This window comes from Urtica dioica, chromosome 3, assembly GCF_054948205.1.
Source record: "Urtica dioica subsp. dioica isolate 48M chromosome 3, U.dioica_male_clone48M_v1_H2, whole genome shotgun sequence".
NCBI classification, from domain to species: Eukaryota; Viridiplantae; Streptophyta; class Magnoliopsida; order Rosales; family Urticaceae; genus Urtica; species Urtica dioica.
In genome coordinates this window covers 49,568,433-49,688,944 of record NC_142758.1, presented here as the reverse complement: position 1 = coordinate 49,688,944, position 120,512 = coordinate 49,568,433, and the positions used below count along the sequence as shown (strand labels likewise).

The 120,512-nt window shown below is 36.2% G+C and overlaps 15 protein-coding genes, 1 non-coding gene and 1 pseudogene across 21 annotated transcripts; 4 read left to right on the top strand and 13 right to left on the bottom strand.

The window, feature by feature from the left end:
* Positions 1-349: 349 nt before the first annotated feature.
* Positions 350-5,768, bottom strand: LOC149403516 (Protein kinase superfamily protein). Of its 4 annotated transcripts, XR_016296171.1 has the most exons (8): positions 3,512-5,763; positions 3,263-3,398; positions 3,077-3,165; positions 2,778-2,889; positions 2,590-2,696; positions 1,763-2,179; positions 1,532-1,618; positions 350-750 (listed from the first exon to the last, which is right to left on the bottom strand). XR_016296171.1 is itself a non-coding variant. In XM_089609949.1 (6 exons), exons 1-6 carry the CDS (start codon positions 5,239-5,241, stop codon positions 2,080-2,082), a joined length of 2,274 nt encoding a protein of 757 aa, XP_089466075.1. In that variant the 5' UTR covers positions 5,242-5,763; the 3' UTR covers positions 1,618-2,079. The 4 variants fall into 4 exon arrangements, 2 of the variants coding, with proteins under 2 accessions (XP_089466075.1, XP_089466076.1); XM_089609949.1 differs by lacking the exon at positions 350-750 and having other exon boundaries at positions 1,618-2,179; XM_089609950.1 differs by lacking the exons at positions 350-750; positions 1,532-1,618; positions 1,763-2,179; positions 2,590-2,696 and having other exon boundaries at positions 2,778-2,997; positions 3,512-5,768.
* Positions 5,769-10,090: 4,322 nt separating this feature from the next.
* On the bottom strand, positions 10,091-12,574 carry LOC149403515 (Remorin family protein). The gene is made up of 3 exons (XM_089609559.1): positions 11,511-12,574; positions 10,788-10,869; positions 10,091-10,498 (listed from the first exon to the last, which is right to left on the bottom strand). The coding sequence occupies exons 1-3, from the start codon at positions 12,305-12,307 to the stop codon at positions 10,286-10,288; spliced, it is 1,092 nt and encodes a 363-aa protein (XP_089465685.1). The 5' UTR covers positions 12,308-12,574; the 3' UTR covers positions 10,091-10,285.
* A 4,640-nt stretch (positions 12,575-17,214) lies between these two features.
* On the bottom strand, positions 17,215-20,070 carry LOC149403514 (Acid phosphatase/vanadium-dependent haloperoxidase-related protein). Its single transcript, XM_089610081.1, has 5 exons — positions 19,564-20,070; positions 18,980-19,136; positions 18,455-18,505; positions 18,121-18,213; positions 17,215-17,633 (listed from the first exon to the last, which is right to left on the bottom strand). The coding sequence occupies exons 1-5, from the start codon at positions 19,725-19,727 to the stop codon at positions 17,556-17,558; spliced, it is 543 nt and encodes a 180-aa protein (XP_089466207.1). The 5' UTR covers positions 19,728-20,070; the 3' UTR covers positions 17,215-17,555.
* A 688-nt stretch (positions 20,071-20,758) lies between these two features.
* LOC149403513 (DEAD/DEAH box RNA helicase family protein) lies at positions 20,759-28,962 on the bottom strand. 2 transcript variants are annotated; one of them, XM_089610082.1, is made up of 21 exons: positions 27,623-28,962; positions 27,457-27,510; positions 26,965-27,077; positions 26,654-26,866; positions 26,230-26,308; positions 26,058-26,111; positions 25,889-25,963; positions 25,695-25,748; positions 25,269-25,313; positions 25,082-25,176; positions 24,870-24,999; positions 24,665-24,763; positions 24,152-24,207; positions 23,945-24,047; positions 23,497-23,625; positions 23,154-23,326; positions 22,930-23,070; positions 22,712-22,829; positions 22,555-22,618; positions 22,113-22,201; positions 20,759-21,126 (listed from the first exon to the last, which is right to left on the bottom strand). In XM_089610082.1, the coding sequence occupies exons 1-18, from the start codon at positions 28,877-28,879 to the stop codon at positions 22,748-22,750; spliced, it is 2,952 nt and encodes a 983-aa protein (XP_089466208.1). In that variant the 5' UTR covers positions 28,880-28,962; the 3' UTR covers positions 20,759-21,126; positions 22,113-22,201; positions 22,555-22,618; positions 22,712-22,747. The 2 variants fall into 2 exon arrangements, with proteins under 2 accessions (XP_089466208.1, XP_089466210.1); XM_089610084.1 differs by lacking the exon at positions 20,759-21,126 and having other exon boundaries at positions 21,883-22,201.
* An 879-nt stretch (positions 28,963-29,841) lies between these two features.
* Positions 29,842-36,395, bottom strand: LOC149403512 (RUN/FYVE domain protein). The gene is made up of 7 exons (XM_089609009.1): positions 36,069-36,395; positions 35,150-35,823; positions 34,944-35,052; positions 34,594-34,714; positions 33,203-33,892; positions 31,247-32,933; positions 29,842-30,502 (listed from the first exon to the last, which is right to left on the bottom strand). Exons 2-7 carry the CDS (start codon positions 35,343-35,345, stop codon positions 30,042-30,044), a joined length of 3,264 nt encoding a protein of 1,087 aa, XP_089465135.1. The 5' UTR covers positions 35,346-35,823; positions 36,069-36,395; the 3' UTR covers positions 29,842-30,041.
* A 4,342-nt stretch (positions 36,396-40,737) lies between these two features.
* LOC149403511 (Lojap-related protein) lies at positions 40,738-42,557 on the top strand. The gene is made up of 4 exons (XM_089609527.1): positions 40,738-41,120; positions 41,294-41,381; positions 41,579-41,676; positions 42,315-42,557. Exons 1-4 carry the CDS (start codon positions 40,812-40,814, stop codon positions 42,387-42,389), a joined length of 570 nt encoding a protein of 189 aa, XP_089465653.1. The 5' UTR covers positions 40,738-40,811; the 3' UTR covers positions 42,390-42,557.
* A 1,158-nt stretch (positions 42,558-43,715) lies between these two features.
* LOC149403510 (3-oxoacyl-[acyl-carrier-protein] reductase 4-like) lies at positions 43,716-46,692 on the top strand. 2 transcript variants are annotated; one of them, XM_089609526.1, is made up of 10 exons: positions 43,716-44,010; positions 44,252-44,391; positions 44,505-44,558; positions 45,169-45,249; positions 45,335-45,380; positions 45,478-45,605; positions 45,759-45,893; positions 45,967-46,060; positions 46,158-46,240; positions 46,334-46,692. In XM_089609526.1, the coding sequence occupies exons 1-10, from the start codon at positions 43,815-43,817 to the stop codon at positions 46,361-46,363; spliced, it is 987 nt and encodes a 328-aa protein (XP_089465652.1). In that variant the 5' UTR covers positions 43,716-43,814; the 3' UTR covers positions 46,364-46,692. The 2 variants fall into 2 exon arrangements, with proteins under 2 accessions (XP_089465652.1, XP_089465650.1); XM_089609524.1 differs by having other exon boundaries at positions 44,240-44,391; positions 46,334-46,691.
* A 547-nt stretch (positions 46,693-47,239) lies between these two features.
* On the top strand, positions 47,240-48,301 carry LOC149403509 (TLC domain-containing protein At5g14285 pseudogene; annotated as a pseudogene).
* A 58-nt stretch (positions 48,302-48,359) lies between these two features.
* POLA2 (DNA polymerase alpha 2) lies at positions 48,360-53,226 on the bottom strand. The gene is made up of 16 exons (XM_089609476.1): positions 53,033-53,226; positions 52,851-52,926; positions 52,627-52,761; positions 52,172-52,532; positions 52,007-52,102; positions 51,446-51,525; positions 51,251-51,326; positions 50,976-51,152; positions 50,295-50,399; positions 50,083-50,178; positions 49,908-50,000; positions 49,783-49,821; positions 49,657-49,698; positions 49,070-49,200; positions 48,851-48,977; positions 48,360-48,762 (listed from the first exon to the last, which is right to left on the bottom strand). Exons 1-16 carry the CDS (start codon positions 53,106-53,108, stop codon positions 48,601-48,603), a joined length of 1,872 nt encoding a protein of 623 aa, XP_089465602.1. The 5' UTR covers positions 53,109-53,226; the 3' UTR covers positions 48,360-48,600.
* Positions 53,227-69,963: 16,737 nt separating this feature from the next.
* Positions 69,964-70,890, bottom strand: LOC149403507 (lysine histidine transporter 2-like). The gene is made up of 5 exons (XM_089609266.1): positions 70,699-70,890; positions 70,506-70,611; positions 70,318-70,409; positions 70,153-70,221; positions 69,964-70,062 (listed from the first exon to the last, which is right to left on the bottom strand). The coding sequence occupies exons 1-5, from the start codon at positions 70,882-70,884 to the stop codon at positions 69,964-69,966; spliced, it is 552 nt and encodes a 183-aa protein (XP_089465392.1). The 5' UTR covers positions 70,885-70,890.
* Positions 70,891-72,885: 1,995 nt separating this feature from the next.
* LOC149403506 (lysine histidine transporter 2-like) lies at positions 72,886-77,311 on the bottom strand. Its single transcript, XM_089609148.1, has 7 exons — positions 77,151-77,311; positions 74,895-75,278; positions 73,948-74,341; positions 73,749-73,854; positions 73,565-73,656; positions 73,400-73,468; positions 72,886-72,984 (listed from the first exon to the last, which is right to left on the bottom strand). Exons 1-7 carry the CDS (start codon positions 77,309-77,311, stop codon positions 72,886-72,888), a joined length of 1,305 nt encoding a protein of 434 aa, XP_089465274.1.
* Positions 77,312-78,502: 1,191 nt separating this feature from the next.
* LOC149403505 (uncharacterized) lies at positions 78,503-81,510 on the bottom strand. The gene is made up of 2 exons (XM_089610223.1): positions 80,529-81,510; positions 78,503-79,891 (listed from the first exon to the last, which is right to left on the bottom strand). Exons 1-2 carry the CDS (start codon positions 81,207-81,209, stop codon positions 78,689-78,691), a joined length of 1,884 nt encoding a protein of 627 aa, XP_089466349.1. The 5' UTR covers positions 81,210-81,510; the 3' UTR covers positions 78,503-78,688.
* A 1,458-nt stretch (positions 81,511-82,968) lies between these two features.
* Positions 82,969-84,778, bottom strand: LOC149403504 (Tetratricopeptide repeat (TPR)-like superfamily protein). Its single transcript, XM_089609618.1, has one exon. The coding sequence runs from the start codon at positions 84,606-84,608 to the stop codon at positions 83,178-83,180; it is 1,431 nt and encodes a 476-aa protein (XP_089465744.1). The 5' UTR covers positions 84,609-84,778; the 3' UTR covers positions 82,969-83,177.
* A 1,074-nt stretch (positions 84,779-85,852) lies between these two features.
* Positions 85,853-88,906, bottom strand: LOC149403503 (glyceraldehyde-3-phosphate dehydrogenase GAPC1, cytosolic). The gene is made up of 12 exons (XM_089609570.1): positions 88,773-88,906; positions 88,608-88,640; positions 88,218-88,318; positions 87,985-88,100; positions 87,769-87,868; positions 87,290-87,436; positions 87,115-87,175; positions 86,900-86,997; positions 86,658-86,800; positions 86,467-86,550; positions 86,279-86,368; positions 85,853-86,182 (listed from the first exon to the last, which is right to left on the bottom strand). Exons 1-12 carry the CDS (start codon positions 88,774-88,776, stop codon positions 86,137-86,139), a joined length of 1,023 nt encoding a protein of 340 aa, XP_089465696.1. The 5' UTR covers positions 88,777-88,906; the 3' UTR covers positions 85,853-86,136.
* A 3,251-nt stretch (positions 88,907-92,157) lies between these two features.
* On the bottom strand, positions 92,158-92,231 carry TRNAV-AAC (transfer RNA valine (anticodon AAC)). Its single transcript has one exon. It is a non-coding gene; the product is annotated as a tRNA-Val (tRNA).
* Positions 92,232-94,688: 2,457 nt separating this feature from the next.
* Positions 94,689-97,056, top strand: LOC149403501 (uncharacterized). The gene is made up of 3 exons (XM_089609365.1): positions 94,689-94,884; positions 95,172-95,260; positions 96,613-97,056. Exons 1-3 carry the CDS (start codon positions 94,846-94,848, stop codon positions 96,758-96,760), a joined length of 276 nt encoding a protein of 91 aa, XP_089465491.1. The 5' UTR covers positions 94,689-94,845; the 3' UTR covers positions 96,761-97,056.
* A 76-nt stretch (positions 97,057-97,132) lies between these two features.
* LOC149403500 (putative ABC transporter C family member 15) lies at positions 97,133-105,947 on the bottom strand. The gene is made up of 9 exons (XM_089609468.1): positions 104,780-105,947; positions 102,709-104,144; positions 102,543-102,629; positions 101,043-101,669; positions 100,779-100,943; positions 100,148-100,442; positions 98,985-99,569; positions 98,051-98,290; positions 97,133-97,559 (listed from the first exon to the last, which is right to left on the bottom strand). Exons 1-9 carry the CDS (start codon positions 105,624-105,626, stop codon positions 97,450-97,452), a joined length of 4,392 nt encoding a protein of 1,463 aa, XP_089465594.1. The 5' UTR covers positions 105,627-105,947; the 3' UTR covers positions 97,133-97,449.
* Positions 105,948-120,512: the final 14,565 nt, after the last annotated feature.

Below are 120,512 nucleotides of genomic sequence, written 5' to 3'. Positions count from 1 at the left end.
TAACATGGACAGCGAGCGAGCAAATGGGCATCTCTTTTTTCCATCTCCAAGCAACCCATTGCTCCTCCGGCCATGCCCTATACGATAAGAGTTGCAGAATATAATATTAAGCAAACAACACAACATGAACGTAACTTACAACTGCGTTTACGAGGAAAAAGCTTTTGCTGGCCAAGCTCTTAGTTCTGGTATCTTAACTATCGTATAAAGTAAAATCCAGTTACATGGCTAGTTTGGTAATTCTACGTAAAAAAACGAGGGAAGGGCAAAAATTAGGCATTTTTTTATGTTGGTTCTTGGACCATAGACAAACAAGAGAGCAAAAGTGTAGTGAAAACCCATCGGTGTGTACGCAGTCAAAAGTACGACCATATTACCTTCCTTTGTTTTTGCAGTAAAACAAAAAAAGTTGAGTCAACAGTCACGAGTGAACAAGCTTCTAACTCTCAGGCACGACCATTTCAAGAATAGGCAAGGGAACAGTATGATTACAGTCAGAACTCAGAAAGTATAATCTTGTTCGTAAAATGTTGGCTGCCATGCATTTTACAGGTAAAAAAACTTGATTACTAGTATACCAATTCTATAAAAAAATAAAATTAACGACGTTTTTTGTTTGCTTTGAAGGAATTATAACCAACCCAAGTTTGTTTAAGTACCTCGAGGAGAGTCTTGAAGGAACAATCTAACCGAAGTTTTAGATATTCCCGAACGGTGCAATTAACATCCTCTACCTGTATCCATTTGATACTGCAGTGACATTTGCAGACAATCACAAATGTCATGAAAAATTCTGGGGCTAATGAACACTCCAAAATCGAAGACTTCTTACTCCTAAGAAATGTGGTGGTTCTACTGATCCAAGAAGTACTCAGCAGGACACCAGATTATATATGACTAGAATGCATAGGTATCAGAGCAGCCAAACGATATTAAGAATTATTACTATTTTTTTTTTGTTTGGAAAGTATAATCAAAGCATATCAGGGACTAGGTACCACTTCTTGAAACTTGCAACTAGCAAACCAGACCATTCGGAGATAAAATTTCACCAGAACAGATATGAAACATCCATTTATAACCTAAGTTCGCAAGCAATTCAAGCAATTGAGCAACAAAGAAAAATAAAATATGCGTAGTGGTTAATATTATGTAGAAGGATAGTCCAAGTATTCACAGCTTTCATCTCAGCCGGCTTCTTTTAAAGAACCAGGAAATAGATTGGATGACTCAATGTTGCACAAGGCTTATAACAAGAAAATATGACAAGTATGAACTCAAGCTTATCCCCTAAACAGATATAAATGGCTACAAGCAAAAATCAGTTGAGATATTATCGGTGAATCCTAAGCCATTATTCCTTTAGAAGTTTATTAATACCTCTCAAGTCATCAGGCGTTAATCATATGCTATTTTCCTATAGAAGTTAATTAATACAACTTAAATTGTCGCACGGCATTACGAAATACGGATGCAAAGCACCGTGTTGCTCACAGATCAAAAGATCATTCTAGATATCAAAATAAATTACCTTCACACTACTATTGTTACTGTCAAAATCGTCGTCAATGAAAAGCAAGAATGTCTCCTCCACTTCCTCAGTTCACACCAACCGTCTCTTGCAAACACAATATAATTATCAAATATGTTCTGCTGTAACTAAGAAAAATAGTTTGATATTCAAAACCAAATCTGAAAAGAAAAATGTTTACAGTGCACCAATGAAATTATGTTACATACACAAGTTTCAGATGAAACCGACTTTCACTCTTAGAAAAAAGCAACTATGCCAGGGCCTGTATCAGCACTGTGGTTTCTGATGATGAAATCTCATAAGACGACAAAATCTGAAAACAAAGTTAACCTGCAACAATTTGGTTGGAATGTAATCAAAGAATACATCCCATCCAAATCATCACGAAGTGCTTGCTAAAAAACAGCACGAATGATTGTCTAACTTCAATGATGCAACTTCCGCTCAAGGCATGTCTCTCACCTCAACCTTTGGACGATCAGTCAGAATATCGTAGTAAACAATGGAAGGGCGAGAATCGTATTTTCATCACCAGTTTAATCCCTTTAGCCAAATACTCCACCAGTCCCTAGTTCTCCCATCTGTAACTCTTTTCTCCGTTGCTCTTCTAAAGGGTCTGGACTCTTCAGCATTCGCCGGTGACGCCTAATAACATCACAAGCAACAAAAAATTAAATTTAAATAAGAATAAATCCATGGTACTTTGTTATGACCTTAGATATTAAGGGTATTATAATAATAATAGATTATTAGGGGTAAAATATAGAATACTAACTTATATAGCCTGTAAATAAGAGGAATTGTAGAGATGAGGGATAGGAAGTTTCTGGAAAAAAGTCAGTGCGAGGAAGGGAGTTCGATTTAATACAATACTCGATATCGGAATTTTGAGAGGTATGTGCTACCCCCTCTTGTTTATAAGCTAAATAACTTCCAAGTAATATACATATATATATATATATATATATATATATATATCCCCTAATTATATCTTTAAAATTCTTATACCCTCAATATCAAAGGTCTTAACACACTTCAACAAAAGATTATCACACCTGTCTTGTGCATGTTGAGCTGGAAATGTCGGCATGAACTCTTTAGTCTTGGGTAGGGGAACTTCGCGGAACCACTCATGATTCAGGGCATCTTCTGCGGTTATCCTCTGAATTGAATAAAACAAGTATAAGTCCCAGGTATGTGTTTATAAAATAATATTAAACCAAATGAGGTTATGAAGAATTACCCTCTCAGGGTCATAAGTGAGAAGCCTATTCAACAAGTCAAACCCAGAATCAGAGAGAACGGGAGATCCCGTAAATGATGTTGCTGGGAACTTCTTGCGAAGAAGGTTGTACCTGAAAGAAACAGGTCAGCTGTTTAATTCACATGCAAAATAAGAGAGAAACAGGCATTCCACCAACGAGTGCCAGATGGCTGGGTCAGAATCACCCAAAGCTGGAAGCCTGGGAAAGAGTAGGAGTAACACAAACTTTAGTGTCACAATCGAAGAAATAATTACTTACGAAAAACAATTTTACTTACTGATGCTTCACAAAGTTGACCTTGACACCGGGTAACTTGGAATATCCAGGCCAAATTGTTTCATTCGGTGTCCCAAGGGTTCTGAAAATCTGTGGTTATTTAGGAATTAACAAAGAACCACCTATAAGAGATATGTACTGTTAATAAGCCAGATAGGATGTCAAGCACACGAGTCACTAGATGTACCTTGTCAAGTTGATCGAATTCAGTTTTCCCATTAAATAGAGGTTGCTTCGACAAAAACTCTGCCATAATACAGCCAAGTGACCACATATCAATAGCCGTAGAATATTGTTTTGCTCCAAGTAAAAGCTCAGGTGACCTGAAAATTCAGTAAGCATTTTAGTAAAGTACTCATCTTTGGTGCGAAAATGGTATTACAAACATCAACGTCAAGAATTCAAATTGCATATGCAAATTCAGATTGCAACTCACCTGTACCAAAGAGTTACCACCAGATGAGTATACGGTTTTAATGGACTCCCGTATTGACGTGCCAACCCAAAATCACATATCTTTAGCTCCCCGCAATTATTCAAAAGCAAATTGGATGTCTTCAAATCCCGATGAAGTACCCAATTATCATGAAGATACTTGATTCCGCTTAACAGTTGAAGCATAAGGCATTTGACTTCGCTCTGGCTGAAAGGTTGCTTCATGGTCTCCATGAGTGCCTTCAGATCATGCTCCATGTACTCCATCACCATGAAGATACTATCCAAGCTACTTCCCACCACCACTTCTTTGACATCGACAATTGACGGGTGATGAAAAGAAAGAAGAATATTGATTTCCCTTAGAGCAGTCAGAGGAAAACCTTCTCTTTCCTTCTCCATTTTCACCTTCTTCAGGGCCACAACTTCCCCTGTTTTCTTGTCTCTAGCCCTGTACACAACACCATAAGTGCCTTCGTCGATCTTGTTTAGCCTCTCGAACTCGTCAACGCTTCTACAGCCCTGAAGCATGTTTACACTTCTCTGCGGCGGGGTTGGCGGCTCTGGTATTTCAGGAGAATCGCATCTGTCCTCGGACTCCGAGTCGGAGCGACTTCTATTGCTACGATTTTGGTTGCGCTCCTCTTCAAACTCCATGTAATCGTCCCCGTCAGAATCCTCCTCGGGGTAGTTATCCCGACTCGAAGATCTTGCACGAGCCCCTCGATCATCCGACTCCGACGATCTCCCTCTAGAGCGTTCGGAGCCTTCTCTCTTAAACTCCCCAAACTCGGGAGTTAACGACTTGCTCCGAACGCCTGCCCCGAGTGGCTCCGGGGCGAAAACATCATTCCTCCTTTTACTAGGCGTTATCTCGTCCTCCAAAATCTCACCCTCGTCGCCCGGTGAGCTATTCCCCGCTGCCCACCTCGAGGATGAAATATTCCGGGTCGGAACGGTGTCTTCGTCTTCTGGTTTATTCGCTGCAAGTTCAGCCTCAACTTCCTGTTCCGCTACTACCGGAGAATCACTCTTACATGGTTCAGGTGTTTCCGAACGCTCAGCTGGGGAGAAGGAAGACCCGAGTTTCTCATTCTGATCGCTGTCGTTGATCGGAGATATGTGTACACTACCATCCGGAACGACAGACTGGCGATATACCTTGGGCAGAGGCGGCGGTGGAGGAAGCCCGTTGACATCTCTCAAAGGCCTACAGCTTTTAGTTGAGTTACTCGGTCCTTTGTCGTCCCTATCCCAAATTATCGGGGAAAACTTCCTTTTCCGATCCAAAGAAGACCGTTTCCCGTTCTCCATCACCTTTGAAACCTCGGTATCCTTAATCACCGGCTCAGTGGCCTCGTCAGACCCGCTCTCGCTCGACAACTCGCCGGGCTCTCTATCCACGGATTTGACGGAGAAATCGCACCGCTTGGGCCCATGGCGAACTTCGTCCCCGCCTCCGCCGCCACCACTACTGCCTGAATCACTCTTGCTTACGGGTAATTGATGTTCTCCGTTGACTCTGTCCCTCTCTCTAACATCTTTCCGACTAACCTTATTCCTGTCTCTAACATCCCCAACTCTACTACCCCTTTCACTTTCTCGATTCCCGTTTCTAATCCGCTCGTAATCGTCCTTGGCTGTGGCAAAATCGCGCCTCGACACTTCTAGACTCGAATCACGCTCCCTAAACTCGTTTTCGCGATAACCCCCATGCCTACCAGCAGCCATGGATATGAGTCTCAGACCTTGATTTTAAACCACCAGGTACAGACACCTAGTCCTAAACCCTAATTCACGAGAAACACCGAATTCCTCACTTCCGAAACGGAAACAGAAAAATCAAGCACCGAATTCAGGAATCTCAGATCTAATAGAGATGAAATACAAGATCAGCACAACCGCGAACTATCGAAATTCTATAGTTTTCTGGCAAGCTAGCCCACCGCGAACTTGATTTCCGCAGTTTGGGAACGAAAACCTAGAATATCCTCGGAAGCCGAGAACAAGAACAAACCCTAGAAATCTCAGAGAAAGAACTTCGAACCTTTGACCTATCCCGATAAGCTAGGACTCGGAGGCGCATAGACGGAATCGGCTTGCCGGCGATGCAGAAAGATATGGCGGCGAGCGAGAACCGCCTAGAGAGAGAGAGAGAGAGAGAAACCTCGAGAGCTCTCAATGGAAGTCGACGAATGAAACGCGAGAGAGAAGAGAAAGTTTGCGATGGGATTGGCTTTTGTTTGCCAATTGAATAGTCTCGACGATTTTTTTTTCTTTTAATTTAACTATTAAAATTTATAAATATAATTTAGAAATTAAGAAAAGGCAATATCTATTGAACGACAATAACAGCCAAAACGGCATATACCTTTCAAACGACAATGATTGCCATTTTCAATATAAATAGGCATTTGGATTTTGGACATAGATGTCCCATTTTTTTTAGTGAGATGCTTTCAATTCTCGTTTAAGTTTGCTTCGATATGTATATATATATATATATATATCTATCTATCTTCTTTTAGTAATTATATGTAAATACGAGACATTACTAAGAGAATATAAAAGTTTACCATCACAAAAATAGGCAATTAGTGCTAATTTTCTAAAAACAAATAAGGATTTGGACAACTGATATTTATTGCCCTTTGTTTTTGTGGTATTTGCATCTTATGTCACAAATTGGCAATCCAATTGCAAATAAGTCACGTGCAAAAAATTTAGAAAGTTTTAGAGGAAGATGAAGTGATTTTTAATGAGGTATTGTAAAAATTCAGAAGTATTTGGATATTAATTTGAAATTTGCACATGTGAAACGAATGTAAATACGTGACACAAATGCAATTTTGACAACTTTGTGACACAAATGCAAAAACCCGACGAATTTGTGACGTTGACGCAATACGTGACACAAATGCAATTTTGACAACTTTGTGACACAAATGCAAAAACTTGACGAATTTGTGACATTGACGCAAATTCCCCCTTTTTATTTGAAATTTGGACATCGTTGTCTCATTTGTTTAAGCGATATACCATTATGTCTCATTCATGTTCATTGTCAAACAAATGCCCATTTCTATATAAAATTATGGATAAATTACATAAATGCCCTCTGAACTTTTGACCATTTAACAACGTAGTCCCTACTTTTATTTTTCTTACAGCGTCGCCTTTGAACTTTGACAATCTTACAAACTTAGTCCTTCCATCAAATTTTGGGAGTATATTCCGTCTATTTTAACTTGTGTAATAACTTGAATATTTAAAATTACTTATATATCCTTTATTTAATTATTTTATATTTAAAATTAATAAATTAAAATTAAAAAATTAAAAAGTTTCATTTTTCATTTTGTTTGTTGTCTTTTTTTAATACTTTTTTTATACATTTCCATTATACTTTTTTTTTTCACGATAATAGAAAATTAATAATAAATAATAATTCATTTTTACAATTCATTTTTATTAAAAATTCATATTTTACATAATTATTTTATTTATATTTATTTTTTTTATATAATAAATAATAATTTTTAATAATATTAAATCATTATAAAATCAATATTTTTTTGTTATTTTACAATTTTGTCCCTGTTTAAATAGTCACATGCCAATCACATGGGAAAAAATGGATGTATTGTTGAGAAAAATAGACGGAAGGACTAAGTTTGATTGTCAAAGTTCAAGGGCGACGCTGTAAGAAAAGTAAAAGTAGGGACCACGTTGTTAAATGGTCAAAAGTTCAGGGGGCATTTATGTAATTTATCCTAAAACTATATGTAAATATGAGTATCACTATGAGAAAAATACAAAAGAGATATATAAAACTATCATTCTAAAAATATGGCAACTTATGTAATTTCTTTTTCATGTTTTTCTCATATTAATACACCGAATTTACATATAACTCATACTAGAAAAGGACATGAGTTTGATAACAAACTTGAAATGGGTTGTAGGAATCCACCATTGAAAAAAAGGGGCACGAGTAGACTTCTATGCTGCATAAAGTTTGTTGCCAAACTCTTGCACTTTTAAATATGTAAATATGAGGTATTAATGTAACAAAAACGTTGAAAGAAGTAAGTAAGCCTATCATTAAAAAACAAAGGGAAATTTGCGTCAATGTCACAAATTCGTCGGATTTTTGCATTTGTGTAACAAAGTTGTCAAAATTGCATTTGTGTCCTCTAAAACTTTCTAAAATTTTTGCGTGTGACTTATTTGCAATTGGATTGTCAATTTGTGACATAAGATGCAAATACCACTTTAAAAAGGGGCTTATTACTCTAAATGTAAAGTTAATCAATACCAATTTTCAAATGAGAAAATATCAACAGTATCCCATGTGTTTTATCAAAATGCGAGATTTATCCATTTTATTTTTAGAAATATTAGACATAATATCAGGCAAATAAAAAGGGACATATTACTCTAAATGTAAAGTTAATCAAAACCAATTTTCAAATAGACAAGAGTCTAAGACAATGCTTGTTAAGGACTTGGACACACATAGCCTACGTATAGAGTCATTACTTACATATATACGTGAGCAAAGGCGTCCAAGCAAGGATGAGACACAATTGTCCCATTTTTTGTTTAGCGATGGACTTGTTGACGTGATAATTAACCTAAAATCAGTCTTGATCTTTCGAAAGAAAAAATTGGCTTTGATTTGTTTATGAGCTTCTAACTTTCGTTAAACTATAAATTGGCCTCTAATTTTGTTCGGACCGAGCTAAGCCTAAAATGGCTTAGCTCACGGGTTCCTCATGACGGGCTAAGCTGAAACGAGCTTAGCTCATCATTTATGCGGTGATACTATAAATGGCTAGCTCGCTACAAAAGATAATTAAAAGTATATGTAGTTGAAGACAAAAGTGGATTATTGTAAATTATAACCCAATTATAAATATACAAGAACAGTTACAATCACGGTCACCATATAGTAAAAAAATAGTTTTTATTTTCAAAAGTTCGCATATGAGAATAATCCCAGCCAAAGTAACCCAGTTAATATTTGCTAAATTAATCACACACATGAATAATAAATAGACACGAATTGAAAACGATCACGCACTCAAAATCATATAAATGAGAACATATTGACAAAAACTTGCCAAAACTGTGAATAAATTCCGCAAATACGGATTCTATCGACTTATAGAATTTTGAATATTGATTTTTAACTTGAAATTGTTAAAAATAAAAAAACTAAAAAACTTGTAAATAGTAAAATAAAAAAATAAAAAGAAAACAATGTAAATATTAACAACTAGAGTTTGAAACACTATAGACGACTGTTACTTTATGAGATTAACAACTTTCAATCAGTATTAGTGAAATAAGTTTTTGAAATTCAATATGTCACGTGATTTCTTTTATCGTATTACTATATTTCACAACATGTACGGCCTGCCCTGGTAAAAGAAAACGACAGCAATATATATTGTAATTGCAAGCTAGTATAGAATTGCATCTAAGAAGAAAAAGTATTGACAAAAAGTAAAAGAGACTTTTTTATTTATTGATTTATTTATGTATTTATCTATCTATCTAGACGTGGACAAGACACTAGTTTTTGTGCCACTCACATAGATTGTTTTGCTTCTTATCATCAATTTAAGATCAACAAGAAAGCGATAAGTTATGATGTGGAAGAAGAGAACAAGGGAATTAATATCACTTCCAAATTTTCAATAATAATTGAGTTATAGTACGTATAAGAATTAATAGTGTCCATGGTCTCTTTCTCAATACAATACACATATTTCCCAACATGATCCACAAAAAAAGGATGTTGTATAACGGAAATTAATTATATATTATATTATATACGCAAAATAAATTGAAAGAGACATTGATTCAACTTCGGTGCATGTTTGTCACAAACTGTTGGTGCTTCTTTTGACAGGCCACGGAATTTTTGTAGCAAAAATTGAGAATTTTTCTTGTGTGTCGTAACTTTTTAATCTTAAAAAAAAAAAATTATTTATTTATATGCTGGTGTTTGAACATCTGGAATGGAATCAAACCAAAATTTAGTTCCGTTTTAATCTGTTTATGTTTACAGTATCAAATTATACCTGTTTCAAAACTATTCCCATAGTGAAAATTTTGATATTTTTCCGGTATTCTTGATCGTATTTTTTTTTCAAAAAAATGTAATTTTTTCGGATTTTAATTCCAGTCTATTATTAAGGACTTAATTTTCAGTTTGGTTATAACATAATTTCTGTTCTGACCAAACATCAAAGCACGAAAGCTTCTACGTTATAGTGAGAAACCAAACATCAAAGCATCACATCCTAATTTCATCAGGAAATAGAGGAAATAATAATAAGATGAAGTTAGCTAATTTATTAACTAACTTTTTTTTAAGAGTAACCAAAGTTAACCGTTCTCACTAACAATAAAAATCGTCTAACGAAAGTTATAAAACGTAATCTAATCAGATAAATGTGTGAGTTTTAGTTAAAAATAACTTAATTACAATTTTTTCTAAGTCAAAATTTACCCTTGAGCTAAATAGTGACTCTATAAGCCAATATAAAAAAAAAATCATTACATATCTGTATGAGTACTCGCTTCATAATGAATAAAAATAAATTTGTCAAAGCGTAAAACGAAAATCTCCTCATAAATGTCACACTCATGAGAGAAGTACACTACGTACTCTTGGGAGTTAGGGCTACAAGACTATCATTATTATCGATTTTACATGCCTTTGCAATAAAATTTAATTTAATTTAGTTTATTTATTTTTGGGCTACCAACAATTGAGAGAAGGTAATTTGAAGGAAAAGGAAGAGGGCAAATGACCGGTTCTTCGAATATAATCGGCTCTCTCGGAGGTTTTCATGGCTTTCTCGTTCAGTTTTGTCTCAGCGTTTGCTCGTTTTTCTTCGGCTATTCTCCGAGTCGCCGCTAACTTGTTTGTCATCTTCTCTTCGGCCCGGGTCTTCATTCTCTCTGCTTTTACCTGCCATCACACACCAAACTTTTAAGAAACAATGTCTCAATTTCTATTAAAAAAAAAAAAAGGTAGTAGTAAAAATAAGACTTTGTGATAAAAGAAAATTCAACTCCATGGTCAGCTGTAGATATACATGGAATTTATGAATTTGTATATATAAAGGTGATATCTTTTGTCATGAATTGTAGTTTTGAATATTGACATCACAAGATTATGTGGTAATTTATTTATTTTTTGTTTTTACAAAATCCAACAATTACCTGAAAATTAATTATAAATTAAAAATCTTACTTACCTCCATCTTTTTCAGTTCCATTTCAGCTTTCCTCTTCTCATGATTCTCCCAAGCTTGGATCTTCACTTCTTCACGCTTATACCTAATACAACAATTTACACAAAAACACACTACTCGTTAAGAAAAAATTACATGAAAAAACAATATCAATAGTGCCCTAAATAATAAACAAATTTAACAAAAAAATATCTAAACTTAGCAAAGCTGGTCGTTTTTTAAAAACTTGAAAAATATTTCTTATACGATTAAAATTATAAACAGGCTATTCTTGCAATAAAATTTAAAAAACACTTCCGCACTAAATTAGTCACATAAAAAAACTTCCAAAACAAAAACAAAAGCCTTATTATCCCCAATAATAAGCCTCTACTTAAATGAAACAAATCCATAAAAATAATTATATAAAAAAAAATCCCAAGTAATAATTAACATAATAAATAGTGAAAAAATTGTACAAAATAGTCATTTGAAATTTATTAATTAGTAAAATAGTTCAAAATTTCAACTTTCCAGCAAAACAGTCAAATTTACGTTTTTAAATTTTTTTTTACAACCAAGATTAAATTTTTTGACGATTATTATAAGCAATTTATCACTTTCAAAAAATTAACCTTAACATATAAAAAAAAAAAAAAAAAAAAATTTGAAATCCGATTGGGCTAGTCAAAGAAAAAACTTTTACTATTGTATAAATTCATAACTTTACCATAAATAATTACGTACCTTGCCATGTACTTGGCTCTCTCAGCCTCGTCCCAAGCCACAGCCCTGGTCTCCAAAGGACTCACCCCATTATTATTATTACTCTCACTCTTATCATCATTATTGCCGGCGATAGCAACACCGCCACTATTATTCCCATTGTAACCACTAGCGGAAGAGTATTGCCTGATCGGCGTAGAGCAAGCCGACGAGACCGGGCTCCGAGCTCGGACCGGCGTGGCGGTTCTAGAAGGTTCTTGACTCGCTATCGGAGTCATCTCTGTTCCCATATCCCTCACGCAAACTGACCTCACCGCAGACTTGTTGTTGTTGCTCGTCACACGCCACGTCACCACTCCCACCGCCACGTCATCAGCCACGCTGGCACCAGTTCTGTTGTTGTTGTTGTTGTTGATCTCTTTCTCTTCTTCTTCGTAGTCGCTGGGCGGGACTGGGGCGATGAGCCTGAGGTCGTCGGCGTTGGAGTCTCTGGGCTTGGTCAACGACGACGAGGAGGACGATGACGTCACGGTCTTGTGGAGCGTTGACCGGTCTCGGGAGAGGTTGACCAGCCATTTCTGGGCGTCGTCCCATTTGGACGGCGCGGACGAGAGCTTTCCGATCCCGAGACCCGCCGATCTGTGGCCGCCGGGAAGTTTTCCGGTGCTGTGAAACTCGAACCCTGAAGCTCCATTGTTGTTGTTGTTAATGGAGTGTTGATTATTATAATTATCATGATGGTGATTAGATTGTTTTGGTGTTGTTGGAGTTGGACCGTGGTTATGGCAAAGCTTCTTATCCTCTACGGATCTACTCATTATCGCCAGAAAATATGTATATATATATATATATATAGAGAGAGAGAGAGAGAGAGAGAGAGAGAGAGAGATATTCCCAACCAGAGTGTTTATGTATATATGTGTATGTATATAAGAGAAAGTTGTGTATACAGATATAATATGGGGATGATTGAGAGATATATGAAAACCACAGAAAGGAAATCAAACCCACAAAAATTATCTTGAAAACTTTCCGGTCTGATCTTCAAAAGGGACCCATATTTTACCCCCAGAATCCCATATAGCAAATCTCCCGATGACTTAAAATTAAGGAAAAGGAAAAAAAAAAAAAACTACTGTTTACCAATATGGATAATAAAAATAATAATACAGTTTTTTCCGAGAGAGAAAGCTTGGCTTGGCTTTAACTAGATGTAGAGAGAGAGAGAGAGAGGTGATACCTAAAAGGCTAAAACCACGTTGAAGGTCGGAAGATAAGTTTTTCAGAGAAAAAGTTAAAATATATATATATATATATATGGGAAAATAATATAATGTTCAGATCTCCTCCGGTGCTGAAAAAAAAGAGTACTGATAAAAAAAATTCCAAAGATTATTAAAGTAAAAAGAGTATAATTTGCATGGTCGAAAAAAAGAGGTCCCAAGAACAGTACATGTGAGTGTTAATAGTAGAAAAATTACTTTGCGTCATAGATAAATAAATAATTTTAAAAGTCTGAGAGGGGTGGTGCATAAAAAACTGCGTTACGTAGGAATTGATGTAATATTATATAATTTATTGCTGAAAATTGCATAGATTATGTAATACAGTCCAGATGTGGTGTTACTGTTACTGTTTACTCTCACAAAACGGAATCTTGGGAAGTGTTTTTTGTGAGTTGTGTGACAAAGGAAAGTTGATTAAATAATTTACTTCATATATAATATAATTGTTTCTTTTTTCAGTACGGTTTGTCCTTTTAACGGCTACTATCTTGATCTACTTGGGTAGTGAGTGACACGTGTACGGAGGAAATGGGAAGTTGTCAGCAGTTATAATTTTTTTTTTTTTTTTTTTTTTTTTTTTTTTTTTTTTCGTTGCATATGTTACCCTCTAATTTGTTGTGAATTCGCACTTGTAGTTCTTTTTTCTTTTCTTTTTTCACAGAAGAGTATTCGACTCTCATAGTCATAGACTTTCTATTTTTTTTTTACTAACGTGCATATACATTTAGACGGGAATATCCTTGTGTTTTCTTATAATATATCAATCATTTATAATTAAAAAACATATCTATGATTGAAAAAATATTATATTTTTATCCTCAAATATTTAGTTTGAGTGACACTATCTCTTATAAAACATCTTCATGTCATGTGTGAGAGAATGAGTTAAAACTCCCGAAATGGCGATCTATTTTCATTATATGATGTTTAAAGAATTTATGATTAATCTGAACTCAAATATTTTATTAAATCAAGTATACATTATATGTGAATGTATAAATGCAAAATAGTTTTAAAAAAAAATAACTTGTATTTTTTTTGTTTATATTTTTCTTAAACATTGTCGATATCGTCTCACAGAGCATCTCGTCATTCTAGCTTGTCGAGGGAGTGAGTCTTGATTAGACAATATGGCTAAAAAAATGATATTTTTTTAAAAAATATTTAAAATTTATCATCAAATAACAACACAATTCCAAAAAATAAATCTTATTATTCAGTTAGTAACACCGTGAACTAGTAACACTACCACAAACTAGATTATACAACGGAGCTTTTACAATGCAAGTCACGAAGATTCAAACGACCGCCTTATCGCAATTTAATCATATCTCCGACTTATGCTTCATCGCAAATGGTTGTCTCATCACTAAGGACCTCACGTTCACGTACCGAGACACGAGACCAACTTCATATTTTTAGCTTAAAATTATATAGCTTTTTTAAATTTTCCTTCTTGAGTTTTGTTTTTCAACTTTGCCTCCATGCAGTCGGAGTTCATGGCTCCACCATTGGAGGCAGGGATGAGAGAATATGAACGTAATTTTTTTTTTATATTATTATAATTATAAAATTACAAAACAATCCATCGGGGAAATAGTCAATAAGGCTGATAGTGCTCAAAAAATAAAGTAGGAGGACTAAAATATAACTACATGAAAAGTAAAAGGACCAACCATGCAAAAGATCCAACAAAATGGAGATGAGATGATATATTATTATTGACGGAGAAGAATAGAGATGGTGGTGGGTTTCTCTGTCTTCTTCACGTGGCCAGAGTATGGGCTGCGTGAAATCTGAGACCGTGTGACTTATTGTTTGTTGTTGTGCTATCTTGTTGGTTAATAAATATACAAAAAATTAGAAAAATATATGATTGTTTTGTTCTCTTGTGCTTGTGTTGTGTGTCTTGTGTGTGTGTATATATACATTTGACTATATTCTACTCTTTTCATATATACAGTCGTCTATACATTTGCTTTTCTATTTTTATCGTTAACATTTCTTGACTTTCTTTCTCTGTCGCACACACAATTCATGTCATACATATATATGGTTTCATATGCATTAATAGCTCTGCAAAAGTGATAATGCAAGTTTTTGACTAAAAATGCCATACCTTCTGTGCTATTGTTCTTCTCTTTAAAAATAAAAAAAAAATCCATTTACTATATACCATTATTGGGGTATGGATCGGATCGAGTATTATTATTATTATTCCATTTCTTTTATTATATTACTCATCTGATTACCGTTTTGTTGATTTATCCTTTTTTTTTTTTACTATCATGTCACAGCTCACAGAAGTCTAAGTATGAAAGTTTTTTTTTAAAAAAATCCAAGTAAAAATGTTTCTTAACAGACGTAAGAATGCGACAAGCACGTGTGTGTCACATTTTATAAAGTAAGAAGGAAAAAAAAAAAATTATCTGGGATTGTATTTTTCTCTTTGAATTTCTGAGGTCCAAACATAGCATAAAATCATAACAATTATCATATATCAATTCATACCTTTTTTTTTTCAGGGAAAATATCTAGAGTATCCCTTGTGTTTAATCGAAATGCGAGATTTATTCCCTCTATTTTTAGAAATATCAGATATATCCCTTCAGTTTAATATAAATGACATATAACTCCCCTAAAAAATGTTATATTACAAATATCACCCTTTTCGTTTATTTTTTTACAAAAAAATAATTTAAACTCCTCAAAATACCCTTAATAGAATAAATATTTATTTACTATTTTATTAAAAAAAAATCAAAATCTCTATTTATAAAAAAAAACTCTTAACTTTTTATAAAGAAATTTTTTAATTTAATTTTTTTGTATATAGAATAGAAGATAAAAAATTATTTCATTAAGGGTATTTAGGGGATTTCAAATTATTTTTTTGTAAAAAATAAATGAAAAATTGTGATATTTGTAATATAACATTTTTGTAGGGGATGTATATGTCATTTATATTAAACTGGAGGGATATGTCTGATATTTTTAGAAATTGAGGGGATAAATCTCGCATTTCGATTAAACACAAGGGATTTTCTTGATATTTTCAATCTCACGTACACATGAGTGCATGACTCTGTTGTTTTTACCATACTTATTAGAATAATAATAAAATAAAATAAAAGTGGCTCTAGTTGTGGGCTCTCACATCTGAAGTGAAAGTGAACCGAAGTCAGTCAATAATGATTTTTATCAGTTTTCTAAATACGATAGAGCTTTTTTACTTCTTATTACGAGACTTTCCACAAATATCTCTTTTCTCAAACATGAATATTTTTTTTTTTTTTTAAGTTATAGGACAATTTTACAGTTATTTTAAATGAAACTGTAAATAATTAAAAAAGAGTTAAATAAAATTATAAAAAGCAGAACGTATTTGGTTGGGATATTCAGATAATTCTCACTCTTTCCTTACTTGCTCTTCTTAATTTTAATAGACATGTTTGGTTATCCAAAAGAGTTGTGGTATCATTTTTAGCTAAATGTTAGAACTTATTTTTCAGAGAAAGCTACAAGGATATTGGACGAGTCATTATAAAAGGGGAAATTTGCGTCAATGTCACAAATTCGTCGGGTTTTTGCATTTGTGTCACAAAGTTGTCAAAATTGCATTTGTGTCACGTATTTACATTCGTGTTACATGTGCAAATTTCAAATTACTTTCTTTAATCATTTAATCTTTTTATTAGTTACTCCATGTCTTCTGAATTTTTACAATACTTTATTAAAAACCACTTCATCTTCCTCTAAAACTTTCTAAAATTTTTGCATGTGACTTATTTGCAATTGGATTGCCAATTTGTGACATAAGATGCAAATACCACTTATAAAAGCCTAAGCCCGGCCAACTTTAATTACATAGCCCAATACGATTGGGATAATTTCATGATCCAACATACATAAACAAGTTGATAACACAATTATTTTAATTGTAGAAACGCCTGTTTAAAATTATTTTTTTATGTACAATGAGCTAGAATCACAGTAGAGAATAATTATCTCATGTGTAACAAGTGAAATCCCTTGAAAATGGAATTTTAAACTGGCTAAAATCCCTTCCGATGATTTGTTCAATTTAAAAAAAAAAGTTGGAAATTTTGTTTTTTTATCACAAACTCCATGTGGAAAATATATTACCACAAAGAAAGATGATATCTTCTTCTCTTTTTAAAGCCAATTCAAATATTAATGCGGAGCTGGACAAAAATAGGAGGGGGCTGATTTGGAAATTTTCCGTATAAAATGAAAAATATTGTTTTAATGATATTAAAAAATTAGAAGAAGAACTTGGCACTATATACAAATGAAAAGTAATATTATCTTTTCTGATAAACTGAATCTGAAACCTGGCTTCTGTTTTGCCTCCTGTCCAAAGGTTGTCATTTACTTGTTTTCCTCAGTAATTAATAATTATCATCTAAATGAACAAATTAAACCAAGAATATGGATCCACTTAGATTTCATCAAAATCAAACATCGGAATCATCGATGAAATTGCAAACCCCAGATTCTATAGTTCTCGTACAAGTCACGAACAAATCTAATCTAAGAATACACTACATAGATTGCGAATCATCTTCCTACGAAAAAAGAAAAAGAAAAAAAAAGACATGTACTTTTTTAGTATATTGCCTTTTGGGTATCTAAATCTGTCCAAAGGCGTCGAAGAAGAGCTCATCGTTGAAGACGATGATGACTGACACCGAAAATGCTATACTTTTTTTCTTTCTAGAAAAAGCCCATCACTTTTTTTCTTTCTAGAAAAAGCCCATCAAATCTGAGTGGTGGTTAAGACAATCAAATGGCCAATAGCCGCGGTGGTGATACCAAGCATTCCACCGGCAACAACCTGTCAAGAATGACTATTATAGATCGGGTCTTCTAGCTAAATAGCCAATTGAAAGTAATAAAGCCAATTTTTGTCTATATTTAGAAAAATAGCAAAAATTTACAAAAACGTGCAAGTACCCGTGCCAATAACTTTTTTTTTTACTTTTACCCCTCTCAATAAATTACACGGTTAACAGTGTCAAAAAATTTATTGACGGTGTCAAACGTTGGCTATTTTGCTTAGAACTTAAAACATTAGTTTTTTTGCTAATCAGAGAGTTTCATAATGGCTGCTTTATATAAAAAATTTCATTATAGACCTAGTAGCAAAAATCTATGTACTGCATTAGATCTAAAAGTATATATGGTTCTCATTGAGAGAGACCGACATAATGTTATGCAAAAGCGAGGCTAAAAACATGTTACTCTAAGAAATCAAAACTAGGATTGTTTTTTAGGGAAAAATTTTAGTTCTGCGCAAGAGATTTGAGAACTAATGGGCAAACCTGAGGAGGGGTGTGGCCAAGAAGTTCACGCAGTGGTCGGCTCTCAGATAGAGGGTGTTCTGAGGGAAGTTCGTAAACGATTTGATTCAAAACCTGTCAAAAGCAAGAATATATATGAAAGTTACTTATATATGCATAAAATACATGATACCCATCAGGGCCAAAGAAATTAGCGATATTTGTTTACACTACGCATGCAAATCGCAGCTTGAAATAAGTATTTAAGTGTTGAGGACTTGAGATTAAGATCACAATTTGAAACAGAGCTTTCAAGGTCTCGAATTCAATATGAAAAGAGAGTAAAAAATTTGAAGAAAAAAGAAAAGAATCAAACCTCTGCTTGGCGTCCCGCGTGAAGCCTAACACCAGTGGCATCGTACATAACCTGTCACAAATATACAAACCATTAGCTGTGTTCGAAATCCGAGATAATTGAGTTCAAGAGCGCGATCATATCAACCCGAGTCACAAATATGCAATTTAAGAACCTCACCCTTTTTTTTTCTTTTTTTTTTTCTTTTTTTTTTTCGGAAAATGTGATAAACAGAATACAAAGTATGGGTTTTCCGGACTTTTGAGAGGTCGCCTCTCTCTCCCGAAGAAATATCTTCCTCTTCTCTACATTCCTATATTTTTCCTTTCTTAATCCCCTAAAATTATCTATTTATACACTGACAAAAATCATCAATTATTCTAAAATCACCCCTTAACTATAATCTAATAGTTACAACTTACAATCACCCCGGCCCCTAACGATATTGTCATATTATTGCTATATAACAGCAAGACCAAATGACAACTAGTAGGCTTTGGCTCATATCTGGAAAAATAAAAAAGTAAACGCGAATCAGTTAATTACCACGCACGCTAAGATCAATGACGTTGCAAAGAGCGATCCTCCAAAGCCTTCTTGGAGTCCGACGGCCATAGCAAGAGCACTGACCGTAGCAGAATGTGAAGATGGCATTCCACCGGACCCGAGAAGTAGCTTGATATCCCATCGTCTCTCTTTATACCTGAAAATCTCGAGAAAGCACATAAGATTCTTTATGAGAATCATAAGCCATGGCTCGCCAAAGAAACTATGGACTGGTTCTAATGATCAATATTTAATTGTTTTTAGGTTTCAAACAGCTTAGGACTGAAACGGAATCTCATTCATTTTCTTCATCAAGATCACCTCAAGAAAGCAACAACACACACAAACCTTCACCACGAAAATCAGATCCAAATCCAATCCAATTCGTAACAAATATCATAAAAAAAAAAAACATTAGCAGAATACACAAACCCAGCGTAAACACGGTTTCTGAAATAGATTCTTGATCGATGATGAAATTGAGATCCAAATTCCAGACATATACGGAAATACACACACATAACGAAACGCGAATTGCGAAAAAAAAAAAGAAGAAGAAGAGACGTATAGAGAGAATTCAATACCCGGCAGTGAAAAACTTGATGAGCTGAGCAATCGCGAAGGAGAGAAAGGCACAGATGAGAGGGAAATTCACGAAGATCGAAGAATACTCAAACATGGACGACGATGACGATGACGATGGAAGTAACTTTCCGCCGCCACTCGCCGCCATAACTGACCTCGCCATTATCTTCTCAATCTCATCCGAAATTCCAATTAGAAGAATTCAATTTTCTGACCAAACAAAAAACCCTAACGAAAAAATCAGTACTCTCTAGCGAAAATGATCGAGCTTGGAGAAACAGAGAGTCGGTTGATTCTGTTTTTATTTGTTTTGGATTTTTTTTTTCCTTTTTCTTTTATTTTTATTTTTGGTATTTATTTTCCTTTTTCCCGGGAAATTGAAAGGAAGAAGAAGAAGAAGAAGAAAGAGGAATGAGAGAGCAAAATATTTGAGAAAATAGGAAAGGGATTGGAAAATGTTTGGTTGCTTGTTGGACTTTGTTCAAGGTTTCTTATAAATTTACCAACGGTCAGGTCATTATTTCATACGTCTAGTGTTTTTATTTATATATTAATTTATTTATTTAGGATTGAAGGAATGAATGATTAATTTCACTAATTAAGGAATGAAAGAGAACATCACATGCATATCTTTCTTGCAAACATGTGCTAGAATATACCTTTTTATACCCATTTGGATTCCTTCTGTTTGGGCCTATTATTAATCCACAAATAAAGCTCAAGAACAAAATGGCAAATCCCTATAATTATTTCACAACTCACTTTGTTCTATCTTTTTTAAGGTGTTTTTTTCTTTCTGATCCTTTTCTTGTGGAATTTCCATTTGTCTACTACTCTAAACGGATTTATGATCTGACTTTTTTTTTTCTATAGAAATTAATTCCCTAATTATTATATGTTGAGTACACAAGGCTTTGCGTGCGTTCCAAAGCCATACAAGAAGGTTTTAAATTGATGCGACTAAAGAGAGCTCATGGAAGAACATAGACATTTAGGTCTCTTGAAAATCCTCAGAATTTTATTGTGTAAGAAAGAAGATTCATTAAACAGGGAAACAAAAGAAACGACTATTCACATGAGAATGAGATCACATATTTTTGTACCGTAAAATCTATTTTTTTCCATAAAAAAAATAGAATTTTTCATCAGCGTGCCATCTTGAAAGTAATGTAATTATTATATAATACAGGTGCCGTAATTATTATTAAAAAAAAACAACAAAGTGTTGCTACTATGCACTAGAAATTAATTTACAAAATAACTTAATTTTCATGAACTTTGCATGTTGTTACACGTTCGTAAGCAATATTGAACTACAATGGTAATAACAGGGAGTAAAAAAAAAAGAACCGTCTTCGCTCTGATCAAAATCTGCGAAAATTAACGAAGAAAATTTATCTCGTGCTTCTTTTTCGTCGATCTTGGAATAAAAAGAAGAAGAAAAAAAATGTTGAGATTTGGGGTCGGAGAAATTGTTGAGATTTGGCATGATCTCGGGTTTACGTTTCTCTCCTTCCTCGTGGTTGTCAAGAATCCCAGCTGCTCTGTTCTCCTTCAACACCCTGTCATTTCCTCATAATCTTCATCATTAACCTATCATGAAGAAAAAAAGGACTTTGAACAAGAACGACATTGAACAAGAAAAACCTCAATAGCACCACTAGTCCAGAAGAGAAAAAAAATGCACACATATTAAAGAGAAAAAGTTAAGTTCTTCTATCGTCATTGTAAACTCAATATAATTTGAAAACGAATATATATATAATTTGAAAATAACAGCTTGATTGAACACGACAATATGATTAAGAAACGAGCATATTATCAAATAACGACAGCATAATTGAAAAAAATGAGATTATGATCGAAAAACGACAATTCAACTAGAAACGACAGCTCAAATGGAAACGACAGTGTAACTGAAAACGACAATATAATTGAAAACGACAGCATAATTGCAAACGACAATATAATTAGAAACGACAGCATAATTGCAAACGACAATATAATTAGAAACGACAGCGCAATTGGAATCGTAATTGCAAACGACAATATAACTGGAAACGACAATTAATTGGAAACCACTATAAATGGAAACAACAATATAATCAAACGACAAACGACTATAATCAACGACTATTTAATTCCTCCAAACGACAATATAATTCCAAACGACTATAATCAAACGACAGCGTAATTCCAAACGATAGCGTAACTCCAAACAGCAGCAAAATTAAACGACGGAATAATTTCAAACGACAATATAATCAAACTATAGCATAGTTCTAAACGACAGCATAAATTTAAAACGACATCATAAATTTAAAACGACAATATAATTGGAAATTCAGAATAATTGGAAAACGACAGTAACATACACAACCCCAAACAACAAACGGAACATACATGGACGAGAAACTTGAAAGAACAGAAGGGTCGTATATATTAAAGATAAAAAATTAAAAAAAATTAAAAAAAACAGCTCAAAACGAGAATTGTCTTCCACAAAAACAATGCAACTAGAATATGAATATATGCACAAATATATTACCTGGCTTCATTTTTGCCGGTGATGTTCCTAATAAGTTGCATCGCAAAAATCCCAGCAGCCACACCAACAGAAGCGAATGAAGGATACACCTATGAGAAAAAGAAAAATAAATAAATCCCTACGTATATAAAGAATTAAATCAAACCGTAAATTTACAGGGTTCAAAATACGAAAATAAAAATCTTGTTTTTTTTTTATTTATAACAATAAAACCCCACTTCAGAACTCCACCGTCGTTACCAAGTAGTCGACGGCGGAACTCCGTTTGTATTATACCTAAAAACATAGCATTACTTGAAGACCTGCTAAATAAATCAAATAATCGCCTTCAAAGTTCAAACAAGGTTTAGAAGTCAAAACTGGGTTCTTGAGATGATTACGAAAACTTTGTAAGATGTTTATAATGTTGTTTTTTAGAAAGAATATATAAACAAACACATACCCAGAATAATTTGGCAGGTAAAAAATGACAATCTTCATGCAATTCATTTATTTCAATCTGATTCCTGCGATCAAGCAAAAAAAAAAAAAAAAAAAAAAAAACATTAGAGACCATGATCTAGATAAACGAGCATAAACTGAATGATAGATTCTCGTACCAAATAACAACATGTTGTGTCACACACACTTGACTCTTAATCTTTCTTAGTGATGTTCACGAGCTCGGCCTTTGCTGCTTCCATCACAACATGGAAATCTATGTGTGTATACCTTCCCCTGAAATGCAGAACCGGAATTTCGGTTCATGCCCCGAAATTTGATTTATTTGTACAATAATATCTCCGATTGATTTAGACGAAAAATTGTTAAACCGTACCAGAAGTGTGCTTTGGACCACGTTGCCGATGGATAAGCTGGGCTTGCGATGCCGTGCATTATCCTTGCAACAGCTCTGGGAGTGAATTTCGCGTGAGAGTTGCTCTGCAGAAACACCTTTATATCTGCTCGCAAAAACGGACTGCAAAGTTTTTCCGACGATTAAAATTGTGTCGAGGTACATGATTATCTAGAGTCTCTGAAAGGTTGAAAATTTGGACAAACCTGCTCTGACCCATCTTGTTAGGAAGGTCATTATTGCTTTCCTCTTCATTGAAATAATCGGAAATTCTCTTTTGCAAGCACATTGTGTGCTGAGCTCCGGAGCAACCGTTTGATTTCTCACACGAGTTCAAAGCGAATTGGGCTGCGTTGAACATTGCGTCCAACTTCCGAACCTAATTCCAGAAACAAGAAATGAATAACTATTCTGAGATAATGAAAATATATATTGGACCTTTACTTCTAGATGGAACTTGATGTCTGCTATGACGAACAGCTTAAGCAAGAAATTCCAGTCTATGTTGAAAATTTGAATACAGAAAACAGTAGTGTCTACTATAACAACCTTACAGCTTTCGACCTCGGATAGCCATTTTGTAAGATGTGCCGATAATGAACAAAGATCTTCGGGAACTTTCACAACAGTATAGCAGAAAGCCTGGTCCTTTAGCTCATAATTTATTTCACCCTTGGCCTGAATCAGTTTTAGGAGGGGTTAGACAGTTGGCCGAAAAAACACATGCAAAAAATATAAATAAGCATTTTATAATCTTTCTGAAGTAATAGCATGATAAATGTTGTAGGGAAATCTATTTTTTTCGATTAATTTCGGAATTCTAAGGATGAGTCAATGGCGCCACTTAGAGCAAAACAACAAGCTGTTCCGAAACAGCACCAATAAAAATGCTAGCTATCACCTTTTCAATATGAAAAAGTAAGAAGATACATTAATTGAATAATATTACTTGTTTTTCACTTTCAATCCATTTGGCAACGAAATTAAATGTTCTAACCTTCAGAATCTGCAACTGGTTGAGTAGATCAGCAGTGGTGATTCCAATGGCATTAGCCACTGTTGGCATGTCAAACACAGATTCCCCTTGCTTAAATTCAGACCTTGAGATATCAACAAATAAGAGCTCAGTTTAGAAAAACCCGCCTCCGACCCAAAGAACCATTCTACGGAATTTATACGTGTAAAACTATTTACAAATGCTTACTTTTGCATTATTTCAGCGACTACCATATCCCTTTCAGCAAGAACATCAGCAGAGGTCTGTACAGTGCAAGAACCAAAACTTGTTGAAAAATTCAGACAATTCTTCTTCATCTGAGCAGTAAACTAATATCGAGGTCTGTGGCAAGGTGATAGATACCAACTGATATTTTTATATTAATTAAATTAAACTCGAAAGGAAATACAATAGATCAACATCAGATTTTCGAGAGGTCCATGCTCTTCAAATCCAGAATTTCTTCCTTACCATCTTCCATCCTATTATCTACTAATCACTGTTATTTGCAGACTAACTTTGCTTCTATATATTCTACGTTCAACCTCCTAACTATATATTATTATTGTACTACCCTCAATATCCAAGTTCCTAACACAAGGTGTACTGTAGGGGCTTCCAAGACAGTAACATCATGTAAATAACTCATTTATTTGTATTACGTGTCTCAGTCGTTACATTTTTACAAATTCTTATAGATGGAAGAAAGTTGATACGGACCTTATGGAAAGTTAAACTGCAAGTGACATTACTCTGTGGAAGTAAACGCAAGAACTGCACTTCGCCCAGCTCCAATTGTGTTAGAAGAGTGTTCATGACCTGGAAAATACAAAAAAAGGAAACAAATCCTTAGAACCACAAAGCATTTATGACACGTAGTACAGCTTTAATTGAGATGGAACACAGATATAGACCAATGGAATACCTCTTCTTTGATATCAAATTTGCGAGAAACAGATTCTTTCGCTACAGAGCCAATCTTTCCCAGTGACTTCTTGTCCTTGGTGAAAACTTGGCTAAGGAATTTGTCTACTGCGTATTGATCGACTCCGTCACTGAGGATAGAAAATTATGAAATTTAGTGTTGCTGAAATCCTTAAAGAGAAGACTACGGAGATAGGGTTCTTATTGGTCAACCTAAACATGAGACTGCGCAATTTGTAATAGGTCTCATCGTCCACAAACAGATGACAATAAGATGATCTGCCATCTCTTCCTGCTCTTCCAATCTCCTACAAAATAGCATCACTCTTTTGTCTATGAATTTCCTAAATCGAAAATGTCTTATCAACCATGGGAAAAAGGTTCAAGAAAATATTTGAACCTGAACATACTCCTCCAAGCTTTCTGGCAAGCTGTAATGTATGACCTGAAGCAGGACACTAATAGTGAATTGTTGTATAAAGCCTGGACCAAAATTTAAAAGTTCTTTCTTTATGTATATTTTCACGTTGCATGAATTGCTGTCGAAATTAGAGCATAATGAATATTTGACATATAATTACTTAAATACCAGAAGGTTCTCTAACTTATGGCAGACATCCTGATAGGGTAGTTGCATTAGTGGATTAGATTATGTGTTTTAAATACCAGAAGGTTCACTAAGATAATATCACTAAATTACGGGAGAAAGTTTACTGAGATTGTTGATAAATTATGTCATATATCATATTAGAATAGTTGCGATAATTGAACACTCTAATGGACGTGTATTAACAGGTCATCGTTGTAATTTCTATGGAATTCTTACAGCGCCAACGTCCTTCTTGTCGAGCCCCATGCCAAATGCCACAGTTGCAACCACCTTCGATTAAATCAAACAGTTATAGCTCAAGGAACAGAATGAATTGCAACCTTAATTAAAGAACAAAATTTTTTTTAGCAAAAAGGTACACCTATCATATAAGCTGAAATTGACTACGTAGAGTAGAGTACTATACTTACCACTCGGACCTTGTTATTGCAAAACATGTCCTGAACACGGCTACGATCTTTTGCAAATAGACCACTGTGATAACTCTGGTAACATTTCATACATGGTCAGACTTGAGTTTGTTTTTGTATTAGTTATTACAACTTCAAGTGTAGTGTCAACCGAAAGAGTGAAACTAACCTTAGCGGAGATGCCATAATCACATAAATATCTGCTAATTACGTCAGTCTCGTACTGCAATATCAGTCCACAAATGTCATTTCATCACAAACTGAACATGAAGGGTGTGGTGATACTTACTACACTCAGATGAATAAAGATGAAGGTATTGGTATTACTAATATTTACATGCCTGAAATTTGCAGTATACGATGATGCTCTTTACTTCCATGAAAGGAGAGGACTTGATTAACGCCAGCAGATCTTTCATTCTAGTACAATTGTTAAGGATTCAAAGATTAGTTGATTCTCTTAGTCGGATTCTAATAAGAACCTTCAAATGCATTGATAAATGATAAATGCAATATTTTGATAACCTTCAAAATGAAGTGATACACGATAAAGGCAACACAAGATAAACACGGGTATTTGAGAGACTCGGAACTCTCCCAAAAGGCTAAGCCTAAACCAAAACTAATTTTCTGCCTAACTAGTTTTCTCTGCTTCTATGTATAGAAGTAACATTTCTTAATAATACTAATTCTCACCCTAACAATTAACTTATTATTTTATTGCCCAAGCCTTATCAGATTCAAAGAAGAAAAGACTACACTTGCCTGTTCTTGCTTAATGACACCGATAATTGGAAATTATCCCTTAATTGTGCTTTCTGGATGAGATTGGTAGGAGGAATTTCAAGAGCAGACATCACGGCATGTAAAGTTGTTGTTGTGGCAGTGGCTGTCATCGCCAGAATACAATCAACATTGAGCTTTTCTTTAAGCAATGACGCTCTGAGCCTCGTGTAAGAGGGTCGAAAATTGTGTGACCTGAATTTTATAGAGGACAACAACAAAAATAAATGCTCTACAATGATATCCTTCAAGAAATACACACCAAATAAAAATGATTTTGTAGTCATACTCACCACTCAGATATACAGTGAGCTTCATCAACCACAACAAGTGATATAAATACAGTAGAAGAGAACATAGATAAGAATTCCGTATTAAGAAATCTCTCTGGTGAAACGAAAAGCACCTGAAACAAAACCACGAGCAACAGTTTAGCCATGGGCACTGGCATTAAATAACAGAGCACCAAACAAGTAGACAATTACACGAGTAGACATCTCAGATACGGTAATGGCACGATATATTATGTCGTAATGAAAATATAAACAAAAGTAAATACAATGGTAAAAATCGGACATTCGAGACGTCCATGCTCTCCCACTAGGTATCTCTTCCTCCCACTAACCTCATACAATTTTCATAAACCTCTTTTTTAGTAATTCTTCCTATTATAAGTTTTCTGTACTAACCACTTACTTCTCTACTGATTATCATAATTCCCTTATATCCAAGTTCCTAACCAAATATGGCATTTCTTATCAGAAAAAAAATTAATGAATTCCCACCTTTATAGCTCCTTGTTTCAGCAACTGAACAATCTCAAAAGCTTCTGCGGGAGTCTGAAATACAATGGAGAGAATCATCTTATTAGAGCAGAGACCTAACAATAAGTGGAACAAGAAATATGGACAGCAATATAAAAAAAAAATACATAAATAGATGATAAATTACCTGACTACTGCAAATGAGACCACCTTTTATTGCCGGAGGAAGCTGTTTAAGCTGATCAATCATCAAAGCTACTAACGGGCTCACAACCAGGGTTATCCCGGGCAAAAGCATCGCCGGAAACTGATAGCACAGAGATTTACCCGCACCAGTCGGCAAAACTAGCATCGAAGACTTCCCTGAAAGCACCATCTTTATTGCCTCCAACTGGCCTTCTCGGAACGAATCGTACCCGTGACTCAATCTCAACAAATCGACCAAATTATCATCTGAAGGCTGGCTCCGAGCTGCTGAAATCGCCTGCTCGAACGATTCTGGGTCGACTTTTGGTCTTTTTCCTTCTGGTTTCTGCTTCCTCTGTTGAGGCTCCTTCTTCTGTTGAGGCATCATCTCGGCAACAGAACCGGTTTCCTCGCAGACACTCTCGTTTTCTTCATCAGCTTTACCCCCGGTTTTGACCTTCTTCTTGAAGCTCTTGTAAGGTCGTCGGCGATTGGAAACGCTACTTTGACCTCTCTTGTTCAAGAACTTTTTGTTTCTTTTCATATTCAGCTTCACGAAGTTTCCTTCGCCGGCGCCGCATTTCTTCAGCTTCGCCGGAGGCAAAGGCACATTCCCTCCGATCAAATTCGAATGCCTCTTCGTCGACTTCGTCGAGTTTCCATATCCGGCAGAAGCCTCTTCATTGAGCTCCTCCGGCGACCAATTCGGAACCGAGGATTCGTTCCCTTCGTAAACACCGCCCTCCGATTGTGGAACCGCTTCGGAAGAAGCATCGAAGACGAGACTCGTTCTTCGAATCCTCGAGAACGATGCGGATTTGGAGAAGAACCCGGCGGGAAGAACATCGACTGACGAACCGAAGGAAGAAACTGCGCGGCTGAGATCGGCCGTCCGGCGATGGATCTGAAACGGAAAATCGGCGGCGGCGGAGAGAATCGGAGACCGATTGCCGGAGGGCTTCGGATCGGCTCCGATTACAGTCGGTGAATCGGAACTCGGCGTTTGTTTAGGTTTAGGTCTGGCTTTGAGTTTTGGTTTAGGTTTAGGTCTGGCTTTGAGTTTTGGTTTGGGTTCGGGTTTGGGTTTGGGTTTAGGTTTAGGTTTGGGTTCAGAGCGAGAGGAAGAGAAATCTAGAGTTCTCACCGGAGGACTACGATGACGATCCTGCGGCGGCGATGAGGGTTTAGTGTTTCTCGGCGGAGTTGCGGAGATGTGAGAGCCGTCGGAATCGGAATCGGAATCGAAATCGTATTTCATCGGAAAGATTATGAACGGAACGGAATAACGAATGAGTTTAGATTGTCTGAGAGAAAGAACAGAAAATGAGGGAAAAGCCCGCTCTGGTTTGATAATTTTCCCGCCAAAATGTTTTTAGTTTTTTTTTGGCTATTTTGTGCAAATATATAATATTCCGGATTTTGTATTGTCGTCCCTGAATTCTTCTTCAAATTTTATTTTGATCAATAAGTTGATATAGTATGCAAATATTGCCCGTAAAGTAACGATTCTGCAATGATTTTGGTGTATTCTTTTTAAAGAAAATTTTTATTTAATTTGGTGGAAGTATAACACCTATATAGAGCTTAAAAACTAATTAGCTATTTGCAAACATAAATTAAAATTTGTAATTTAGTTAACATTTAGTTAATTTTCGAATATAGTATAAATAGCTAATTAGTCTTATATTATCCTAATGATTACAAATTCAACTAGGCTTAGTCGTCTTGAATAAAAAAAATACAAATAATTAAAGTAAATAAATACATTTAATAGACCGATACTTGAAAATTAAATTTGGGGTTTAAATCACACGTTTACAATTAATCAGTTTTTTATTTAGTCAAAACTTAAAATAACATTTCACTTTAAATTATTTTTAACTACTCTCTCTCTCTCCCCTTCTATTCATAATTTTTTTTTCAAATCATCGATCAAAAAATAAATCTTCACGCAATCTACATAGATGAAAGTGAGAATTTCCGTAATGAAAAAAAAAAAAAAAAAGTCCCAAATTATTTTAGGATAAAGCTAGGTTCGAATCTAAGGTTTATAAATATACCCTTTGGTTTTTCATTTCTAAACTTTATGTTGTCTCCGTAATTTGCAGGATAAGAGATGAAACCATTGACAAAAATGGAAGTACAAGAATTCATCGTTGGTTTGTTTTTTCACTAAAGAGGAACTGAACCAAATCGGAATAGGAATCACCAACAAGAATGTAGGCAAACACAAAGCCCCCAATGCATTTCCAACTAAATTGTCAGCCTAATGACAAGCTAAAAAAATAAATAATAATAATAATAATAAACTTTACATTTCATCACCAACACAACGTGGCATTTTCTTTTTCTTACAAAATAAATTTCAACATACAAAAACATCCAATTCAATCGTGTAAAAAAAAAAAAAAAAAACTAACTTACATTATAGCGCAATTGCATTTCGATTCCAGTTTCGGAGGCTTCAAAGTGTCCACTTTTCTAGGCGACGCCGCCGAAGATCGGACATTACTACGGTGCATCGGCTCGATGGCGTTTTCGTCATTTTCCGCCTCGTAACTGAGGGCCTTCAAGTCCGTCTCATCGTCAGATGACCGTTTCTTCTTCGTCTTTTGGGGTTTCGAGGGCCGGTTGTTTATGGTCCAGCCGCGAGGCGGGTCCCTCCTATCGTGGTTCGATTTTCCGAGGATCGTGACCGTTGGATGCGAGCCCTCGAACGGGTCCGACGATGATTCCTTCTCCGATGCGATCGCCGCGGCTTGGTAAGCCAGATCGTGAACGATGGATCGGCAAAAGAGAATCGTATCGGTCGCTTCTTCGAGCGTTAAGCTTTTTGTCCTTCTTCCTTTTTGAGACTCTACAACTATCGTCGTCTCTTGCTCTAGAAAAAAAATAAATACACAGATTAGTTGGTGAAAGAAGTCGAAAACGCCGGAGAAAGTTGGATATATTGTCTAAGAAAGCCCATCAATCGGAATTACCAGATAAACCCGAGTACTCGGAGAGACACAAACTAATAAACCCGAACTGATTTCCTGCCCTAATTGATTATTTTCAACTTACATTATAGACTAATAAAACAGTCAGATGCAAAAGGGTCTTTCAGATTAGAAACAATGTAAAAAGGGTTTATTTTGGATTTGATGCAGACTTGGGTACCTAAAAGAGTTCATTCCATTTAACACAATTATTCTATGAAATTGCAGTTCTATATAATGATATAAAAAAACTGGGTGTTCTAGTTAAATAGCCAGTTGAAGCTAATGGATTAGTGAAATAGTCCAAATTTACCAAAAAAAAAAAAATTCTCTGGCAATAAATTTTTTTACACTAGCAAATTGCTTACATATATATGGGCGTCAATAATTTTATTGACAGTGTCAAAAAAAATGGACAACGTAACCTTATTAGCTGTTTTGCGAAAAACTTAAACTTTGGCTATTTTGCTAATCAATTAGTTTCAAATGGCTATTTTTTTATAACGTTTTTTTCTAGAAAAACTCGTTTCCAAGTTATTTAAGGAGAAGAAAAATGTACACTGCAAACAGAATGTAAATACTAATGCTAATCGGATGTGACAACAAGGTTGAAGATTGAGATAAGATCGGAGAAACGAAATTCGTACCTAGATTGTCATTCGAGTTCGCTTTGGAATCCGAAGCAGAAGCTACCACATCCTTGTCGGAATGTAAAGCCTCCTCCGCAGGTTCCTCTGCCCTGCTCTTTGATGGAGGTGACACGTCATCGCTCGACGAACCGGCGACACATTGATAATGAGAATCCTCAGCTTCTATTTCCGAAACACTGACCGTGGAGTTCACATTAGCATTCTTAGCATCACCCGATTCACGTTCCTCCTCGGAGAAAAACACCCGAACTGTGTCGGGTTCTTCGACTTCTGTCTTAAAGCTCGATTCATTTCGAGACTCTCCTCCGTTCGGTTCCGAACTCGAAGTCGACTCTACAGCGATCTCCGCATCAACGTCCTTGCTATCGCAATCATCTTCTCCCCATGCCACGTCATCGCATACCATGATGTCGAAGGAGACCGGAAAACCGTCTTCGTTCGCGCTTCTGGAAAGAGAGGCCGCTTGGTTGGTGAGGCTCGTGACCCCGGAGACGGACGAGCCTGTGCTCGGAGGCCTCGCGGTTCTCTCGCCGGTTCTGTAGTAATCCGTGTCCGACGATTTCTTGCCGCTGAGCTGGCGCTGAACCCGACCGTCGGATTGCCTCGAACCGAAATCGACGGACGAAGATGTCGAGAAAGTGCCGTGGCCGACAGAGCTTCTCATACTGCTCGCACTGTCTTTGGAGTACGACAGGTCATCGTAAGGCATGCTTGCCGCCGAAAAAGTCCTGCCTTGAACTACGTGCCCTTTTAAACTGCTCGTCCTTTTCAACAGTACGGAGATTCCCATACCCTCTGAAATGTCGACCTTCAGATTTTGATGCAGCTTTTGAGCTCCCGAGTGGACATTCGAGAGATTCCGAGCGAGAACAAACGGCGGGCTTTCCTCTTTCTGCTTGGCGAGACTATCCACACACTCCTCTGGCTCGGACCTCGTCAGAGAGTTTTCTTGCAAGTAATCGTGGCTTTGTTCTTCCACGTGAGAAGTTTTCGCTTCCACGATATTCGTCTCCGGCGAATAATTTGGCTCGCTCCCATCAGTTACGTGTGGCGAAAAGCTGTCGAAAAGTTTTCCCTCTGAAATATTTGTGCACGGAACCTGAGACGTATCGCCAACTAGAGGAGTCTCCTTCAGAGTATTCACGCTCATAAGTTTTTCGTTGATATTGCAGTCCGAGCAAAGCTCGGTGTCTCTTTCCTCTTCCACCGCGGCGCGATATCTACAGCCACATCTAGAGCAAACCAGAGTGTTTTCGAGACTATCGACTTCCGAGAAGTCGTCGTTGACAAGAGAAGTTTCGGAATTCTGAGCCGCCACTTCCGTCACAATGCCACTCTGGAAGGAGTCTCCGGGCTCGGCGATTCCATCGCCGATCTCATCTTGAATATCGTGCGCTACAGCTTCATCTACCATATCATCCATCTTATCAAAGGCAAATACTTCCTCGGGGACGTCCGTGAACGGTGCTTTCTCGAACTCGGTAACCACGTCGTTGTGGCTTCGATCAGTTTCCGCGTCAAGAGGCGGGCCTTGATCGGAACTTGCGTTGCTGCTCGTGGTGACCGATGAGTTTCTCGAGATCAGAGAGCGATGAGCGGGACTTGCCTTTCCAGCGTAAAAAGTGGTGCTGGGGACACTGGATAGGAGTGGCCTAAACATGTTTTGAGGACTTTTCCGATGATCCTGCACAATAATTGGAGAGCATGATGAGATGCTAAGATCATAAGCTTTTCCCATAAACTACAAATTAAAACAAACGAACATCCTCGGATATACCAAAAAATAAAGATCATGAAATACCGACAAAGTGCTATGTGCCCAGAAAATTAGGGGTTTAAAATTACGCAATTAGGGTTTTAAACTTAGGGCTCCCATTACAAGATCTAAATCCCAGACCGTATCACGAAATCAATGCACGCACAGATATTATCTCAAAAGTTTGAGCACCATACCAATTGTCTAATGGCAGAATCAAACGATCTTTTGGGAGCAGAGGACGGAGAAGCGGTTTTGGTGGATTTTTTTGAAATGACCGGAGATTTGTTGTTCGAGAAGCCTCGTCTCGACGACGGCCGATCCAAACTACCCACGTGGATAGACTGTATAGACTCTGCATCGTCATCACCGGAAGAAACCACGGAGCCTCTGCTCTGGCAGCTGAACGGGTCTCTGTCGTGGCTGTGAGGCGACCCGACGCTCCTCGACGGAGTCGGCGACATCGATTGCCTTCTTCCGTTTGCCGTCGCCGCCGGAGACGAGCCTCTGACGTAGCTCGCGGGCCGGTCGGCGAGAGAGGTGCGAAGGTTCGGCGGCTGGTCGGTGGAGAATCCCGGGATGTTGGTCTGCCACGCCCTGATCTTCGGCGAGGCCGAGTTTCCTCTGGTCGTCGTCTTCGCCGGAGAGACTCCTCTGGTCACGGAGCCGCCGGTGCTGAGCCTCCGGGGAGTCGGGGTCGGGGTCGATGACCTGGCGACCGGCGGAGAAGACTTGGTCGGGGGAGTCGATGGCCTCGGAGACGGGCTCAACTGGCGGGTCGACGATGGCCTTCCCCGAGACTGAATCGTACTGCTTCCGGAACGAGGAGATGGGCTTAGGCGATTGGGACTCGCACTTCCCCGACTACCTCTGTAATTCTTCTCCATCTGCGGAAGATACGAATATATGGGGGAAAAAATCAATTAAAAAGAAAAAAAAATGATATACAATAGCCATTTGAAACTAATTCACAAGCAAAATAGCCAAGGTTCTAATTTTTTAGCAAAATAAAGCCAAAGTTACGACGTCCAATTTTTTTTTTTTTTAGTGTCAGTAAAAATATGGTTTGACCTCTGTACATAAGCAATTTACCGCTCCCAAAAACGTTGTTTATGTACATTAATACTTGATGCTTGCACATTTTGTAAACTTTGGCCATTTCACAAAAAAATTGTTGCAACACTTGACACTAGCACATTTTGTAAACTTTGGCCATTTCACTAATTATAGATAAACATCGGCTATTTTGCAAACCCATTAGTTTCTTCAATTGGCTATTTATTTAGATATAAGACCCAATAAAAATAGATATATTTTTCGTGAAATAATTTACATGGTTTTATTAGATCTCTTTTCCCTCAAGAAAGTGTTTTATTTCCTTTTTTATAGTTTAATGGATGATTTTGTCACATGTTTTGTTTGCTAGAATTGAACCGTTAGTGTATTATACTTCACATCCGTTGTTGTATTTATGTCAATACTTAAGGGCTATGGATTTGTGTCGAGACCGCATGACAATCGGCTGAGACTTATAGCTAGGAGTCCTCAGGCAAGACCAAGTCAACAACCAAATGATCTGATCACTTACCGTGGATGATCTCGATATAGAAATGGGTTGACTTCGAGGTCTTCCCCTACGTGTGGAATTCTGTTGGAGCGGTTCATCGTCCAGTGAAGGAAAAAGAGGAGTCTCTGGAGGTGTTAATAACCTTTAAAAAACAGATGATTAATGTCAAAACCCTCACAAATGAGATGATCATACTGTGTATCTTGCATCGTAAAGAAGACCAGAAACAATTCCTTTTCCAAGAAGAAGAAAAAAACAAAGACCCACAGCTCAACACAGCTAATACTACTGGAAACTCGAAATTCCCGAATAACTGATGCGATTAACCTCGTGGAAACAATATAATCAAAGGTAAATAAATAGAAACTTACCAGTCGTAATCGTTTTTATCTCCATCCACATTCAGCAGATCACTACTCTCTCCCCGCACTGGAATCGAGATCCCAAGTTTGATATCCGAAAAGTGTCGCAACTTTGAAGCTGTCGAAGAAAAAAAAAATCAACAAACACCCGTAAGACAGGTGAAACCTCAAACGCATATATCTGAAAGAAAAAAAAATACAAAAAAAAAAATTACAGAATGTGGCTTCCAGATCATCTGAAGACTGAAGCAGAAAAGTCTCTCTCTCTCGGGTCTGCATTTCGCTGAACAAAGCAAGATCTTCATCTCTCTCCTTGAAGAACAAACCGCCCTCGAAACTATGCCCACGCTTGTGATTATTATCTCTCGTTCCCCTTCCGGGAGAACACCTCATCGCCGGAGAAGGAGGCATCGCCGGAGAACCGAAAAGCAAAGATGTCTTGAAACCGTTCGTTACAATCTCTCAGAAAAACCCAAAACAACTAAACTACAACCTTGTAAAAGGAAACAAATTCCCATATTGCATTTCCAGCTCTAAGCTTTGAAGCCCTATCCCTATAATTAAACCCCAAAAAAGACTGAAAATTGAAAGGCTAATCCCTAATCAACACATCAAACTTGTAGTTGTTGCAGAGAAAGTATAATTAAACCTTCGCAATCACTTTCCCCTATAATAAAAATAAATGTTAAACTAAAGGTTTCTTCTGATTCGCCGTCCCAAGAAACTTTTATTAAAAATTCATTTACAAGCGACCTAATACACCTTCAAAGATGGTACGTCCAAGTCAAGCTCAGCATCAAATCCATGTTAATCAAAACAACATTGCACATATTATCACGGTGACCGAAGCAACTGAACCACTCGCAGTCAAAGAAACTCCACTTCCAATCTAAGAAATAAGAAAGAAAAAAAGAAAAAAAAAAAACCAATCAAATTACAACATATTCTATAATAAAAACCTAAATTCTCTATGTATAAAAATAAAATAAAAAAATAAAAAAAAACAAACAAAAAACAGTCAAAGCCTCACTCAAACAAGCCCTAATTATATATCTATATATAAAAAATTAGAATAGACTCCATTTCTGGAGCTCAAATTTCGGAATTAAGAAATGTAGTCGCATTTCGACTTACCTAGTCAAAGCGCCGTCAAAATTCAGCCACTGAAGCTCTCTCACTGAGATCGCGAACGAATTACCCCCAAAAAAATAGAAAGAAATTTTTTTTTGTTGAGAAAAATGCCAAATTACAACGCGACGAATGTTGCGTGAGACAGTCGGATCTAGAAGCATTTATTGCATTGTCTGGGTGTACGGATCGGAGCTACAGAGACGGATCGGAGCAACCAAAAGCCCTAAACTTTCTTAGCATTTTTCTTCTGTGTCTCTCTCTCCTCTGAGAAAAATATTTCCTATTAACTTCCTTTGGATTTTTTGAGAAGTGGAAAAATGATAAATAAAATAATAATAAAAATGAAAATAGCGCGAGTTTAATAACTAACCTCTTTTGTTCTTCTGATGTTTTCATTTCTTTCTTCTAAATATTTACGTTTCGACCCCGAAACTTTATTTTATTTGTAAAATTGACGCGATGCCTTTCTTGGTTGTTACTATTATGCCATCTTGGTTGGCGCACGTGTCTGCCATAAAGTCTTTTATTCACTTTTTTTTCCTTTTTCTTTTTTGGTGAGTTGTTAATTTACTTTAGTGAGTGAACTGTAAACAATTTTTTATTTATTTATAATTACCAAAAAAAAAAAATTATTACAATACTGATAGTTTCAGAAAGTATTTAGAGTTAACTTTGTATTTATTGAGAAGTCATCTCATAGTATACTGTTTCTTGAATTCTTAAAATTGGTTCAAAGTATACCTTAAGAAAAATAGTCATAAAAATAATAAATTCCATGGTCTTTTTTTTAATAATAAATTCCATCTTCAGTTATTATTCCTTCAATATGCGTCTTTTTTATGAGTTGCTTTAATTTGCGTCCCCCATGTGAAGTGGAATAATAAGCTTCAAAAAGAAAAAATTATAGAGGAGGAAAATATAGAAAATGGTTTTGGAGGGCTAAATTTGACAAAACAACATAAACGTTTACAAAGATTATAAATGTTGTGTTCTCTTATTTGTTTACGAAAAAAAAAGAAAGTATACCCTTATAAACAATGTATATTTGATATACCATGGCATTATTAGTGAGAGACTAAACATGGTCATTCTTAAAGTCACATGCCATGTATTTTGTACATTTCCATGAATAAAACCATGTAAAGTCAACATCTTTATACGGTCCCATACAAAAAGAGAAACAAATCATATTTGTTGTACACAATTTGTTTTACCTCTGGTAAATTTGACTAGAAAATGTACTATTTCATTTCATCTTTATACATTTCCTTCTAGAAAACTATTTTAAATGATATGAAACTAAAATTTGACCACTGTTTAATTAACCATCCTTTTGTGATTTTAAGTCAGTCAATTAACAATCATAGATAACAATGAATATATATATATATATATATATATATATATGTATATATATATATATGATTATTTCATAAGACAATCCCTTCATCATAACATGGTAATTATATTAATATAATAGAAGGATAAGGATAAAAAGAGCATGATTTTATTACACCAAATGGACCAGAATAAATTAAAGTACATTGTACCCTTATAGGAGTGAGTGAATATAAAGCTAGTGTTTATGGATCACAATGAAAGAAAACAATTATGTGGGACATGTATAGGAAAAATAAAAGGTCAATATAACAATTATGTTATCATTAACTTTTGTGCACTTATGGAAAGGCTATATTGCATAATGTCATTTTATTTGGTAGGTGATTCGATTGGCAAAACTTAGAAGAAGGCTTCAATAATGATCATAACTATTAATTATATTCACAATTTTCTCTCTCTACTTTTTCATTTTTTTTTCTTTGCTATTACTAAATCCATAAATTTTGTAGAGAGAATCCAAAAAGCATTTGAATTTTTGAATACCATATTGAACAGCCGAATTATTTATCTATAACCTAGTGTGTATTAAATATGTTTAAAAGCGGATTACAATACACCCCATAAATGAGATTTTGTTCTTTAGTAGTCTTATATTATGTAGACTACAATAATAATTAAACGAACAATCGAAGTCAATGATGTGGAATTGATTTAATATTTTACATACCACATAATTTATGTATCTCTTGATTGGTAGTTGTACTTTGTTGAAGCATATGAAGGAGGGGAATCCTATAGTTGGTTTAATAAATCAATAAAACTAGGTAGCTCTAGTTTTTTATGATTTATTTATTCGGTTTTACATGGATTAATGTATTATTGCATAATAGTTAATAGACATCAATGGGATAGTATTATGTATTTAGGTTCAATCATTCATAGTCAGAGCCTTATGGCTATGGGCATTAAACTAGCCTTAGATTTATTAGTGCCGTACGGTTAAATAAATTATATTTATTTCTTATAATTAATAACGTATAAAATTTGTAGGCATGTCCTATGTGGATGTGGCACTTTTCTACTGTTAATTGTCTTTTTATTTTCTTGAATATATATATACGAAATTAGGAATTGATAATGTTTCTTAACTGACTGACTGATGAAAAAATTAAGAAAGATCTCCAATTCCATGAAATAAGTTATACTCATAACCAAGTTTAAAATACCGACGGTATACCGATCAAAAAATGAGAATTATATCGGTATTTTTTTTGTTAATTTTTAACAAAAAAATTGCACTTTTATCATGGTCATTAGCTATTTTTAAAATTATTATTGCAACCAGAGTTGCATTCAAGTATTCACTTATATATACAATCTTTAATTTTTTTGGTCCAAATATATAGTCATATTTACATTTTCATATATTATATAGCTAATGTTTCGTAAATTTTAGGTAAATATCAACGTTCATATATTTACAGTCAACGACTTTTCTACACCATCCAGCACAGCCCCACCTAGTATCGGACAGGGTGAATAAGCCGGAGAAATAATTAGTAATTACATCGTCAAGTCCTTGACCCCAACCTCTCCATTCTCCTAACTCGTCCATCAGTGTAGTAATCATGTTCATTTGACGTCCTTGACTTGCCGCAACATTTTATTTTTTGTATTAGCATCATCGTTCTTCAGCCACAACTGCTTCAACTATTGTCTCCAGTAGACTTATTTTTGTGCTAACACCTCCAGATACTCTCGACGATGTTTACAAAAGCTTTTGGCGCTTTCTCTGCTATGCAACCTTGGGCCGCCATCATGCTCAAACGACTCTGCCTAATCCTCTTAGGGAAATTACCCGTGAAATCATTCCCCTATTCAGAAAGAGACGCACCACACATTTTTAACCTCTCTCCAAATCTCTGTCCCCTCGACGCCTCCCACGATGAGTCAATAATCTACAAACACGCCTTCTCTCTGAGCGACGCGTTTTCGAAACAGAACTTGGCCTTGTTCACTATCATTTCCTTGTCTTTCGTGTCAACAAAGATGTGGCTGTGATCTGATGGGGAAGACTCGAGGTTGATTAATACTGCCCTTAGAAAAATTGTTCTCCACGATACGGTCTAATCGAAACTCAATAAACTTGGGCGTATCTCTCCCTTCATCTCACGTGAAAGGATATCCCTTTAGCTCCATATCCACCTGTTCGGAAGCTCTAATCACCCGAGAGAAACCCTCAATAAGCCGATTTGGGTAAGCCCGGCCATTGTGTTTGTCATCCTGCTTCATTACGTTCCTTCAAGATCTTCATCAGATTCCAAGTGAGCTGCCGCAATCCTCTATTCGATTTGCTGTAAATCGCAAGCAGCCTCCATGATATTCCATTATCATTATTCACCAACGCATCGATATGTTTATTCGACGAGCCCACCACCCACACCACTTCTTTTCATCTCCATAATAGTGATATACATCCAGAGCGCCCATTAGGCCCAACTACGAAAAGGCCTTCAAAACCCAATATTCTCCTCAATCTATAAACTTCCCTCGTGTCACAAATAGTCTCGCATAGAAAAATAAATTTGGGCTTCTTACGAGACACAATCTCTTTAATGAGCTGGGTTGAACGTTGATTCCCAATCCCACGATAGTTCCAACTTATTATACTCGTAATTCTCGGCGGGTTTGAATTATGAGGTTCGTCCCAAACAAGTTTTTTTTGGTTCTCCAACCATTTCTCCGAAAGGGCAACACGATAAGCCTCCACGACAAAGGTCATTTGCAAGGTATGTAAGACACGTTCCACTCGGTAAACCTGCACGACGAGGTTCATGCGACACACAAATAACCACACGATAAGCTCGTACAGTGAATTCACACAGTCGATACGTAGCGACAAAGGGTCACTTAGAGGATCCGCGATGCGGCTCTACATGGGGATCCAACATGTCACATGACACACGAATCATTGTCCTTATCTTATAGATCACTATCAACAAATCCACCTCGGCTCGCGCGCTTTAGCAGTGACTCACTCCCCGATTCACACCCGCTTTTCGCCTCTCAATAAGACAATGCTAGTAAATTTGTATGAAAAAAAAAAATCATAGATTGTTCATTCAATAATCATAAAAAAAAAATCCCAAAAATTGTTCATTCTTTTTATAAAATGATAGACTTGAATACGTTTCTCATATAAAAAAGTCATTAGTTTAATATCAAATTTAAATTAGCATTAAAGCACTTCTATTTAAAAAAAAAAAAGAAAAAAAGAAAAAGAAGCATCCAAATCTCAAGATAGAGCGGATTTGAAACGACATCGATGTTGTGTTTTCATTTTTAAAAAAAGAAAAAAAAAAAGGAAACGGTCGTCGTGTTTTAGTTCAGCAGAGCTGTGATTCAATGTTGGCGGTTCTACGGTCGAAATCCTGCTCTCTCTCCGCTTCTTCTCCGATTCTTCAGCGATGGAAGCTAGGGTTTCAGAGCTCAAACCAGGCCTTCTCTTCTTCTCCTTCTTCCTCCGCCGCCATATCCTGCAGCGCGGGGCTTCTTGATCTCAGCGAAGTCGAGAAGATTCTGAGCGACGTTAGGGCTGACAATGTCAAGGTGTTACCGGCGGCGAGGCACTGCGACTGGGCCGATCACACCGTCATCGCCACCGGAAGGTCGACCTGGCACGTCAAGAACATCGCTCAAGCCCTAATTTACAAGGCAGGTTTGTTTTTGTTTCGTTTCTCATTTCTAGGGTTTTCGAAGCTTTCGTTTTATTTGGGAATGGGATTAGCTTAGATTGGGAATGTTCGACGGAGTTTCAGTCTTTGCCGTATATTCCGTGTTGATTTTGGTGCTTTGAGTAATTGGTGGTTGATTTTGGGGATGAACAGGTTAAGCAGAAGCAAAAAGGAGCTTCGAGAATTGTGCTTCCGAGTGTTGAAGGACAAGAAGGAGGGAAATGGATCGTCATCGACTCTGGTATTGTGTGATTTCTCTAAGGCTTTGTGTGTACTAATTACCGATCACGGATTTTAAGCTTAGGTAGTGATTGAGATTAACACAGTGATTACAGACTCTGCTGAGATTGAATTGAAAGATCAGACTGTTCTTTTTCTTTTTCCTTTTTCTTTTAAAACTAGTTATTTGTTTATATATCTGTAGTTTGATTTGTTCAGGTAAAGTGGTGATTCATGCTCTTGATGAGAATGCCAGAGAGTATTACAATTTAGAGGATCTTTGGACCACAAAGCCATCTGAAAAGGATCCAATGCAGGTAATCATTGATGTCTCTGAAACTAATGAATTTTTTCGTTCATTTCCTTTTTCTTTTTCTGTTGTGATAGCTACATAACTAAAAATAAAGGGGGCGAGAGAGTAAAAAAGTGATAATACATAAAAAGCTCATAAAGTTCTTGATAAGAATTGTAGTCCTTTGTGTGCTTGTTGGTGAATTGTCGTTCTTACGCTCATCGATTAGGATTGACATGTTTCGCCTATTCTAAGACGAAAGAAAGGCAAAAGTGTATAGCGATTCAAGTTTCGCGAATGATTTCATCTCTGCCAAGTTTTGATAGCTTGGCATTACCTGCAAAAACTTGATTGAAGGAGTTTTCAATAGTAGATTGAATGAAAAGGCCAAGCCAACTAATTTCAATTAGAATATTGGATAAACTGTTATTAGCCATTTAATAGAAAGACAGAAACTTGTTATCCCAAATCAATTGAAACCTTGTTTTCGATAGGAGTTCAACTAGCCGACATAATGATTGACCGTCTTTTTCATTTATATATTTCCTCTGTTTTATTTATTGTGGGAATGATTGAAAGCCTTTCATGTTCTTCTTCCATTTTTTTATTATTGAAAATCCCTAAATTGCGTTTTTTTTTTCTTCTTTTTTTGTTGTTAATCAGGATTTGGGAAATGCTTTGGTGAAGATACGCCGTAAGAAGAATAATTCCAAGAAATCACCCCAGAAAACGGCTTGATAATCTGTTGTTTATGAGCTTTTTAGTGTTGAAGATTCTAGCTAAAAAAGATTCTTGGGAGCTTTACGTAGAGCTTCAAGTATTATGAGTTCTGTGCTTGAATTGCAAAGTTGTATGTTTAGCTGATAATCAATCGTTTTGAGAAAATTCCACATCATTATTTATGTTCACGAGTCACTCATGTGTTGTTGGGCCTGTGAAATGGGTCCAGTAACAAACTATACTTAATGTCAGGTTTTATAAGCATAAAATCAGTAGTACTTTTGTATTGTAATTTTACCCATGTGACATGTATTTTTTTTCCCTTTCTATGTCACATGGGTAAAATTTAGGTTTTGTACCCATTTTGATCATGTTAAAATATTATCTATATTTAGCAACAAACCTTTTATTTCTTTAATTTCATTCTACTTGATGTTAGGTTAAATATGCATAAAATCAGTAGTACTTTTGCATTGAAATCTTACCCATGTGACATGTTTTTTTGTTTTATGTCTCATGGGTAAAATTTAGATTTTGGACCCATTTTGTTTTGTTAAAAATTTATTTAAATTTAGTATCAAAATATTCATTTATTCTTTCCATAGCTCAACTCACTTGTTAATTACTACTCTTCTTCCCATCTTCTCGTATTGCTAAGTTAGTTGATATTGTTTATCGAGGATAGAGAGAGAAATTCGTATAAATATGTATTGAACAAGAGAGTATTGATAGTGAGATTGCAAATGAAAGAAAACCTCATGAGAGATCGGAGAAGAAGATCTTGGAATGTTCGTACAGTAATGATATCCAGTTTGGCTTTAGTATCAGCCAATAGGTACAAGAAGATTGCCACGTGGGCTAACTATGTTAACTAAGTCTATTTTTAATAAACGACTTAAAAGAAACAAACGACAACAAATACAGAGTTAACTTGTGAGCTAAGCTAACTCTATAAACGTTATAAAAATAACTAATACACTTTCGATCTCTTTCAATAATTTGGGAAGTGAATTAGAAGTTAGAACACTAATTAAAATTGGAAACTTAAAGGTAATAAAAGAAAAAGGGTGACAATAATGACTTTTTGTGCAAAAAGATATGATTTTAAAACGTTGTTGAAGGCTTTTAATTAATTTTTAGGCATTTATAACAAATTTAAAGGCTTACCGATCTACCCCTGATCGAACCTTTTAAAGTGAATGGCTTGCGCGATGAATACCTTTGAAAGGAAGGGTATTAACGTCAATACACAAAATTTTAGCGCGAAAAAAAAAATAGTACGAAGTTTTCTCATAAGTCTCATCGCCAAAAATCTCTCTCCCTTCGGAGTTTCCAAAGCCGCGACATCGAATAAATTCATCAACTAGCCTCTCTATCTCTCTCTAGCTTTTATATATTCTTCCATTTCTAGGGTTTCGAAATTCTCGTCACAAGTTTCTTTTCATGGCTGCTTTTGCCGAATTAAACTTCATCGTTCCCCGACCTGCCGGTTCTTCGGAAGAATTCGGATCTTTAGCCGATCGGAGAGCTTTCCTCACTCAGAGATGGTTTCCGATAATCGGTGGCGCTCGATCGTCTCTGCTTCAGAGCCACGTTAACGGTCTTCAGTGCAAGTCCAAGAGATCTCTTGCTTCGTCTGGTAATACGAGTTCATCTTCTCTCTCTCTCTCTCTCTCTCTCTCTCTCTCTCTCTCCCCTAATAAAGCTATGTTTTCACTTTCGTTGTTCGGTTCCTTCGTGTTTCTCTCCTGCTTATTTTGCGATTGTTTGAATTTTGAAATTAGAATAGTTTTTGCCATCAGGGCTTTGTTTGAGAGGCTAGAGTTTCTTAAATCTGAAGATCTTGTTAATAATGAGGGTTTTATTAGGAAATGGTAAAGTAAGAGCTCAGATATACACTCGGGAAGAAACGATCACCGCGAAAACCCGGGACTCAGAAGTGCCGGTAGTCATCGTGACCGGGGCCTCGAGAGGCATCGGTAGAGCCACGGCCTTGGCGTTGGGAAAAGCTGGCTGTAAGGTTCGTGACCTCTCACTAGTTCGGGTTTCGCTCGTTTACTTGTCGATTGTGTTTGTTAGGGATGGAAATTACGTCCATGTCCTTGTGGCTGTTGATGTGGGCATGGTTTTCAGGTACTGGTTAACTATGCTAGTTCATCGAAGGAGGCCGAGGAAGTTGCTAGAGAGGTTAGTGACATTGAGTACTGTTAAGTAGTGAAGCACTAGTGTTTATTATCTCAACAGATTTATCTTAGTTCACTGGTGATTTATCGCTTATTGGGCTCATAAAGGGTCAAGCGGCTATATAGCCAAATAGAACTTAAGCTTTTGCAAAATAGTCATAGTTTGTCAACTATAAGTAAACTAGCCAAAGTAAGATTAATCTAGGCTGGATTAAATTTAATTCCAACGAATTATAAAGACATAATGTAAGTTTTATGAAAGCTGGATTAAAATTAATCGAGGCAGGATTAAAAGTCGCACTACTCTCAATTGGCTATTTTGCTATACCTAATGAAACTATGGCTATAAACTTGTCCAGTTTTCAGCTTTCTAGAAATTTTATTCTCGTGCTGTAGTATTATTGTATAGGCTTGAAGATTTTGAGATATGATGAACTGTTTTTTTTCTTCTAATTGTTTGAAGTTCTTTGCTGTGGGATTCTTTTGCCCGTGCTTGTTGAAAATAGACCCGATTCCATGAGAGAAGGCTTGGGATATTCCGATTTTAGAAGACGCGAAGCTCTGTAGCTACTATGTTATTGATTATGTCCCTCGCCTCTGGCTGTATTTTACAGATTGAGGAACTCGGTGGACAGGCCATCGCTTTTGGAGGCGACGTTTCCAAAGAAGCCGATGTTGAAGCAATGATGAAAACTGTAAGTGAATATTCTGTTTCATTTAAAGTTTATTAGCGTTTATATGTGCTGTCTCGTGATGCGCTTCGTTTCTTCCATCGGCAAGGTATTGGATGCTTGGGGAACCGTTGATGTATTGATAAACAACGCAGGTTATTGGAACTTCTTATTTCACACTCTGTTGGATTTCGTCTCACTTTCAGTGTCTCGTAACTCAATTTTGAAAAAAAAAAAATTAAATTGTTTCAGGGATCACCAGGGATGGCTTGTTGATGAGGATGAAGAAACAACAATGGCAAGAGGTTATCGATCTGAATCTGACCGGCGTATTTCTCTGCACACAAGCGGCGGCCAAAATAATGGCGAAGAAGAAAAAGGTAAAAGAGTACGGGTCACTTTTTCCAAAAGTACCCGGAGCATTCAGTGTTTTCCCTAGTAGAAAATTGTCTTCTGTCTTTAGTTTCACATGTTAGTACGATTAGCCGTTTTGAAAAAAAAAAAAAAAAAAAAAAAAAAAAAACATCTTTCAGGGAAGGATCATCAATATAACCTCGGTTGTTGGTCTAGTTGGAAATGTCGGGCAAGCTAATTACAGTGCTGCAAAAGCAGGAGTGATTGGCCTGACAAAGAGCGTCGCAAAAGAGTATTCCAGTCGAAACATCAACGTAAGGCTTATCATTTCCTCGCCTTTTAATATCTTCCCTTGAAATTAAAAAATTCCCTCGATTTTGCTTTCAGGTTAACGCTGTTGCACCTGGATTCATTGCATCAGACATGACCGCCAAGCTCGGAGATGATGTGGAGAAGAAAATTCTTGAGACAATTCCACTAGGTGAGTCTCGGAGAACCTCGAGCTCTTCACATGACATCGCAGCAAAAATAATTAAATATTCGTGTCTATCGATTTCGACGTTTATATATGACTTCAGGTAGATATGGGCAACCAGAAGAAGTTGCCGGGCTGGTGGAATTCTTGGCCCTCGACTCCGCAGCAAGTTACATAACCGGACAGGTTTTGAATTTCTTCTCTTTTAATCATCAATCGTTTCGTGTTTTAGAGTATCTATGTTGTTTTTTTAGAACTTAAAATCTTATATTTTTGCAGGTGGTGACCATTGATGGAGGAATGGTCTAGTAATAGAATAATAGATATATCAGAATTTCATGTTGTGGAGATTCATTATTAGGATCATCTTTTCTTCTTTACAGTTTGGTTGCAAACAACAATGCTTCTTTATAGTATGGTCTGAAATATGTTTCCTTTTAAGAATTTGGTTTGACTATGTAATTCTGGAAAGGATGAGAGAAAGATAAATAGTAAACGTTAAAAGAATATATACCAATAGTCCATGGAGCTTGGAATCTGGACCATTTTTTGTCTTTTTTTTTCTTTGTAACATAAACAGTTTTGTTTTTGTTTTTTTTTTCGAGTCAATTAAGAAGCAAAGAAAACCATAAAGGAATAGAGAAATTTGGGGAAAAAAAATTATCAATACATCAAATTTGTTTACTATTTCAAAAATAGTAAACATGTTTGATGGACAAAAATGCCATTGTAAACCAAGTTAATTGAGAAATTCATAAGTTAATTATTTGTCGTTGCATACGATTGTATCATATGCAGTTTTTTTAAAAAAACATAAAAGATTTATGTCCATCAGGTTGTATTTTTTAAAAATTTTGACACTTCCATGTAGAAACCAATTTTTTTGTATTAGTGATTGTATTTTGACCTAAGTTCTCATGGAATATTATTTTTCTCATTCTAGCATAAATTTTGAGTCCAACAGCAACCCAAATCAAATCACAATAAAATATTCGAATATACCATAATGATAACCAAGAATATGAGGCGTACTCTCCGAATAGGTAGTCCAACTCAAAAGTTTAGGAATTATCCCAAAACATATTTTTAAACTAAGAAAATCCGAGTCAAAGAGTCTAAATCCTATTGAATTTCCACGTCAAATCTCTAATTAATCACCGTCCATAGCCACACTATCATTCTTAAAAAAAAAAAAGTTCCCTATTTAAACAGTCCGATAAAGTCCTTTACAAGCAAACGTGACGGGTTTAAATTCCCCAAAAGATAAAAAAGGTTTCATATTCATTCGCTCTCCTATATATCAATCTCTCGAGCCCTTAAAAAAAAAAAAAAAAAAAAAAAAAATTTCATGGAGACTGAAACACAAGTACCAACATTCTTCTCTATGTTCGTCCTCGTATACCTCTTCGGCTACTTTGTCGTTTTCCGAAACTGGGGTCCGAAACACGTCGCCGAAGCTTCAAGCTGCCTCGTCTCACTCGCCCACGGAACGCCCGTCGTTTTAATGGCCCTCCACTCCCTCTTCGCCACGTCATCAACCCTCGTGTCCGCGAACACAGGCGATCAGAACTCCGTCCTCGACTACAGCAAGGCCTACTTCGCTCTGGACCTGATCCACTACGCGCTCTTCTTCCCTGCGGACCTCCTCTTCATCCTCCACCACCTCGCCACGCTCTACGTCTTCGCCACGTGTCGCTTCGCGGTTGGCCGAGGCGCCGCGGGGCTCCTGGGCCTACTCGTCCTGGCCGAGGCGACCAGCGCGTGCCAGAACGCGTGGGCTCTCGCCGGACTCGCGTCGACCGCGCGTGGCTCCCACGCCGCGGCCAGGGCGAGGGATTTCCTCGCGCCGAGGTTCTACGCGCTCTACTCCGTCTTCAGGGTGGTTCTCGGACCGGCGCTCGCGGTGAAGATGGGCTTCGCTTTCGCCGGAAGTGACGTCATTCCCACGTGGGCTTGGGTTTCTTGGTTGGCTGTGATCTCTACGGCTATATTGGTCAGCGTTCTTTGGGTCTCCGTTCATTGGGTTCAGTGGTTTCAGGACAAGAGAATCAAAGAGTTGAAGAAGACGTGAATTAAATTCTTTTCAATTTTTTTTTCTTTCTTTCTAGCTACTAGAATATTCATTATAATTAGGTCAACACATATTACATAGTCGAAGTATATAAATGTTTTTTTTATAATTATTGTATTGTGTATAGGGTTGATATGTTCGCAAACCAGTATTGTGAATGAATTTGATGCTCATCATGGGTGAAAGTGAATCTAAAAATAGAGTTTACAAACCAGTTATTTAAAAAAAAAAAAAAAAAAAATTACTACTATTACAACAAACAAACAGTGATTATGATGATAAAGAATGACTATACAGACACAAACAAATGTGAAGAAACTTGATCTCAGTCAAAGCAGACTTACAATGTTAGAGCCTATGCTTGGAACACAATCTTCGAATTCTTCGTACTAAGTTATACGACCTAAAGCGAGATTGAACTAGGACATGCCTTGGAAGTTTATTTTTAATTTATATCTAACCCAAGATTTATAAATTAAATGCTTATGATCGAAGCGTTCATAGCGTCGGGTTTTCCGAAATAGTTGAGCTCTACAAAAGTACCGCCTCCTTCTCCCTTAGATAGTCTACCCGGGTTGATGCAAATACACTTAGTTTGCTCTTCTTCTCCTTCGCCGCTTCCACCGAGAGACAAGACCTGCGTTTTTTAAGTCGAATAGTAAAAAAATTAATAAAAATAAAAAAGGCGACGAAGATTAAAGCTTTAGGCTATCATGTATACTTGCCTTTAGAAAATACTTTGTGTCCGAGGGTACGATGAGGATATTGGGGACCAATGAGATTTCGAGAGCTTCGGGGGCGAGCGAAAAATCCAACGGAACACCTTCTGCCGGGGGATACAATGGATAGAAGCTGTACCGTATGTATATCGAGTACATTCAATAAGTAAATAAATAGATATAAATTCGACACGGCACGCTTTTTTTTTCAATGACTAAACGCACCTGCGTTGGCCGAGAATATGGTTCACTAGCCTACCCATCCGATCGATCGGTCCTCCGTCTTTCGGGTTCCTCGAGATTTCTTCTCCGCTTAGATGTTTCAGAACGTCCACCGAGCAGCAACCGATCTTGACCTGGAATGCAAAATTTGGAAAGATATAATATTTTTTAGAGGATTTATTTGCTCATACATGTGATATGCCCTGGTATTTTTTTTTTTTTTTTTGTATCAACTGAGATATAAACGATGGGAAATAGAATGGTGATATCAGACTTTCAGAGAGGTCGGTGCTCTCCAGTCTCCGATATATTCCCAACTCAAAATCTAATACCATTTTCATGTTTTTTTCCCTCTTAATCTCCCTTGTTTATAGGCTAATATGCTTCCTAAGTATTCTATATTAACCCCTAACTTATCAACTAATTATTATAACACCCCTCAATATCTAGTTCCTAACATCATGTTGGCAAAGCTCCATCTTTCTAAATCATGATGAATACTACGAGCTGAAGATAAGTAAATCGATATTTCAATCTGCGTGATAGATTCTGGGCTTTTATTTTTCTTTTCCTTTGTTCGTTTATCGTACCTGATTTGCTTCGAAAATCCCAGGATTTGTGAGACTGGTGATCTGAGAAATAGTGTTAAAGAGAGATAAGAAAGAATTGTAATAGTGTAATTATCGAATATGATCAACTAAACAAGCCCAGATTACCTGATGTTTGAGATCAGGAGGTTGTATATCAAAAGGTGGCTGCATAATTAAGAGAATGATGATAGTATGTCAGTTATATATATATATACACACACTCACTTAGGCACAGCACTCAATAAATCTACCTGAGGGAACACAAAGTCGTGATTAGCGTCTCGTATTGATGGAACTATAATCACTCGAGCTTGAGAGCCCACGCACTCTGCATAATCTTGCAACTGCAACGATAAAAAAAAAGAAATAATAAACACTATTCTGTGTTGAAATAAATTTAGATCACTTGAATAAATGCTTACTTACCCTTTTGAGAACTTCAAAATGGAAAATTTCGTCGAAACTCTTGTCGACGATTCCTTTCTCGATCTCTGGGTGTTCGGAATCAACAAATGGTCCCAGCTGCAAAATGCATGTCATTCTATAATGATTAATAAATAAACTCGGTACGTCTCCATCGATAAACCATGTGTTGAGTTTCTTAAATTCGACTTTACTTGAATATTTAATACGCTTACCAAAATAAGAAGCTGAGGGGGTTTCTTCTTTGCATAAGCTAACAACTCAACGAGAGGCTCAAAGTATAAATTGTCTGTTGTGGTGAACGGGCCCGATGCTATTATCTGCTTGAAGTAAACAAGGCATGTAACTATTGAGAGAGATTATGTAGATAGGGTTGTTTTCTTTAGAAGAGAGAACAAGCTGTTATGACCCGGATCTTGATCTCGTGATGGGAATTTGTCAATCTCAGATTTTAACTCCCCTTTTGAGAGACTAAGTTTTTTGTAATTGATCTTAAGGCCTCTTAAGTAGACCAAAGATTAAAACCTAATGGAACAGGTCCAAACCTAGTTACTCAAACCTTAATCCTATTTAATTAATTCAAATCACATAAATAAATATTAAAAGTCATAACCTATCAATCTAAACATAGTTAAATAGCTTAAATAATCTAAATAACTATTCCTGGTGCTATTATCTTGTATCTGTCTTTGCTTTTACCTATTTTGTTAGTAATGAAATACACAGAATCTTATCAGCATGTAACGAGAGATGATGTAAATATGGACCGTTACCAGTAATGAGCTATCAGCTATGGTCTAACAGCTTTATATGAAGCAGTCATCAGATTTATACCAAGATTCAATTGGGACCGGAAGTAGTTATGACCATTAAATGACGGCAAAGCTATATCGTACCACTGAAAGTTCTGGCAGTGTATTTGGCTGATAGTCGGATTGAATCTCCTTATCCAAAGCTATCTTCTTTGTTGGTTGCAGATTCGCATCGCTCGTATCGGGTAAAGGGATAAAGTCTAGTACTTTTGAAGCTATGAAGCAGTGTCCACTGGGATTGTTCCCTTGAAGACCTATTACCTGTTTGAACAAGTCCGTTGAGGTTTGGCTTTGATGTAAAGTATGAAGTTCGAAAAAATAAGCATCAAACGCGGTTTGTCATAAAAAAAAATGTCGACCTGGCCCGGAAAGATTGAAAATTGGTCCAAGTTTTGTAACTCCAGACGAACTCGTTGCCCTCCAGAATGCTCGACACTAAACATCATTGAACGAAATATAATAATTTAGCTAAGAAAAAGATTATTGTCTTTTTCAACTACATCATTGGAAAAGACAATGGAATCACTCTCGACATACGAAACGAGTCTCTTTACCTGCTCTGCAACAAAGCGGACTTCTCATTCAAACGCCCTTCTCCGTCACAACAGATCATGCCCACAGCAAAGATGCCTTTCTGAAACAGTCAATTAGTTGAAACCGTTATATCATAGCTTCCGTTGAGCTGCGGAGTTCAAATTGAATGAGAAAAAACACATTTAAAGCCAACTAGTTGCAAACAGATATCATGTTGAGACAGCATTACAATCCAGAATCTGACTTATACCGGTTCAGTCTGCATACTGTTACAACCCGGGATTTGATCTCGAAACACGAGCTTTGCCAATCTTTCACAAAGCTTAGTCTCCCCTCTTTAGAGAGACAACTTTTTTGTGATTGATTATTGACTATTTTTCTCATTAAGCGGAGATCTCTTAAATAGACCAAAGACCCTAACCCTAATTATATGATTAAACCCTAATTAAATAATCTAAATTAGGAATAATACAATTGCATATTTTAAAAACCTGATTGCATAATTAAAACCCCCTAATTCCATGATTGAAAACTAGATTCTGAAAGTACAAACTCTAGATAACTAAGTACATTGCACGTACCTGAGAAGAAACTGTAGGATCTACCGGTTCCTCGTACAGCTTAGACGAAGAAAACCCAGCCGAGTGCTTTTGGATTCGCCTTTCAAGTGCATTGAACTATAATCCAAACAACAAATTTAGATTAATTTTTTTTTAAATGTGTACATATTAAGATATGCCACGTACCCTGTCTTCAATCCTATCATACATGAACCTACACCCAGTTTCGGGTTTCGAACTATGGACCGTCAGAGAACACTTTCTACCAGGTTGAACCTTCCTGATAACATCATCTTCATCTTGGCGATCCCGAAGCTCAAGTTCCCTTGTCCCATTCTCTGAGTCGGGCACATTGTTGGCGCTGAATTTCACCACCAACTTTTGGGTTCGCTGCCCAAAAGGCGTGACGAGTTTCGACGGCTTCCCTGCAGAGTAATAACTTTTTCCGTTTGTATTGGGCGTAGAATCAAACGGCTCCGAGTCGTTATCGCGCGTCGGAGTTACAGGGACATCTTCTTTCGCGTCTCCAAATTCATCATTCAAAATCCTATATACATAAACCCCAATATTTGACAGATTCAAAACACATTTCCACATATTCAAATCCTATAAGTTACTACTATTATATTATCATTGCTTACATGTCCACATCTTTGCTTGAGTAGATATGCAAACCGCTCGGTTCTTCCTTAATGGAAGCTTCTTTCTGCTCATTCTGTAAATGCACCAAAAACCCATCCATTTCGGCATTTTGCACAGTCTGTTCACCCAATTGCCTGATAGAAAATCATTACTTCAAAAGTCAGATCACATTCGCCTAGAAAATACTAGACGATCATAATATGCAAACGAGTGAGAGATAAACCTGTTGAGATAGTAAATTTCCCAGCTTGAGACCAGATCCGAGGGCTTGAGATTGTAATTTATACAGAAGGTAAGGCCTGGATCAAAGAGATTCTCGACTTCTTAGCATCTAAAAGCTCCGATTTTCGGAAAATTGGAAATCGACATTGATGGACAGACAGGGACATCGAATTAAAAGCTTACATTTATTGAGAATTTCTTCCTCGTCATCAAGTTCGAACCTATTTTTGCTGAACTCTTCTTTGATTTCGTCTTCCATGCCTCTCTCTCTCTCTCTCTCTCTCTCTCTCTCTCTAGTGCGCGCGTTTTCTAGGGTTTCGAAAGCTTCTACTGTGAGAGTTGCAGATAAAAGGCGGGAAAATTTCGCTCCTCTCTCTGAACAGATTTTCTTTTTCTTGAGAACTTTCTATTATGACCTTTGCGTGGACTAGGCTTCGTCTCAAACGGCCCACGAAATTAACACGCTATAGGTGTTTTTAAAGGAGGAAATTACAAAAATAACACTTTTTAAGTATAATGTTTCAAAAATAGCTCATCTTTCAAATCCTTTAAAAAATAATTGTTTTTCAAACGATAAAAAATTATTTTCTTATGAAACAGTAAATAATGTTAAATAGAGTTCAACACAGTAAATAAATTTTTTTAAGAAAATTGTATATATCATCAAGAAAAGTAATTGTTTATAACTTAAAAAAGCTATTTTTGTGATAAAAAAAAAAAAAATTAAACATGCTATTTTTAAGACAAAATATCACAAAAAAACGCCTACTAGAAACAATTTCTACTTTTCTTTTTTAAATGTGGTAATTGCGTTGCCATATTCTATACTTCATCACAAAAATATAATGTTTAAACTTTTTATTACAAAAATAACGTTTTTCCAAATTATAAAGTCATTTTTCTTGATGTTTTACATTTATTTTTTCTTGGCTCTATTTAACTTTATTATATAGTTTACAATTTATTTAAAAGAATAATATATATTCACCGTATAAAAATGCTATTTTTAAAATAACTGTGGGGATAGAAAAATAATTTGATATTGGGCCCCAAACCCACTTCTACAATACGATTTAACAAATAAATAAGTAACATTTAATTGTTGTTATTTGTTGATTATTGTCGTATGTATTTGAGAAATCATTTGGACCTAGCCAAAATCCATTTACGAGCTCAAAGTGTTATCACCAAAGATCGTGACGAAGTCGAAGTCAACGCAAGAGATGTGATCTCGCCTTGAAACCCGGAGAGTTTACTATTTCTAATATCGAGCTCGTTTAAACGAGGAAGCGACATGGAAGAAAGAGAGACAATAAAGGACGAAGTCGCCAGCACGTGTCTCCGGGGATATCGCATCTCGCCATGGTATAAATCCTATCTTTCAGAGAAGATTTGCACGTTTCGTTTCCCTATCTTCGCATACACCTTTTTTTCTCTCTCTCTCTCTCTCAATTGTATTTTTTAGCACGCTTATTGTGTTCATAACCAATCGAGCTTGACTAGTGTACTTGAGATTGTATATTCAATAAAATCGCTCATATTTCTATTAAATTGTCGCAGTTATTCTTATAAATATTTAACACTCGTTTCTTATACAAAGTCTTTCTGAGATCCACGAATAAATCAAATCGAATCAAACATCAAATATCTGTTTTTTTTTCGTGATTGTAACAATAACCATTATTTTAAAAATGTTACTCATAAATAATTATTTTGCACATGTTACCCTTTAAAAAATATTATTTTTTAAAGTGGCAATTGCTTATGATAGCCGTTTTATTGGAAATTACACAGGGCTTTAGAAAGCATATATTATTTATGAATCACATTTAATAAAACCATTAAAACCTAAGCATGATGCATGATAATATTTAAATTTATCAACCTCTTGAAGGGTAATCTTCTTTTAACGTCTCCCTCTAGATCTTGCTTGATGTGCTAGAGAAACCATGATAAGAATCAACAACTTTACTTGAAGAAATATGTAAGCATATGATATATGTGTGAGCACAAATGAATACAAGTGACTTTATATCAATTTTCGAAGCCACAAATCTACTTGCAATTTATCGGCCAACTAAAACAAGAAGATGTCCGAGTGTGTTTATGAGAGAATGAGAGAGAGATAGAATGAAGCAATTATGCTTGATTGCAAGTGTGTTAAGCCTCGTGGTTTATAGGTCTATTTATAGCATCTTTTAACCGTGTGAAAGCACCTTTGAGATCCACCAAATGTCGAGTCAAAGACCAATACTTCGCTAAGGCTGAATCAATCTCTGCCACATATACTCACACAGCCAAGTCTTCGCTCCTTGAAGCATGTAAGTTAACCAATGAGATAAAAAAAACACACATTAAATCACTTAAATTTTCACTAAAGAAAATTATACCAAATGACATGTGTTGTCTATCCATCTTGACCGGAATGAAGCATGCCAAACAAGGGCACGTCCTAGTCTAGGCTAATCTTTGTGATGTAACAATTTACCAACACGATTTTCCAATTCATTTAATTAGTCTAAGACTAATAAGAAAATGACATGTGTAAAATCAAAGATTAATTTGGCTTTAAATCATTCTAAATTCCACATCCATTAACCAATTTATAAACTATAATATTTATTTAATTTAACATCATATGATGAACCTTAAAAATTATATTTTGACAATTTGGAAATTTTAAGTGAAAAATTAGTTTTTATATTATGTGAGTTTTCCGAGTGCATTTCTCAAAATATACTTATTCAACATTTGAATCTTATTCCTTTTAGTAAATTAAACATACCCTGATTTCTTGGGTAAGTTGGAGAGACCTACCATATGAACAAAACTTAAGATTAAATCATCGGAAATAAAAGTACATAAACTTTTTCCAATGTTCATTCATAATGTCAATTGACCCCACAATATATTAGAGACTGAAAATATATTGGCTCGTATGTTTTAGATTTTTACTCTAATACATTGGGATCCATTGAATATTTTTCAAGTTTACCCTTAATGAATATCATTAATTAAGGGCCGGCTAAACAACTAGCCAAAATAACACCCATACTTTAAAAGTATAGCCCAAATATTTACATATTTAGGAAAATAGCCAATTTATCATGACAACATTCAAATATTCCAATAATACCCTAAGTTAATATTATTAACTATCATAGTAAATAATATCATCCATAACAAAAAAAAAATAGTAAATCTAATTAACAATAACAAAAACTACAGTAAATCTTATTTGTCGTAACAAGAATAACAGTAAACCTTATTTACCGTAACCAGAATAATAGTAAATCTTATTTACCGTAACAAGAAAACAATAAATTTTATTTACCGTGACAAGAACAACAAAAAATCTTATTTACCGTAACAAGAATAAAAGTAAATCTTATTTACCGTAACAGGAACAAAAGTAAATCTTATTTACCGTAACAAGAACAATAGTAAATCTTATTTACCGTAACAAAAACAATAGTAAATCTTATTTGCCGTAACAATAACAATAGTAAATACGATTAACCATAACATTTTCTAGTTAATCTAACGGGAAAAGTATCAAATATGAGGACTAGTTAATCTAACAGTAAATACGATTTACTAATTATTTCCGTGAACAATTGAAGACAGTTAATCCGACAATAAATCATATTAACCATTGAATAAATCACTCGTTTCTATGGTAAATATAATAGTAAATCCGATTTTATTTAGAACGAAATACCTACGATATACACAACATTACAATTCTATTTTTCACAAAAATTTCTAAATATTTTCTCATATCAAAAGAAAGATCTATATATATATTGAATATTTATTTTCTCATACCCATTCAGACCACAAGAAAAAAAAAATCACATTAGTACTATTGCAATTCATCAGACTCACCGGGGTGAAATTGTATTTGTTTGGGGGCTAAAACGTTTCTATCACATTGCTTCATTCATTCGATTCCTATTCATTTCTCTTCGTCCATTAACTAATTACGATCACGAAAAAAACTCGACACACGTGTAGCCAGAGGACCCGAGACGGCGATCAACTGGACGACCCGTCAAAACATCGCGATCGGCGTGGCCCAGGGGAACATATCCGCCGGCGCGCGGTCGTAATTCTGCTGCGGCGGCAACGGAAGACCAGGAGAATCGCGACTCCGACGATCTCCGCCGCGACTCGGCGGAGGAAAAATCCAGACTCGACCGGACTCGCGCTGAGAAGACGAAAGCTGCCATGGAACACTTCTCCATCTCCGTCTCCGAAGACGCCAAGACCGAGGATTTCCTCCGCGCGAAACAGAAGCGGTCCAGGACAGCAGTCGCCGCCGCTGCGGCGGCGCCGCCGGAGATAGCGAAGTCCGGCAATGGATCGGCGGTTGATCAGCGGAGGCTGTGGGTGAAGGACCGATCGAAAGCGTGGTGGGACGAGTGCAACGGACCGGACTTTCCAGAAGAGGAATTTCAGAAAGTCGTTCAGAATGGGAAATCGTCGTTCGAGCTGATCTGCGAGGAGCTAAACTCGGTGATCGCCAAGGAAGACGGAACAGTCCGTTCCGTCGATCAAGCCCTCGCTCCTCCGATACTTCGCGACGGCGATGGAGTTTATGACCGATTGCTGAAGCCCCGCGGTGGCGATCATCCAGATCGGGTGGTCGTGTTGGTGCTCCGCCGCCGACAGAGATCTCCAGCGAGATCGGGCAGAGAAAAAATGGGGGGTGAAGTTAGAGAAAATGGCATTTTTGGTACTACGTGTAATATTGGCTATTTAGCTAAATAAACTAATAGATTGTCTACTATTTTAATATCCTCTCTAACTACAGGCTAGTTATTAACCGTCCATTAATTAACTAGATGAGAATTATAAAATTATTAATTTTTCCCTTCTAAATGATAAAATCAAAACGGTGATGTTGATAAAATCAAAATGTTGGGATAGTACATGATCGAGGTCTAGAACGGCTCGGACATGAATCCGGAAAATGTCAAATTCGTATGGTCACCTACATTAAGAGGCTTGCCTACATATTATAATATGGTGATGAATATTGGTCAGGATCACACGTCGAGGGCAATAGATACATTATTTGTTCACACTTTTAGTACATACGACAATAATCGATTTTTCATGTTGCAAATGTCAGCGTACGAGAAAGAAAGGAAAAATAAATAGAAAGAACGCGTTTAGTTTATCCTAAACATTACAATTTTGCTTCAATTGATATTTTTTTTTGTAACATTGCATTATAAAATAAGTAAGTTGCGTTAGTAAAATGAACATATTATTTAAAAAGACCACCAATATGGTAATAAACGAGAATGTACAATAGTCAACACAACATGGAGAAAAAAGAGATGTAGTAAAAGATGGGAGTACCTAAGGGACTATGAAGTACTTGAGTGAGTGTGTTGTTTCGGTACAGTACGTGAGAGCTCTTTTGCGCTAGAGCGAAAACCACATCTCCGAGAGCTGACAATGACTTATTGATGTGCTGAGCTTCTCGAAGCCGGTCTCCAGTTGCTTCAGAGCAGTCAACTTTCTCGCTGCCAGCAAAATCCACCGAATGCAGGCTACCCCGAAGAACGGCATCGGTCTTTGTGTCTGAGGCTCGCACGTGTACGGTCGGGACGCTGAACCAAAGCGGTCAAAGTCAAACAGAGATCAAACGCTCGGAATGGGTGGCGAAACAAACATCGCGAGGAGAAAAATAAAAAATGTGGGATCGACTTCTTCGTTCATTTAGGGCCGTTGCACCAACCGCTTGGTTCATTAGCCTGATGTGCATTAACTCAAGAACATCTTCGGTGGAATTGACCGAATGCATGCTTGTGTTAGGGACAGCTAACCCATTTGGCTGGGCAGTAATCCAAATCCCAAGTGTGTGCAAGTTAAAGAAAAATAATATAGTAGATAAGAGAGACACCGTAAAACACAAGAGTAAATCGCGGAAAAGAGACAAAACGAGAAACAAAAGATATCTTTTATGCGAGAGCTTGTTCGATAGTAAATCGCGGACTTGTTCATTATATATCTCCACCATCTGAACACCGAATTCGTAAGTAATGGAGCTTTTCATGATCTGTGAAATTTGGAAAAGATCGCTCAATTCTCGATAGTTGACGCCCCAGTCCGCGGCCGACGATATGCTCGGCCCACTCTAAAGAAAGAAAGATAGATACATATTAGATAACAATGAAATTAGTTATGTTCAATAGATCGGTGAAATTTTAAACAAACTCCGTACCATCATATAAGTTTTTCATAAACCCGTTTGGCCGTACGCAAATATACATACATTATATCCAACAACGACAGAGCAGATCAGTGGCTGGGTGTCTAAGAAAACTTCCACTACTACAAAGTCGCATCTAAAGGTTGCGACAAATTGCATCTAATACTCGCCATAACGCGGGAAAGACTATTAGATGCGACTAGTTGCATCCGATACTCTGCCCGCCACAACGCGGGAAAGAATTGGATGCGAAGTCGCATCCAAAATATTCTCGCGTTATGACTGGATAAGAATTGGTTGCGACTTGTCGCAACTATTGGATGCAACAAATCACAACCATTGGATGCAATTGTCGCATCCAATACGCTGCCACCATAACGCGGGAAAGACTATTGGATGTCGCGTCCAAAATGTTCCCGCGTTATGGCGGGATAAGAATGGTTGCGACTTGTCGCACCCAATGGTCTAATATCCCGCCAAATAAAATATCCCGCAATAGTTTTTAATACGATAATAGATGCATCCAAAAGTCCCATAAAAAAACTAGACTTTTGGATGCGACTACTCGCATCCATGATCATTTGATGCGGATTATTAGATGCATCTTGGTCGCATCCATTTTGACCTTTTGATGCGACATTTAGACTTTTGGATGCGACTTTTGTCGCATCTAAAAGAGTTATTTGTCCTAGTACTCCTCTGTTTATAATGGTCTAAATGTTCTCATTAGATGAACCATATAAAGCCAGTGGATCCAATAAAAAAAAACGAGAAAAATTCGAAGAGCTTTAGAACTTGCTTGTCGGGCAAGTAACTAGTTACCTTGAGTAGATTATTTAATGTAACATTACATTATAAAATAAGTAAATTATGTTAGTAAAAAAATAGAATTTAAAAAGACCACCAAAATGGTACTAAACGAGAATGTACAATAGTCAATACAACATGGAGAAAAAAAAAGAGGTATCAAAAGATGAGAGTACTTAAGGAACTCTGAAGTACTTGAGTGAGTTTGCTATTTCGGTACGGCAAATGTTAGCGTACGAGGAAGAAAGGAAAAATAAATAGAAAGATCGCTTTTAGTTTATCCTAAACATTACAATTTTACTTTAATTTCATTTTGTTTTAATATAACATTATATTAATAAAATAAGTAAGTTGTAATTTAAAAAGACTACCAAAATGGTACTAAACGAGAAAACCGATTCCGCTCATGTCCTTGATGGTAAATGGACAAATATTTCGGTACCACTTCGTAAGTAAGACCATTTTATTTTGTTTTGATGGGTTATTTTAACTTGCTGTTAGATTAAAATGATTCAGACGCTATGAAATCGTGAGGAGTTTCAGTAATGAGTTCATTATAGAGCATGAACTGAGAGAACTGCTCGATTTGAAATAGGAACTAGTTTGCTACGATGGTTTTGAACCCTCTAGGCGGTTGCACATCGATCAAGTAAGAAATTATTTTCTTCGAATCTCCCATTGTAGTATTTAAAACTCAAAAATTATTTATCAACCATGATGCTTTTTCAATTTTTTTTGTATGTCCAAATTACTAGGAAAAAAAACAGTGTGTCCTTAATATAATAACAGTGTGTCCAAATTACTAGGAAAAAAAACAGTTTGTCCTTAAAAATAATTACAATAAAATATACATTTTTGAGCCAGCAAAAATATACAAAAATTAAGAAAGGTATAATAACATTCGTATATCAATACCTTATAGCCCATGCCCCCTATACAACACAAGCATGTGTCCTTCCTATATATATATATATATATATATATATATATATATATATATATAGGAAGTCCTCGTGTCGTGAACGTCCGTGAAGATGATGTCGAAGGCCTTCTTGAGGGCTCGTCCGCCCGTGACCATGTACACGATGTTCACTCCGACCTCGACCACTAGCTGTTGAGGCACCACGATCCAAAGCCCTAACTTCTCGCCGAAGGCATTTTGCCCTAGCTCGTGGTACCGGTCAAACCTCTTCCCCGGCACCATCTCGTGCATTTCAACCATTTGCCACAGCATGTATAGTGTTATGATCCATGAAAGCACTAGAACCGCCACTCCTGGTCCCCTAATCGCAATTTAAAAATAATTTGTTATGATAATTACAATGGTCAACACAACATGGAGAAAAAAGAGAGGTATCACAACATGAGAGTACCTAAGGAACTGTGAAGTACTTGAGTGAGTTTGCTGATTCGGTACGGCAAAAAAAAAAAAAAAATTGTTACCACTAAGTAAGAAGTTTTCCATTTTATTGTGTGTTGATAATTTATTTTAACTTACTGATACTTTAAAATATATTATGCATATAAAAAACACAATCTAATAAAGTTGACAATAGCTAATGCAAGATATTTTAAAATAAATAACATGTATAACATGACATTTACATTAAGAGGTCTACATGCCTACTGAAATGTGGTGATGAATATTGGTCAGGATCACACATTGAAGGCAATTGTCGGGTACATTATTTGTTTAACTTTTAGTACATACGACGATAATCGATTTTCATGTTGCAAATGTTAGCACGAGAAAAAAGGAAAAATAAATAGAAAGAACGCTTTTAGTTTATCCTAAACATTACAATTTTGCTTTGATTTCATTTTATTTTAATGTATCATTATAAAATATCTCCACCATATTTTAATATAACATATTGGTGAGGATCACACGTTGAAGGCAATTGTTAGGTACATTCTTTGTTGACACTTTTAGTAGAAAATATGTCGCTACATTTTTTGTTTTAATTTCTTGTTGCGTTCTAAGTATGGGTCGCAAAAATTGTGAAGAGATGACACATGGCGAAACTGAGTACCCGACGTTGCAGTGCGCAATGTTACATTCCTTGAGGTTAGATTTTTGTTACTCTTTTATCTATGGTCTTATATTCTTGTTTGAGATTAAATAACAATATTAAGTTTTATGTTTTCAGATTGATATATGTCAATTTGGGATGGACACTACAAGAAAAAAAAAAGCTTTTGACGACATGTAAATAATGTCGTGGAAAACATTTTCTTACATTTTTCAATTGTTGTTGAATGGGGGTGATGGGGAAGTTTTTGACCTTTAATGACATTTTTTAATTGTCATAATTAGTTGTTGGAATGTGGATAATAAATTTTATTTATTATCATGGGAATGGCTGATTTGTGGCAACAAGTTGAGTGGGTTCCACTCATCGGAATTGAATAATTCCAAATGATACGGATTCCTCGTAACGAGGGCTATAAAATCGAATATTTATTTGCCAAAATCGGACCTAAGATGAATGAGAAATTGATGCTCAAAGTAGGCTAAAGAAACACAATTGTTGTTGTGTTGTTGTTGTGGAAGTGAAAACCAAGAGTCCCACATTGGTTGGGGATGTGTGTTGTGGTAGTGTTTATATACTATCCTCTCTCTTTAGTGGTCAAGCAAGTGCAAGAGAGGAGAGTGTGGGTGGGTTATCTCTTAACCCCTCGCGCGCGCACACACACACACACGCGCGCCGCCGCCGAGCCGAGCCGGGCCGGGCTCGGGCTCGGGTTTCGGGGTTCGGGTTTCGGGTTTCGGGAATTGTCTCGGGCTTTCTTTTTACTACAAATTTCACTTCTTATTGATTTAATTCCTCATGATGCGCGTTATGGTTGGGAATTAAAACCGTGCATCAATGCTGTTGGAAGATTAACGTCGTGCGTTAATGGCCTCATTAGGAGCGAACGTTGGTGGATTAACGTTGGCTTGTAACCGAGCGTTAATGGCCTCATTAGGAGCATTAAACCTGGGCGTTTTGATGGGTGATTCAAATTCGCTGCCTTGGCCTATATAAGAGGTCCTAAGCTCTCATTCACTGGCACTGGATTCCAGATTTTCCCCACTGTTCCCGATTCTCTCTTGCTCCCAGAAAATTTTCTTTGTCTTGGTGATAGTATTCTCGCAGGTTCTAGTTCGCCGAGAGAGTCAAGTGGTTGGTGCTCACCTTGCCTCTGACGTCGTTGTATCCTGGGAGGCTTTCGCTCACGATTTCCAGCACCTGTGGGAGAGCGATAAAAAGCTTCAAGGAAACCGTCCAACGGGCCTCGACTTTTCCGACCTGTTTTTTGTTTTCCGGTTCTTAATATAAAGGTGTAACCGGGTTTTGTAATCTATTTACGTGTACTTTTTCATGCATGCAATTTGTCTTTTATTTACGTCAATATTACTATAATATTGCTAACAATCTTGAAGCTTTTTTAAGATAAGACAGGTTGCGTGGAGAAAGGGAAATATTTTTTTTTAATATTCTGGGTTTTTTCCAGACTTGTTTCCGATTTGTTTTTCGGATTTGTTTTGAATTTACTGACTTGTGAATTTTCTTTTGTAGAAAATATGTCTAACGTGAACGACAACGACTCGATGAATGTTGGAGGGAACGTTGGAGACAACCCCTCCGTGGTGAACACCCCGCCAACCCTTATCAACATCGGCCATATCCCTGTGACCTTGGGACAAAGCTCGATGGCGGCTACGGCCGGGAACGGACCCGCGGGTCTTGTTCAACCTATGGCGGGTTTGGGCCTTGATGGTTCAAACGTGGGCGTGGCTCGAGGGCCTCCCACGGTGATGCCGGCCGAGAGGCCTGGGAAGTTTGACGGACTCAACTTCAAAAGGTGGCAACAAAAGATGGTTTTCTTTTTGACAACCATCGGACTTGCACGGTTTTTAACCGAAGATCCTCCGGCCACTCCTCGAGAGGGTGAAGCCGACCCACAAGTGCTTCGGGCCTATGTGGGGTGGAACGAATCCGACTATCTTTGTCGAAACCACGTATTGAATTGTCTCGCCGACTCTTTATACAACGTGTATAGCTCTAAAGTATCTTCTAAAGAGCTATGGGATTCGTTGGATCGCAAGTACAAAACCGAGGATGCGGGCTCAAAGAAGTATATTGTGGGTCGTTTCCTTGAGTACAAGATGGTGGACACAAAGACCGTTGTGAGTCAAGTCCAAGAGCTTCAACTCATTTTCCATGAGATTCAAGCCGAGGGAATGACCATTAGCGAGTCTTTCCAAGTTGCCTCCGTGATAGAGAAGTTACCACCTGGGTGGAAGGAGTTCAAGAACTACCTTAAGCACAAGCGAAAGGAGATGAGTCTTGAGGACTTGGTTGTTCGCCTCCGAATCGAAGAAGACAACCGAGGATCCGATAGGAGACTTAGAACCGTGTCCGAGCGAGCTAACGTCGTCGAACATGGCGAGAACTCGAAGGGGAAGAAGCCCGCCCACAAGCTTGGAGTCAAGAGTGGGACGTTCAAGAAGAAGGGCCAACAAAAGATTGTTGGTAAATGCTACAATTGCAACAAGGTCGGTCACCGAGCTGTCGATTGTAGAAAGCCGAAGAAGAACAAGGAGGCCAATGTTGTGGAGGATGATAATGACCTCCTCGTTGCTGTGGTCTCCGAGGTCAACATGGTTGACTCTAACCCGAAGGAGTGGTGGCTGGACACTGGAGCAACCCGCCACATCTGCACTGATAAGAATTCCTTCTCCACCCTCGAGCTACCTGGAGATGGAGAGAGGTTGTTTATGGGCAACTCTGCCACCTCTGAAGTCAAGGGGGAAGGTGAAGTCTTCTTGAAGATGACCTCTGGGAAGGAACTGAAGCTCACTAAGGTGCTCTACGTGCCTGATATGAGGAAGAATCTGATTTCTGGGACTGTGCTGGATAACCATGGGTTTAGGATGGTTTTAGAGTCTCAAAAGCTTGTATTGTCTAAGAATGGTATGTATGTGGGCAAGGGCTATGTCAAGAATGGCATGGTCAAAATGAATGTAATGGCCATCAAGGCAAAAGATATTAATAAAGCTTCTTCTTCCTCTTATATGATTGTGTCGTCTAATTTATGGCATGGTAGACTAGGTCATGTGAATTATGACACACTGAGAAAATTGATTAATTTGGAGTGTATTCCAAAGTTTAATATTGACTCAAATAATAAATGTGAAATTTGTGTTGAAGCCAAATTAACAAGAACATCCTTTCATAGTATTGAAAGAAGTAATGAACCTCTCGATTTAATCCATACCGATTTATGTGATTTAAAGTTCATGCCCACGAGAGGTGGTAATAAATATTTTGTGACTTTTATTGACGATTGTACAAAATATTGTTACGTATATTTGCTTAAAAGCAAAGATGAAGCAATTGAGAAATTTGTCATATACAAATTGGAAGTTGAGAATCAACTCAATAAGAAGATTAAGAAAGTGCGAAGTGATCGAGGAGGTGAATATGTTGAACCATTTGGTACTTTTTGTGCACAACATGGAATTATTCACGAAGTCACTCCACCTTATTCTCCTCAATCAAATGGCGTTGCCGAACGTAAGAATCGCACTCTCAAGGAGATGATGAATGCAATGTTGTTAAGTTCTGGGTTACCCCAAGAAATGTGGGGGGAAGCGATCTTGTCTGCAAATTATCTTCTGAACAAGATACCCCGAAAGAAGGAGGATAAGTCTCCGTCTGAGCTATTTATAGGAAAGAAACCTTCCTATAAATATTTGCGAATGTGGGGGTGCTTGGCCAAAGTAATGGCTCCCACTCCTAAGAAAATGAAGATAGGACCAAAGACTGTAGATTGTATCTTCATTGGATATGCACAACATAGTAATGCATATAGATTTCTTGTGTATGACTCGAAAAACCCCGATATACACAATGATTCGATTATGGAATCTAAAAATGCTTCGTTCTTTGAACATGTATTTCCTTATAAGTCTAAGGAAAATGAACCAAGTTCATCAAACCATTCTCTTGAGGATATTGAGGAAATAACTCAAGATAATGATGAAGAGTCCGAAGAAGAGATAGAATCTGAGGGACTTAGACGAAGTAAGCGAGCAAGGGTCGAAAAATCATTTGGTTCTGATTATTTCACCTATATGTTGGAGGGTCCACCTCTAAATTATAAAGAGGCCGTGAATTCTGTTGAGGGTCACTTATGGAAAGAAGCCATAAGAAGTGAAATAGACTCGATCATGCAAAACCACACTTGGGAGTTGGTTGATCTTCCTCCTGGAAGTAAGACACTTGGATCTAGGTGGATCTTTACTAGGAAGATGAAAGTCGATGGCTCAATTGATAAATACAAAGCACGACTGGTAATCAAAGGGTATAAACAACAAGAGGGTGTTGATTACTTTGATACTTATTCTCCCGTGACGAGAATAACTTCGATTAGATTGATAATTGCCGTTGCTGCATTACGCAATCTTGAAATTCATCAAATGGATGTAAAAACAGCCTTTCTTAATGGGGATCTCGAAGAAGAGATCTATATGAATCAACCTGAGGGTTGTATTGTACCTGGACAAGAAAAGAAAGTCTGTAAACTTGTCAAGTCGCTTTATGGCCTTAAACAAGCCTCAAAGCAATGGCATGAGAAATTTGACAACGTCATGATGTCAAATGGATTTAAGATCAACGAGTGTGACAAATGTGTGTACATTAAAACCACTGAACATGGGTATGTGATTCTGTGTTTATATGTAGATGACATGCTCATAGTGGGGAGTAATGATCGTATGGTACAATCCACAAAAGATATATTGAACTCAAGGTTCGATATGAAAGATCTGGGAATTGCTGATGTAATTCTGGGGATCAAAATTACCCGAACACCCAATGGGATTGTACTGGATCAAACACACTACGTTGATAAAATTCTAGACAAGTTTGGGAATAACGATTCTGGAGTCTCGAGAACTCCCATAGACATTAGTCAACACTTGTCTAAGAATAAAGGTGAAAGCATCTCTCAAATTGAATATGCTAGAGTGATAGGCAGTCTCATGTACTTGATGAGTTGCACGAGACCGGATTTAGCCTACACCGTGAGTAGACTAGCTCGTTATACGAGTAATCCAAGTGCTGAACACTGGAAAGCAATCGTAAGAGTATTGAGATATCTACGATTCACTCGTGATTATGGTCTACATTATACAAGATATCCCGAGGTAATTGAAGGTTACACTGATGCAAGTTGGATATCTGATATTCAAGATTCAAAGGCCACGAGTGGTTATGTATTCACTCTGGGAGGTGCAGCCATATCTTGGAAATCCTCCAAACAAACTGTGATAACGAGATCCACGATGGAATCTGAGTTTGTTGCATTGGATAAATGTGGGGAAGAAGCCGAATGGCTAAGGAACTTTGTGGAGGATATTCCTAATTGGACAAAACCGATGCCTGCAATATGTGTATATTGTGATAACCAATCTGTTATTGGTAGGGCACATAGTGTGATGTATAATGGTAAGTCTAGACATATCCGTCGACGACATAATACCATTAGACAACTTCTCTCATCTGGAATCATTAGTATTGACTATATTAGGTCCAAAGAGAACATTGCGGATCCGCTAACCAAAGGGTTAAATAGGGACCAAGTAGAGAAGACAACCAAAGGAATGGGGCTAAAGCCCATGGCAAATAAAACCAAGGCAAAGGAAACCCAACCATGATGACTGGAGATCCCAAGATCTTGGTTCAAAGGGACAACCTAATTGTCAATGGCTTTGTGAGGTCACTGTGGGGGAAAACCCCTAATCCTATTCCTAAGTATTAAACAGTGACTCCCGTACGAGGTTAAGCTTAGAGCTTTTAATGATTCTGTGAAATCGGATCGTTGAGATTCCGAATGAGTAATGCGGGATTACTCTTAATAAAAGAATCACCTATGTGAGAGAGAAGTGGGGCCGCTTCAAAGGAGAATTAATTGGGCTTAATTCTTTAGAAACTCTTGCAGAACCAGGCTGATGTTCAGGGCCAAAATGAACATAACCATGAGAACAGAACCTGTGTCAGGGAGATATCAGTGGGGGATATGTTTATCGTTTATGCAAAACGGCTAACAGTTCAAGGACAACGTGTCTACTGAGTAGTCAGTAAAGATGGCATATCTTACCGAGGGAAGGTTCAAAGGCTTTGCCTACCTATCCTATATTGGTATTGACCGTAGAATCTATCACCACATCGAGTCGTGTCTTTATAATTGTCGTCTCAATTTCATTCATGTGGGGGATTGTTGGAATGTGGATAATAAATTTTATTTATTATCATGGGAATGGCTGATTTGTGGCAACAAGTTGAGTGGGTTCCACTCATCGGAATTGAATAATTCCAAATGATACGGATTCCTCGTAACGAGGGCTATAAAATCGAATATTTATTTGCCAAAATCGGACCTAAGATGAATGAGAAATTGATGCTCAAAGTAGGCTAAAGAAACACAATTGTTGTTGTGTTGTTGTTGTGGAAGTGAAAACCAAGAGTCCCACATTGGTTGGGGATGTGTGTTGTGGTAGTGTTTATATACTATCCTCTCTCTTTAGTGGTCAAGCAAGTGCAAGAGAGGAGAGTGTGGGTGGGTTATCTCTTAACCCCTCGCGCGCACACACACACACGCGCGCCGCCGCCGAGCCGAGCCGGGCCGGGCTCGGGCTCGGGTTTCGGGAATTGTCTCGGTCTCGGGCTTTCTTTTTACTACAAATTTCACTTCTTATTGATTTAATTCCTCATGATGCGCGTTATGGTTGGGAATTAAAACCGTGCATCAATGCTGTTGGAAGATTAACGTCGTGCGTTAATGGCCTCATTAGGAGCGAACGTTGGTGGATTAACGTTGGCTTGTAACCGAGCGTTAATGGCCTCATTAGGAGCATTAAACCTGGGCGTTTTGATGGGTGATTCAAATTCGCTGCCTTGGCCTATATAAGAGGTCCTAAGCTCTCATTCACTGGCACTGGATTCCAGATTTTCCCCACTGTTCCCGATTCTCTCTTGCTCCCAGAAAATTTTCTTTGTCTTGGTGATAGTATTCTCGCAGGTTCTAGTTCGCCGAGAGAGTCAAGTGGTTGGTGCTCACCTTGCCTCTGACGTCGTTGTATCCTGGGAGGCTTTCGCTCACGATTTCCAGCACCTGTGGGAGAGCGATAAAAAGCTTCAAGGAAACCGTCCAACGGGCCTCGACTTTTCCGACCTGTTTTTTGTTTTCCGGTTCTTAATATAAAGGTGTAACCGGGTTTTGTAATCTATTTACGTGTACTTTTTCATGCATGCAATTTGTCTTTTATTTACGTCAATATTACTATAATATTGCTAACATTAGTGTTGTTAATTTCCTTGTAATGACATATTTTACAACTCTTTCAATGACAAGTAAATAATGTCCTTAATATGTAGTATTTAGGTACAGCATTAATAATTTTTTTTAATAGTGTGTTTTTTACTTTCTTGACATAAGTTGTTAAATTTACGCACAAGTACATTATAATTACAACACAACACATTATATAAAACATAAGAAAAAATATATATTTTTGAGCAAAAAAAAATATACAAAAATTAAGAAATGTATAATATGATTCGTATATCAACACCTTATAGCCCATGCACCATATACAACACAAGCATGTGTCCTTAAATTATATATATATATATATATATATATATATATATATATATACACATATATTAAGACTCAATGTCTTTACTATATTACTTGTATGTAGAGCAGATATATATATATATATATATATATATATATATATATATATATATATATATATATATATATATATATATATATATGAATGAATGTCTTAGCAATAAGATTGATGAACAAAAAACCTTACAAGATACGACTTAAAATAAAATAAAATAAAATAAAATATGGGTAGTTTATTTAGAAATCCAAAATATTTGTATACAAATCAACCAAACCAAAAAAATAAAAATAAGAGTACTATCATGAAACTTTACTCTACGAAATATCCTAAAGTACCTAATCAACTGGAAATAAAGGAAAATAAATAAATGAATATATTTGAAACAGGTTATCCGAAAAATTTGTAGGTCTTGGAACTAAGAATGATGTTTCTTAACGCTCCGATAGGTGCGAGAATCATCAGCAACACTCCGAGAACAATGCAAAACTGCAAAACAATAATTCATAAATAAAATAAATCAGATTTTATGATCAAAATTATAGGAGAACAATAATATGAAATACTAGAAAAGCTTACCCAATTAGCGGTCCAAGAAAAGCTGAACCTTTTAGGTTTGTAAATAGCAAGCCACATAATGCACGGAAGCTGTGCAAAGAAAAATACATAATTGAAAATTTACATATGTATAATGTACTAAATTAATATGAACATTAATCTTGGGTGATAAAAAAAATTGCTTACAAAGTATGTTGTTGGGGCAAAAGCAAATCCTCCGAAAAATCCCAAGAGACCGCCGAAGAAAGGGAAGGCTATAGCGACGATCATAGTCAACACTGAAATTCGAAAATTTTAAATAAGTGTAAAATTTTAGTACAATATTAAAAATAAAGTGTACTACTACGAGGTAATTAATTTGACGTAAAACTTACAAACATAAGAGCTTCGGGTGAGTAGGCGAAGCTTGAAACACGGCTCGAATTTCATGCTCTTCACCAACAGAGTCTCAATCATGTCAAAAACCGGCATAGCATAGATCTACACAAAATTTAATCAATTAAATTATGTTATTTGTCGATTTATTATGTCTAGTTCGAAGAGAAAAAAATAAAGAAAGACATATACTTGGTAGCTTCCGATGACATGGACGAGGACGAAGAGGTTAGCGGTGGCGATGAGCCACGGGGGTCGCTCGAGGGTGATGAGAATGTTGTCATCGACCGAGTTTCCGAAAATGTAGTACCCGACAAGGGCGACGGGGAAGTAGCATAGAGCCACGACGATGTAGGCCACGACGCAGCCCTTCCACATGGGTCCCTTCGTGTCGTGAACGTCCGTGAAGATGATGTCGAAGGCCTTCTTGAGGGCTCGTCCGCCCGTGACCATGTACACGATGTTCACTCCGACCTCGACCACTAGCTGTTGAGGCACCACGATCCAAAGCCCTAACTTCTTGCCGAAGGCATGTTGCCCTAGCTCGTGGTACCGTTCAAACCTTTTCCCCGGCACCATCTCGTGCATTTCAACCATTTGCCATAGCGTGTATAGTGTTATGATCCATGAAAGCACTAGAACCGCCACTCCCGGTCCCCTAATCGCATTTAAAAATAATTTGTTATGATAATTACAATGGTCAACACAACATGGAGAAAAAAGAGAGGTATCACAACATGAGAGTACCTAAGGAACTGTGAAGTACTTGAGTGAGTTTGCTGATTCGGTACGGCAAAAAAAAAAAAAAATTTGTTACCACTAAGTAAGAAGTTTTCCATTTTATTGTGTGTTGATAATTTATTTTAACTTACTGATACATTAAAATATATTATGCATATAAAAAACACAATCTAATAAAGTTGACAATAGCTAATGCAAGATATTTTAAAATAAATAACATGTATAACATGACATTTACATTAAGAGGTCTACATGCATACTGAAATGTGGTGATGAATATTGGTCAGGATCACACATTGAAGGCAATTGTCGGGTACATTACTTGTTTAACTTTTAGTACATATGAAGATAATCGATTTTCATGTTGCAAATGTTAGCACGAGAAAAAAAGGAAAAATAAATAGAAAGAACGATTTTAGTTTATCCTAAACATTACAATTTTGCTTTGATTTCATTTTATTTTAATGTAACATTATAAAATATCTCCACCATATTTTAATATAACATATTGGTGAGGATCACACGTTGAAGGCAATTGTTAGGTACATTCTTTGTTGACACTTTTAGTAGAAAATATGTCGCTACATTTTTTGTTTTAATTTCTTGTTGCGTTCTAAGTATGGGTCGCAAAAATTGTGAAGAGATGACACATGGCGAAACTGAGTACCCGACGTTGCAGTGCGCAATATTACATTCCTTGAGGTTAGATTTTTGTTACTCTTTTATCTATGGTCTTATATTCTTGTTTGAGATTAAATAACAATATTAAGTTTTATGTTTTCAGATTGATATATGTCAATTTGGGATGGACACTACAAGAAAAAAAAAAAAGCTTTTGACGACATGTAAAATAATGTCGTGGAAAACATTTTCTTACACTTTTCAATTGTTGTTGAATGGGGGTGATGGGGAAGTTTTTGACCTTTAATGACATTTTTTAATTGTCATAATTAGTGTTGTTAATTTCTTTGTAATGACATATTTTACAACTCTTTTAAGTAAATAATGTCCTTAATATGTAGTATTTAGGTACAGCATTAATAATTTTTTTTAATAGTGTGTTTTTTACTTTCTTGACATAAGTTGTTAAATTTACGCACAAGTACATTATAATTACAAATATAATTACAATACAACACATTATATAAAACATAAGAAAAGATATATATTTTTGAGCCAAAAAAAAATACAAAAATTAAGAAATGTATAATATCATTCGTATATCAACACCTTATAGCTCATGCACCATATAACAAGCATGTGTCCTTAAATTTTATATATATATATATATATATATATATATATATATATATATATATATATAATTTTAAGGGACAATTTATTAAGACTCAATGTCTTTACTATATTACTTGTATGTAGAGCAGATATATATATATATATATATATGAATGGATGGCTTAGCAATAAGATTGATGAACAAAAAAACTTACAAGATACGACTTAAAATAAAATAAAATATGGGTAGTTTATTTAGAAATCCAAAATATTTGTAAATCAACCAAACCAAAAAAATAAAAATAAGAGTACTATCATGAAACTTTACGCTACGAAATATCCTAAAGTACCTAATCAACTGGAAATAAAGGAAAATAAATAAATGAATATATTTGAAACAGGTTATCCGAAAAATTTGTAGGTCTTGGAACTAAGAATGATGTTTCTTAACGCTCCAATAGGTGCGAGAATCATCAGCAACACTCCGAGAACAATGCAAAACTGCAAAACAATAATTCATAAATAAAATAAATCAGATTTTATGATCAAAATTATAGGAGAACAATAATATGAAGAGACATTTCCTTAACTAGTACTAAATTAAGGGACATTTCCATTTTCCTATTTTTTCAAAAATTTACCAAACTAGGACTAATAAAAAAAAATTCGTTTTTTCGATGGGATGAGCGGGAAAATAGAAAGATTGAGAAAAAATAAGAGATTTTATTGGGGAAGATTGTAGGTTGGTAATTAGTATGATGGTATAATAGGTAGATTTTTGTGTATCTCTCATTTGACTTTTGTTTGACCGGTCCTAGTATGGTAATTTTTTGAAAAAAATAGGAAAATGGAATTTTGCCTTAATTTAGTCATACTTTTGGCAATTTTCCTAATATGAAATACTAGAAAAGCTTACCCAATTAGCGGTCCAAGAAAAGCTGAACCTTTTAGGTTTGTAAATAGCAAGCCACATAATGCACGGAAGCTGTGCAAAGAAAAATACATAATTGAAAATTTACATATGTATAATGTACTAAATTAATATGAACATTAATCTTGGGTGATAAAAAAAATTGCTTACAAAGTATGTTGTTGGGGCAAAAGCAAATCCTCCGAAAAATCCCAAGAGACCGCCGAAGAAAGGGAAGGCTATAGCGACGATCATAGTCAACACTGAAATACGAAAATTTTAAATAAGTGTAAAATTTTAGTACAATATTAAAAATAAAGTGTACTACTACGAAGTAATTTGAAGTAAAACTTACAAACATAAGAGCTTCGGGTGAGTAGGCGAAGCTTGAAACACGGCTCGAATTTCATGCTCTTCACCAACAGAGTCTCAATCATGTCAAACACCGGCATAGCATAGATCTACACAAAATTTAATCAATTAAATTATGTTATTTGTCGATTTATTATGTCTAGTTCGAAGAGAAAAAAAGAAAAGAAATAAAAGACATATACTTGGTAGCTTCCAATGACATGGACGAGGACGAAGAGGTTAGCGGCGGCGATGAGCCACGGGGGTCGCTCGAGGGTGATGAGAATGTTGTCATCGACCGAGTTTCCGAAAATGTAGTACCCGACAAGGGCGACGGGGAAGTAGCATAGAGCCACGACGATGTAGGCCACGACGCAGCCCTTCCACATGGGTCCCTTGGAAGGCTTCTCGGGCGTCGATGGGATCGTAGCCTGAATCTCGAGCACCACATTATGGCCCGCGTACGCGAACGCCACGTCACCGAGGGCCGAGAAGAAGTCCATCGTTGTCCCGGTTGGCGTGGTGGACCGGTACGAGTAGTCCACGTGGCCCTTGATGCCCTTGTGGAGGGAAGCGGCCCACGCAATCGTCGAGTAACTACAAACACAACAATCGAGTTTAATGGGACGCGAAAGTACTAAAGTCGATATTCGACTCCAAACTAAGCATCAACAAAAAAAAATGACATTGTCCGACTAAATAACCGCATAGTTAAAGATCGGATTGAACCCGGTTCGACTAAATAACATGGTTACTACATAATTTGTTTATGGTTTGACTAAGTAACATGTGTTAGTGCTAATTTGTATATGGTCCGATTAAATAACAGCATTATTAAAGCGAAACAGTTAAGATTCGTGAAGATCAAGATTAAGTAGGGTTCGAAAGAAATCATAACGACATGTTGAAAATTGGACCCCGGACCCCATGCAAGATCATGGGTATAAAGTATCTCAAAAAAATGTGAAAACAAACATGGTTTAGTAAAAAAAAAAAAGTATATATTTTTTTGATAACCGTGTTGTTCAGGTTAATTAAACCGACTAAAATTCACGAGACCATGCAGAGGTAACCGAACAGGGGACTGATAAGGTCTCGAGAATCGCACTATTTTAGTAAATTTTTAAATAAATAACATTTTTTTTAATACCTGAGTGACATGACGGCGGCGCAGAGAGAGACGCCCCAAATGGAGTTGAAGTTGGGAAGGTGGGAGAGGACGAGGTGGATGCAGGAGAAACCGATGATGAAATAGGAAGTCCTCGTGTCGTGGACGTCCGTGAAGATGATGTCGAAGGCCTTCTTGAGGGCTCGTCCGCCCGTGACCATGTACACGATGTTCACTCCGACCTCGACCACTAGCTGTTGAGGCACCACGATCCAAAGCCCTAACTTCTTGCCGAATGCATGTTGCCCTAGCTCGTGGTACCGGTCAAACCTCTTCCCCGGCACCATCTCGTGCATTTCAACCATTTGCCACAACGTGTATAGTGTTATGACCCATGAAAGCACTAGAACCGCCACTCCGGGTCCCCTAATTACAATTTAAAAATAATTTGTTATGATATAATTAGATGTATAATAATATATCACATTGTTTTTTTTTAAGTATGTTCTATTTTATCAGAAAAAAGCCAAAGAGTAGAATACTAATTACACTATCAATATCAATATCAAGTTACGTTGTACTCTCGGCTTTATGAAGAACAAGTTGAAAATAAATGTACAAAAGGTCAGCGATCTGAAAGAGAGTTTACTATGTATATATATATATATATATATATATATATATATATACAATAAGAAAGAATGGTAATACATAATCAAAGATCAGAATGCTAACTAAACCCTAATCAGAAAAAAGCCAAAGATCAGAATACTAATTACACTATCAATATCAATATCATGTTACGCTCGGTTATATGATGAACAAATTGAAAATAAATGTACAAAAGGTCAGCGATCTGAAAGAGAGTTTACGTACTATGTAGATATACAATAAGAAAGAATGCTAATCTCAGATGAAACTCAAGTCAAAGATCAGACTGCTAATAAAAAAAAAACTAATTAATTAGACTAAATCAGTATTTTCTGTTTATAATATTGATGATGTTTTGTACTACAATCTCCAGAATCGGAGTTCTTTTATAAAAAAATTTTAAAAAAAACACACACATAATCAAAGACCAGAATGCTAACTAAACCCTAATCAGAAAAAAGCCAAAGATATTACACTATCAATATCAATATCATGTTACGTACGTTTTACTCTCGGTTTTATGATGAACAAATTGAAAATAAATGTACAAAAGGTCAGCGATCTGAAAGAGAGTTTACGTACTATGTAGATATACAATAAGAAAGAATGCTAATCTCAGATGAAGCTCAAGTCAAAGATCAGACTGCTAATAAAAAAAAAACTAATTAATTAGACTAAATCAGTATTTTCTGTTTATAATATTGATGATGTTTTGTACTACAATCTCCAGAATCGGAGTGCTAAAGAACTCCTGGGACTGTTTTATAAATTAAAAAAAAAAAACACACACACACACATAATCAAAGATCAGAATGCTAACTATACCCTAATCAGAAAAAAGCCAAAGATCAGAATACTAATTACATTATCAATATCAATATCATGTTACGTACGTTTTACTCTCGCTTTTATGATGAACAAATTGAAAATAAATGTACAAAAGGTCAGCGATCTGAAAGAGAGTTTACGTACTGTGTAGATATACAATAAGAAAGAATGCTAATCTCAGATGAAACTCAAGTCAAAGATCAGACTGCTAATAAAAAAAAACTAATTAATTAGACTAAATCAGTACTTTCTGTTTATAATATTGATGATGTTTTGTACTACAATCTCCTGAATCGTAGTGCTAACGAACTCCTGGGACTGTTTCATAAATTAAAAAAAAAACATAATCAAAGATCAGAATGCTAACTAAACCCTAATCAAGGTTATTATTTAGTAGTATTATTAATCATGTTTGCACTCTCGGTTTTACGATATATCATTCTTAAAAAAAAATTGAAAATCATTATACAGTGCAACTCAAGATTAAAAACGAATCACTGTCACTAAAAACAAAAACAAAAAATAATACGCTACTCACACAGAGTCAAAGTCAAAGTCTAGCACACAGTTCTTTGATCATAAATCATATATACATACACGAATCATAGATTAAGAACTAATCACTAGTATTAAAAATAAAAAACAAAAAGCAAATAATACGCTAGTTACTCCTTTATTTTATTTTATTCTACAATTTATGTTCGTCTACTTCATCGCAACAACACAGAATCAACATGAACAGAGTCAAACCAGTTCGTTGACCACATATAAAAGCTAAATAAACAAATAAAGAAAGTGTATATATATATATATAAATACCATCCGAGCTGTGACATGGCATAAGGAAGGCTGAGAACTCCGGCTCCGACCATGGCAGTGACGTTGTGAAACGCAGAGTAATACCACTTTGCGTCTCTCGACGAAGTTATCGGAAGCCATTCCTCGATCTTTCTCTTCCTCTCTGCATCGCCGCCGATCATCTCAGTGTGTCCGTTCTCTGCCATTTTCTCGCTCTAGAAAATTAAAGGTAGAAAAAACCAGAGAGAGAGAGAGAGAGATTTTGTTTTTCTTCTCCACTCTTCTCTCTCGTTCGGTTTATATAATTGAGAGGTTCTAGTCGGATTCTACGTGAAATCGATTATGGTATTAGAAAAATATATATTATTTTATTTTTATAGATATATGTATATATTTAAATTATATTATTTTTTTTGTTTATAAATGAAGGAGTATATTAACCGACTGAATCTTCTCTTAAAGAAAAAGAAAAAGAAAAAATAGGATTACCAACTAACACCAAAAAAAACGGGTGATGGTTAGTTCGAAGGGTCGAATGGGATAATTGGGCCTTTTGAATTAGCTTGGGCTAAATCGTTACTATTTATTTTGGCCCATCATATTTACGGCTCTATATTTAATAGTGGAAATAGCCTCCAATAATTGTTTTTTGTAATTTTTTTTCAATATTAACCGATGAACTTTTTATTTTTCATAAATAACAGTTTTTATTTTTGAACTGTTTATTTTGCCCTTAACTGTTAATCCGATTTCAATAATTGTTGATCAAATTTCAATAAATGTTAACCAGATATAAATAGTTGTTAACCATATTTCAATAACTGTTCACCAGATTTTAAAAATTGTTAATCGTATTTCAATAATTGTTGACAAAATTTCAATATATGTTAATCAGATTTCAATAAATGTTAATCATATTTGAATAACGGTTGATCAGATTTGGAACAGAATGAGATTTTTGTTCGGGAAAAAAAAATGATTACTGTCGAAATATTTTGAAAATATGAATGATGTATGAAAGTGATCCACGTTTTAAACTAGTTATGTAATTTTTTATTCAATGTTAAAGTGCTTTGTTAAAACTAAACAATACTAGCGTTTTTATCATGTTTTTATAGCAACAAAAACAATCCGTTAACTCTAGTGTCCAATTCCTTACATGGTACAGGGTGTGAATTAGTGTGGGCATTCGTTTGATACAAATTTTCATCTTTTTTACTAAGTTAATAGCTCGGTAGGAAATTAATTGTTTTGAGCATCATCTAGTCAAGAAGCTGAACAATGAAGAAAGATAACGAGTGCATGATCAAGCATATCTACATTTAACAATGCACATAGCCAACAAAAATTGCTCAAGTAATATGTAACAAATATTGGAGAAAAAAAGTGCTACATCACATTATTTATTTTTTAAAAAGAAAACAACAACAACAAATAAATAGCTAGCAATAATTAAATACACCAATTCTCTTATAAATAACTCCTTTTAATTTTACAATGTACACATCAAATCAATAATAATATAATATTTAACCAAAAAAAAAAAAAATCAAGTATAATTAGTAACTACGAACACCTTGTGCCCCAAAACTGAAGTAGCCGTTTATCATCTTCTTCTCATCCAACGACGATTCTCTGTGCTTTCTTGCCATACAAGCATTACTATCACAAACAATCTCCGGCGACGATGATCCCGATAATTCGCCGGAGACCCTGTGATTCGTCGTTTTGATCACGCCGTGAGTTAATCCGGCGGCGAATCTCATCTTCACCGTCGACGGACTCGGAACATCACTGTTGTTATATATCTTCGCCGAGTATTTCTGCCTGAGAGGAACGTGTTTTTTAGTCTTCTTACCGGAAAAGGCCAGAGAAGGTCTAGCTTCATCGTCGGAATCAGAATCGGAATCGAAATCGGCGTTGTTCTTCTTCGCCGCGGCCTTTTTAGGCCATCCGAGAAAAAAGTTGTTTAATCGCTTCGCAGCTGAGAAATCAACTGAGGCTGATTTTTTATTCTTCTTCTTATTCTTCTGGTTCGGATCATGGAGCCCGAGATTTCCGGAGAAAGCGCTGAATCTCGAAGCGGCGATCGGAAGATCGGAGGAATTGGAGACAGAGCTTTCGATTCCGGTGAAGAGGAAGATCTCTCCGTCTGGGATCCGAAACGAAGTCCCCGGACTGATCGCTCCAAAACCATGGCTATTCTTGATCTGAGAAGCTAGGGCTTTCTTGATCCTCGCTCTGATCCGATCTTCGGAGTTCGAAATTCCTCCGGCGGAGATCATCTGCTTGATCAGAATCTCCGACGAGGCCGATCTCGGACGTCGCTTCAGAAGATCCAGCGGAGTCATTCCGTCGAAGTCCCTGACGTTGAGCTTGATCTCCGGCGAAGCCATCAGAATCTCGACCAGACCTACGTCAGCGTTCTCGGTAACCGCCAAGTGGAGAGCCGTACGACCTTCGGAATTTCTGGCGTTGACTACGTTTCCGAGGTCAACGATTTCGCCGGAGACGAGCGATTTGACGAGTGCGATGAGGTTGTCGAGTCGCCGGAAACCCGGGGCTCGAAATCCGGCGACCGCCGTGTGGAGGAACGTCTCTCCGTAGTTGTTTGTGGCGGCGGAGAGCGACGGAGAGGATCGGAGCAGAGTTTCGACGACCGGTAAAAAGCCTCTGTTGGCTGCCACGTGGAGTGCTGTGTTGCCTTGGCTGTCTACACGTGTCACGATGTCGTTGAAGTTCTCGATTAGATACTTAACAACCTACCCGATTTACATGAAATAATTTAGTTACTACATAAATATTTGATAAAAAAACAAGAATCATTAGAATAACATATTAATTAAAGAGGATCAACTATTTATATGATTTCATTTAAAAGCTTACGAAACTAAAAATATACCATCAGAACAAATGAATAAACTACATACTTTTTTTGAAACCAAATATATTAAAATAGATTAATTAATTAAAGAGTACCATGAACTATTAATACAATTTCATTAACAAAAAATGTACTAATGAAAAAATATTAGAAGAGGCCTAGCCGTGGACATTACAGATTCAAATTTATTATCCAATATTTGTATTTCGATTAGAGTCAGAATTTCACAAATTAACCACTAAACTGATTTTATTTTTAATTAACAAACAGTTTAACTACTTATATTATACACTAAACAATTTAACCACTTATGATATTAAACAGTTTAATAAACAATAATCAGTAATCCAGAATTCCAAATTTCCAATGAAAAAAAGCTTATGAACAAGCACAGAATTATCATTGTACACATTAATATAACTTTTGCTAATTAAAAAAAAAAGCTTTAATAAACTAAATCATAATAACATTATTTAAAAAAAAAAAAAAAAATTAGTGACGTGTCACGTTCTGACCTGGACTTGACCTCTCCCAGCAGCACTATGCAACAAGCTACACCCTTGATCGTCCACAAACTTTGCCACGTCATCACCTTCCTCCTTCAAAACCTCCCGGAGCACCACCACGTTCCCTCCACGCGCTGCCGCGTGAGCCGCCCTATTCACAACCTCCCACCTCATCTCCTCCCCAACCGAGCCCCCCTCCGGCTTCAGCGCGTGCTCCACAATCGCCCTGAACACCTCCGCGTTCCCTCCACGCGCCGCGGCGTAGAGAAGATCCGTCACGCCGTACTCACCCTCGCCGTACGCCAGGAACGGCTCTCGCCGGAGAAGCTCCCCGGCGAACTTGGCGTCGCCGGCGGCGGCGGCGGTGTAGAGGAGCCACCCGCCGTACCCGGCGCGGAAAAGCGGACCGTGGCCGGCGCCGGCTAGGAGTTTTCCGGCGACTTTGGCGCGGTTTTTCGCCGCGGCGGAGGGGTGGCCGTCGTCGTCGTCTTCCCAGAGGGATTCCAATCGGCGGATTCGGCGGAGAGAGGTGAGTTTGATTAGGAGGTTTGGGTCTAAGTGGAGAAGCTCGAACACGAGGTCGTATTGTCCGTTCGCCGCCGCCAAGTCGATCGGAGAAGCGAACCACCATTGGTCTCCGGTCGATTCCCATCGAAGTGGGAGATTCTCCTCCGAGGGTGTTTTCGTCATTTTTTGTTGGAGGGAGAGAAAGAGAGTTGGCTAAGAGAAAATTGAGAGTTATTATGGGAAAGGAAAAAAAAAATTGGGGTACTCTTTTATTTTCCTATGATGTATATAGAAGAAAGTGATGGTTTTTTTTTTTTTTTTTTTTAATGATTGTTATTTTATTAGGTGTATTTTTGGTGAAAAAAAAGAGATAAGACAAAGGAGGAGGAGATAGAGAGAATGTTGATTTGTTTCTTTTTATTGATTTTATATATCTTGTAATTTTGGATGGTGTAGGAAAAGGCTTGGGAGCTTGAGAAATTTTGGATAGAGAAGAAAGTGATGGTTTTAATGTTATTATTTATTTATTATGTTTATATTTTGATGGGATAAGACAAAGGAGAAGGAGAAGGAGAAGGAGAAGGAGAGACTAGAGAGTAGAGAGTGATGTTTTGATTTGTTTTGTTTGGTTTTATATATTTGTATGGTATAGGAAATAAGTTTGGGAGCTAAGAAAAGGAAAGACTTTGGAGAGCTTAGTTGAGAGAGAGAGAGAGGGATGTGATAATGAATCATAACCATATACATAAAGGAGGGACCAAACTAAATAAGTAGTTTTTTAACCGTTCTTTTCAATGATAAAAAAATTCATTGTTTTGATTAGCTGTAACCATTGATTCATTCAGCAAAGGACTGAGTTTATTTTCTAGAGGCATTAAAGCATAAAGTTCTTATCTTGTATTTTTTTTCACCTATACAACTTGTGGGTGAATTTATTCAAGTAATAATTTCATTTTCATTATGAAATTTCACGTTAAGCACTTTCACCTCTTGCAGGCTTTGTCACTTCAAACTTTAAAGTGAAAATTGAAGAACAAAACTAATATTAATGATCATAAAAATGTTGTACAAAACATACATACATGGCAATTGTGCAAAAAAAACAAGGGGACCTAAAATTCAATCTTTGTCTTTACAAAATAGTCAACACGTCATGGACAACCATGTTGTTGTTGGGATACACTAAAAATGCATTGAAGAGGTAAAGGAAATTATTTAGCATAAGACCCACAAGTAATACCTTACATGGTTGTCCAAAAACGCTATAGATTTATTATATATATGTGATACTATTTTTTTCATTATAGCCACAGCTTGACCAAATTAATTTGGGTGGATTAAAACTTAAATTTGGAAGTTGGGCGTGTTATGGTAGTTATTAAGGACATACCACAACATGGAGACCCTTTCTTCTATTATTGTCCAATCCATGGAGAGAGAGAGAGAGAGAGAGAGAGAGAGAGAGAGAGAGAGAGAGAATCCACCGACTAAATAGTCATCTATATAGTTTTTGGCATCAAATAATCAATGCAATGAGAAGAGAAACCATAAAAATAAAAATAAAAAAAGTTAAAAAATACGTGACAATTAACTTTATAATAATGGGACAACTTTACATTCCATCAAAATACGTGAGGATCAAAAGTTGGATAGCAAACCATATTATATTTTATTTATACCGGTGTGTCAATAAGACCCACCATTTTTTTGGCTTTTACTTTTTACCCTGAACGAGCAATATTCTGATTCTCATTCCGAAGATAAAATGTGATGCCTTTCTCTCTTTCACACTGACCCAAACTCTCTGAAAAAGTAACAATTTTTTTTTTCTTTTCATGTCTCATCTCTGACCTAAAATCTAAAATCCACTCATGTCATAAAAATTCCTATAAAAGTGGTTCAATTCAATTCAATGCTCAATTCCCTTCTTTACTTCGGCTCTGATTATACGATTAAACTCTTTTAAACCCTCCGCAGAAATATAACAGAATATTATTTCCAAATTCCAACCCCTTTTTAGTAATTGGCATCATTGGATCACGGGAAATAATACGAACTTTGAGACAACCACACATGACATTTTTTTTTTAGATCTTGTCTCAGAAGAACCAGTCAAAAGTAAAAATACAAAAAAAAAAAGAAAAAAAAAAGTCACATGCTCTTAATGTAGGCCTCGACTTTATCCGCCACGTCATCCAAACGCTTGTCGTTAACTTCTTCGAGAAGCAAACGACACGTCTTGTACCTCGGCTTCAATCCTCGCTGGATCATCTCGGAGAAGAGCGACGAAGCCCACTCGCACCGATTCGCTCTGCAAAGACCGTGAATCAGCAGAGTATATCCCGACAAATCCAGGCTGAGATTGTGCTTCCCCGCCATATCGTCGAGTAGCTTGGCCAGCAAGTCATCGACCTTCCCGAACCTGAAACACGATTTCATCAACGGATAGTACGTCAAAGCGTCGGGATTCTCCATCATCTCGACCAGATCGATCGCCTTCCTCAGCTCCGAGCTCCGACAGAGCATCGCGATCAAGGTGTTGAACGTCGAGTTGTTCGGAGCGATTCGCCGACGTGGCATCTCCTCCTCGAAGATCCGAATCGCTCCTTTCGAATCTCCGATTCTCCCGAGGACGTAGATCAGAGAGTTGAAGAACAGTACGTCGGGATCGAAGCTCTTCTCGGCCGATCTCATCGCTCCGTCGGCGATTCTGAGCGCTTCTTCGAACCTCTCGGTCTTCGCGAGACAGCTCATCACGATCGTGTGAGTCACCACGTTCGGGTGGGACCCACTCGCTCTCATCTCGTCGAGCACTTTGTACACTTCGCCGAACTCGCCACGTAGGCAGTGAAACTTGACGATGATCGAGTAGCTTATGACGCAAGGCACGAATCCGTGGCCTTTCATTTCCTGGATAGTCCATTGGGCCTCTTCGACCCGGCCCACTTTGCACCAGCCGTGGATGAAGATATTAAACGTGTTCACATTGGGCCCAATATGGGCTTTCAGATCCGTGTATATGATCCGGGCTTTATCGACCCGGTTCGCTTTGCAGAGCGAGTCGAGAAGGAGATTCATCGTCTCCGTGTTCTTATCGAGTCCGAGCGAGTTCAGATCGTCGAAAAGCCTCACGGCGTCTTCCCATTTCCCGGCGCCGGTGAGTCGCCGCATCGCGGCGGCGACGGAGCCGACGCTGACGTGGCCTCTGTCGATCCTCATCTCCGTTAAGAGAGATCTCATTCGGTCCATCTCCTTCGATTTTCCGAGGATGTCTAGGGTTTGTTCGTAGGATTTTGGGCCGTGTTTGTATCCCCGGCGATTCGCGGCCCATCGGAAGAGGCCGAGAGCGGATTTCCAGTCGTCTTTGAACCTGTGGAGCAATTCGTCGAACAGGTGGTGGGTGAGTTTGACGGAGTCGCATTTCTCGTCGCTGGACAGGGATTGGACGACCTCTTCCACGGTGGCTCCGATTGGGACCTTGGAGACGATGACGTGGAGGTCGGGCGAGGCATGGGTGTTCAAGGTGCGAGCTTTGATATGGGAGATTAGGGTGTGTTTGAGCTTCCGGGCAAGCGAAATCATGAATGATATAACACGAAATAATATTTTCTTAGGTGGGAATTAAGTCATCTATGAAAAGAGAAGAACTATATCTGATTGATAAAAATGGAGGAGTGTAGAAAGATCCACCCTTTTCTTATGTCAATCGGACGGTGCGAGAGTTGTGTGGGTCAAAGGGAGTAAAAGAAACTTTGAGCAATAGTGTATGTATAATTTATGGTTTTAAAAAAAAAAATTAGTCCTGATGCAGTTTAACAACATAGATATTAGATAGTACTGACAGTGTGTTTGGCTTAACTTATTATGCCGGCTTGTTTTTAGCTTTTTTCTAAAAATTCAACCATTTGTTCGGTAAAAATAATTTTTCATTAAAGTTGAAAATTGTTTTTACAAAATATAGAAGAAAATGAAAAAACTAGAGATTTCCGTAATTTTTATATAAAAAAAAACAGTTTTTTTTTTACAAAACAGAATTTAAGAGTGTTTTTTATAAGCAAAATTACGACAAACACGGAAAATAAAAAATGATTAAATATAGGCGTTCGGTCGGAAATGCCCTTCTAACTCCACCCAAATGTCATTTTCGATCCTGGCCAAAACAGTACATTTCGAGGCTGATGTTGCGATGGAGGAAGGTTGTGCGAATTGTACCGTTGCTGCACGTTTAACATACGAGGTAACGATGACTCAGACAATCCGTTGCCCAAATATATTCACAATGCACGCCACAACAATCACCGTAGATCACCTCGTGACTCAAGCCCAAAGATCGAATATCACTACCGATATCGTATCAAGACTCAAATTTTGCTGGGTTGTCAAGAGATACCAATGATTTATCAGAATATCCAGGGAGAGTAAGAGTATATTGTACCGATAAAGTTATCGTTACCGATATGATTTATCGACAAATAACGAATTTACCGAGAGATATTCAATGAACAGTCGATATATAAAAAAAGGTATTTTTATACATAAAATAAAGAAGTAAATAATCTACAATATATTCGTCACAATACTCGAGCCATCCCCGACAACTATGAGACTAGAATGAGACGCTTTGGAATGTAAAATTGTTCTCTGCTACGCTTTTACCGTGAAATGGCAACCAGTAATATCCCTGCAAATTTTCTTTTGTACAGGAGAGAAGAAATTGTTCTCTGATTAGGATTACCATTCCACAGCCACGTCAACATAACTTGGTACTTCGTATAGAGAATACATTGCGCATAGTATCAGATGTATGTAAACAAAGCAATGAAAGATTCTAACAAAAAAAAAAAGTCACTCTTCTCCATAATTTTATATGAAAACCATTGTAACATGTTTACATAAAAATTAGAAAAACTCTTCCTTCCATTACAGGTTTCTGTCGAAGCCATTCCGGAGAGACTCAAAATGACTGAACATCAAAATGCAAGCAGCAATTATTCAAAAAAAAAAAGAGTCGAAAAGCTCTCTTTAAACACGACACAAGACTAAATCGGGACTCTCGACACGGAATGAAATAAAAAACAAGTCTCGATGATCGGCAACAGACTGGATTGGCTTACTGGCAAGACGACATGTGCACAATCAAGTCGATCACACGGGAACTGCAATTGCAATACAACAGAAAAAATTATTAGTATAGTAAAAACAGAAAAGACGATAAAAAATTTGATAATCACAATTAGCGAAGATTTTATTACCTGTAGCCCCATTCGTTGTCGTACCACGACACAAGCTTGACAAAGCCATCGTTCAAGGCAATTCCGGCCTTGGCATCGAAGATGCTTGACCTGAACAAGATAATAACCAGGAATTGGATTAAAAAATGTCTTATTTTTCAATGTATATAGCTGATTGTTTCTTTGATTATCAGAAACAAATGTTTTACCTGTTGTCGCCGATGAAGTCTGTGGACACAACATCGTCTTCACAGTATCCCAAGATACCCTTCATCTTTCCCTCAGACTCCTCCCTGATTTTTAGTTATTCACCAGAAAAAGAAAAAATTCATGAGCATTTTCTCGACAGAAATAATAATATCACGCGAAAACTCTAAAAAGACAAGAATAGCCTTCTCACTTGATGGCATCCTTGATCTGCTGGTAAGAGGCTGGCTTGGCGAGCCTGACAGTGAGGTCGACAACAGAGACGTCCACGGTGGGAACGCGGAAAGCCATTCCGGTGAGCTTTCCGTTCAAAGCCGGCAAGACCTTTCCGACAGCCTTCAACAAAAAAAAAAACAAACAAATTAAATAAATAATTTATGACCAAAGAATGATGATTTGTTCTGATATAGGATTCAAAGGAAATTTGGGTGTTACCTTGGCAGCTCCGGTGCTGCTGGGAATGATGTTGAAGGAAGCGGCTCTTCCACCTCTCCAGTCCTTCTGCGAGGGACCATCGACGGTCTTCTGGGTTGCTGAGGTTAAAAAAAAAAAAATCAAACGGCGTCAATCACAAATAACGGCGTGAAAAATAAAATAAGCAGTGACCCACTTTAGTTTCAAGTCTACTTAAATGAAAAAGAGGTCTTTACCGGTCATGGCGTGCACAGTGGTCATGAGACCCTCAATGATTCCGAACCTGTCGTTGATGACCTGTAAAAGTAGTAGTAGCCACGAAAGGTCATTAGCTTAACATTTACAAGTAGATACAATAAATAGAGTTGAAACAGTAATATGCAAAAACGAGATAAATCGATAAATAAAAACCTTGGCCAATGGGGCGAGGCAGTTGGTGGTGCAACTGGCGTTGGAGACAATGTCCAACTCCTTGGTGTATTCCTTCTCGTTGACACCGACGACGAACATCGGAGCGTCTTTGCTCGGGGCAGAGATCACAACCTTCTTGGCACCTCCCTGTTTTACGAGCATCACAATCAAAGTTATTCACCGAACAAACATCAACAAAGTGTATCTGAAGATTCGTAACAACTATTATAATTAAATCGCGCTAGCGTAACCATGGTGATAAGATACCTAAAATTCTCACAATTTCAGACCGAGCAATGCAAATCTTAATACATAGCATGTAATTCAAAATCAAAATCCAAATCACAATTATATTGCATTTTATCTTAATATACAAGTCCCATAAACATTTCCAGACAGTATATGATTCAAAAGAACACTAGATAATATCAAATCACATTTCGCCAAAATAGAAAAACAAAGTCGTATCGAATTCAAACCTTCAAGTGGGCGGCGGCTTTGTCCTTGTCGGTGAAAACTCCAGTGGACTCAACGACGAACTCAGCGCCAGTCTCGCCCCATGGGATCTCCTCGGGGTTCCTTCAAATATCAAACAGTTAAACATCAGATTGGAAAATCCAAAAAAAATAACATGCAAATTTCAAAACACAAAGCACACAACAGCGTATTTTTTTCTAAAATAGGCAGATCTGTACCTGAAGCCGAAAACCTTAACGGGCTTCTCTCCGAAGAGAAGAGTCTTCTCATCGTGGACCTTGAGCTCGTTGTGCTTCCATTGTCCGTGGACTGAGTCATACTTGAACATGTAGGTCTGCACGTACAAAAAAAAATATTACATCAAAACCATTTCAATTTCCTTTAGATATCCTTTGATTTCAAACAATTAAAAAAATATATATATGAACATAATTTAATATGGATAGCTTACCATGTAGTCGGTGGTGATGAAAGGATCGTTGACAGCGACAAGCTCAACATCGTCTCTCTGAAGAGCAACCCTGGCAACCAAACGTCCGATTCTTCCGAATCCTATTTAACATTTCGTATATGATTTCAGTCAATAAATCCAAAACAATAAAACAAAAATATGAACAACAAAACACATCTCCTAGTGAAACAGTCAGTTCACTTGGCTAGCCTAAGATAAAGATAATTTAAATTCAGTAAAGCTGATGAAAAATCAAGGATTAACACTAAATCTCTGAAATCCGTTAATTCATAGACAGAAATAACATCTTATAATCATTTCGCAGTAAAAAAAAATATTAATAACAGATAAAAATCTCGAATACACTTAGATCTGAGATCTGAGTATTACCGTTGATTCCGATCTTGATCTTCTTGTCTGGACCTGCAAAATTAAAAATCAAAATACAAATCGAAGCACACAATCAGTAAACAAACAGATCTGAGAAAACTGGAAATGAAATCAGGATTTGAAGAGAAATAAGATAACGAGTTAGGCTGAGATTCAGATTTTTACCCATGGTAGCTAGTGAGGTTTTGATAAAGTCTGGAGAGAAAAGCTGTTCTTGTTTAAGTGGGTTTTTGGGTGTGAGTGAGGTTTAAAGTACAGTGTTGAGGCTTATATTTAAAGAGCGGCTGAGAGAGAGAGAGAACCAAACAATCAACCAAACACACAAGACTTGACACGTGACATGCTGGTTGAGTCACGTGCGAAGTAATTTTCTTGGGGAAGAGGAAATCTCAGCCTCTTGTTTTTGTTAAACCACAAAAAGGTCAATGAATTAGCCGCTGATTTTTTCTATAACGTTTGGCTTTGGATTTTACGCCTTCTTTTTAGGGGATTTTTTGTTTTTATTTACCTTTTAAATCAATTTGACTGATGATATAGTCGAGATTTATTTGTTCAAATCGGAGATATAGATTTTTTTTTTTTTGTCTTTTCGGTTATCATTCAGATTTCTGGATAATCGATCATTTTAGGCGAGGTTTCAATGATATATAATAAAATATATACGAAATAATATCTTACCATAATATCTTACCCTAATTATATATCATTATGGTAAGATATTTTTTTTTTCTGAACCGACAAATATATATATATATATATATATATATATCTTACCATAATTATTTTTACTCTGAAATTATACCTAAAATGAGCATTGGTGGAATAATCGACTTTGTAGAGAGAATATTCGGAGAGAAATAAGTGGGCAGAGAATGACGTGGCAAAATGAAGTCATTTCTTCGCTATAAACCAATCACAGGTTTGACTTTACTACGAGTTCACGTGAATTTTATCACAGTTCAACCTAACCCTCTTTCTTGTTTTTGACGGGATGTTCTAGAGTGTTCTATTTCTTTTTTCTTTTTCTTTTTCTTTTTCTTTTTTACTAGAGTGTTCTGTTTCTATGAATATAATGGTAACGTAAATTTTCCTTTTATTTCTTGCTCTATTTTTATACAAAAAGCTTCTTTTTTTTTTCCTTTCATGAAAATATTTTTTAATATAAAATAAATTGTCTTCCACTATTAAATAAAATTAATCCGAAGTGGCGAGTTCTTTCGAAAAACAATTTTCGAGCCACCATACCAAATCTGAAAGTGTTGGCCTTCTAAACAATGCTCCATTGATATTTACAAATTTATAATAGAATTCAATATGATGAACTTCATTTTTCAAATACATTTTCTAAATTATTGTCACAAATCAAAGAATGTGCAAATTTAATTTCCTAACTAAAACTTATTGGTCAAAAACTTATTTGTCGACAATATAATTTATATCGCACACACTGATCGTTTGTTTCATGTCCCCTCGGTCATTGTCTTTTGTATACATAACACACCCACGACATGTCTCGCAGTGTCTCACAATATGTTGGGACACATGCGATCAACTTAAAGAATACAATCAGATGATTTTGTATTCTGGTCAATAACAAGGCGACTTTGAGTTATGATATGGAAAAAAACATAGCGCGACTACACTGGGACGTGATCGAGAAGTGTGAGATTGGAGCTTATAGGTCTTGGTCGAGTTTCATGAGTAGGATTTCCGAAGATGATTGATCAAATGAGCTTAGATTGAGTTTGTTTATTGTTCAATTGACTCTATTTGTTTAACATAAATGTGTGCTCCATTTATAACTTCATATATGTTATCATTTGGCGGCATGGTATTTTGATACTAACATACTTTAGTATATCATTCTATATAGAAATTGTTTGAAATATCCCAATAGTCACCATTAATTAAAGTATAGGTAAATTTTCCAAATATCAAAATTATGACACAACCCTTACATAAATCAAAAAATGCCATTCCCTCTATCATGATTTTCCTAAGTACGTAAAACAAATCATTGTCGTAAACTAGATTAACCAAAATTTATTTTATTTGATATTGGTCAATTTTTTTTTATAACTTTCACGTTTGCAATCGAAAATTTTCTCATCTAAATTAGATTTATCACAATTGTAAACTATCATAGAGAATTACGTCAACTAATTCGATAATAAAAAATTATACAAACATACGGCACACGTAAATTCGATCTAGACTCTTTTTTTTATTAAGAGTGATGGATTATAATTTACTACAATCTTTTATTTAATTTACTTAGGATTTAGGCGTGCATGAGTATTTGTGGAATCATGACATACTACTTATGTCATATATTAGTTGTCTAAATTAAGTTATTTTTCTTGATAGTTGGACTAAATTTAGTCTTGTTAAATTATTTTGGCCATGTAATATAGTATTATCAACCCTGATAAAGAGGTAAGCATACCTTTTTTTATATTTATTTCATTAATGTTATTCATTAAATAATTGGTTGACGATTCATTCTCATGGGTTCGACAACATTGAGCGATTATAATTTATACATTAATTCCTTCAAAAACATAATTAATATATTAATATTTTCAATCAGAAAAGGGAATCTACGGTCACATACACTATATAACATTGAGGAGATGAAGTAAGTGCATAATATAAAAAAGTTCATAAGGTCATTATCATAACAATCCAAGGGTCAGGATCAATGAACTTCTCAATACTAATCATATAAAACGCTTGAAGAATAATCAATGCTAATTTAAATGGCATTATTAAGTTGACACAATTTCAAGCGTGAAGATTGACATCACTAACACATATGACACAGCATGGGACATGAAACCAATTTTGATTGTTCTTTCCTAAATAATTTCCTAAACAAAGTCAGCTTCCTTTTAAAAAATAAGAAATAATATTATTGTTTTATTGAGTCAATGTTGCGGTGGTATTGTATTTGCGAGACATGGAAGTTAACTATTAAAAGAAAATTTTAAAAATTTAGTGGGCTCTCACAATATATATACTTTTCTTTTTAGACTAAATAAGCATGGAGTGATATGTTTGTGTGTTAGCTAAGGGATTCTAATTATTTGTTTTTAATTATTTTTTACCTTTTGTCTTACGAACTCAATTTTGGTTACTGTATTATGAATCGAGTTTTAGTTGACATAAGGAATATGGATATTGCCGTATTGGAACTCAATAATACAATATAGTTTATGCGTAAGGTCATTGTTCGAATTATCATACAGATCAATAAATAAGGTCATATAATTTAATAATTATCTGAACTCATCATTGAAAAATACAAAATTCACATTATCCTTTTTTCTCTTCTTCTGAAATCGTTATTATTTACAATAATCACATAGCATATTCTACAACTAAAAAACAACATTAATGTGATCTAATTGTAAAAAAATACTTAACATTGTATAAAGTTTTATGATCGATCTACAAAAATCTCTAAAAGAGATTCATAAGAAAGTCCACATTCAAAATAAACTTCAATAGGAAGGAAATTAAAAATAAAATACAAAATTATTAAACAGAATGGCTTCGCCCGGGTTCGAACCGGAGACCTTCAGTGTGTTAGACTGACGTGATAACCAACTACACCACGAAACCTTGCTGGCTGTTCATATCGTAACATTTACAAAATTTAGATAGTTACGATCATTTTTTATTGGCCAAACCTAGAAAATAGCCAAAATGAAATATAAAATTTGTTTTTAGCCTATGTTTCACAACTGTGGCAATAATTAAGGTCTGATTTACCTTTTTTTATTAACAAATTCGTCACTTTCTCTCTCCTATTTTTTTCTTACATTTTTTTTACATAAAAACTTCAAAAAATCATATCTATCTCATATGAACTCGAAATTGAGTGATTCTAAATCCTACGGATTCGTGACGCCGAGATCTTCAAAAATAGATCCATTGTGTTTGATGAAAAATCATGTTTAATACCATAGATGTAGAAAAATCACGTTACTACATTAAATATGGAAATAACTGAAATTTTTTGAAATTATCAAAAAAATAAATGGAAACGTAACTATGATGCATTAAACATAATTTTTCATCAAACACAATGGGTCTATTTTTGAAGATCTCGACGCCACGAATTTGTAGGATCTGAAATCACTCAATTTCGAATTCGTATGAGAAAGATACGAATTTTTGAAGTTTTGATGCAAAAAAAATTATTTGAAAAAAAAATAGGAAAGAGAAAGTGACGAATTTGTTAATAAATAAGGACAAATCAGACCTTAATTATTGCCACATAAGCCATTTGGCTATATCCCTACAAATTGTAAAACATATGTTAGATCCAAAATCACATGTTTAAAGTGGCATAGTTACTTACAAATCTCTTTTTTATTTATTTATCTAATCAAATTTTAGTAGTACACAGATTATTGTACTTACAAAGTTCGATTTATTTTTCTTTGATTAAAAAAAACGATTGATTTTTCTTCTGAAAATACTATTAGCCTCAATTTTTATTTTTTGTTTCTTCTCGATAACTATTGTTATCTCTTTTTTACTTCTAAAAGTCTAATAATTACGTTTAAAATCCATTTTTCAAACTAAAATAAAAATGTACTATATTATAAACATAATTATGTCTGGATGGTTTTGGACACATGTATTAAAAAACACTCATGAAAATCATTGAAAACCATGTGCTTTGATGAAAATAAGAGGAAAACTACTATAAAGTGTCGGATTCATTAAAAATCCTGTGAAATTCTAAGATTTCTTTTATCATTTAATCGGGTTTCAACACAATTTTATTTTATAACGATAGAATTCACCATGATCTTTAATATTTTTACAATATGTGTTGAAAATCATATAAAATTATGAAAATTATAAAAAATAATTTTTTTTTCGTTTGCTTATAGGTTACTAAACGTGATTATTGGATACAGCCGCCACATCCGTTCTCTCCCCTAGAGCGAGCTCCGACGGCAGCTCAACAGCTCGCGTGCATTGCTATCTGTCCAAAAGATGAGATTGGAGGATCGATGTGATTATAGAGTGCGCTTCGACGACGACTTTGACAGTGGTTTCAACGGAAACTTCGGTGCTGACTTCAATGAAAGGATTTAGCGTCACAGTTGCGGCGATCGGCGCTGATTTTGGTGTGACAAACATAAGTGGAGGTGCACCGCTCCTCGGATGAGGCAGATGGTCCTCGTAGGCAGGCACGAAGCCAGGTGTAACCCCCCCTCAATTTTTTTTTTTTACTTTTTTCCCACTTTTTATTTTATTTTTACAATTTTTTACCCTTAAAATTTATAAATTAACCCCCTCTGATTTTTTTTTATAAATTAGCCATCCCTAAAGTGAAATCATGCCTTCGTCCATGCTCGTAGGGGCATCAGACGAATCTGAGGTTTGTCTTCATCAGTTCGACATTGGGTGGTTTATACGCTGTTTTAGAGTCAGTGGTACACTGTTTCTTTTTGTCTCCAAGTGTCTAGATCTCCGAAGAGTGTTTCGACAAGCCCGAGGCTTCGTGGGAAACAGGTGATAGTAGATTTGAATTTTGGGTCGTTATTGTGGATGGTACCGGTGTCAGTATTTGTTTTTATTTTATATTTTTTTTTCTTATTTCGTTCATCATTATTTTTTTATATTAAGAAATTAATTTGGTGTTCGTCTTATGTTTTGGATTGGAGCCGGATCTAATGTGTGTAAGTGTTAAAAGACTAAATTTAAATTAAATCTACTTTTAAAATTGAAGCATAATTGTTTTGAGTTGAAATTTATCAAACAAACAGTGTGTTAAAATTTTAGGTTGGCACGCAAATATTAGTAGTTCTAGGTTGGCAGTGTCCTGTAAATATTATTAATTATTTTAATTTATTTGCGTTATTAAAACGCATGAGAATATTCTAGAGTCATCATTGGATGCAAAAGAAACCAAATTTAAACGCTATGACATTATTTAAAAAAAACCAATGAATCTAGTTGGGCCGTATGTTTTTGGGAGGTGGTCAAATTTGACCCGTTTTTCCACTTTTTTGCCGTGATTGCACGCGAATCGTATTACATGCAATTACATTTATAAAGCGAAAAGAAAACCCTCATAAAGACTTTTTCCATATTTGATTAATTGTTCTCCTTCATATTCTCTTTCTTCTCTCGCCGCTCTCATTGAAAACTTCTGATTGTTTTATTTATTTTTCGTTATTTTCTGCGTTTCTCTCTTTCTCTCAGAGCTAAAAAAATGTCTTCACAGACCATGAGAAGATGGCTAAGGCCCGAGGTAATATCAATGTTTGTTTTAGAATGTGATTATTCCAGATTGATCGAATTGAATGCCTTTTTTTATTATAATATATATATGTATATATATATATATATATATTTATCGAGATTCAGATCTGATGATCTCATCGGGTCCCTCGTTTAATCGAATACATAAAACCTAACGTGGTTTCTGATTATTTAGGAGAAAATAATCGGGCTTCGTACTGATTTTTTTTTGTTCTTAAACCTGTAAATTTTTTGTTTGGATTTAATTTTTTGTAATACACTTATTTTTTCTTATAGGTGTATCCTTTATTCGCTTCTGTTGGTGTGGCTGTTGGGATTTGTGCGATGCAACTTATTAGGAACATCACCGGCAATCCTGAAGTCAGGTAATATATCTGTGTATATATATTTCTCATGTTTTTTTTTTTGGATAATAATTCATGGTTTCATTACTAATAATATATAATTTAGGTATATCCTTTATTTTTATATTTGTGTATATATGTTCATATTCTAATTGTATTGTTTTTGTGGAAGATAATCGTCATTTGAGTTATATACGAGCCTTCTGTTCTTTCAATCGGTGATTTTCTTTTTCTTTTGTATGTTCTGTTTGTTGTTTGGGGTTGGTGTGTGTTACTGTCGTTTTCCAGTTATTCTGTCGTTTTTCAATTATTATGTCGTTTTTAATGTATGCTGTCGTTTGATTATTTCGTCGTTCGAAATTATGCTGTCGTTTGAATGTATTGTCGTTGGAATTATGCTAGCGATTGATTATACTCTCGTTTGGAGTTATCATATCGTTTGAAATTATGCTGTCGTTTGGAATTCATTGTTTGGAATCATAGTCGTTTAATTTTATCGTCGTTTGCTTATATTGTTGTTCGTCGTTTGCTTATATCGTCGATCGTCGTTTGCTTAGGCCGTCGTTACTCAATTACTGCCGTCGTTTGGTTAGCTGTCGTTCCATTTACGTCGTTGTCTGCAATTCTGCCGTCGTCGTTTGTCGTTTGCAATTTTGCTGTCGTTTGTCGTTTGCAAATTTATGTCGTCGTTTGTCGTTTTCAGTTTTGCTGTCGTTGTTTGTCGTTTTCAGTTTTGCTCTCGTTGTTTGTCGTTTTCAGTTCTGCTGACGTTTGTCGTTTGCAAGTTTCTGTCGTCGTTTGTCGTTTTCAGTTTTGCTGCTGTCGTTTTCCGTTCTGCTGTCGTTTGTCGTTTTCCGTTCTGCTGTCGTTTGTCGTTTTCCGTTCTGCTGTCGTTTGTCGTTTTCCGTTCTGCTGTCGTTTGTCGTTTTCCGTTCTGCTGTCGTTTGTCGTTTGCAATTCTGCTGTCTTTTGCAATTACACTGTTGTATTCAATTGTATTATCGCTTTTCAATCATGCAGTCGTTTTCCAATTGTATTGTTGCTTTTCAATCATGCAGTCATTTTCCAACTGTATTGTCGTTTTCCATTTATGCCGTCGTTTCTGATTAAAGATGTCGTTTTCCAAATATATTGTCGTTTCCGAAATAAGCTTTGGTTTTCAAATTGTATTGTTGTTTCTCATGTTTCATGTCGTTTGCAATGACGATAGAATAACTTATAACTTCTTCTCTTTAATACGTATGCCTTTTTTTTTCAATTCTGGAATGGTTGTGTACGTGCTGATGAGGTTTTTCTTGGTCAATGTCGTTTTTCTTTGTTCAACGTCGTTTTTTCATGATTTAGTAATGATGAAGATTATGATGAAATGACAGGGTGTTGAAAGAGAATAGAGCAGCTGGGATTCTTGACAACCACGAGGAAGGAGAGAAATACACTCAACACGGTCTCCGCAAATACGTTCGAGGCCGTAAACCCGAGATCATGCCAAATCTCAACAGCTTCTTCTCCGACCCCAAATGATTGATTTCGAAGACTATTGGGATCTTGAATTTGAAGACACAATTCTTCTATATATATATATTTTATTTTTTAATCATAATCAGAGAGATTTTAGACCAAAAAAGATTGATTGATTCTTGAAATAAGAGTTTTGAATTGGTACATTGAGACATGGTTTTTCTCTCTGTGGCGGTTTTAATTTATTTCCAACTTTCAATGTAGTTGGTTCATTCTTGGAACTCTGAAAATTTTGACTCTTTGGATTTTAGCATTTGGATTTTGACACACATCTGTGAAATTCTATTTTTATTTTTATATTTATTTTTATAATTTATTTATTTCATGCTTCCTGAAGATAATATACTTCAAACATCAATACATCCAAAAGCTTTAATTTTCATATTTCACATAGACTTCACTTTTAAGTCTCACAGTGAATGAAGGCTTTACATGCAAAATTAAAAAAATATTCTGAACGTGCTTATTGTTACCTCTCTCAAAATTGAAAATACAGTGGCCGAAATAAATTTAAATAAAATACAAAAAAAAAGAAGTTTTTTTTTTTTGGCTCTGCAATGTTACACTCTCTCATAATTATGTGATCCTAATCAAAGTTACTCTAAAAGAGTCTAATGACTTCTTCCTAAATCATGGGTTAGTGTTCCTATTCATGTAACTCTCTCTACCTAAAACTCTACACAGACGAAAAATCATCGATTTGTCCCCCGTGATCTTCCAACGAACTCCGCTACAAGCTTCGAAAACGACGAAGACCCATCCTCAAGCAATCGAGTCGGCGAATCGTACTCCACGATCTTACCTGAATAAATAAACAAAAAGTAAAACTGTCACAAACGGGACCAATAGTTTATATTTTTATTTTTTATTTTTATACATTATTTTTTTGTTGATAATTTTCCGTTTTCCATGACCTGAACCCAGCACTGAGCTAAGCCCCTCTTGTCCCAGTTCGTTTTAACCGCAATAAAATTAACAATTAATTGAGTAACTAAGCCATCAAAATTCGAAGATTTGCCAAATAACCACAACTTTTAATAATTTTTAAGTAAGTAGCTCATAATGTGACATTGTTTGAACTTTTTAACATATCATTTATACTCTTGGAGTCTGATGGTTATTTACAATTATTAATGTCTTTTTGGCTTTATTAAAAAATTATCAAAGATTAGCTATACGGCAAAAACTTGAACTTTCATATGATTATATATCTAGAGAGCCCTAAAAATTAACCGGACATTTTAACCGCGGTCAATAATAATAAAAAAAAAATATATATATATTTTTTTTTACCGTCGTCGAGGACTAGAACGGAGTCGTTGTCGATGACGGTGGGGATGCGATGGGCGACGGTGATGACGGTGCATTGGTTGGTCTCTTGGCGGATTGTGTCTTGGATGATGTTGTCGGTGGCGGTGTCGATGGAAGCGGTGGCTTCGTCCAAAACCAAGATTCTCCGCTTCTTCAACAGCACTCTCGCAAGGCACACAAGTTGTCTCTGTCCAACGCTCCAATTCTCCCCGTCCTCTGCCACTGCATCGACATACGTTTTTTTTCGAGAAATATCGTTAATTTGTGTCGTGAAATTATCGATTTTTGTAAATAAAAAAAAAAAATCGTCATTTCTACAAATATGCTGGATTTTTTTTTTCTTCTTTCTTTTTAGTGAATTGTTAAGAGTGCGACGTTTGACGTTTGTTAAAGATGTAACAGTTTAATGAAAATGACAAAAATGCGACAAAATCTTTAGTTTTGAGGATATTGTTTTGCAGGTAAATGTAATCGACGGACGGACGAAAATGCCCTCTCAGATAATAGTTTAAGGACTTGAGTATGCTAAAAAAATACCCTTTAGATTCTAAGTTTGGCCTTGTTAGAACTAATGTTAAAATCAGATAGTGGAACACTATCACAAAAATAGCCTTTTTGTATGAGCATTGTTTTTTCTTTCCTACCAAAACTATTACTATTTTACGCGAGTTACAACATAACTCGTCATAAAATACTGTATTTTACGACAAGTTTTGTCATAAGTTTCCAAGTTTTGTCATAAGCATTAGTTTTTTCTTTCTTACCAAAACTACTACTATTTTACGATGAGTTACAACAAAACTCGTCACAAAATACTGTATTTTAAGACAAGTTTTTTCATAAGTTTCCAAGTTTAGTGTTATTCATGTCCATTTCCAAATGCATAAATTAGATCAAAAGGAAAAAAAAGCCGTACCGGGAGCATCAAGGAGTCTCTGATCCCGCCTCACAATATCCATCAACCGACACTTATTCAAAACCTCCCAAATCTCCGCATCGGAATGCTCTTGCAACGGGTCGAGATTAGTCCTCACCGTCCCCTGAAACAGCGTGGGGTCTTGTGGGATGATCCCGAGCCTAGACCTCAAATCCTGCAACCCCATCGCGGCCACATCCAGGCCGTCGATCACGATCCTCCCTTCCCTCGGCTCCACGACCCTGAACAAGGCTTGGATCAGCGTCGATTTCCCGCTCCCGGTCCGACCCACGATCCCGACTTTTTTGCCCGCCGGAAAAGTGCACGTGACTCCCCTGAGCACCATGGGCAGGGTCGGGTCGTAGCTGACGTGGAGGTTCTCGAGCCTGATCTCGCCTCGCTCGGGCCACTCGGGTTTGGGCCTTTGGGCTTCGATAACGAGCGGGGCTTCGCTCGGAAGCCCCGTGAATTGGAGGATTCGCTCAACGGATATCATCTTGTTTTCGACGTTGCAGAGGTTCCATATCACCCATGCTTGAAGGACGTTTAGGTTCAGGCCGTACGTCGCTACCAACCCCGCCAAACCTGATCATTCAAAATAAAATAAATTTTTTTATATTAGCTTCAAGGGTTAATATAGACAGCTTGATCAGTTTAATATAATTTTTTACGGGTTTTTTTTAGAGAAAATAATACGCGATTTTTTGGTCAACTGACCGGTTCGGTTTAACCGGTAATCCAATTTTCCCATTGACGAGAGCACCAAAAATTAGAGAGCATATTCGAATCCCATAAATCATACTAGATGCAAGTAACATTAATTGGAACTAAATGTGCTATTTTTATCCTTTTAAAAAAAAACCGGTGTTGAAAAAATGGTTTTTCGGTTGACCGTTTAAACGGTTTTCTCATGTTTAATTGGAAGTTGGAACACAAAAATTAGAGAGCATATTTGAATCCCATAAATCATACTAGATGAAATTAACATCAATTGGTGCTAAAAACATGTGATTTTTTTTTTTTTTTTTCCTTTTAAAATTTTTTTTCGGTTGACCCTTTAAACGGTTTTCTCATCTTTAGTTGGAAGTTGGAACACAAAAATTAGAGAGCCTATTCGAATCCCACAAGCCATATAAAACTCTAGAGAAGAAAAAAAATCGTACTTGGGTCGATGGCGGATCTGGGGAGAGTGACGAGGATGACGAGGACGAGGAAGAAGACGAGGTTGAAGAGGAAGTTGATTCGGACGGAGAGCCATTCCATGGTTGCCGAGTTGTGAAAGGCGACCCGAGAGTGGTCGTCGATCAGACTCACCACTCTCCTCAAGAACCGGTCTTCCTGTCTGAAGCACCGAATTGTCGCCGCTCCGGCGATCGTCTCCGAGAAATGGTGGAGCACCGGCGACTTTCTGATCCCCACCATCCTCGCCAGCTCTCTCGCCGTACTAATATAATAAGTCTGTCATAAACAAAAACAAAAAACAAATGAATCAATGAGATATTGGGAAACAAAAAAAAAAAGTGTGAAGAGAATTATAAAGAACTATACAAACAAAATTTAAATCCGTTTCTACACTTACACAAACAAAATTTAAATATATTTGGCGCCTTTAGACAATTTGATGTTGTTCATGCAATTCTGACAAAATTTTCACAATATAAATATTATATTGACGACGAAAACCAAGTTTTTTAATTTTTTCTTAAAACCTTGACTGATTTGCGAAAGTCAATTTAGCTACACTAAAAAAGTAAAAAAATAAAATGTTGTGTGGCGAAATTCTGAAACTCTTGCCTGATACCAAACGGAGATTCCGATCACTGCAAGGAAGAGAAGGAAAACTTGCCAAGCGACTTGAGACATGAGAACGATGATGCTCAACAACTGAATGAGAGCAAAAGCCAGCCCCGCTAGCCTGTACGGAATATCCGTGTCCACCGTGCTCTGATCCGTCGAAGACTGCGACACATAAATTCGAATCAGAATCGACAAAAAAAAAAAAAAAAAAGTACCGAAACAATACGATTAAACGCCGAAATTTGTTTTTCTTTAGCCGACCCGGTTGAGGATTGCGCTACAAGGAGTGGCGTCGAAGAACGAGATCGGCGCTCGAAAGACCGACGTGATCATTCCTTTGAAGAGCTGCTGAGAGGTCTCGATGGCGATCGTGGCCATCAGAACCGCCCTCCCGAGGATGAACACCGAGCTCCCGCCGGAGAGAAGGACGAAGATTCCGAGAAGCTTCTTGGGCCCGACCCGACCGGGCTCCTCGGTGGCCCACGCGATCCAATAGTTGCTCGCCATCTGGAGCCCCTGGAAGATTACTTGGCACGCAAGTATCACCGGGACGAGGGCCCCGCCGTACGCGGCCCTCACGAACGTCGAGTAGACGCTCCACTTGACCCGACCCGTCTCCGACTCCTCTTCGTGGTGAGGCTTTTCGCTGTGGTCGTGGGAGATCTCGGGCTCTCGGAACCAGTCTTCGACGACCTCGATCTGGTTCTTCCGGCGAGGGCCGAACGAGGGCTTGTCTCGCCGGAGACTCTTCTTCGTCGTCGTCGTGGCGGCGGCGACGTGGGTCATGGATTTTCGGTGGGCGTTCATTTGGGCGACGAGCTCGCCGGCCTCGTCGGAGATCAGGTCTTGGTACCGACCCGACTGAGCGATCCGACCGTCTTTCATGACCTACGAAGAAAAAAAATTACTAAGAATTATTACATGAAAGACACGAAGAGATGGGAATTATGTTGAGCTCGGTTAACTTTGAGCTTAAGTTAAAGCTCGATTATGGTTAAGAGTTCTTTTTAGTCTATTCCAAGTGTAGGGTAACTAATGCATTTGCGAAAAAGTCCAAGTTTGTTTAAAATTAGTAAAATAGCGAACTTTACAAAGATGTACGAGGTGTCAAATTGCTTATATACAGTGTAAGAAAATGGGACAGCGTAAAACTTTAAAGACTTAGAACATTGACCATCTTTCTAATCAATTAGTTTCAAACAAGGTCCCGTTTAGATTCATATTTTTCAAAAACTGACAAGGTATTTGGTAAACTGTTTATAAATTGGTAAACTGTTTATAAAACAGTTATTGCTGATAACAAAAACTGATTTAGCGTTTGATAAAATAAATATATTATACTAAAAAAAGATTAAAATAGACATATTCTTAATAATTAAATAATAATTATTAATATGCTTATTTATATACATATATATGAATAATATTTTGTACGAGAATATTACAGTAATTTATATACAAAACTTAAAAACACTTTTTCTAAAAACTAAGAATCCTAGTTTTTCCATCTCATGTACAAAATCTAAAATCTCTTTTAAAGTTATTTGTAAAAACAGTTTTACCAAACACCAGATAAACAGTTTAGTTTTTTCTAAAAACAAAAACAGGGCTTTTTAATCTGAACCAAACGCAGCCTATATCTATATTCTATCACTTCTACTTAAAATAATCCTTTTCTTAGAGGAAAATTTTGTTTAAAATTAACTTTTTAACACCAGGGTCATAAAGAGACTTGGACAGCAAGGCAAGTCAAGAACTCACCAAAACAAGATCAGCAGCTTCTAAAAACTCCAACTGATGTGTTGCGTAAACAACCGTCTTCTCAGCCAAGAGTCTCAACAGACAATTCTGCATCCCAAAAAAAAAAAAAATCCATTAGCCACCACCAAAAAGAAAAAAAAAAATTATTCTTGGAGTAAAGACCGGCCTTGAACAAATGAGTCCCGGTATGAGCATCGACAGCGCTGAAAGGATCGTCCAAGAAATAAACGTCGGAATCGCTATAGAGCGCTCTGGCGAGCTGAATCCTCTGCTTCTGTCCGCCGCTCAAATTCATTCCTCTCTCTCCGACCACCACCAAATCCCCTCCCCGCCACGTCATCACGTCCCGATCCAACGCACAAGCCTCCAATACCCGCCCGTACTTTTCCTTCTCCATTTCCCTCCCGAACAGCACGTTCTCTCTCACCGTCCCGCTCTGGACCCACGCGCTCTGCGCCACGTAAGCCCTAGATCCCCTCACCGAGATTCTCCCGCCGCCGGAGATTCTCGGAATCTCCCCGACCATGGCCGCGATCAGGCTCGACTTCCCCGACCCCGTCGACCCGCAAACCGCCACTTTCCAACCCCTCTCGATCCTCACCCCCTCCGAAACCCTAACCGCCCTGGCTTGGTTGCTTGCGTCCCAAGCAAACTCGCCCTTTTTCACCTCGATCGCCACGTCACGTCCCGAATTCGAATCATCCGAAGAATCCGATACCTCCTTCGTCTTGTTGTCGTCTCGGACGAAGGCGAGGATTCTGTCGAGCGAGACCTTCGTCTGGGCGACCATGGAGACGAGCTCGGGGAGATTGTAGATCGGCTCTTGCAATATCCGAAAAGTCGCGAGAGCCGAGAGAACGGTCCCGGCGGTCAAAGGAGTCCCGACCAACACGCAAACTCCGAAAGTCGCCACGGAGACCAGAGTCGGCGAAGCCCAGAAGAGAAACGCTACGGCGGAGCAGGTGTATAGGTACCTCCTGAGCCAGGAACGCTCGGCGTCTCTCAGCCGTAGGATCTTCTTCAGGAAAAACGGCTCCCACGAGTTGAGCTTCAAGACTCTCATGCTCTTGAGAGTCTCCGACGTGGCTTTGATCCGAGAGTCCCGAGACTCCATGATCCTCTGGTGGAGGCTCTCCTGGGCGCTCGCGAGCGGCGTGTTCGAGACCATCACCGCCACCGTGGCGACCAGAGCCGCCATGGACGGAAGAAACCCTAGGTTTCGGTGGAGGATCACGAGCGCCAAGAAGACTTGCAGCGGAAGCAACCATATCCCGTGGAGGTACCAGCAACAGTCTCCGATCCTCTCGGCGTCCACGTTGATGAGGTTCACGATTTTTCCGGCGGAAGTGGCGGTCGGAGATTTGGCGGAGATGGACTTGGTGTAGATGAGGACGGTGAGGGAGGCTCGGACTCGGACTCCGATCCGGTGAGCTCCGAAGTACCATTGGCGCTGAGTCAGAGACTCCATGGACTTCGAGAGGAAGAAGATGAAGGAGAGGATTAAACCCTGCCTAGGGCTAGAATCGTCATTTTTAGAGAGAAGGTAGTTCACGAAGCTCGTTATTAGTAACGGACCGGTGTACGAAGCCGCCGTGTTCAGCCCTGCAAAAAAAGAATATTTACTTTTTTATAATTTACCAAATAATTAAAAAATTATATGTATAATAGTACAATAACTAAAATTAGAAAAATTGTGGAGAAATAAAGTGCAAATAAAATATTATTTATTTTTGATAATTTATTTTAAAAAAAAAACTAATGAAATTGGTACGAGAGAAGCGCTCAATGTTAGGTAAAATCATTTTTTAATAATAATAATAAATTTGTAGAATATTCTCAGATACTAAAATAACTCAAGTACTAAAAATTCTCAAGAAACAAGTGCAAATAAAATATTAATCTCGTATATCAATTTATATACGAGATTAATGTATACATTTATTTATTTATAAGTTTATCTAAATTAATTAGAGAATTTATGTATAGTATAGAGATATAGATATTTTATCAAGTTTTGATTATTTGTTATAAAGAGATTCTCTATAGATATTTTATCAAGTTTTGATTATTTGTCATAAAGAATTAAACTTCAACTATATCTGCCTAAAATAGTAAAACCTTAGTTATTTTCCGAATCAGTGAGTGTAAGAAACACTATTTCGTCTAATTTTTCCATAGTAACCAAAAGAAATACTTTCCTAATCAAAACAGTTTTTTTTCTTTCCTTTTTTTGTTACCTGCGAAAACGGCATTGACGGCGAGGGACTGCCACGTGGAGGCGAGAATGGCCTTGGCGAGAGACGGCTCTTCAAACTTCTGTCGCCGAAGAGCCTCTTGAAGAGAGAGAGAAGAAGCGGTGTCGGAGCGGGGCAGAGGAGGAATATGGGCCAGGACCAACTTCTTGGCCCGACCCGTTTCGAAAAGCGGGTTCAGCCACCGAAACGTGACCTTGCTCCAAATCCCCGACCTCTCGAACGAAGAGCCGTCACCGTCACCGTTATCGTTATCGAGGAGAGACCGTTTGAGATCGTCGCTGGACTCGTAACGGCGACGGCGATTTTTGACGGCGTTGAGGCAGAGCAGCGCCGAGAGAGGAAACGAGGCCAGATCGACCGGATTCTCTCTAGGAAGAAAGTACGGCAAGTAATAGTGGTAATCGCCGTCGCCGGAGAATAGGAACTGCGAGAGAGAAATCGCGGCGAGAATCGCCGAGACGATCCACCAGAGAATCAGCAGTACGGACGGCGAATTGGCTCTGCGAATCTTGGAATACAGAGATGCGAGACTAGCCAAACACCAGGTTGAGGAACAAGAGAAGAGTCTGTAAAATACGATTCCATGGCTATAGAGCTCGTAGATTCCAAACCCTAGGTACGAGGCTGAGATTATCGCACTCGACGCGACGGCGAACGAGGCCGCGCCGCCGAGGTCTCTCGGCCTCTCCGTCGCCGCCACGTGGCGGTCATTCTCGTCGTCGTCTTCACCGCTCGGGGTTTTGTCTTTGACCGCGTTGACCAGAATCCATGAGGATAAAGCTACGAAGAACACTACGTCGAGAATCTCAACGGACACAGAGATGTCCATTTTTTTTTTCCACTGACTAAACCGAATCTGGAATGAGGATAAATATACGAAAAAGATTAACGTAAAATAAATACGAAATCGATTCTCAGGCTCAGCAATAATGTATTTGATTAGTTTCCATAAAAAAAAAAAAAAAAAAAGAGTCAAGGTATTTGTTCCAACTGTGTGAGAGAGTTTCAATGATATAACATTATTGAAGAGAAAGCATTTTTGCTGAGAAAGAACGAATGAATGAAAGAACGAGTGATTAGTGTTTTTTTTTTTTTTTTTTCTCTGGGGAAGAGAGAAGTGGAAGCGAAGCCTGTAAAGCGCTGAGAAAAGAAGCACGTGGCTCTTTATATAGGGCGGTAACCACGTCTTTGTATATCCTTTATTTATTTATTATATAAGGAAATTCTACTACTATATTATAATCAGTTTATTATTATTATAATTGTTTCTATTTTTAGTCTAAACGACGTTTCATATTCATATTGTAAGTAACTCTTGTAATTATTTTAGAAATAGATAAAAAAAAAATCATTTTTTTTGTCGAACAGACGGCTAAACAACTAGACCAAACAACCTCTACTTTAAAATTATAATCTAAATATTAACATATTAAAAAAAAGTAGCCAATTTCTTATAATAACATTGCAATGTTCTAATATTATATTTAAATGTTAATATTATTAACTGTAATAAGAACAATAGTAAATATCATCGACGGTAATAAGAACAACAGTAAATCTCATTAATGGTAACAAGAATAATAATAAATCTTATAAACCGTAACAAAAACAACAATAAATCTTATCAATCGTAACAAGAACAACAATAAATCTTATCGACCGTAATAAGAAAAACTGTAAATCTTACTAAAAGTAACAAGAGCTATAGTAAATCTTATTAATCGTAACAAAAACAACAGTAAATCTTATTAACCGTAACAAAAACAACATTAAATCTTATTAACGGTAACAAAAACAACAGTAAATCTCATTAACGGTAACAATAACGATAGTAAATCTCATTAACCGTAGTAAAAATAACAGGATCTTATTAGTTGTAACAATTTTTGTCCAATAATAAGAAAATAAAATTAGACCTTTTCTTCTTGATTATATCGACCGGAACACCGTCTCCATTGTTGTAGACACTGGTCGAGTTTTCATCAACGTCGACGACGACTTTCAAGGTGTCCATTGAAGGATCTCTCTACTTGTTGTTGGCGGCATTGACAAGAATCTCGCGGACTTTCGGATCATAATATGAAATTACGGAGTCGATCTCGCTCTACGTACGTCTTGAGCTTTCCGTTGGAAAAGCTCGACCTCTGGCATTTTTCGGCAAGTGGGATGGCGTCTCTGAGCACGTCTCCTAGGGCTGAGACTAGATCGGAGGAGATAGGGTTTAGAAGTACCTCGGAGCTTGCGGACTCGGATAACTCGACGAGCTGAAATTGTATTCCGTCGAACTTTGACTTGACAAAACTCCATTTGAATTTGAAGGTATGGACCGAAACGATCTTCGAGTACAGCGACGTCAAGAGCCATTCGAAGCTCTAATAAAATTTTCCTCTGGAGCTTTCATGGCTTTCGATTCCTAAATCCTTTCCTTTTCTCTTAATAGAAAGTCCAATAAAAAAGTGGAACGAAAAGGAAAACACGAAAGAGAAAGCGAGAAAACAATGACCTCCTCGTACCCTGCACGACGGCGATCACGACGTTCTTGTCGTTGTCGAGACTCAAAGCAGAGCTTCCATGGCGGAGCTCTTCGCTTCGGAAGCTCTGATCTGAAACCGAGTCACCAAGCTTCTCGATTCCGACCCTCGTCGCTTCACGCCGAAGAAGAAACAATGGCGTCGCTGAGAATCCCGCTCCGGATCCGAATCTCGCCAATCTCTCGTGGCGCGATCGAGTCTCGCGATGAGGGAATCTATCTCGCTCTGATCTTTCTGTCGAAAAAGCTCAAGCTATGGCACTTTCCGATGAGCGCGACGACATCTCTGAGCACGTCTCCTAGGGTAGAGACTAGGTCGGAGCATATAGGGTTTAGAAGTACCTCGGAGCTCGCAGACTCGAAGAACTCAGCGAGTTAAGATCGTATTTCGTCGAGCTTGGATTTTTCGGCGAATGGTCCGCATTGATGGAGATGGTAAAGTTAGGTAAAAGGGCATTTTTGGTATTTTGTCTAATTTTGGTTATTTAATTAAATAAACTAATAGATTTGCTATTATTTTAATACCCCCTCTATAATTAAGTTAGTTATTAAAAAAATCTATTTTTTGAAAGACCAAAAAAACTATTTAGGAAAAAAAAAACTCCAAAAAACAAATTTTGAACCAAAATAGCACGACCATAAGATTCTTCTTCTTCTTCTTCTTCTTCTTCTTAAGAAAATGAGTAGTTTCCTTTCTGTATTTCGAAAAATTCAGAACGATATTAAAATAAAAATGTTCGAAGTGGATATCCTTATATCAAATATACTGTATAAGGTTGCACTACTATGAAGTGTAATATTTTATTATGCCACCGAACGAACAATAGTCCATCCGAAACTATCCCTATCATGTGCGTTCAAGTACATCCGAATCTTTGTCACTCTTTAGGTAATAAAGACGAAAAATTCAGAGCAAAAAAAATAAAATAATAAAGACGAAAAATATGAACGCATTTAATACATTAAAATTTTAATGAATAAAATATAGGTATGTACGTCTCGTGAGCCAAGTCTATCTCCAATGCAGATATGTAAATTGCAAATTTGCAACTAGAAATTTATACATATACATATATGTATCAAAACATTCTACTATACAGTTATATAATATTGATTGTGTTTTCTTGTCATTTTTTAATGGTAAATATAAGAATCGATTCGGGACCAAGAAAATTGACAGTCGTGTTTTTTAACGCTATTAATTTTCTCTTTGTTATTTACTATAAGGTGAAAAAGGGGACCATAAAAAGATTACCACAATCTCTCTCTCTCTCTCTCTCTCTCTCTCTCTCTCTATATATATATATATATCTATATATATATATATTTGTGTGTTATATATATATATTATCAATCTCTCTTCTGAACCTGTCAAAGTTTACAGGCTAAATTATGTCGCCATACGTGTCTTAGTTCTAAGGACACACATCTTCTAATTTGTTATATAATATTTTGGAGAAAAAATATAACAAATTTGTCATATATTTAAGCTAGCTATGAACATGACAAGCTCTATTTAGTTACTATCTTTGAAACTGATGTAACTACATAATATGTCATCATTATACTGGTGTAAATCATTTCCAAACACTAAAGTTCAACTTATTATACTACTTTATGTTGTTTCTTATTTCAAATTTTTGGACTTGTAGTTTGAATTAATGCATAAATAATTTGGTGAATCTCCATGTAATTTTTTACCACTATTAGCCAAATAGTTTTCATGTAACTAATCCACTATTGACTTCAACAAATCCGAGTTAGCTCGGGGATAATACCTAAGAGTACAAGTATCATTCATCTATCTCACAATGAATAATAAGATCTGATCAATACATAAGGTAGTGTTTGGTTTTCATTCCAAAAACTGTTTTTCACTTTTTGAGTTGAAAAAATTGAAAACAAAAAGTGAAAATATGTTTGTTTTAATTTTTCGGAAAAAATTTTCAAAAATTTTTGAAGTTGTTTTGTAAAAAAGTAAAAAAAAAACTGAAAACAAATAAAATGTGTCTTTTGAAATTTTTTTCTTCTCTTCTCTTCTCCTTCTCCTCATCTTCTCTTTTCATTCTTTCAAAAACAAAAATGAAAACTATACCAAACATTTTTTTTCAGTTTTTTCACTTTCTCAAAAACAAAAATGAAAACTGTACCAAACAGCTTTTTGAAAACAACTGCAAAATAATTTTTCAGTACAACTACAAAAATTAGAAAATAGAAAACAAAATTTTTTTGAGTTAACTACCAAACACAACCTAAATTATTCTAAATTATTGTATCTTTATGACATAGTTTATTTGGCAACACAAATTGTAACCGAGTTGTTCAAGCACGAGCATCAACAAGTTGTTCAAGCAACTTGAGGTCAGGGCAACTACGTCTTTTCCTCACGCAGATTTAAGTAACTAATTGCTTTAATTAGTTACTCGATTTTCTTGGGGTCATGATCTCGGATTTGTTGGATCCGATTGAGTTGATTTTCAGCGTGAGATTGAGAACCAAACCATATATTTAATATCACACCTAGGGTTTGTATTTTTGGTTGGTGGTTTTTGGTTCTCTGTTTAGCATATACAGGACGCCATAGTTCTTTACTTGTCTCTCTACATGTTCAGAGATCTCCATCGACAACAAGTCTAGAATAACTCACAGCTATCGTACCTTCGTACTAAGTGTGAGATCGTGTGTTGCATTGACGTGTTATTGATCTTCGGGAGAAGATTAGGTAAAGCATAGAGAGGGAGTCTCTAGGTCTGATGGGAGCTTGGATTCATATCCATTGGAGATAACCAAATGAGAGAGGTGTTTGCGAAGGGGAACTTTAGTGGATTGCTTTTACCTAGACGTATCAGTCCCCCTGAGTATGTTGTTTATACCTAACATGGTTACCAACTGTCTTGTGCTCTTTATTGCTTTCTGTTTGATTGTTTGTTTATTTGTTTATCACCCTGATTAATCTTCTTAAAACAATTAATTGTTCAATATCTTGGTCAACCTAAATCTTGAACAACCACCTTAACGTTGAGTAATTTCAAAAATTATATTTGAATGAAAGAATATTGTGAGTAAACTTTTAGCAAACATAATGTAAAACATATTAAACTTTAACTATATGGCTATTTCATAATTTAATGGATGTATAAAACATTCCGGACCATCAAATATAGATAAAGACGTTTGATTACTTGTACCGCCAAAACTTCAACATATGAAATGTTGAAAAACTCAAAATATTTTTTCCGAACCTTCCACCAACCCAATATTCATGGAGCTTTCTTATAATTAATATAACCTATATAAATCCGCAAAAATCTCTAAAATCAAAATGTGGTATTATATTATTGGAAAAGAGACGATGATGAAAACATGAATTATGAATCGGTGGTGGATAATATTTTTTTCCTCCGTATATATCTCGCATAACTTTAAATAACCTACAAAGATAACAATTTGTAGCAATGCCTAAACCCATGATCATCCAAACCACATAATTTATAAACGCTATAGTTGTTATATTAATAATTAAATAAACTATATCTGTAACACCATAATTTTTAGAACTATATTACTTAAATGCTTAGCTAGTATAGTGAAAAAAAAAATATACTTAGCTACTTCTATTTATATAACTATAATACTAGTCCATTTGGTACGTCACATGTGATACTTATGATTGCTCTACATATTATATTGCAATCATCTTTGTGTTACTAAAAAGTAATCCATGCTCGCTTCCATCGATAACTCTGAAGTCTGAACTAGCTAGTAGTATTTTAATATATAGTAAGAGCATATTAAAAATAAAAATAAATAAATAAAGAGAATGTAAGTAGAATCATGACGTGGCAAAGGAGTCAGAATGGTTAGGCGTCCGGAGGAGTGTGGCAGAAGCATGGGCCCGGACCACAAAATTCTCTTTATTTGGACCGGACACGTGTCTAGTGGGCCTAAGGCGTGTGTTCGCTAAGTGCTAGCCCACAGTAAAAGCGTGTGCTTCATATGCCATTCATAAAGATAACAAGATTTGAGGTATCACCACACAAAGTGTAGTGGATTTGAAACTTTTGCTTTTCTTCAATAAAATATTGTCATCTTTCTATCCACGAGGTAAATAACCACATTTACAGTTTGACATTGCTAAACAACCAACGTTTTGTAAATCTTAAGTAAATAGTCACTTTCATATATTTACATCAGTTTTATTTATTAGGTCACGTCATCTTTATGAATATTTACTTAAAATTTACGAAACGTTGGTTATACACAATTTCAAGTTTTAATTGACTATTTACTTAATTTAATTGTTCTTAAAACTATTTTGACCCACGTGGGAAGTTATTAGATTCGAGACATTAGCTTGATGAAAACAAACATTTGAGACACTACTACTCACTATTGAATTTGTTCATTAATGGGAGAAAAAGAAAAAAGGCAACTGTTATCCACATCACAATTTTTTTTTACTTATTCAGTGATGCTCATATTTCGTATATGCAATAGTTATGTGTATGATAATATGAAATAACTGTTTAGAAATCACATTCATTCGTTTCAGTTAATTTTTCTATGTTTGAGAGCAGAAATACAAATTTGTACAAATTAAGCATAAAAATGTGAGTCAAGAAAGATACTTTTTTCTTGTTATATTCCCTCCAACTTCCTAATTAAGGTCTCTTTCCTGGTTAATTCTTCACGCCATTAACTAACAACTAAAACGTGTCATCTATTCATCAGCTGACTAGTTTGACACAAAAAAACATGATTTGACTCATTTATTGACGAAGTGCTTGTAATTTATGATCTCATAGATATGATCTCATTTATATTATTCCGATCTTACTCACAAACATTGACCATTTCTTTTTCTCACGCTTCGCTGTTTTTTTGAGCTTTTTGTGCAATATGATCAATATACTACCAAGTACATGGAATGTACTTTTCTTTAGCCCATATCTAATTTCCTTTGTTTTAATGGGTTGTTGTTATTTGTTAATACTTGATAGATTCCAATTTATTTTATTAATACTAAAAAAAAAACACTTTAAAAGAAAACTATGACTAGTGTTGGCATAACATGTCATGTTGTGAAGATGCCTCATCTAATAAAACATTATCCATTCCCTGTTACAATGTAGACTTAAACAAAGCCATTGAACAAGACTTTGATATTATATCTTAAATTAAAATAATGAAGATTATTTAATCACTCTAAGGCTATGATCACATTTTCTATGTGGAACCACACTAGAGTGACACACCAAGCCAAAACAACTTTTCACTAGTTTCCATTTTAACATAGATAACAATCTCTATATATTAGTCATGAGAGAAGGATGTGTGTGTGTATTACATATAAATATATATATATATATATATATATATATATATATATATATATATATATACCATTATCAAACATATATGTCGTGGAGAATAGTGAGATGAGGGTTAATTTATTGGACCACTAGAATATGTGAATTCTATAACATATAAATCATATACACATGGAATAGAGAATCTAATTTATCAACAAAAAACAAATGATTCTAAAAAAGAAAAGCGAAAAAATTCATCAGCTTTGTCATTTTCTTATAAATATAGGTTGCCTATGAAACAACCTTTTATGAGCTCCCACTATAATGAATCTCTTTTCTTTTCACGTGATCAACACTTTTGCAAAGACACACGGCTAATTATATTTGGATTATTGAAAATTATAAAGTTGTTTCTTTTTCAACAGTTAAATAATGTAGGAAAAAAAAGTTTACTACTATTACTATATCTAATAGAAAAGACACATTATTCTTCAATAATTGAAAAAAGTAATGGTATTGCTGTAAAACTATGTTCGGAGTTCGGAGTCGGACTAATAGGTTATTGATAATAATAGTGACCAACAAACAAAATATTTACATTGATATGATTTGACTAATCAGATGATAATAATATAGATGCGAACATTTTGTTTTCTAATAGTGTGTATATATATATATATGTATATATATATATATACACTTATATGTATATATGTAGCCATAGTGTCGACACTTTGTGAAAGAAAAAGGACCACAATATTACAAGCAGGCTTTTTATTTTTGCATATCTCTGACCAGAATGATCCAGATATATATCACGCCTATGGAATTTCTACGATGTGTTATTAATTAAACCAAAGCTGTATTTTTCCTCCATGATGAATGATATGATCTACTTTTCATATGCATGAAAATTCTTACGAGTCACCGATAGTGTGTTGTGCCTATCAATCCATTAATTCATGCACTAATCAATTTCTCATCACTTTCCAAATGCATGAAAATTCTTACGAGTCACCATTAGTTTGTGCCTATCAATCCATTAATGCATGCACTAAGCAATTTCTCATAACTCTAACAAGTCTTACTTGGTCGTCTAGGGTTGACAAGTCTAAAGATCACTTTTGTTTTGTCTTTGGAGTTACAATGACTAATAAACTATAGTTGGGTTCATCTTGAAAATAGATATAAAATAGTGTTAGAAAAGTGTTAAAAGAAAAAGAAGAAAGAGGAAGAAGCCAATTCATACAAAAACTCAAACCCAGGCTGAAAAAAAAAATTGATATTGTTGATAAGTACGTGAATGATGTAGTGGAATTATAACTTCATCCATGCATTATTGATAAGTATTACTTGGTCAACTAGGGTTGACTGGTGTACTTATTGAAGATTATTACCTTTGTATTTGTTTATGGTGTAATAGTGAGTTTCATTAAGCTAATATTGAAAATTCATGTATAGGGTTTGAATTGGAAAGAGTGGATATCATTAGCAAAAGAGAAAAAGAAAGAGAAATTTCATTTTTTGGGCTTCAAAAGTGAAGAAATATTAAGACTAGACCCAGTAGTTGAAAAATATCTAAAATTTGACTTTTGACCAAAATTCGGACAAAAATACTATTTCAATCCATTTTTCCATTTTAAATCATTAAATTTCATCCGAATTCATCCATCCAAATTCATCCGAATCCATCAAAATCCATCGGAATTCATCCAAATTCATCTTAAATCATCTTAAATCTTCGAATTTCATCGTAAAAAGCTATGAATTTCATCGGATTTCATTTTAATTCATTTGAAAATAATTTCAAATTCAAAATCTTAACTTTTTTCAAACCTAATCAAAATCATCTAATTATCACTCTAAATCATCATTAAAACTATTCTACAACAATTCAAACACGAAATGATCATGAAAATTCTTACGAGTCACCATTAGATCGTGCCTATCAATCCATTAATGCATGCACTAATCAAATTTTCATCACTTTTCAAATGCATTAAAATTCTTACGAGTCACCATTAGTTTGTGCCTATCAATCCATTAATACATGCACCATAACTCTAACAAGTCTTACTTGGTCGTCTAGGGTTGATAAGTCTAAAGATCACTTTTGTTTTGTCTTTGTAGTTACAATGACTAATAAACTATAGTTGGGTTCATCTTGAAAATAGATATAAAATAGTGTTTGAAAAGTGTTAAAAGATAAAGAAGAAAGAGGAAGAAGCGAATTCATACAAAAACTCAAACCCAGGCTGAAAAAAAAAATGATATTGTTGATAAGTACGTGAATGATGTAGTGGAATGATAACTTCATGCATGCATTATTGACAAGTATTACTTGGTCAACTAGAGTTGACTGGTCTACTTATTAAAGATAAATTACCTTTGTTTTTGTTTATGGTGTAATAGTGAGTTTCATTAGGCTAATAATGAAAATTCATGTATAGGGTTTGAATTTGAAAGGCTGGATATCATTAGCAAGAGAGAAAAAGAAAGAGAAATTTCATTTTATGGGCTTCAAAAGTGAAGAAATATTAAGACTAGACCCAGTAGTTGAAAAATATCTAAAATTGGACTTTTGACCTAAATTCGGACAAAAATACCATTTCAGTCCATTTTTCCATTTTAAATCGTTAAATTTCATCCGAATCCATCCAAATTCATCCGAATCCATCCAAATTAATCCGAATCCATCCAAATTCATCGGAATTCATCCAAATTCATCTTAAATCTTCGAATTTCATCGTAAAAAGCTATGAATTTCATTTTAATTCATTGGAAAATAATTTCAAATTCAAAATCTGAACTTTTTTCAAAACCGATCCAAATCATCTAATTATCACTCTAAATCATTATTAAAACTATTCTACAATAATTCAAACACGAAATGATTTACTTTTCAAATGCATGAAAATTCTTACGAGTCACCATTAGATTGTGCCTATCAATCCTATAATGCATGCACTAATCAAATTTTCACCACTTTTCAAATGCATGAAATTTTTTACGAGTCACCATTAGTTTGTGCCTATCAATCCATTAATGCATGCACTAATCAATTTCTCATATCTCTAACAAGTCTTACTTGGTCGTCTAGGGTTGATAAGTCTAAAGATCACTTTTGTTTTGTCTTTGGAGTTACAATGACTAATAAACTATAGTTGGGTTCATCTTGAAAATAGATATAAAATAGTGTTTGAAAAGTGTTAAAAGAAAAAGAAGAAAGAGGAAGAAGCCAATTCATACAAAAACTCAAACCCAGGCTGAAAAAAAAAATTGATATTGTTGATAAGTACGTAAATGATGTAGTGGAATTATAACTTCATCCATGCATTATTGATAAGTATTACTTGGTCAACTAGGGTTGACTGGTCTACTTATTGAAGATAATTACCTTTGTATTTATTTATGGTGTAATAGTGAGTTTCATTAGGCTAATATTGAAAATTCATGTATAGGGTTTGAATTGGAAATTGTGGATATCATTAGCAAAAGAGAAAAAGAAAGAGAAATTTCAATTTTTGGGCTTCAAAAGTGAAGAAATATTAAGATTAGACTGAGTAGTTGAAAAATATTTAAAATTGGACTTTTGACCCAAATTCGGACAAAAATACCATTTCAGTCCATTTTTCCATTTTAAATCATTAAATTTCATCCGAATTCATCCAAATCCATCCATCCGAATTTATCCGAATCCATCCAAATTCATCCGAATCCATCCAAATTCATCTTCAATCTTCGAATTTCATCCGAATTAATCGAGAAAAAAAAAAATTAAAATCATCTTAAATCTTTGAATTTCACCGTAAAAAGCTATGAATTTCATTGGATTTCATCTTAATTCATCGGAAAACAATTTCAAATTCAAAATCTTAACTTTTTTTCAAAACCGATCCAAATCATCTAATTATCACTCTAATCATTATTAAAACTATTTTACAACAATTTAGACACGAAATCAAAACAACAATATTACTTTTTTGAGTGGGAATGAGGGGGAGAGTGAAAAAAGGAAAAAAATGGGATGAAATGATATTTTTATCCGATTTTGGTCAAAAGTCCAATTTTAGATATTTTGCAATTATGAGGTATAGTCCGATATTTTTTTTCAATTTTGAGGCTAAAAAAATGAAATTTCTGAAATTTCCCAAAAGAAAGAAGAAAGTCAATTCATATGGTGAGTTTTGCACAAAAAGACAAAAAAAAACATAATCCAAGACTGCAAAAAGAATGATTTTATTGATGAGTATGTGAATAGTGTAGTGGAGTTATGAGTCATCTATGGATTGGCATAGTGAAAAATCTGATGATCAAAGTTCCGAATTCTCAGGAATCCAATATTGACCCTACACAAATTCTATCTACATGTAGTTTTTGTCACCTTTGGTTTGTGACATATATCTTTTTCATTTATTAGACAAAATATTGAGTCAACAATTAAATCAATGATATGAAATCCAACGTATTGTTCTATTTATTTCTTAATTGTAGTTAGTGTTAAGTTGAATGTGTGTATCATTAGATTTTAAGAATAAATATATTTTTGGAATCAATCGTGTTATTTTTTTTTATTTTGTCGTTTGGCATAAAGGACAATATTTGAGTCTAAAATAATTCATTCCTATTACAATGTTCACGAGCTTGTTCAGACTCGATAAAAGAAAATAGGGTTAAATTAATAAAATTAATTATTTGATAAATTTAAATAGCTGAAATCAATCAGCAAATTTACCTAACTAACTTTATCCCTACCAAACCAGATCGTAAGTTTAAGAAACCCCATCAATGAAGTCTGATAACATTTGTTCTACAGAAAAATTAGAAAAAAACTTAAAACTTCATCTTTTTGTATATTAAAATAAAAAAACTTCTAATTTACTGGTCTAATCATCAAATCATAAATCTATATTGATAAATGTCTTTTCAGCAACAAAAATAATAATCGATGACTACCCATCAGCCTGAACCTTCGTCTCACCACCCAACAACCTGAACCTTCATCTCCGCCGCCTCCATTCGCCACGGCGCCGCTCCCTGGACTCCGGCGACACTCCACCATCGAGCCCGCCGCTGAATCTCTCATCGGCGCTTGTCGATGGCGACGAGGGTGCGGTCGGAGACGACATCGTTGGTGGAGGCGGTCCAGGAAGTGGCCGAGGTCGAGGATCTGCCCAACATGTCTGAGTTCGGTGTTTAGAAGTTGGGTGTTTTTAATTTTTTTAAGAAGAAAAAAAAATCTTTATTTAAGGATTCAGGGATAAATTTGGAAAAATAATTGATTACACAATGGAATGGCTCATTCTCTCCAATATGTGAAGAATGAAAATGAATTAATCAAGATTCTGTAGAATGGTGATTACAACCACGAAAATTAAAAATTAAACCAAACAAAGTAATATAATTTTTTGGGAATGGATTCCATTCCATTCTTTCATTTGACAGTGAACCAAACATGCCCGAGTTCAATCATAGACAAATGTGGTCCTCTAAATACTCATCAAAAGAACATTTATAGTAATATATGGTCCTCTAAATATCCCATCTGCCTCATACGATTATTTCTTTGGAATCAAAACATGAATGATATGTATTTCCCATTTTTACAATACAATTTGTTAAACCGTTTTCTGGATTTAACATTTGATGACACGTGGTGAACCTGGAATAGTTACGTACCTAATATTGGATAGGCCCGAAATCACCATCAAGGATTCCAAATGGCTCAAAAAAGTTTAGGATAAGGTCTAAAGCGTCCGAGAGCTTCAGATGAATATTTGAATCGTGATTTGGGATGAGAACTAAAGTAGGATTTGAGTGTAGTGGTAAAATATTCATCTTATTAAGTGAAGAACATGAGAATCGATTTCTCAAGCTATTTGACACTTTTAGAGATGTATATTTAATTTGGCTTGGTTAGCCTTGATTTTTTAGATAGGGTGTTTGAGAGAGTGAATATTTCTTCTCACATTCTACATAGAATGGAAGTAGATTATTTCTCTTTTGTGTTTGGCTTTCTCATTTTCTCTTTTTTGTGTAATATTGTATGAGTTTGGTAGCTTGTTTTGGTTCTCTTTGTTTGGTCTCAAATGTGTTTTTGTGAGAGAAAATAACTAGAGAATTTGGCCTAGTTTTGATCGCGAGGGCCTTGGTATCATGATGGCTCGCCAGCCTTAAGATCGAGGTAACCCGCCGGTCTCGTGTTTCGCGGAAGCTCAACGGCCTAGGGTGCGTGGAGGCTCGCTGGCCTTGGGATCGCGCTGGCTCTCCGGCCTTGGCTCATTATGGCACGTGGCTTCAAGGTGGCTAGTTGAACAATGACTCGTCGTCGCTTCGCCGAGTAGTCCATCAGAGACTCCCTTGTCTAGTAGCTGTTCGCCTTATCGAATTCTTCGTCTTCTCGTCGGATTCTTCGTCTTCTCTTCGTTCTCTTCTATTGGTCTTGATTCCTTATTCTCTTATCTCTGTCTTTGTCTTTTAATTTTTCTTGGCATTTTCCGATTTTTGAGTGCTTTGAGAGGTTTTGTTCTCTTGAAAAATTCTTTTTTCTCTTTGGTGAAAATGAGAGGGTATTTATAGGATTTTGAGTATGCAAAGTTATGGAAACTTGGTCGGATGGATTCTCTGGTTTTGTGGATTTTACCAGATGGATCCTCCGGTTTTGTAGGTTTTACTGGAGAGATCCTCCAGAGGGATGATCCATCCGATTTTGTGGGTTTTACTGGAGGGATCATCCGGTTTTGTGGGTTCTACGCTGGTTTTTTGGATTTTACCAGAGGGGTCCTTCGGTGTTGTGGGTTCTACCGGAGGGATTAGAGGGATCCTCCGGTTTTGTTTGGGGATTTTACCAGAGGGATCCTCCGGTTTTGGGGATTTTGGCAGAGAGGTCCTCCGTTTTTTTGGGTTCTGGCGGAGGAAACATATGGTTTTGAGGGTCCTGGCGGAGGTAAAGAAGAAAATTCGGTTAACCACGGTTAATTGTTGAGCATTAATTTCGGTTAACGGTTAATTGTTAATCGATATTATTTTCACCCCAATTAACCGAAATTAATTGATTTAACCGAGAATAGTTATGTGTGATTATTTGCATTTCGAAGTTAATATGAATAGCATTTAATTATAGAGATTGTAATTGATAATGCACTATTTCAATGCCTATTTCAATGCCTATTTCAAAAGCAAAATATCATCATTACGTTCAATATTAATTAGAAATAATATGCTCTTATATATACATATGTATAAAACCGAAATACAATGATTGAATGCCTATTTATAGAAAATATTGAATGCAAGTATAAATAGTATTAAATAGTGAATTGTATTATAACGTCTACTTTCATTGTATTTAGTATTTTATTTCCCAAACAGGATTCAAATAATGAATGCATTATTATTTTTAATTAATTATTATTTTCAGTTAACCTAGGTTAATTGAAAGCTTACTCGGTTAAAATTAACTGTACAATTAATTTTATCCGGATAATTTCAATTAAAAAATAAATCAAAATAAAATCATTAGCCGAATTTTCTGCTTTAGGCGGAGGAGTCCTCCAGTTTTGTGAGTTCTGGCGGAGGAATCCTCCGGTTCCTCAATCTTTGACGGGAGGATCGATCTTCCGATTTTAGGTCCCTTGGTGAGAAGGGTCATCTTGTTTTACGTCGTTTTTGCATTTGGATTATCGTTTTTCCCATACGAAAAAACGACGCCATAACACAATTGTTACGAAATTCAAACATCCAAAATAGTATTGCCCATGTTTAATTTCTAATAATCTGCAACGAATAAGTTAAGAATCGATAATTGCGTTTTGGTTCTCTCTAGGAATGGTGTAGCTCTTTGTAATGGAGCCATCGATACCATAGTAGTCGT

What these genes read in the sequence shown, in the direction of transcription:
- LOC149403516 (XM_089609949.1), bottom strand. Translation starts at nt 5,241, where the DNA reads ATGGCTGCTGGTAGGCATGGGGGTTATCGCGAAAACGAGTTTAGGGAG. An exon ending in AATTCGATCAACTTGACAAG is followed by an intron (nt 3,166 to 3,262) that starts GTACATCTAGTG and finishes AAATAACCACAG; the next exon opens with ATTTTCAGAACCCTTGGGAC. An exon ending in TCACTTATGACCCTGAGAGG is followed by an intron (nt 2,697 to 2,777) that starts GTAATTCTTCAT and finishes TATTCAATTCAG; the next exon opens with AGGATAACCGCAGAAGATGC.
- LOC149403515 (XM_089609559.1), bottom strand. Translation starts at nt 12,307, where the DNA reads ATGAGTAGATCCGTAGAGGATAAGAAGCTTTGCCATAACCACGGTCCA. An exon ending in AGAGCCAAGTACATGGCAAG is followed by an intron (nt 10,870 to 11,510) that starts GTACGTAATTAT and finishes TTGTTGTATTAG; the next exon opens with GTATAAGCGTGAAGAAGTGA. An exon ending in TGGAACTGAAAAAGATGGAG is followed by an intron (nt 10,499 to 10,787) that starts GTAAGTAAGATT and finishes GTGTGATGGCAG; the next exon opens with GTAAAAGCAGAGAGAATGAA.
- LOC149403514 (XM_089610081.1), bottom strand. Translation starts at nt 19,727, where the DNA reads ATGGCGAGGTCAGTTATGGCGGCGAGTGGCGGCGGAAAGTTACTTCCA. An exon ending in ATCAAGTTTTTCACTGCCGG is followed by an intron (nt 19,137 to 19,563) that starts GTATTGAATTCT and finishes CGAGATTTTCAG; the next exon opens with GTATAAAGAGAGACGATGGG. An exon ending in ACGCGGGACGCCAAGCAGAG is followed by an intron (nt 18,214 to 18,454) that starts GTTTGATTCTTT and finishes TGCTTTTGACAG; the next exon opens with GTTTTGAATCAAATCGTTTA.
- LOC149403513 (XM_089610082.1), bottom strand. Translation starts at nt 28,879, where the DNA reads ATGAAATACGATTTCGATTCCGATTCCGATTCCGACGGCTCTCACATC. An exon ending in GCAATAACAAGGTCCGAGTG is followed by an intron (nt 25,749 to 25,888) that starts GTAAGTATAGTA and finishes ATTTAATCGAAG; the next exon opens with GTGGTTGCAACTGTGGCATT. An exon ending in GCAGTTTAACTTTCCATAAG is followed by an intron (nt 24,208 to 24,664) that starts GTCCGTATCAAC and finishes TGCACTGTACAG; the next exon opens with ACCTCTGCTGATGTTCTTGC.
- LOC149403512 (XM_089609009.1), bottom strand. Translation starts at nt 35,345, where the DNA reads ATGCCTCCTTCTCCGGCGATGAGGTGTTCTCCCGGAAGGGGAACGAGA. An exon ending in ATTCTGCCATTAGACAATTG is followed by an intron (nt 32,934 to 33,202) that starts GTATGGTGCTCA and finishes ATTATTGTGCAG; the next exon opens with GATCATCGGAAAAGTCCTCA. An exon ending in GAACTCGAATGACAATCTAG is followed by an intron (nt 30,503 to 31,246) that starts GTACGAATTTCG and finishes TTTTTTTTCTAG; the next exon opens with AGCAAGAGACGACGATAGTT.
- LOC149403511 (XM_089609527.1), top strand. Translation starts at nt 40,812, where the DNA reads ATGTTGGCGGTTCTACGGTCGAAATCCTGCTCTCTCTCCGCTTCTTCT. An exon ending in ATGGATCGTCATCGACTCTG is followed by an intron (nt 41,382 to 41,578) that starts GTATTGTGTGAT and finishes TGATTTGTTCAG; the next exon opens with GTAAAGTGGTGATTCATGCT. An exon ending in CTGAAAAGGATCCAATGCAG is followed by an intron (nt 41,677 to 42,314) that starts GTAATCATTGAT and finishes GTTGTTAATCAG; the next exon opens with GATTTGGGAAATGCTTTGGT.
- LOC149403510 (XM_089609524.1), top strand. Translation starts at nt 43,815, where the DNA reads ATGGCTGCTTTTGCCGAATTAAACTTCATCGTTCCCCGACCTGCCGGT. An exon ending in CCGAGGAAGTTGCTAGAGAG is followed by an intron (nt 44,559 to 45,168) that starts GTTAGTGACATT and finishes TGTATTTTACAG; the next exon opens with ATTGAGGAACTCGGTGGACA. An exon ending in TCTTGAGACAATTCCACTAG is followed by an intron (nt 46,061 to 46,157) that starts GTGAGTCTCGGA and finishes ATATGACTTCAG; the next exon opens with GTAGATATGGGCAACCAGAA.
- POLA2 (XM_089609476.1), bottom strand. Translation starts at nt 53,108, where the DNA reads ATGGAAGACGAAATCAAAGAAGAGTTCAGCAAAAATAGGTTCGAACTT. An exon ending in TTTCAATCTTTCCGGGCCAG is followed by an intron (nt 51,153 to 51,250) that starts GTCGACATTTTT and finishes TTGTTCAAACAG; the next exon opens with GTAATAGGTCTTCAAGGGAA. An exon ending in CATATTCTCGGCCAACGCAG is followed by an intron (nt 48,978 to 49,069) that starts GTGCGTTTAGTC and finishes CATACGGTACAG; the next exon opens with CTTCTATCCATTGTATCCCC.
- LOC149403507 (XM_089609266.1), bottom strand. Translation starts at nt 70,884, where the DNA reads ATGTGGAAGGGCTGCGTCGTGGCCTACATCGTCGTGGCTCTATGCTAC. An exon ending in CACCCGAAGCTCTTATGTTT is followed by an intron (nt 70,410 to 70,505) that starts GTAAGTTTTACG and finishes TTCGAATTTCAG; the next exon opens with TGTTGACTATGATCGTCGCT. An exon ending in TTGCCCCAACAACATACTTT is followed by an intron (nt 70,222 to 70,317) that starts GTAAGCAATTTT and finishes TTCTTTGCACAG; the next exon opens with CTTCCGTGCATTATGTGGCT.
- LOC149403506 (XM_089609148.1), bottom strand. Translation starts at nt 77,311, where the DNA reads ATGATCGGCGGCGATGCAGAGAGGAAGAGAAAGATCGAGGAATGGCTT. An exon ending in GCCGCCGTCATGTCACTCAG is followed by an intron (nt 74,342 to 74,894) that starts GTATTAAAAAAA and finishes TTGTGTTTGTAG; the next exon opens with TTACTCGACGATTGCGTGGG. An exon ending in ATGTCATTGGAAGCTACCAA is followed by an intron (nt 73,855 to 73,947) that starts GTATATGTCTTT and finishes AATTTTGTGTAG; the next exon opens with ATCTATGCTATGCCGGTGTT.
- LOC149403505 (XM_089610223.1), bottom strand. Translation starts at nt 81,209, where the DNA reads ATGACGAAAACACCCTCGGAGGAGAATCTCCCACTTCGATGGGAATCG. An exon ending in CTGGGAGAGGTCAAGTCCAG is followed by an intron (nt 79,892 to 80,528) that starts GTCAGAACGTGA and finishes TAAATCGGGTAG; the next exon opens with GTTGTTAAGTATCTAATCGA.
- LOC149403504 (XM_089609618.1), bottom strand. Translation starts at nt 84,608, where the DNA reads ATGATTTCGCTTGCCCGGAAGCTCAAACACACCCTAATCTCCCATATC.
- LOC149403503 (XM_089609570.1), bottom strand. An exon ending in AAGCCGCCGCCCACTTGAAG is followed by an intron (nt 87,437 to 87,768) that starts GTTTGAATTCGA and finishes CTCGTAAAACAG; the next exon opens with GGAGGTGCCAAGAAGGTTGT. An exon ending in CACTGTGCACGCCATGACCG is followed by an intron (nt 86,998 to 87,114) that starts GTAAAGACCTCT and finishes TTTTAACCTCAG; the next exon opens with CAACCCAGAAGACCGTCGAT.
- LOC149403501 (XM_089609365.1), top strand. Translation starts at nt 94,846, where the DNA reads ATGTCTTCACAGACCATGAGAAGATGGCTAAGGCCCGAG. An exon ending in GAAGATGGCTAAGGCCCGAG is followed by an intron (nt 94,885 to 95,171) that starts GTAATATCAATG and finishes TTTTTCTTATAG; the next exon opens with GTGTATCCTTTATTCGCTTC. An exon ending in ACCGGCAATCCTGAAGTCAG is followed by an intron (nt 95,261 to 96,612) that starts GTAATATATCTG and finishes ATGAAATGACAG; the next exon opens with GGTGTTGAAAGAGAATAGAG.
- LOC149403500 (XM_089609468.1), bottom strand. Translation starts at nt 105,626, where the DNA reads ATGGACATCTCTGTGTCCGTTGAGATTCTCGACGTAGTGTTCTTCGTA. An exon ending in CAGATCCGCCATCGACCCAA is followed by an intron (nt 99,570 to 100,147) that starts GTACGATTTTTT and finishes TTGAATGATCAG; the next exon opens with GTTTGGCGGGGTTGGTAGCG. An exon ending in GAGACTCCTTGATGCTCCCG is followed by an intron (nt 98,291 to 98,984) that starts GTACGGCTTTTT and finishes ATGTCGATGCAG; the next exon opens with TGGCAGAGGACGGGGAGAAT.